We start from the raw sequence: 144,179 nt of genomic DNA, 5'->3' as shown, positions 1-144,179 counted from the left end.
GGCGTTAAATGTGGGGCGACTATTATCGTCTGTGTTTTCCAATTACTTGACGCAAGTCATACTCCACAAGATCAGCAAACTCAGTATTTAAAACTAACAATAACTGGTGCATTCCATTCATTTTACTTGTAATGTTTTGGAAATTTTCACTGGGCAGAATCTTGAAAACAGCCTTTGAAATGTTGTGAAAAAATGGAGCAAATTCAACGAAATTAGTTCAAGCTGCAATTCACCTATATCCTTGCGCAGTTCAAGTTAGTACGAGTTTTGTCTTTTAGCATGTGTTTTCCTCACTGCAAAACGACCCCAAGTAATAGCTCAGGCTATACTCACAACACTTCCTTCCTATACTCTACTGGCAATACGATTTGATGAACTTCTGATCTTTTCACATCTGGCTGGATATGTGATGTTCTCCATTTTCTCACGAAGTGATTAATTTTAAGGTAATAACATTCAGATATATATTCTAATTCGTTTCCTGTGCATGCCTCCTGATACAAGTTATTTAAATTTTCATATTTCCACTGCAACTCTGTCAACTTATCGTAGCAAAAGATGTTTGCATTGTAATGTATCTGCTTCTGCCTTGTCTCAATCATTTGATCAAACTGGTTCTCTGTTAATTCCATTCCAAAGTACTTATTTGTACTTTTTGATATCTCCTGTTTCAAATAAAGTCTTTGTTGACTTCGTACCACACAGTCAGTAAAGATTTCATGATATGTGTCCTGAAGTAGTTCACTTGCACTAGTATCCATGTGACTTTCAGTCGGTTGCACAACTACAAGTAAATCAGCGATATCACTAGCAGGGACAAATAATATTTCTGGAGCTGACAGTTTGCCTACTACTCGTACGACGAATTCTCCATTCTTCCGCAGACACTCTGACCTCATATTGCATAACTGAGACCTTTTTGTCTCAGCGTGAATTCCGGTTATTCCTACCTTTTCTGGAAATATAATTTCAGAGGTGCATATTTTTTCATCTTTCAAAGTCACAGACTGAGAGGAGCCCGTGTCTCTGAATAATATAATGTCTTTACTCGCTGCCCCTGGCCTATGCGAATGAACATTACTTTTGCAGGTACATTGTTTAAGAAGATCTGTCACTTCCTTCTGAAACAACCCCTGACCAGCCTGTACATTCTGATATAGCATCTACTGCGCTATTTCTTACAACTCTGGGAAAATTCAGTGGCTTATCCTGTTTCCCTACATCTCGTGTTCCACTGCATTTCCACACTGACAAACATTGTGCTTTCATGGGCCTATTTTATTGCAGTGAAAACACTGGAGATTCTTAACTTCTCTGACCCCTACGAAGGGTTTCTTATTTTATGCTGTTGTATCTCATCCATGTGATCTTCACCGAGATATACCTTTCCTTTTCCACGTGAAGATTTGTCATTTCATCAAATTCGAATTCTTCGTTTTCTTGTCCAACTTATAACCATCAACCATTTCAGCTGCTAATCTGGTCGTGTTAGCTTTCTGCTCTTCCATATGATTTAACAGTAATTCAGGAAGTGAATTTTTGAATTTCTCCAAAATAATTGTTTCTCCAACAGTGTCGTAGCTTTCCTCCAATTTTCACTGCTCTTGCCTCCCTTTCAAAATTACTTTGTTTGATCCTTTCAAACACAATGGAGTTTTGAGGAGTGTCCCGTATTAGATTGCTAAAATGTTGTCTGGAATCTTCTGGCACAAGGTCATATGCACTTAAGATGGCTTTCTTCACATTCTCATACGCTCCAGGTACATCCCCTGATCGTGATGGCAATACATCATTAGCTCTATTTAGATTTACATATGTTTGCATCACATACGTTTGTATTCAGTAGCACACATGCACTCACTTAGCAACGCATGCGCCCGTTCTCACAAACATACAAGTACATTCAGCACACTAAATGAATCACACATATACTCAGATGCATCCTTCCCCTAATGTCATGATTACAATGAATGTAGTACTTCATCCTCATCCTCCAGAGAAAAACGGACTGAGTGATTGGCATCATTTCCCGGTATACTGTAGAGCCACTTCTTCTACTCATTAGTGGCAGTACGTGCAATGTGGAAGAGGCACTGCAGAAATTCATCCATACATGCATGCAGGCCAGTAAGTACACAGGGACCCACACACACACAAACATACACGCACACAATTTCAAAAAGAGACCTCCAAATACACATGGACATTCATGCACCTGTGAACACACACTCATGCATACAAATATTCACGTGCACACGTTAGTGTAGACACACATCCACTTATCAATATCCACATGCATACTTATAAACGTGCACAAATATACCGAATTCAGGCACCTACACCTATATTATTGCATGCTGGTCATAAAGTACACAGACAAATATGCGCATACGCACATATATACACATAAACTCACGTGCATAAATATACACACAAATGCATACATATAGAGGCCAAAAAAATTAAATAGCAAATATTGAAGGAGGGAGAAGGTTAAATATGTGGGCGAATCAGTCAGTAATAGAAAGGTTGTTTGAAATAGTTTCTTTCAGTGTATAAAGGGCTAAGAAGAGGCCGAAATGGGTATTGGGCTGCTGAAAAATTACACAGGAGAAATAGTATTCAGGAAAAGCGAAATGTCTGAAGAAATGAAAAAAAAAATGCTTCAGTCTTCACAGTGGAAGGCACAAGAAAGGGTTCCAGAAGCCTGGAAATTTGCTAACTTAACACCCCTGTTCAAAATTTGAGTATGGAAGAAGATGGAAAATTATATGCCAATTAGCCCAAATTTGGACGCGGATATGGTCGTGGAATCCATGCAGAAGGATGTAATTTCTGAATACTTGGAAGTTGATGCGAAACTCAGGCAGAATCCGCATGTTTTTATCAAGTTAGATCATGCTTGAAAAATCTTCAAGCATTCTTTGTGGAATTAACGAGCAGATTAAAACAAGAAAAATCAATGGATGTAATATTTAAGAAATTCAAAGGGGGCTGAGTAAAGAGCTACAAAGGAGGCTACTGCGGAAGGTTAAGGACCATGACTTAAGAAGCGAAGTTCGAGCATGAACAGAAGCTTGGCTGTCTGTCAGAAAGAAAAGAGCTGGGATAAAATGGTCATTCTCAGAATTTCAGCTCTTCACAGTTGGTGTTACACAAGGCTGACTCTTGGGAAAACAATGTTTTCGCTTTATACATGAACGATGTAGATGAAGGAAGTGAGGGCATTTTGCATAAGTTTGCAGATGATTCAATAATAGGTATAAGGTCAAGTAGCATTGAGTAGGCGTGGAGACTGCAGAAGGTTTTGGATTATTGCGCAGGGCGTGCAAAGAATGGCAGAGGAGGACATTATGGGGAAGTGTGAGATTATACGACTAGTTGGGAAAAATAGAGACTATTTTCTGAATGGGGAGATAATTCAGAAGTCCGAAGTGCAAAGAGACTTGGGCGTTCTCTTCCAGGATTCTCTCAGGGATAACTTACTGCTTGAATCAATATTTTGGAAGGAAAATGCAATGATGGCTTTTATTTCGACAGGAATTGAATTTTAAAGCAGCGAAGTAATTTGGGGTATCTATAAGGCGCTGATCGGACCACATTTGGTGTATTGTGCGCATGTTTGCGCTCTATACCTCAGAAACAATGTATGTCACATTCACAATAATGGTCCCTTGAACGACAAAGCTAACAGATGAGGGACGTTAATACTGGATTGAGTTTAGAAGGATGAAGCGGAACTACTTGAAACTAACAGAACATTGAAAATCCTGGACAGAATGGATGCTGGAAGATGCTTCCATTCATCATAAAGACTACGAATCAAAGACACCACCTTCGAGTAACTACAAGACTTTTTTGAACAGAGATAAGGATAAGCCAGAGAATGGTGTAACAACTGAATTCCCTGCCACAGAAGACTGTAAGACACGGAGCAAAAATTAGGCCATTCTTCCCATCATGTCTCTTCCACCATTTTATCATGTCTAATAATTTTCTTAAACCTATTCTCCCGCTTTCTCCACATTACAACTGAAGGCCTGAAGAAGTAAGGACTTGCCTCTGTCTATCTTAAATGCACTCAAAGACCTGTCCTCTACAGTCTTCTGATGGCGTTATACTATTAAAATCTCAGTCAGCAGTGGACAATTATGTATAGAAATCATGGAAAGCCGTTAAAAAAAACATATGCAGCGTATTCTCGTATGTGATTTTAATTTACATGCTATTTAATTATAACTCCTTCATTCCGTTTAAATGTGGAATGGGTCAGATGAATACAGGATGGATGTTTGAAATAAAATGTGAGATTCCAACCAGGGAAGAGGCTGGTCTATGCCTTTTATTGAGGAATGAACTTGGCCAACTTTTCCAAGATTCAGTGAGGGAGCAGTTTGGGAGCAGTGACCATAATTCTAAACGTTTTACCAAGTTAATAGAAGAGATAAGACTTGCTGTGGTTCTGTTCGCCGAGCTGGAAGTTTTTGTTGCAAACGTTTCGTCCCCTGGCTAGGCGACATCATCAGTGCTTGGGAGCCTCCTGCGAACCGCACCTTTCATGTTTCCTCCGGTGTTTATAGTGGTCTGTCCCTGCCGCTTCCGGTTGTCAGTTTCAGCTGTCCGCTGTAGTGGTTGGTATATTGGGTCCAGGTCGATGTGTTTGTTGATGGAGTTTGTGGATGAATTCCATGCCTCCAGGAATTCCCTGGCTGTTCTCTGTCTGGCTTGCCCTATGATAGTAGTGTTGTCCCAGTCGAATTCATGTTGCTTTTTGTCTGCGTGTGTGGCTACTAAGGATAGCTGGTCGTGTCGTTTCGTTGCTAGCTGATGTTCATGTATGCGGATTGTTAGCTGTCTTCCTGTTTGTCCTATATAGTGTTTTGTGCAGTCCTTGCATGGTATTTTGTACACGACATTCGTTTTGCTCATGTTGGGTATCGGGTCCTTCGTTCTGCTGAGTTGTTGTCTGAGCGTGGCTGTTGGTTTGTGTGCCGTTATGAGTCCTAGGGGTCGCAGTAGTCTGGCTGTCAGTTCCGAGATACTCCTGATGTATGGTAGTGTGGCTAGTCCTTTCGGTTGTGGTATGTCCTCGTTCCGTGGTCTTTCTCTTAGGCATCTGTTGATGAAGTTGCGCGGGTATCCGTTTTTGGTGAATACCTTGAATAGGTGTTCCTCTTCTTCTTTTTGCAGTTCTGGTGTACTGCAGTGTGTTGTAGCCCTTTTGAATAGTGTCCTGATGCAACTTCGTTTGTGTGTGTTGGGGTGGTTACTTTCATAGTTTAGGACTTGGTCTGTGTGTGTGGCTTTCCTGTATACCCTTGTAGTGAATTCTCCGTTCGGTGTTCTCTGTACCATCACGTCTAGGAATGGGAGTTGGTTGTCCTTTTCTTCTTCTCTCGTGAATCGGATTCCTGTGAGTGTGGCGTTGATGATCCGGTGTGTTTTTTTTTTATTTCCGTGTTTTTGTTTATTACAAACGTGTCATCGACATATCTGACCTAGAGGTTGGGTTGAATTTGTGGTAGGACTGTTTGTTCTAACTTTTGCATAACTGCCTCTGCTATGAGTCCCGAGATTGGTGATCCCATGGGTGTTCCGTTGATTTGTTCGTATATCTGGTTGTTGAATGTGAAGTGTGTTGTGAGGCACAAGTCCAGTAGTTTAAGTATGCCGTCTTTGTTGATAGGTTCAGCGTCCTGTTTTCTGTTCTGTATGTCCAGGAGGTTGGCTGTTGTTTCTCTGGCTCGGGTTTTGTCAATCGAAGTGAACAGTGCCGTCACGTCGAATGATATCATAGTTTCTTCTTTGTCTATGTGTATATTTCTGATGATGTCCAAGAATTCATGTGTTGAATGTATAGAGTGTTTGGATCCGCTGACCAGGTGTTTCAGTTTCTGTTGTAGTTCTTTGGCCAGTTTGTATGATGGTGTCCCTGGCAGTGATACTATGGGTCTGAGTGAGATGTCTGGTTTGTGTACTTTAGGTAATCCATAGAATCTGGGGGTGTTGTTGCTTTCCGGTTTCATTCTTTGTAGGTCAGCTCTGGTTATCTGTCCGTTTTTTTGTAGATTCCTTAGTGTGTTATTTATCCTATTGGTGAGTTGTGGTGTGGGGTCAAATTCCTTCATTTGGTAGGTGTTGATATCTGCAAGTAGTTGTTGTGCTTTTTGGATGTAATCAAATTTATCTAGGATGACCATCATTCTGCCTTTATCTGCTCGTAGTATGATTATGTTCTTATCGTTTCTTAGTGATTTCAGTGCTTCCCTCTCCTTGGTGTTGAGGTTATGTGTTTGTCTTTTCCTTATTATCATAGGTACGACAATTTGTCTCACTGATTGTTGTGTCTCTTCTGTCAGTCCATTGTTCCTGAGTGTGCATTCTAGTGCTGCTAGGAAGTCTGCCGTCTTGGCGTCCCTGTGGTTGTAGTTGAGTCCCTTGGCCAGTATTGTTCTTTCCGTGTCTGTGAGCTGTCAGTGGGAGAGGTTTTTAACCCAGGTGTGTGTTATGGTGTCCTCTTTGTTTTGTGTCAGTTTGGCCATTTTTTCTTTTAGTGCCGTTTTTTGTTTGCGGTGTGTTGTCCTGTTCTGTCCTATGGTGACAGCCTGCTCTATGGCCCGGGTCCATTCCTGATTCGTGGTTTTTGAAATTAACGACTTTTGACGCGCAATTTCATGTCTGTATTTGTGAAGTCTTTTGTGCGCGTCTGTAATCATTACCTGGATCATCCTGAATCCTTTCTGCTTGGCTGTTTCCCTGGCTTGTGGGTTGTGTACTGCCGGTCTGTATATGACACATTGTGGAAGGATTCGATTCTTTCGGCATTCGTGTAGGAACCGGAGTTGTTCGTATGTGGCGCTTAGTCAGTTGGCGCAGGATTCCCATTTCCTGGCTTGTCTCAGTGTCTCTCGCCCGTAAGTGTTCAAAGTTTGTGCGAAGATTTGTAGCTCGGGTGCTCGTTGCTGTGGTTCTGTTCGCCGAGCTGGAAGTTTTTGTTGCAAACGTTTCGTCCCCTGGTTAGGCGACATCATCAGTGCTTGGGAGCTTCCTGCGAAGCGCTTCTTTGATGTTTCCGCCGGTGTTTATAGTGGTCTGTCCCTGCCGCTTCTGGTTGTCAGTTTCAGCTGTCCGCTGTAGTGGTTGGTATATTAGGTCCAGGTCGATGTGTTTGTTGATGGAGTTTTGTTCATCCGCATACATGAACATCAACTAGCCACGAAACGACACGACCAGCTATCCTTAGTAGCCACACACGCAGACAACAAGCAACATGAATTCGACTGGGACAACACTACTATCATAGGGCAAGCCAGACAGAGAACAGCCAGGGAATTCCTAGAGGCATGAAATTCATCCACAAACTCCATCAACAAACACATCGACCTGGACCCAATATACCAACCACTACAGCGGACAGCTGAAGCTGACAACCAGAAGCGGCAGGGACAGACAACTATAAACACCGGAGGAAACATCAAAGAAGCGCTTCGCAGGAGGCTCCCAAGCACTGATGATGTCGCCTAGCCAGGGGACGAAACGTTTGTAACACAAACTTCCAGCTCGGCGAACAGAACCACAGCAACGAGCACCCGAGCTACAAATCTTCGCACAAACTTAGAGATAAGACTTCCCTCTGGCCAAATTTCTAAATTATTGGACATCTAATTTCAATAGTATTCGAGAGAAAATGGAAAACAATACATTCGGTTGAAGCCAATGTCATTTCTTAATGCACGAATTGCAAGGCATAAGCCATCAGTTGTAAGAAAAGTATTGGAGACGTTTCTAACAAAACCTGATTTACTCGTGCTTGGAGAAGAACGCACGCCCTTCGGCCTTTGATGTTGTGCTGACCTGTGAAACTAATCGGAGTCATTCTCATCCACACTATTCCATTACCATACGTATATTTATACAATGACTTTTTAAATGACCTTAATGTTGGCGAGTGTGCCAGTGTTGCAAACAGGTCATTTCATGCACTTTCTACTCTCTGAGTAAAAAAAAAATTCTGACATCTCTCCATTTCTATCTCCCATCAATTTTAAGTTATGTCCCCTTCTACCACCAATCACAATCCGAGGGAAAAGACTGCCAATGACTCCACTATCTGATTATCTGATGATCTTATATGCCTCTCTCGAATGAAAACATTCTCAAGTCACTCAGCCTTTCTTATAAGACCTTCCCTCCATTGCAGGTAACATCATGGCACCTCTGTTCATAACACACTTCCCAATGCTTCCGTATCCTTCATTTAATTCGACGACCAGAAATGGATGCAATTCTCCAAGTGCAGCCAAACCAGAGTTTAATACATCTGCGCGTGACCTCCTGACTCCGAAACCCAACCCCTCTATGAATAAAACTAACACACCATATGCCTTCTTAACAATACAATCAATCTGGGTGTGCAACTGTCAGGGATAATTACACTTGGACAACGAGATCTCTGTGCTCTTCTACGTTACCAATAAACTGACCATTAACCTTGTACTCTGTATTCGGATTACTGCTTCCAAAGTGAATAATGTCGCAATATTCCGCATTAAAATCCATTTGTCACATCTTTGTCCATCTGTAGGCTGCAACATCCTTCTGCACTGTCCAGAACGTTCGTATCATACGCAAATGTCCGAACCAATCCTTCTTTCGCCTCATCCTGGGCATTTATAACAATGACAACAGCAGTGATCTGAAAATACACCCTTGCAGTACACCACGGGTAACTGAACTCCAACATGAGCATTTCAACACCAACCACCACTCTCTGTCTTCTTACAGCCAGACAATATCTTATCCAAACAGCGAAATCACCCTCAATTCCATACCTCCACAATTTCTGCAATGGCCTATCATAGGCCACCTTTTCAAACCCTGAAGTGAAATTAAATTCCACACATCAACCGCTTTACTCTAATCCACCTATTTTGTCACCTTCTCAAAGAACTCAATAAGTTTTGTGAGGCACGAACTGTGCTTTACAAAACCGTGCTATCGATCATCCAACACTTTACCAGCAAATGATGTGAGGTTCACTTATCGATGATTACCAGGATTGACTCCACCCCACTTCTTAAACAAGGGAATAACACTTGATATCCTCCAGTCTTCTGGCACTATTCGTGTAGATGATGACGAAATGAATATAAACGCAAAGCCTTGGGTTTCTTTGCCTAGCTTCCCAGAGAATTCAAGGATAAATCCCACCTGGCACAGGAAATTTAAATATATTTACTTTCCAGAATTGCAAACACTTCCTCCTTGTGAACTTCAATCCGGTGTCAGCTGAAACCTCTATCTCAGCGTTCTGCTCGATATCAATTGTCTTTTTCCTGCGTTAATGCCAACGAAAAATATTCATTTAGCTACTCTTCTCGCTCCTCGCACTCCGTACACATCTTCCAACAACTGTCCTTGACTGGCTGTAATCTTCATCCCGTCATTCTTTCATTTCTGACATACTAAAGAAAGCTTGAGGGTTTTCATTGATTCTCCCTGCAAAACGCTACTCATGTGCCCTCTTGCTATTATTCGTGCTCTGTTTAGGTCCTTCCTGGCTAATATGTAAATGGAAAGGTGTATACCTTTCCATTTCAATCGCACAAATAAACGTAAACGAATGGTGGTCGCTTTCACCAAAGTACTCAGCTACGTCCAAATCTAACTCGTGGCTGGGATCATTATCCAGTACCATATCAAATGTGGCTTCGGCTGTTGCCTGCCGACCTACATACTTTGTCAGGAAACCCTCCAAAACACACTGAAATAAAAAAAACTGTACTCGAAAAATACCGTTTCCAGTCAACATTTGCAAGTTGAAGTCTCCATAACAACCACGCTGTTACTTTTGCTTCGATCCAGGATCATCATTTCAATTCTTTCCTGTAAATCTCTATAACTTTTGAAAACCCTATAGTAAACTCGCAACAGTTTCACCTTTCCTTTCCTGTTTCTAATTTCAGACTATATTACCGCAGTAATACTCTTCTTGACTAACAATGCCGAAGCTCAACTTCCAATATCACCTTCCCTGCACCTCCTTAAACATGTACATCCCTGACCCTCCAACAACCGCTCCTGAACCTGGGGTTATCCAAGTTCCGAAACGGCAGAACTTCGATATACCACGTCCCACCCAATGCTGCAGGTTCGCCCACTTGTTTCTAGATGCTCCAGGCATTGAAGTATACACTCCTCAATCCATCTTCCTCCTTGCTGGTACACTCCAGCCACCTTAAAAACATATCTATGACCTTACTACTTCTAACCTCTTGGGCACTGGATCTGCAATTCAGTTTCCCATCCTCCTGCTGCATTCTTGTAAACTGTTCAGAAGAGTATTTGCTATTTCCCCCAAGAGGTTATTGGTACCATTCCTGTTCAGATGTAATGCATCGCGTTTGTCGAGGTCCCACTGAGCCCAGGTTGAGCTCCAGTTATCCAGGTATACAAAACCTTCCGTCCTGCAGCATCCCTGTCGCCACGTGCTCAACGGATCACTCTATCCCGCGCCTACCTCGCACTTGGCATGGGTACCAAAGTAGAGATAAAAACTCTGTTTGTTCCCGCTCCAAGCTTCCACACGAGCTTCCTTGAAATCTTGTCTTCTATTCCCTGCACATTCCCGACCTACTTTGTCAGTGTCTGTGTAGAACAAAGCATGGGGCTTCTTTCCGCTTCCCCTTAAAGTCCTGAAAAGATGATCCGAGACATCACAGACACTGGGACCTGGGAGGCATCACACAAAATGTGAGTCACTCTCGTTCCCACATAATCTGTCTCCCAAATTATGTAGTCCAAGATAGCAATGGTCTCTTTCTCTCACCCTGCTTTTCCGAGCAGCAGAGACAGCCTGCCTGCCAGAGACCTGAGCTGCATGGTACCCCTGGTAAATCGTCTTCTCAAATGCGTACAAAATGGTATACTTGTCTCTGAGGGGGAAGTCCACAAGGGATTCCTGCATTGCCTGCCTTTTCCCTTTCCGTCCCCTGACTGTAATCTATGTACCTTTTTCCTGTTCCGGATGTGTGAATACCTCCCTGTAACTCCTCTCAATTTCCCCTTCAGCCTCCCGAATGATCAAAACATCATCTAGCTCCAGCACCAATTGCCTCAAGCAGATTCCAAGAAGCTGGTGTTGGGTGCACGTCCCGCCGTTGAAGTCAAAGGGGACACCAGTGGCGATCCTTACCTCTCACATTCTACAGAAGGAGCAATCAACTGCCCCAACAACCATTCCCACTCTCCTGTATTCCCAAAGATACGACTGAAAATTATGGACGAGTAACCTCTTCCAATTTGGCGCACAGAGAGCTTAGTATTTGTCAAAGGAGGACGATGGGTGGGAACCACTTCATAAATAGTGCTTCGGGTAAAGCAACCACTCCAATATATTAACTCGCTTACTCAGCCTTCCGGTGTTCACTGGTGTTCAGCGTGGACTCATCCTATACTTGAGGTAGCCATACTTTGGAGGTGCTGCTGTTGGACAGGCTTGTACAAAATTAAAAATCACACACCACTAGGCGACTGTAATAATGAGGAAGGAAGGTGGACAAGTCTTCATTACCGGACCACGCTGCAGACTTGACAAGGACAAGGGTATGCAGGACAGGATGGGGAACGTTTTGGAATAGAAGTGTAAGAATGGGATTGGGGACATGGTTCGTAGAAGAGTGGATCTGGGGCAGGACCAGATACGTATGAATTCAGATGAGAACGAGAGAGCTCTGCGAGCGGGGAGGGAAGCGTGTTACTGCTCGAGACCTGGAAGAGGCGGAAGATATTGAACTGATAAAGGGATTGAGAAATCCTTTGTAATCGTTAAAAGAAAAGTTCAGAATAATGGGAGAATACAGTTAAATGACACCAAATTCAGTTGAAAAGCTTGCTTTTCAGACAATTTTCAAAAGATATACGAGTCTCAATTTTACATTGAACTGTCAGGTACTTGTTTGTGGGTGCAATCTGTTATTCTTCTGGGCTGGAGAGGATTGGTTGCCTCTCCGGAATAGCTCCGTAATAAGGTGGTTGCAAGCTGCCTAATTGAATTGTTGCTTTTTATGTGCTGTTGGAGCAGCCACAGTTCCACTTAGGAGGGAGTTCTGTGACCTAAATTCAATCATACTGTAGGAATGCGATATATATTATTTTAGGCGGGTTGGCCCACCGCAGCTGAAGACACCACCAAGGCTACCCATAACGCCATTTCCGCCCAATTGATTGCTGCCGACCGAGATATTCCCACTACCACTGAAGACAGTCACCACAGCCACCACCAAAGACAACGTAAGATCCGGTCCGTCGCCGGGAATGCCAATGAATACGCCACTTCTGTCCACGATCACTACCGTTAACAGCACATCCTTTGATGACAGCTCAAATGATATCATGACCACAATCGCTCCTGAGGCAGTCTCCGTCCCATTACTAACTGCATCTCGCTACTAGCAGCTTAACTGCAGCTTTGCCGACTTTTTCTTTATCATCCCCAGATCTCCACCTCACTGAGAGTGTGCGTTCAGTCCTCAGTGGAAGTCGGATCTTCTTGCACCATAGTCCAGAGTCAACGTATTCCACACTTGTTCCAGCATATTTTTTTCTTCTGCTGTCTCTGTCTCTGTGCTTACTTTGACCATCAAGACTCCCACACACCTTCGGAGGATCCGGTCTCCTGCCTCCAATACACTCCATCCACTGAACACCCTATGCTGGTGTGTTAGCCGCCACGCCCACTTCATCTCCGACTGCCGACATTAAATTGAGCTCCTCAACCTGTCTACTCCTTTCACACACTCCAACCTCTCATACTTACTATGCGCAATCCTTAACCCCTTCCGCTGCAAACCCAAATTAACCATCAAACCAAGGGACAAAGAAGAGCACAGTGATAGTATGGTGGTCAGACCTCTACACCGCTGATGTCAGATGCATTCCCATGAAATCCTCATCGGACTGCTGTCTCGACCACGACCTCAACGTCTATCACTAAACTTTGATCTTGCAGCCAATTCCAACCTTATCATTTCAAGGGATGTCCCATCCACAGCCTCCCGCCTCATTGTCCCGAAATCCCACACCAGATGGTTCTACCTCTTGCCCAAAACTCACAAACGTGACTGCTCCAGTTGATGTAGCGCCCGTGTCTGCTCTTGCCCCACCGAACCTATTTCCTCATATCTAGACAGCATCCATACCCCCTTGGTCTTATAACTCCGCAATACATTCGCGTCACCACCCACACCCTCTCCCTCCTCCATGACTTTCTTTTTCACAGTGTTCATTGCCTCATCTTCACCACGGACAACCGTTCCCTACACAGATCCATCCATCATGGTGAAATCATGCAAGCCATCAGTTTCTTCATCTCCCACCAACCCTTTCCAGTCCCCCACCAACGGCACACTCATTCAAGTGGCAGAACTTGTCTTCACCCTCAACAACGTCTTCTTCGAATCCTGTCGTTTTGTTCAGATCAAAAGAGGAGACATGAGCTCCAATGTGTTTCCCTGCCATGCCTGCGTGTTCAGCAGATACGTGGAACAATACATCTTCAGTAATTAATCAATCCCCAAATTTTCCTCCCCCACTGTATTGGTGACTTCGTGGGGGCCTGCTTCTGCTTCATGAGGAGACCTTGACACATCATCAACTTCACAGCCCTGACCTCCAGTTCACCCTTACCTTCACAGCCACGTCTCTCCCTTTCCTGGACATTTCAATTTCCATTTCCAGCAAAATGGAGATCAACTTCAATCCTACCCACTCCCACATCTATTTGAACTGCTCATCATCCCACATCCCCTCCTGTGAAAATGCTATGCCTTAATCCCAATTCCTCTGCCCTGGCCGCGTTTGCTCCCAGATGGAGCACTTCCGTGCCCGAACATTTAAATTGGCCTTCTATTTCAAGGAGAACAACTTCCACTTTCTACGGGGGCAACAATACCCTCCAGACTTCCCTACCTCGCCCATGAACCCAACCCTCGAAACGCAATACAAATCCCCCCATTGTCCTACTTTCCATCTCCCCAATTTACCAATAAAAAGTGTTCTCCTCTGCCATTTCCACACCGACTGTCAGACCCCACGAACAGAGATATATTTCCATCCCCACTCTCAGCATTCCACACAGACCATTCTTTCTGCGACTCTCACGATTGGTCCACGATCCCCAAAATGCCACACTCCACTCTAGTTAATTTCCCTTCCGGCTGCAAGAGATAGAAAACCTGTGCCCACACCACGCCATCACCTCTTTCCAAGTCCCTATATCCTTTCACATTCAGCAGACATTTTCTTGCACATCCAAATACCTCATCTGCTGTGTCCATTGATCGCGATATGGTGGCTTGTCCTTTGGGAGTACTACATTTGAGGGTCGTGAAAAGCGCGATTCTGTATGGAGGGGAGTGAATGAGGCTGATATTCTCGAACTGGCGGAATGCTTTAGATATCATCTCTGGAAAACAAGCAACAAACAACCCCACTGCTCTGCAGACGATCACTTCATCTCCCCCTCCCACACTGTAAAGCACATGCAAGTTCAGGACGTCCTTCTTCTCCAAATGTTTGCCATACGTTGCCTGGAGGAAGAACTCCTCAACATCCACCTTGCAACATCCAAAGACATGACATCAACGCAGAATTTGCCGTGTCCTCATCACTGTTTTGCCTGCCCATGTTCCTTCTCGTCTATGCGTTCCACCTTCTGCTCCGATGTATCACGATCAACTCCCTGCTGCAACTACCTATTTTCTTCCCAGCTACCTTCACATTAACACCCACTCCGACCGACATCTCTCTCATCACCCTTCCCTGTCATAACCTTGATGACCGGCCTAACTCTGAAATGTGGATTTCCCTGCTCCTCGGATGCGGCCTGACCTGCAGTGCCTTTCCAATGTGAAACCTTTCGAATCAAAAGCTATTCGGACTATTTCTACACCAGCCAAGCTTTTACAAACAGTCATAAATCCTTCCTATCAGATTCCTCTCCAATCTTGTGCCCACAAAAGGCATAACACTGCCTTGTTTGTAATTCACAGCGGTATCCCTATTCCTTTCTTGAAGGTGTCTATTGCCACAGTCAATCATCCGTTGCGACTCCAGTGGATAGTAAAGATCATGGCCGAAAAAGCAATGTCTTCCCTCACTTCCCCTCGAAACAAGAGTGTAACCACTCTGGCCCACGGGATTTATCCATTCTCATGCTTTTCGAAATGTCCAGCACATCTTCCTTTTTAACCTTACACTGTTCGAGAAAACCAGCCTCTTCCACATATCTCCATACAGAATCCCATTTTTCTCGAGCCTCAAATGTAATTCTCACTCATGTAATTGTTGCTGGGTTAGAGGAAACGACAAAATAAATAGCATTGTCGAAAATGAGTTTTTTATTAACTAGCTGGTTGTGTACAGAGATGAAGATATAAGTCATTGTTTAAGTGTGCATGGTATTCATATTAAAAAGAAGTCAATAACACAATGGAGATAAATGCACCATACATACAGTAGTGGAGCCACTCGGCAGGGTTCCATTCACAGCTTGTGAGGTCAAGGTATTTACCAACTTAACCTTGTCACTCACTTAGGAAATGCAGCAGTTAATGATTGGGGTGATATGTGTACGCTCTTTCACCTTCAGGCTTTTTCTGTCCTGGACATTGTTTCAGTGCTGCCGTCAGCATATTCGTGCCAGGAACAAGTCTACTGTCAAGATACTTGTTGTGGTTCTGTTCGCCGAGCTGGGAATTTGTGTTGCAGACGTTTCGTCCCCTGTCTCGGTGACATCCTCAGTGTTTGGGGGCCTCCTGTGAAGCGCTTCTGTGATCTTTCCTCCGGCATTTGTAGTGGTTTGAGTCTGCCGCTTCCGGTTGTCAGCTCCAGCTCTCCGTTGCAGTCCCATGCTTCTGGGAATTCCCTGGCTGTTCTCTCTTTGACTTGTCCTATAATAGTAGTGTTGTCCCAGTCGAATTCATGTTGCTTGCTATCTGTGTGTGTGGCTACTAAGGATAACTGGAGGCATGGCACTCATCCACAGATTCAATCAATAAGCACATCGACCTGGACCCAATATTCCGACTACTGCAACGGAGAGCTGGAACTGACAACCGGAAGCAGCAGATTCAAACCACGAAAAATGCCGGAGGAAAGATCACAGAAGCGTTTCACAGGAGGCTCCCAAGCACTAAGGATATCACCTAGACAGGGGACGAAACGTCTGCAACACAAATTCCCAGCTCGGCGAACAGAACCACAACAACGAACACCCGAGCTACAAATCTTGTCAAGATACTTTCTTGAAGAAGGGCTCATGCCAGAAACGTCGATTCTCCTGCTCCTTGGATGCTGCCTGACGTGCTGCGCTTTTCCAGCAACACATTTGCAGCTCCGACCTCCAGCATCTGCAGTCCTCACTTTCTCCTGCTGTCAAGATAAACAAGTTCAAGCTATTACTAATCTTACAATGCACTTCAGTGAATGTTTTACACTGTATTGAGCTTACTTCTGAATTGTTGCTGTCTTGCAGTGTAAATGAATCGTTGGCAAATATACTGAAGAGCTGTATCATGGCCGAAGCACGTTTTCCAACATTGTGGAGATCTGAGCCAGAGGTATGAATTTCAAAATTTGCAATTCAGAAATGCATATTAGAAACAAGCGGAATCGCCGATAAAACCACGAAAGTATCAAATATGCTAAAAATTAGAATAATCAAACTGCTTCACTTCTACAATCTTGGTCGTTCGGATTTTCTGCAACGCTTCAGTGCTGGAGCCCATGTCATAATCTACAATGCGTCTGACTGTCAGAGCATTGAGCAGAAAAACAAGGAAGAACTTGATAAGGGGAGTTAACATTAAATCAAACGTGACAATTACGGTCCATGTCGCGAAATCAACAAAGATGAGTTTCAGTCTCATTCCAAGGGAACACTGCCAACTATAAAACCAAACATCCCTGTGCACTCACATTTGAAAGAACAATGTTGACATTGTCCACAGGACTAGTGACGGAACACTGTGGGATAGTAAATGTTGATTACTTGTTCAAGAAGGGGAGTGGAGACCACCCTCGAAATTATAGAAAGGTGTTCCTTTCTACTGTTGTGGGTAAAGTGTTGGAAAAGATTATAAGAGGTAGGATTTCTAATCATCAAGAAAGGAATACGCTGATTACTGATTGTCAACAGTTTTATAGAGGGTAGGTTTTTCCTCACAATCTTTATTGAATTCTTTGAGAAGGTGACCAAATTGTTAGATGAGGGTAAAACGGTTGATGTGGTGTATACGGTCTTCAGTAAGATGTTTGATAAGATTCCCCACGGTAAGCTATTCCAGAAAATACGGAGGCGAGGTATTGAGGGTGCTTTAGAGATTTGGATTAGAAATTGCCTAGCTGAAAGAAGACAAAGAGTTGTGGTTCATAGGAAAACTTCATCCTGGAGTTTGGTTAGTAGTGATGTACCTCTATGATCTGTTTTGGTGCCACTGAGGTTGTTCCTTTTTACAAATGATATGAATGAGAGCGTAGAAGGATGGATTAGTATATTTTCGGATGAGACTAAGATCAGTAAAGTTATGGATAGCGCCGAAGAGTGTTGCAGGATAAAGAGGAGGATAGATAAGCTGCATACCTGGGCTGAGATTTGGCAAATGGAGTTTAATTTGGAAAAATATGACCTACCTCACTTTAGAAGGAGTAACCCGAATGCAGGGTACTGGTTTCATGGTAAGATTCTTGGCAGTGTAGATAAACAGAGAGATTTTAGTGTACCTGTGGATACATAGATCGCTGAAAGTTGCCAGGCCAGTTGATAGACTAGTTGAGAAAGCATACGGTGTATTAGCTTTTATTGGGAGAGTAATTGAGTTTCAGAGCCATGAGGTCATGCTGCAGCTACGCAAATATCTGGTGCGGTCGCACTTTGAGTATTGTGTACATTTCTGGTGACTGTATTACAGGAAGGATGTGGAGGCTTTGGAAAGTGTTCAGAGGAGATTTCCAAGCATGTTCCCTGGTATGGAGGAATATAGGACGAGGAAAGGTTGAGTGACTTTCGGCTATTTTCCTTAGATTGAAGAAGGTTGAGAGGTGACTTAATTCTGATACATTAAAAGACCAGTGTGTTAGTTGGGGTAGACAGGGAGAGCCTTGCTCTTTCGATGGTGATGGCTACCACGAGGTGACGTAGATTTAAATTAAGGGGAAATTGATGTAGGACAGATATCAGAGGTAGTTTCTTCACTCGGAGAGTAGTTGGGGCGTGTAACGGACTGCCAACAACAGTAGTCGACTCCCCAATTTTAAGGGCATTTAAATGGTCATTGGATGCAAATATATGATGGCAAATGGAATAGTGTAGGTTAGATGGATTTCAAAGGTTGGCACAACATCGAGGGCTGAAGGACATGGACTGCGCTGTGATCCTTTCTGATCTATTTTGTAACCTCTGTTGCTTTTATTTCTGTGCAGTGCATTGTTTTCGAGCTTCTCACATTACATGGCCAAAAATCGATCACAGGTGACAGCCCCAGTGAGCCAGAGAAATACAACGGTGGTTGCAAAGCTCAAGCTGGTCGTGAGAGAACAAGCAGGTGGAATAAGCAGGAATGAATCACGGAAACAAATTGCATCTACCCACCTCATTTTAAGGTACGTGAAAGCGACCAGGATATAGTGAAATATGCATTTAACCAAAGAACAGTTGCCGAGGGGCCAGGATGACAACTCTACTGAGTTTAACTGAAAGTCACAGAAAAATAATGTCAGACATTTCTGGTCAGACACATTCCTGAAGAAGGGCTTATGCCCGAAACGTCGATTCTCCTGTTCCCTGGATGCTGCCTGACCTGCTGCGCTTTTCCAGCAACACATTTCCAGCTCACAATAAACATATCCAGCTTGATAATTTGTTTGTTTTCTGCACCTCCAATGAGGCAAAGAAAATGACTTGCGCACCATTTACATTTCCATTGGTACAAAAGAAATATAACTTTTCATTTATTTCCTCGAGAACGCAAATCACGAGATCTGTTTGAATGGCTGAAGTAGAATGAAGTGACGTCAGGAAGTGATGAAACGTTTTATCAATGAGTGTATCCAACAGTATCAAAGAACACTTTCAGCGAACAGGATAACACTTAAATGAAGGTTAATTTAAACAGACAGTAACATAATTTGATCTTTCTGACCATATGGAGAGTCACGGACGCAATTAACAATATTTAGGTTGAAATTGTTATCATTTTCCGCTCCTTCTATGACAAAGGACGATATTTTTGTCACGATTTCTGTCGAATATTCTTTGATAAATTATTGCTTAACATTTATTTACTCAGTACCGTAAATGATTAAAAATGCATGGGATCTATTTGAATGGCTGAATTAAAATGCAGAGAAGTATGTAACTAACAATGTGATTCCTTCATCAGTGTATCCAATAGTATTAGATCAGATCTGGCGCCAGTTTAAAAGCTGGGCAAGACTGATGGCAATTGATTCCTTTTGACATGTTAAGTGGAACGAGAGGCTATGGTATGCAAAACAGAATGCATGAGGTTACAAATCACACAACACCAGGTTCTCGGCAAACAGGTTTATTTGGAAGCACACTAGATTTTGGAGCGTCGCTCCTTCATTAGGTGATAATCCATCACCTGATGTAGGAGCGACGCTCCGAAAGCTGCTGTGCCTCCAATTAAACCTGTTGGACTGTAACCTGGTGTTGTGTGATTTTTAAAATTGTACACCCCAGTCCAAAACCGGTATCTCCAAATCAAGAATGCATGAGGGATGCGAAAATTGAATTAAGACATTCGAACACGTTTGAACCGAACCTTCAGTTTCTAAAAAAAGGAAGGGTTATGAAACTGCAGTGAAGACAGTTTGATAGAAGCAGGTCTTTCAGAATCATTGAAACGGAATGCAAGTATTTTATATATAGTTAATGCATGAAGTATCATGATGTGTCATGTTTTATTCGTTCCCCACAAATGCTTCCAGACAGTTTACAATGAGGCATATTGCTGGAGTCACACTTGGTGTATCTCGGAAAACACACCCCAGTGTCCTGACATCTCCATGTCGATCTTGGGTACAGTCTCCAGGCGGATGGTAACTGTAAATCCACAGACTCTCATCGCTACGTGGACAACACCTCTTCCCTGCAAGAAGCCCACCGAATTCTCCCAATTTCTGGGACTACATGGCATCTACTTGGATGAGGAGGCATTCCACTTGCAAACTTTACAGATGTCCACCGATTTGGATTAACGTGTTATTCACCCCTCTGCCATCGAAACAGCCTTCGAGTGCACCTCCTCCAAACCCCGATTCACTATTCTCAATTCCCTTTAAACACCATGAAAATAGGTTCAACTGTGTCCTCACGTCGCATCCGACCAGACTCCACATCTAACCTATCATCCTAAAACACTTCTGCCAATTCTAATTAGACCGCTCCACAAAGAGTATCTTGCTCTCTCCACCTCATCCTGCATAAAGCAAGCATCATTCTGTTGCACATTTCTTTCAAGACACATGCCCAACAAACATCCGCGAAGCTCAAGCAAACATCCCCTACGACCAAAAGACAATCAAAACCTGTTGGCGCCACCACTCCTTCACCTCCTTCCTGGCCCCAGAAAGACCTTCCCGGTGAGATAGATGTTCACCTGTAATTCTTCCAAAGTAATTTATTGTATCCAGTGATTTCGATACATCGCTGCGACAAAACGTTAAGTGAGGCCACATTTTGCTGAGCATCTTAGCCTTGCCTGTAGGTTCTGACCTGATCTCCCAGTCACTGTCCATTGTAATTCGCTTTAACACTACTTTTCCAACATGACCATCCTTAGCCTCGTTCTTTGCGACAGCGAATTAGACCACATATTGTGGGAAAGACCACCTCATCTTCCGCCTGTGGAGATGAAGCCTGGAGACACAACATTGCATTTTCTACTTTCAAACAGCTTCCCTTCCCATCCATCAACACCAGTCCCAGGCCTCTACATCTCCCATCCATTCGACTAATCAACAATTTCTTTCAGTACTCAACGAGCTACAGCGTCATGTCCTCTACTTGTAATTCACCCGTCCTTAACTCACCATACTGCTCCCGTTTCCCACGGCTCCCCTTTATCTGCCGGCGTACTTACACCCACCTCCAGGCCGAGATGAGTATTACCCTGAAGGTTTGACATCTGTATCTGCTGATGCTGCGTGGCATGCTTTGTTCTTTCAGCGTCCTGCTTGTCTACCTTGGATTCCAGCATCTGCATGTCGTGTTATATTTTGTCTCTTCCGGAGTCACATGTCGGCCAACTGTTTTCTTCCACTAAAGGAAACAAGGAGAAAATCCGCCATGAAGTGAATTTTTTTCAATGAATTCAAATTTAACCTACTGTGAATGGATTTGATTTTTTTTCAGTATTGTTAAATGTTCTGAGATTACGATATTTGTAGTGCTACCACGCTTCTAACACGTGAGCCTACAACGAAAGGCAAAGCAAACTTAGTGGCGTGGTGGCTCAGAGGTTAGCAATGATTCTACACAGCGCTACGGAACCGGGTTTAACTGCAGCCTCCGGCTACAGCCTGTTCGGAGGTTGCACTTTCTCACCATGTTTGACTGTCTTTCCATTCAAGTTCCAAAGACGTGCACGTCAGGTGAATTGGTCAAGCGAAGTTGTTCATAGTTTTAAGGGATGTCAAGATTAGGTGAAAAATTCAGTGGTAAATCTAAAGTTACAGAGTAGATAAATGGGTCTGGGTGGGTTACTCTTCGGTGGGTCGGTGTGCACTTGTTCCACATTGAGAAATCTGTGAAGGGCTATTTTGCAGCAATGTTTCATGAAAGTGAACTTCGAGTAAATGGTTCGAGATCTATATCAATCATTAATCTCCTTGGCCTTTGATGTTAGTGACTAAGTAACCAGAGGTACATAACCAACGTTAAATAATTCCACACGGCTGATTGGTATGGAATGAAATTACATTCCAGCCCATCAGACTGGTGCTTTCTCGATTTCTGTTTGAACAACATCTATTTCCGCTCAGTTTCAAAGTTGTGGGTTATGAAAAAACTGTTCCAGCTTGGTCACAAATGCAATTTAAACTTCTTAATAGTGGCACATTGATGAAAGAAACTGACATACGGAAAGAGAAAAAAGCTGCAGAAAGTGAGGCCAACTTGAAATATCAACTCAATAAGACGATATTGTAAAAGGAAACAAAAGACAGATTTTCCCATGAATTATTGTGCATGGGTTATTCCATTCACAGCTTCTTCCAAACATCTCAGGAACATTTATTCTCTTCATGTCCTTCCAATTTATTCTCCATCCCTCCCTGTGAACCTCTCTCAGATATTCACGTTTGCGATTTGGCCCTCCAACTCAACTTTGCAATACACAGTCTCCTCTCAAACATTCAACTGCTTCTTCCTGTGTTTTTATCCATTCTGTCTGTGTGATCTTTTCATTCTTTGATCTTTCCTAATCTGTTACTGGTCATGCTCGGTCAGGATCCACACCGCACCTGTCTTCTTACCGATCAATTTCTGTCCCTGCATGTTCTCGATGCTGTTCTCTTCGTTGCTTACAAAACAATCTGATTGTTCTTTCCCCGTATTTCATGCCTTCCGCATATTTGTTTTAGGCTCAGTTATGCACAATATTATACAACACCAGATTGATAGTCAATACAGTAAAATCCTAGCTGAAATGTGTTGCTGGCAAAGCGCAGCAGGTCAGGGAGCATCCAAGGAGCAGGAGAAGCGACGTTTCGGGCATGAGCCCTTCTTCAGGAATGAGGAAAGTGTGACCAGCAGGTAAGTTAAAAGGTAGGGAGGAGGGACTTCGGGGAGGGGCGTTGGAAATGCGATAAGTGGAAGGAGGTCAAGGTGAGGGTTATAGGCCGGAGTGGGGGTAGGGGCGGAGAGGTCAGGAAGAAGATTGCAGGTTAGGAAAGCAGTGCTGAGTTCGAGGGATTTGACTGTGACAAGGTAGGGGAGGGAAAATGAGGAAAATGGAGAGATCTGCGTTCATCCCTTGTGGTTGGAGGGTTCCTAGGCTGAAGATGAGGTGCTCTTCCTCCAGCCGTCGTGTTGCTATGTTCTGGCGATGGAGGAGTCTCAGGACCTGCATGTCCTTGGTGAAGTGAGAGGGGAGTTGAAGTGTTGAGCCACGGGGTGATTGGGTTGGTTGGTCCGTGTGTCCCAGAGCTGTTCTCTGAAACGTTCTGCAAGTAGGCGGCCTGTCTCCCCAGTATAGACGAGGCCACATCGGGTGCAGTGGATGCAGTAAATGATGTGTGTAGAGGTGCAGGTGAATTTGTGGCGGATATGGAAGGATCCCTTGGGGCCTCGGAGGGAAGTACGGGGAGAGGTGTGGGCGCAAGTTTTGCATTTCTTGCGGTTGCAGGGGAAGGTGCCGGGAGTGGAGGTTGGTTTGGTGGCGGGATGTGGACCTGACGAGGGAGTCACAGAGGGAATGATCTTTTCGGAACGCTGATGGGGAGGGAAGGGAAATATATCCCTGGTGGTGGGGTCTGTTTGGAGGTGGCGGAAATGACGACGGATGATATGATGCATATGGAGGTTGGTGGGGTGGTAGGTTGGTCGAGGTGTCCCAGAGGTGTTCTCTGAAACGTTCGACAAGTAGGCGTGGTGGAAGGTGTGGACCAGTGGGGTTCTGTCCTGGTGGCGATTGGAGGGGCGGGGCTCAAGGGCGGAGGAGCTCCCATGAGGACCATTTCCAATACTGTACAACTCAGATGGCCTCCTTCTTCAAAGACCACAATTTACCCACAGACGTGATTGACGGTGTCCTCCACTGCATCCCCTCCACTTCCCGCTCCTCTGCCCTTGAGCCCCGCCCCTCCAATCGCCACCAGGACAGAACCCCACTGGTCCTCACCTTCCACCACGCCTACTTGTGGAACGTTTCAGGGTCACCTCTGGGACAGCTGGACCAACCAACCCAATCACCCCGTGGCTCAACACTTCAACTCCCCCTCTCACTCCACCAAGGACATGCAGGTCTTTGGACTCCTCCATCGCTAGATCATAACAACTGGACGTCTGGAGGAAGAGCACCTCATTTTCCGCCTAGGAACCCTCCAACCACAAGGGATGAACGCAGATCTCTCCAGTTTCCTCATTTCCCCTCCCCCACCTTGTCACAGTCAAATCCCTCGAACTCAGCACCGCTTTCCTAACCTGCAATCTTCTTCCTGACCTCTCCGCCCCACCCCCCCACTCCGGCCTATCACCCTCACCTTAATCTCCTTCCACCTATCGCATTTCCAACGTCCCTGCGACCATATGGAGTTTGCATGTTCTGCCCTGCCTGCATGGCTTTTTTCTGGGTTCTCTGATTTCCTCCTACAGTAAAAAAAAGTTATGTACAGAAGATGGGTTAGACATGCTAAATTCCTGTAATATCCATGGTGTACATTGTAGATGTGTTAGACATGGGAAATGTAGAACAACTTGGTTTGTGTAACTAGTTTGGATGCATTTTGCAGTAATGGTGTGGATTCAATGGGCTGACTCACTTTCTTCCACACGGAAGGTATTCAAATATTCTAATTCTGATCGTGAGACTCACAAATTAAAGGTAGTAACATATCAAGATTGTCTGCTCCGTGACACTTGGCCAGAAGCCTTTTCTCAATGCAAACACACAAGGAAAACAACACTGCATTAACACGTGGCATATACTAACAAAAAATGAGTTGCACACTTAGTCCTTAGAGTCTGATTTGTGATCCGCTAATATCATTACTGATACAGTTTTTTCGTCATCTTTTACCACTGCGGCCTGCGTTCAATTCCTGGTAAGGTGAACAGGACTGTTTTTTTCAGCTGTTCTATCCCCCTTTGTCCAGTACATCCCTACCTACGTTCGTGAAAACACCCACGACGATCACCTCATCCAAGATTTTTGTTTCACCGCCCCCAACACCTCATCTTCAGCCGGGACTTCCAGCCCCTGAACACATCGACCTGCCATGACGAAGGTCTCCAAGTCCTCCGTTTCTTCTCCTCACGCGGTCCCATCTGGTACCCTTCTAATGATATCCTCATCCGTCTAGCTGAACAATTCCTGAGCAATTCTCCTATCAATCCTTTCACTTCCTCCAAACCAAACGGGTAGCATTGGGCACCCTCATGCGTCCAAGCTGTGCCTGCCTGTTTGTCGGCATTGAACAGTCAATCATCTGCACTTACACCAGCACCACGCCCAACTGTTTCTCTGTCAAATCGATGACTGTATCAGCGCCCCCTCGTGCTCCCACGAGGTGAAAAGTTCATCAACTTTACAAGCACCTTCCACCTAAACCTCACATTCACCTTGTCCATCTGGGACACCTCATTCCCCTTCCTGGAACTTTAAATCACCGTCTCCGGCGACTAACTAGCCATAAACATCTAATACAAGCCCACAGACTCCCATAACTATCTATACTACAATTCTTCCCACCGAACTTACTGTAAAAACGCGACCTCTTATTCCCAATTCCTCTGCCTCCACCGCATCTGTTGCCAGGCTGTCCAATTCCATCTGAGAATGTCCCCATTGTCTCTTTCTTCCATGATCGCAACTTCCCTTCCCACGTGTTTGACAATGCCCTGCAGCGCATCCCCTTCACTTCCCACGCCACTGCCCTTGAACACCACCCCTCCCAACGCGACAAGGTGCCCTGGTCCTCACATTCCGCTCACCAACCTCCACATACATTGACTCATTCCCCACCACTTCTACCACTTCTAAACGGACCGCAAGACCAAATATATATTTCTGTCCCAATCCGTATCAGTGTTCCTGAGAGACCATTCCCTTTCCGGCAACCTCATCATGTCCACACCCTCCACCAACCCACACCCCACTCCTGGCACTATTCCCTACCATCGCAGAAAGTGCAAAACCTGCGCCCACACCACTACTCTCTCCTCCGTCCAAAGCCCCAAAGAGCCTTCCTCATCCATCTGCAATTTACCTCGACGTTGACCAATGTCATCTGCTGCACCCATTGCACCCGATGCGGTCTCCTCTGCATTGGGGAGACAGGATGCTTTCTTGCAGATCGTTTCAGAGAATATCTCTGGGACACCTGCACCCATCAACACCTTCACCCGTCGCTGAACACCTCAAATCGCCCTCCGCGCTCTCAAGGACATGCACTTCCTGGGCCTCCACCACCACCAAATTGTTACCACCCGACGCCAGGAGATTGAACGCATTATATTCCACCTTGGAACACTGCAACCACTCAGGATAAATGTGGATTTCAACAGCTTCCTCCTCGCCCCTCCAACCACATCACCACAGTCTCAAGCCTCCAAATCGGCTCCGCTCTCCTGATCTGTCCATCACTCCCTGCAACCTATCAGCTCCTCCATCACCTGTATCCACCTATCGCTTCCTCAACCACTATCCCCCAACCGAACTCCCACATAACTGTCAGCACCCGGCCTCAAGTCTCATTCCTTATGAAGAGCTCATGTCTAAAACATCGATTCTCATGCCCCTCTGACGCTGCCTGATCTGCTGTGCTTTTGCCGCAACACAATGTACTTACAGGTAACCTAGATACAGCGAATGCAGTGTGAAACTAGAATCTTGAATCTAAATAGAGTAAATTGATTGTTTTACTTCAATATTCTGTCGACTTTGGAACAATTTCTATTGATTCGAGGTCTGTTGATATGACCCCACTATTTATCAACGGCGGTAGAGAGAAATCATGGAGTGACTGACCAGTTAGGCTAACACTGGAAAACAATAACTAGATTGAACAGAATCAGTCAGCATTTATTTACGAAACTGAAATGAGAAACAAAACCTGGAGTCATTGTGCACAAATCGCTGAAAGTGAGCATTCAGGTGTACAGGACGTGAGGAAGGCAAACGGTATGTTGGCCTTTGTAATGACAGGATTTAAATTCAGGAGCAGGAATGATTTGCTGAAAATATATAACGTCTTGTTGAGATCGTGCCTGGATTGTTGTGTGCAGTGTTGGAACACTTATCTGTTTTTTAAAAAAAGCTACCTATCTGGTGACTGCATAACAAAGGTTTCCCAGACTGATTCAGGGGATGGCAGGACTGACCTATGAGGAATGAATGGATTGGTTATGATGAAAATCACTCCAGTTTAGAATGATGAAGTGGGATGCCACAGATACGATTAAAGTTCTAAAAGGAACGAAGAGGGAAATGCTGGAAGAGTGCTTTTAATGACCAAGGAGTCCAGCACCGTCGGGTTTGGGGGCGGTGTGTGGTTGGGTTACTAATAAAGTGCATGGGGTAGGCAATTTAAGACTGAGATGAGGATAATTTCCTACATAAAGACTGGTGACTCTGTGGAAATTGCTGTTACTGAACGCAGTTAGTCCGGAAAGTGAAATGTTTACAAGATGAAGACACCTATCGTTCTGAGGGCGAAAAGAATCAAAAGGTACAGGTCTAACGTGGTAGCAGGCTGCTGGGCGGAATGATCAGCCATAACCATACTGACGAGTACAGCAGGATCGAACATCACAACAATCTACACTTGTTCCATTTTTCTATATTACTATCCCATTAAAGGATGAATATAAAAAAAAATGATTGCAACTGACACAGACATCAGCACTCCATCATCACTTCTAGATGAAAATCCTGCAACACGGCGGGCGGCACGGTGGCACAGTGGTTAGCACTGCTGCCTCACAGCGCCTGAGACCCGGGTTCAATTCCCGCCTCAGGCGACTGACTGTGTGGAGTTTGCACGTTCTCCCCGTGTTTGCGTGGGTTTCCTCCGGGTGCTCCGGTTTCCTCCCACAGTCCAAAAGATGTGCAGAGTCAGGTGAATTGGCCATGCTAAATTGCCCGTAGTGTTAGGTAAGGGGTAAATGTAGGGGTATGGGTGGGTTTCGCTTCGGCGGGTCAGTGTGGACTTGTTGGGCCGAAGGGCCTGTTTCCACACTGTAATGTAATCTAAAAAAAAACACCTTACCAAACATCAATCCTCTGCAAATTTAGCACGTGAAATGAAGCATCTCGAGAAGTTACACAGTGATTTGCAAAGCTGCTGCACTGAATGATCTATCTCTCGCTTTTAAACCAGTTATCAAACTATTGAATGTTCTGACCAAAGCTACAGAGCATGTAGGAAAGAAGAAAACATACTTAGAATTTTTCTGATACTCGGGGGAGGGATGGTTGCAATGGGATGTGATGAGTTGAGAAGTGCATCACTTAGAGGAACAATGGGATGGGAGTTTCGTGGAGAGTAGGCAACCAACAACGTTAATTTTCAACACGAACCCCCATCCTGATTAGTTCTCTCCTTCCACTCCCCGCTCGATTCTCCCAGCCTCTGACACATTGGCAGCCAGCTCAGGGACACAGATGTTCACAGGAACACGTTCGCAGCCTTCTCAGTTACACATACCAACGTAAGGGTCTCCCAAAAGCACATACCCATTGGAGCATAAGGATCAGGAAAATCCACAGATGTGCAGGTTAGGTGAATTGACCATGCTAAATTGCCCATCATGTTCCGGATTGTGAAAGTTAGGTGCATTATCTGGGGTAAATGTCGGATAATAAGGGAAGGAATGAAACTGGGTGGGTCACACTTCGGAGGGTCGCTGGAACTTTGTTCGGTCAAAGAGCCGGATTCAACGCTGTAGTGTTTGCCCTGATCCTATGAAAAGGACACAGGGCAGTATTGAGCCAAACAGAGTTGTTGGAAACGTTTCTGAGGCTTTCTGCGTGATTTATTTCATTTCTTCTTCGGCTCTAGCTAGGCTATTGTGCACAGTTCTGCAATGCACATTACAGCAGGGAAGTGATAACACCGGAAACCAGTATAGAAGAGATCAGCCGGGATTTTGTCTGGGCTGAAGAGTTTCAGTTCGAAGTGAGATTGGGCAGACTGGTGTTATTTTTCTTAGAGAAGAGGGGATTGAAAGAAGACAGGATTGAGAGGTATGAAAGAATGAGAGATACGGATAGGGTAGACTGAAAGAAACGATTCAACTTAGGGAAGAGATCAATCACGGGGGTGGCATAGATTTAATTTAAGATGCAGAAAGGTTTGCGTTGATATGTGGAAAAACGTTTTCAGCCACTGAATGTTTGGAATCATGGAACTCACAGTAAGGGTGAGAAGCCCTCAGATGTGGATTTGTGAAGCCAAATTAGACAAGACTATGGAGAAAGTGATTTAAAAAGTATTATTGTCCAGTACCGACACAAAAGCTGAGGGGCTTCTTTCTTCCCAGAAGTCCTGGTAGGTACCTCAGCCTCTCACTGCAGCAGTCCAAAGTTCAGTTGCTCATCAGCAATCGTGTTTGCCGTTTGGTGCGGCTCAGTGCATAACGCTGTTGCTTCCCAGCGCTCAGACCCCAGTTCGATTCCGGACTTGAGTGATTGACTTTGCGGCGGTTGTGTATTCTCCTGCGTGTGCTTTCTTCAGTTGCTGTGGTTTCTTCACACAATCCAAAGATGTGAATGTTAAGTAGATGGCATCGAAAATTGATATAAGTTTTGCAAATCAGTGATAGAAATAGGAATTACAGCATCAGTTAATATTTCGGCTCGAGGGAACATTCTTCAGAACTGATCTCGAGTGAAATATTAATTCTGATTTCTCTCCGTTAGACTGTCAGACCGGCTGAGCTTTTCCAGTAATTCCAACTTTTGCAGTTTACTGCGGATCGGGAAAGAAAGGTTCGGGAGTGTGGATCTTTTCGGTGGTGCGGTGTGATTCAATCGCCTTGTACAATAGGGATTCAATTATTTCTGACTGTGAGATTTTGTCTTTTTTTTCTACATCTGTTTTTGACATCCCTGTTATTATATGAGTTGCACAACTGCACACAATATCCAGCATAGTCAAATGGACAAATGAAATAAGGTTTGGAAATTGTCCACTCCGTTACCTAGTGCGGGATATTAATATCTGTTGTTACAATCGCGTTGGGACGTGTCAAAGGAAGGACAGTGCTGTCTGAATCAACCTGGTGAAGGACGACAGCTCCTGGTAAAATAGTTTGTCAGTAACTGTGGAAACCCGTGATACCTGCAAGCTTCAAATTGTGCCCGTATTGGAATGAAAACTGTTTGACAGGTTTGTTCCGAATTGAAGTGTTCACTGGAAGCAGGAAACTGAAAGAGCTGTACATTTCAACCAACTTACCTCATTATTGCATCGCACTGAATACCACTCATTGCCAGCCGTATGCAGGAAAATCTCTCCAGACACCCTGGTCCAATACTCCTTGACTCACAGCACCTCCCCAAGCCGTGAAATCACAGAAGAAACGGCACCTGCTGAATTACGACATCGTTCCTCAAAATTTTAACTTTCAGATACACCTTCCGTTGATTTTTCTGCTACTTTAGGCAATCTCATCAGCTGTATATGCTGCTTACAATGTGACTTCTCGAAACTGGGGAGAGGAAAATAAAGTCTTGACGACTTTGCGAACACCTAGGCTCTGTCTGAAAAAGAACAGTAACCCTGGGATTCCAGCTTTCTGTCAGTGGAACATTCCACGGTGTTCCCATACAACCATTTCAGTATCTGGTCAGCTGCAGTGAGCGCGCAACGCACAGCACAAGCTAGAAGAGCATCACCTCATTTTCTACTGAGAGACCATGCAGCCTTCAGCACTTAACATCCAGTTGAATAATTTCAGTACGTGCCCTGTCTTCTTCCACCTTCTTTACCTACCCATCTGTTCCTTCAGTATTAAAGATGTATCGTTGGACTCTAAACATTTTCTTGCTATTCTCTCCACAGATGGACTAGACCTGTTGAGTTTGCTCAAATATTTCTGCTTTTGTTTGGATAACATTATTCCATTCCGATTGTCAGACTGCAGGATACGTGTGATTAGACAAGTGGGTGCTCAGAAGATATTTAGCAGGATGTTGCTTGGAGTGAACCATTCCCACTGTGAAGATAAACAACCTATGCTGTGGTCGTTTATCTAAGAACAAAGAATGCTGAGTAAGGAACTGGGTCGGGTTTTAGTTCAGGTTTGGACTGAACCAATCAATTTCTTGTGATTCCATTTCAATTCCTGCAGACTGGAGTTCGATATCTTCCTGCTGACCAGGTAACATCCCTCACATTCTCAGGGCAAGTTTTTTAGGGAATCAATTGGTTTGAAACGTGATCAGTTCAGCATCGTCTCCTCACCCGCTAGACCTGTGAAGTTCATGCAGAAATTCAATTGTCTTGAAACACAACATTTCCCACCCAACTGTTTCAAAACACAACATTTCCCTCCCACGCATGCACAATTTCGTTGTCTATTTCAGGTCGAGATTAGTAAAATGTCTGTTTCCCAGTGGTAGACGGGTTGATGTGGATGGTCTGGGAAAATACATTGACGTGATCAGTCAACCACGAAGATATCGAATGGCGGGGCAGGGACGTTGGGTTGAATGGAGTCATCCTGTTCCTCATCGTCTGTACTGTTTCTGGCAGAATGTTTTAAACAATATCATAAAGATGATAATGTGATCGTGCACCACCTAATATCAAGTCAGGGTGTGCTACATATATGACAATATAGCAGTACGTGAAATGGTAAGATTGTGAGTTTGATCCTCACTTGAAGCAGCTTTTACTTACAGGGTCCAGGGATGATTGGAACATCACATTCAGGTACAACTAGAACAAAGAACATTACAGTGCAATACATGGTCTTCGGCCCTCGATTCGTGCACTGAACCGTGAAACCAATCTGATGTCCATTTAACGCAAATTCTTCTGTTAGAACTCATAAGTTATCCAGTGACCATTCAATTGCCCTGAAAAGTAGTGAGCCTACTAATGTTGAAGACAAGATGCGCCACACTCTGCCGACTCTCTGTGCAAATACCCTACCTCTGATAAATTTGCTGCTACCCCTCAACTTAAAATATATCCCGTCATGTGAGCCATCTTCGCCTGAAGAAAAAGATCCTCACTGGCCATATTATCTAATCCTCTGATCATCATGTTCGTCTCTATTAAGTCACTCCTCAGCCTTCTTCTCTCTCTAAAAAAAAGTTGTATTCAATACTCCAAGGGCAGCCACACTCGAGGATTTCGAGAGCAACAGTATTCTCTGAATCTGCAACCCTCTACCAACAATAGCTAATAAATCAGATGCCTGCTAAACAATCGTGTGAAAGTGGTTGGTAACTTAGAGGGATCTCTGTGCATGGACACCGAGCTCTCTCTGCTCATTTACACGAACAAAATTCTTGAAATGCGCCGAGTACTCTCTATTCCTGTTACTTCTTGAAAAATAAATCACATCACACAATTCACATTAAAATCCATTAGCCACTTCTCAGCCCAGCTCTGCAATTGATCTCTTCCCAATGTAACCTGTAACATCCTTCTGCCCTGTCCACAACTCCACCACCCTAGGTGACATCGGCAAACCTACTAAGCAATCCCTCTATGACATCATCCAGGTCATTTATCAACATGAAAGCGAGCACTAGACCCAAAACCAATCCTTGCATTACACCACTCGTAACTGCACACCGGGATAAACATTTCCCATCAACAACCACTCTCGAAATTCTTTCAGCGAGACAATTTAGAACATAGAACACAGAGCATTACAGCGCATTAAGAACTCTTCAGCCCTTGATGTTACGCCGAGCTGTGTAACCAATCTGGAACGTATCTATCCCACACTATTCCATTTTTATCATTATGTTTGTTCAATGACAATTTAATTGCCCTCAAAGTTAGCGAGTCTACCACCGTTGGATGCAGGGCGTGTCATCTCTTCCCCGTACTGCTCTCTGTGTAAACATACTACCTCTGACATCTGTCCTCTTTCTATCAACACTCAATTAAAAGCTATGTCCCCTCGTGCTAGTTATCACCATCTGAGGAAAAGTACCCCCACTGTCCAACCTATCTAACCTTCTGATGATCGTTCATGTCGCAACCTTCCTCTCTCTCATGGAAACAGCCTCAGATCCCTCAGCCTTTTCTCATAAGACCTTCGCACCATGCCAGGCAACATCTTCGTACATTTTTTCCAAACCCTTCCCGAAGCTCCACATTCTTCCTATAATACAATGTACCGAACCACATGCAATATGCCAAGTGCGGCCACATCAGTGTTTTGTACAGCTGCAACATGACCTCTTGGCCCCAAAACTTTATTCAACTGGCAATAAAAACTAATACACCATATGCTTTCTTAACAACCCGATCAACCTTGGTGGCAACAATCAGGCATCCATCTACATGGACACTGACATCTCTTTGCTCATGTAAACTGCGAAGAATCTTACCATTAGCCAAGAACTGTGTCCTCCTGTTGGTCCTTGCAAAGTTTTTCAACTCACACTTTTCCCCACTAAACTGCATTTGCCACCTCTCAGGCTAGCTCCGCAGCTTATCTATGTTCCTGTGTCACCTGCAACATCCTTCGGCACTGTCCACAAATCCATCGACCTGAGTGTAATCGGCAAATTTACTAAACCATTCTTCTATACACTCATCCAAGTCGTAAAGAAAATTGACAATTAGCAGTGGACCCAAAACAGATAATTGCGGTGCACCACTAGTAACTGAACTCCAGGATGAATATTTCCCACCAACCACCACCCTCGGTCTTCTTTCAGTTAGCTACTTTCAGATCCAAACCAGTAAATAAAACTCACTTCCATACCTCCATATTGTGTTCAATAGCCTACCGTGGGGAACCTTATGAAATGCCTTGCTACAACCTATATATACCACAGCAACCGCTTTACCGTCATCCACCTGTTTGTTCACATTCTCAAAGAAATCAGTAAGATTTCTCATGGCCCAATGTACCCTTCAGAAAACAGTGTTGGCTATCCCTAATCAACTTATTCTTTCTGGATGATTATAAATCCAATCACTGAAAGCTTTTCAACACTTAACCCAATATAAATGTAAGGTTCACTGTTCTACAATTACCAGGGCTGTCTCTACTCCACTCTTGAACAAGGGGACAACATCTTCTATTCCTGAAAAAAATGGTGACATAAAGATCATATTCAAAGGCTCTCAAATGTCCTCCTTGTCTTCTGAGAGAATCCTCGGTTAAATCCCATCAGGTCTGGAGAACATATCTATTTTCACACTTTAAAGAATTGCTAACATCTCCTCTTATGAAACTCAATTCCGCTCAGTTCAATAGGTCGTATCTCTAAATTCTCCTCGACACCATTGTCTTTTTTCATGTGTGAATAAAGGCGGGAAATATTCCTTTTCTCCTTTTCTCTCCTTTTCTCGGACTTCACGCACAACTTCCCAGTATTTTCCATCATGGGCCATTATCTTACTGGAGTAATTCTTTTAGTTGTGACACATCTACAGAAAGCTTTCAGGTTTTGCTTGATAGCACCTGCCAAAGATGTTTCATGTCCCCTCCTGGTCCTTCCCGGCTAACGTTTCATTCTCAAGCGCCCGAACCGAAGCTTCACATCTCATCTTTACATGAGCATCCTTCTTCCCCTTGACAAGTGATGCAAGATCTTTAGTAATCCACGGCTCTCCCCCTCTCAAACATTTCCTCCCTGCATAATTTGCACATACGAATCAAGGATTTGCAGTACCTGTTCCTTGAACAAGTTTCACATTTCAATTGAGCCCATCCTTGAAGTTACTTTCCCCATCCTGTGCAAAATATGTCTTTCCTAGTCGCATCATAATTGCCTTTTACCACACCTAAAACTCTTGTCCTGTGGTGTATACGTATCCCTACCTATGGCAAAAGTGAACATAACCGAATTGTAGTCACTATCACCAAAGTGCCCACCTATCTCCAAATTTAATTCCTGGCTCCGTACATTTCCCAATATCAAATCCAGTGAGGCCTCGCATCTTGTTGGCCGATCTAAATACTGTGTTAGAAACCCTCCTGCACATATTGGAATGAAAGGTACTCGTCTAAAGTACTCGAACTATTGCTTTTTCAGTCAATATTGGTAAGTTAGAATTCCCCATAACATATACATGTTACTTTCGCTTCTATCCAGAATAATATTAGCAATCCTTTCCTCCACATCTCTAAATTGCTTCGATGGTCTGAAAAAAACTCCCAACAGAGTAACGTCTCCTTTCCTATTTCTATCATCAGCCCATACTCTATGAGGAGACGAGGCCTCACCAAATGCCCTTGCCACCACTGTCATACTGTCCTTGAATAACAATAGCACACCTCTCCCTCCTTTCCCATTTTCCTGTTCTTACTGAAGCATCTGGCCTCGGAAACTGCAACAATTCATTTCCTGCTCTGCGTGTGTATCTGAAATGGCTGCAACACCGCAGTGTCAGGTACCAACACAAGCTGCAAGTTCACTCAACTTATTCAGGATGCTCCTGCTGTTGAAGTGGACATACTTTAAACCACCTTCCTGCTTGTCAGTACGCTTTTGCGACCTTCAAACCTTGGGAAGGGAAATTGTGGTCTCGAAAGAAGGAGGCTTTGTGGTGTATTCTGTGGTGGAACTGGTCCTCTTTGGAGAAGATACGGCGGAGGCGGAGGGATTCGGATACGGGATGGCATTTTTGCAGGAGATAAGGTGGGAGGAGTTGTAATCCAGGTAGCTGCGGGTGTCGGTTGGTTTGGAAAAAATGTCAGTGTCAAGTCGGTCGTCATTAATTGAGATGGAGAGATCCAGGAAGGGGAGGGAGGTGTCAAAGATGGTCCAGGTAATTTTAAAGTCAGGATGGAATGCGGTGCTGAAGTTGATGGATTGCACAACCTCCTCACAGGAGCACGAGGTGGCGCCAATGCAGTCATCAATGTCACGGAGGAAGAGGTGGGGAGTGGTGCCGGTGTAATTACAGAAGATCTACGTATGAACCAAAGAGTCAGGCTTAGCTGGGGCCCATACGGGTGCCCATGGCTACCCCTTTGGTCTGGAGGATGTGGGAGGATTCGAAGAAGAAATTGTTAAGTTTGAGGACCAGTTCGGCCAAATGAATGAGAGTGTTGTTGGAAGGGTATTGTTGGGGACGACGGGAGAGGATGAAACGGAGGGCTTGAAGGCGCTGCTCATGGCGGATGGAGGTGTAGACGGATTAGACATCCATGGTGAAGATGTGGCGTTGGGGGCCGGGGAAACGGATATCTTGGAGGAGGTGGAGAGCGAGAGTGGTGTCTCGAACGTATGTGGAGAGTTCCTGGACTAGGGTGGATAGGACAGTGTCAATGTTGGTAGACATGCGTTCAGTGGGGCATGCGTATGCTGAGATAATGGGTTGGCCAGGGTGGTCAGGCTTGTGGATCTTGGGAAGGAGGAAGGACCGGGCAGTACGGGTTTCCCGGACAATGAGGTTGGAACCTGTGGGTGGGAAATGTCCTGAGGTGATGAGGTTGTGTATGGTCTAGAGATGATGGTTTGGTGAAGGTGGTGGGGTCATAGTCGAGGGGGCTGTAGGAAGAGGTGTCCTCGAGTTGGCTTTTGGCTTCAACAGTGTAGAGGTCAGTGCGCCAGACTACCACTGCGCCCCCTTTATCTGCTGGATTGATAGTGAGGTCGGGATTGGAGCAGAGGGATTAGAGGACGGCATGTTGTCCCGTATTCCAAATTCCTCCGCCTCCGCCGTGTCTGCTCCCAGGAGGACCAGTTACACCACAGAATACACCAGATGGCCTCCTTCTTTAGAGACCGCAATTTCCCTTCCCACGTGATTACAGATGCCCTCCAATGCATCTCGTCCACATTCTGCAACTCCGCCCTCAGACGCCACGCCTCCAACCGCAACAAGGACAGAACGCCCCTGGTGTTCACCTTCCACCCTACCAACCTTTGCATAAACCATATCATCCGACGACATTTCCGCCACCTCCAGACAGACCCCAACACAAGGGATACATTTCCCTTCCCAGCCCTTTCCGCCTTCCGCAAAGACCGTTCCCTCCATGACTCTCTGGTCTGGTCCACGCGCCCCGACAACCCACCCTCCCATCCTGGCACTTTCCCCTGCCACTGCACGAATTACAAAACCTGCGCCAATACCTCTTCCCTCACCTCCATCCAACGCCCTAAAGGAGCCTTCCACATCCATCAAAGTTTTACTTGCACATCCACCAATATCATTTATTGTATCCGTTGCTCCCGATGCTGTCTCCTCTACGTTGGGGAGTTTCGACGCCTCCTGGCAAAGAGCTTTAGGGAACATCTCTGGGACACCCGCACCAATCAACCACACCGCCCTGTGGACTAACATTTCAACTTCCCCTCCCACTCTACCGAGGACATGGAGTTCCTGGGCGTCCTTCACCGCCGCTCCCTCACCACTACATGCTTGGAGGAAGAGCGCCTCATCTTCGACCTCGGAACACTTCAACGCCAGGACATCAATGTGGACTTCAACAGTTTCCCCATTTCCCCTTCCCACACCTCACCCCAGTTCCAAACTTCCAGGGCAGCACTGTCCCCATGACTTGTCCTACCTGCCTATCTTCTTTTCCACCTATCCACTCACCCCTTCCCCCCGAACTATCACCTTCATTCCCTCCCCCACTCACCTATTGTACTCTATGCTACTTTGACCCCACCCCACCCTCCTCTCACTTATCTCTCCACCCTTCAGGCTCTCTGCCTGTATTCCTGATGAAGGGCCTTTGCCCAAAACGTCGATTTTACTGCTCCTCGGATGTCTGCCTGAACTGCTGTGCTTTTCCAGCACAACTCTAATCTAGACCTTACTAATGATAAGTCATTCTCCCAACATTATACCAAAATGTATACTTCTTATCGAGGGGAATGGACACAGGGGAGTACTGCTCTGCCTGTCGATTCCCGTTTCATCCCGCGACTGTAAGCAACCTCCCTTTCTCTTGTACCTGAGCTGTTACTGGTTCCCCATAAATCCTCTCAATTACCCCCTCAGTCCGCCGAATTATCCGACGTTTATTGAGGTACAACTCCAGTACACTTGCACATTTTCTGAGGAGCGAGAATTGTGTGCAGATACCGTACGTAGGGCACTATTGGTCTACAGGAGGAACATTGAACTGATCTACCATCCATTGCGACAGTTCCTATTTCTAAAACACACTATATATTTCTATTTAAAAGATGCAAAACTATGTTGAATGAAACGGCATTAAATCTGAATGTCCAGTTATTGATTTTGTGAAGTGTTCAGTCCTCGGGAAATGCCTCAATTATTAGCGAACATCCACAAATATTCCCCAGGTGAGTATCCGACTCTGGATCGAGAAACAGAGGTGACGTTTGAGCTGGAAGACATTTCTCATTAAACTGACAGTGCGCTGTGTAAAATTCTGTGAAAAGCTTTTATTTTAGCTCGTTTCAAATTATTGCATTTGCTACAAATTCGCACATGTCATTAAGCCAATCCGAAATGAAATAGAATTATCTCATTGGTCAGTTTGAATGTTCTAAGGAGTAACTGGTATCAAAACGATTAAGATTATTTAAAGTACTACTGTGAAGAGCAGAGTGGTAAAGCAGGAATAATTTTCGAGTCTTGTCACTGGATTTCTTGGGTGTACATCAGTGAGTGTTAAATGGGCTCACTACCTCCTCTGGTGCTTGCGGTGAAATGCTTATGCAACAGATGACAATCAAATTGGTGTGTTACATCGATAAGTCAATTTCTACTAACTGTGGTAAAATTTCCCTTTAAAGGGATGTTCGATTCGCCATATTTTTACGGATCAGGTGAGCAGGGAGACTCCGATCCCTTTGGTCAACTGAGACGGTGCGAGGATTAATCCCACACTCTTGGTGACACTTTATATGATAGGCCAGTTATGCTGCGGACATAACTAACCGGCTTCCCTTCGTTACAGAGCAAAAACAAACAGCTCGGTTCTTTTACAATTGATAATAGTTAACTGATAACAGGCTGATCGAACTTTCAAAACGACCAGCTCGTTTTTACACTTAGTCTTATGGTGTTCTGCAATTTCTTTCCAATTGACATTAACGGATGAGAGAATGTGCACATTACCCCTTCCCATCCCGGCTGCCCAGACTCCCTGTCCCTGTTAAATTCACTTCTGTATGCCTGTACGCGTTTTAATTAACATATTCTGGAATCAGCTTCTGAAACATTTTTTTTATGAAAATGTAATTTCCAATAAATTAAACTGGTTGAATGAAAATAAAAGTGCTCCAATATTGTCTTTCTCATTCATCAATGGTTTTGAAATTCTGAACACGAGTTATAGATCCACATCAATGAAGGAATTTCCCTCCTATTTGTGTCACCAAATTCACATCATCTGGTAAACCTACAGGCGGACACCACTCAGTTGTTCCTGTTTTCACCCCACGTGATCTATTTATTTTTTCCTACCTTGTATTTTTCTAATGGCTTTATCTACCAGAAAGCCTCCTTGCATCCTTTCGAATGTTTTTGCATCCAAATAAATCCTGTTTGTTCATTCCTCTCGTCTTTATTTTTCAGTGTACCACACCCCATGTCTTTAATCATATCTTTACATCCCGTAAATTCCGTCTTGAGAAAGGGTGCTGCGTCCAATTCAACACAGGAAATGTCGCTACCATGCTGTACAATCTCAAGACCTGTGTAAGGAGAGCTATTCAGTCAGAGCTGAATCAGTTGATTGTCGCAACAAAGGATTAAGTACCTGATAGGGAATGAATATTTTTCTGCCCTTTTCCTGCATCTCTTAACGTGCTAAATTAACACAGTAAGGGAACATCGAATGCCTCCAGTGCGGAAACATGCCATTTGATGCAACATGTCCACACCAACATTCGGAACATTAACCCTCCCAGACACATCCCACTACACTATTACTCCACATTTGCTCCTAATTATACAGCTTACCGATTGTCTCCGCTTTGCAGTGAGATCGCAATGCTAACCACTGAGCTACTGTGCAACTTTGCAGCTGCAGCAATATTACAAGAGGCAAACAGACACTTGTAAAATGCCGAAGTTGAGATCACGCCTCACCCAGAGTAGATTTTATTAACGTAGTCCAGTGGTTATTCTCACCTCAAGCACAGGAAGATATCAGAAAGTGATGAGTGAGATAGGCACTTTTGTCCAATACCAGTTCCGTGTTTTTGTGTTGTTCCGCTCATTTATGAATTTTACTTCAGTCAGGAGTTTGAAGTGGTCTGCTCTGTACAAAAAGTAATTTTATTTATCCAGAAGAGAGGTGGTCTGAAAACTGCCTCTTGGGAGTACTGTGCCGTCTACAGAATACTACAACCGAAATCTCTCACAGAGAGTGTTCTAGTCTTCACTGTCTTGGGGGGTTTTCATCCAAATGGCTTTCATTCTTCAAAGAATGAGACACAACAGATCTTGTCACTGAGTAATTACAGTGTTTGTGATCACGTGAGAAGTGTGTCGCAGTGGGAGTGCGCTCGGGCCCTAACTCAAAGATTAGACCATAGTCTGGGAACCATGCTCTGCTGTTTATCATTTCACAAACACCAGAGAGAATCATTTGCTGTCCTTCACAACTAAATCATTTTTAAATAGTAAGCCTGTTTGTATCGGCAGATGCAGAGCTTACTCGTGCTGCTCTCCCCCACCTGTGCCTGCAGATAGGTTAGTCCAGCTGCCAATGGGGAGAGCCAGGTCCCGGGGTGAGCAAGGTATCACAGCCTCCTTGAAGCCAGGAATCAGAATGGGACAAAAATATGAAAAATCAGTCCTGCATTCAGTCCCCATAGCAACAGAAATATCCTTACTTTTCAAGAAAACATACCGGGTCTATTGCTCACGTAACGGCAATGGTGCTGGCTCGTTCTTTCTGGCTATGATTCTCATTTTGGGTAGATTGAGTAAAGTGTGAGATGTCCCCTTCAACTCGCAGATGATTTGTGACATATTGCATCCAGGTCAGTTTTTCACTGTGATGGTATGATTTCGATGAAATCCAGGTGAGATCAAGATACAGAAGCTTGAACACACACACCAGCTCGTTCAAGATCAGCTTTATCCCTGTCGCGATTCGGCTGATGAATGGATTGTCTGCACTGAAATAATGTTGATCAATCCATGGGTACATCTTGTGAAGAATATCATATTCTACCCAAGTTTTTATTTCCACCCAATGACCTGTATGTCCTTGATTAGAATGGTCGAAACGAAAGTGCTTGGAAATGCGACGTTGCGAGGGAACAGGGTGGCTCAACGGAAGCATGTTTATTCATTACCCCACCGTCCATGTCTGGGTGCCATCTTGTGCTAATATCTACATGGACATGTGGCCTAAAGTAATGCTTTGTTCTGCACTTTACCTTTTGATCACGTTTCTGCTTCCTGTGGTTTCATGTATCTGAATTAAATATCTCATATTTATACACTGGCTAAATTTACACAGCTGAGGAGACACATTTCAAGACTGTTTTCTGTCTTTTTGCTCTGAACTGAATCGCAAAATCCCTTCTCTGAGATAGGAATGAACTGGCGAAAGTGAAACGCTTTACCTGCTGTTTCGTCACTTCCCTGCAGTAATTCGCCACTTGCTTCAGACGTGAATGGCAAGACGATCAACAAGTGGCCGAAAACAACCTGACACATGCCCAGTTCCCCACTGTCAGGACAGGTATCACAGATTGGGAATGACCTCAGAGAGATAAAAGCGAAAGAGATTCGACGGTGATCCTATGGGCTGATCTCATTCCGTGTGAGAATGATGCCACATGATGATGCCGACCCTCTCGCTGTCTCTAGGACAGAACAGCTGAGGGAAGAACAATGACCCATTTTAAACTTGCATTCCGTGGTGGACAGTCTGTATTCCCTCAGCTCACGGTAGTGAGCATAACTCTAGTTGAGTGAAGATTTCACTCGGATTCTCTTCATTTGGGACAGTTGGGATTACCTGATGTCCGATAGCAGCAAATAAACTGAGGCTCGCTTTTCAGTGGGCGTTCTGCAGGATTGTTGGGCAAAGACAAGTTCTGAACAACAAACAGAGTGCATACAAGAAAGCTCATATTATTGGACCTGGGGAACAGTCTCCAGTGACCTTTTCGCTCTTTGCTTCCAGCTCAGCATCTTTGTACCTCTCGGAGAACAGACATTTGAATAAATTCGATTTCCTGCACATCCGTGTAACTGACTTCTCCCACACCAAGTGATTGAGAGGGAGCAGATGGGCGAATGGGCTTTGCCCTCCCTCCTTACAGCTTGCAAGTTGATGCAAAATGATTTCATTAGAAACCAGTGGACAGAGTGCGGTCCTCGGTGACAGGATAAGAAGCAGCACCCTGGGAGCATGGAGATAGAACAAGAAGCAAATGATCTGGAAATTCTTTGCTCCATGGAATTCCTGGATAAGTGTCAAATGAATTTCATGCTAACCGATTCTCAGCTCGGAAATCAGATGCGCTACCGTTGCTCCACAAGCCCATCACCCGGAGTTCCCTACTGGACTTGATTAAGAGTTGTGATTATACTGCAATCACTTTAAATCATGACTCGTAATGGAGTTCAGACGTTCTTGCCTGTCCTGTCTCTCTCCCACTCTTTTCCTCTGCCTCTCAAGAACCTCCCCTCTGTCTGTCTCATTCCTCCATTTCCTGATTTATTGTTTCAATTTCCGCCTTTCCCTTCCTTCTCCATACATTCGGTTCTCAACTTGCATCTGGGGAGACAGACTCCACTCTGTACGTGGAGGAAGTGAGGTCTGCAGATGCTGGAGATCAGAGCTGAAAATGTGTTGCTGGAACAGCGCAGCAGGTCAGGCAGCATCCAGGGAACAGGAGAATCGACGTTTCGGGCATCAGCCCTTCTTCAGGAATTCCTGAATTCCTGGACCATTGAATAGTCCAGTACCACGTCACCCATGACTAATTTATATTCATGTTTCATCATAATAGCTGCAGACCACCACAGTGTATGTCCTATAACGTAACTGTGTTGCTAAAAGTCCAAAAGGCAGATGTTAAAGAAACTTCCCTGACGGTCACTTTACATGAGGATACATCTTTACATTAAAAGGCCTTGGAGCAAACTCCCCACAGTCCTCCTCAAAGTTCAAGATCTATCAAATGAAAATTCCTCAGGAATGTTTGAAACATTTCTTCCAGATGTTGGCAAATTAGTTCTGTCCACATTTGTTTAAAGTTTGAACATGGAGGGAAACAATGTCGGCAAATTTGTGCCCATTGACCCTGGAAGTCAGAGCCTGGCCGAGTCGACCAATATTTAAAACAATAACTTGCAATAAAACTGCAGTCCTGATTACAGCAGAAAATGACTACATTCACCTCTAGCTGTTTATGTTTCCAAAGAGAGGTGTAAGTGACACTGCAATTGAAACGGATTAAATGGCAAACGGGTTGGTGGTTCACTTTGTATGTATCCACAGATAGAACTGGTTGCTGGTGATATGGATGTATTTGCAGTTACAGGGATCTGAATGTCCCAAGTCTGTCCACAATCGACGTCACAGGCTGTATTTCTGAAGAGTAACACTGATAATAACAATTGGTATTGGTATTCATAATTGATATTGCAGTCTGATGCTTGAACTAAATGATTCATGGATATCGGGATTTTACAGATTTTTAACACCTAAGTCTCTTGTGCATTTCGTCAGCACATTCCGCTGTTTACCTAATTATTCGTGAGTTGATGTGGCCCGTAATCTCAGAATGAGGAATAGACCATGCCAGTCTATGTTCGGAAGCACTTCCATGCAGAAAGTTTGTCAGATGTTTGGAACGCTCTTGCACAAGTGCCAGCGGACACAGGGTCATTTGTTAACTTTAAGTGTGAGATAGAGGTCTTTGTTCAGCGAAAGGATGAAGGGGTATTGGCTAAAGACAGGAAAAAAGAGGTAAGTCTCAGATCAGCAATGCTTTCTCTGCACGACGAAACAGGCTGCAGCTGAATCGTCTCCTCCTGATCCTTTAATTCTTATAATCTTTACTGTTTCATTATCGCACATTTTTGGCGTGTCAATGGAGATATTGCCTGCAAAGAATCATCTCCAACTATTGACTGTTCCGGGAATATCTAGGACAGATACATCCTGTCGTATTGTACCAATATTCTTATAAATACAATCACAAAACAAACAACTGACTGTCTTTCCACACCTAAATCATTAGACGCCTGATAGTCTTGGTTTCTCAAACCCGATAATGGATCGCTTTCCTGAACTGGAAATGGATCAACACCGGGCAAAACAGAGAAGCAGCAATGTTCCATTTCTACGCTATCCAATCATTTGCTGTCAGTAAAAAGCAACATGGCAGCTTCAGTTCGGGTTGAATGCAAATCCTTGAGACGTGAGATTGTCCAAACCGGGTCAAACCTCCCAATTCACGGAGCACAGGCTCAGAACAGCAGAGTGAGATTATGTCCGGATCACAAAACCTCGGACTACCTTTTCAAAGGCCGAAGCAAGTCACCCATCAAAGTCAATCAACCAACTTTCTCAAAGTTCTCTCCTGCTCATTTCAATTATTTGATTTGAAGTCTGGCCTTTGTGAATCTAAATGTGACGACTGGAGATGTGTGTTAGTGAGTGACTCAATTTCCGTTGTTTGTCAATTTTGTTGATATAGAAGTGAATTTGCTTTCCAAAGAACAGCACAAAAGAGACAAAAACATTAAATTCATGAAGAGATACGATGAAACTCGATGTCAGCGTTAAGAAGGAAGGAAAGCTGGAGTGGAATCTCAATGATTTCATTGAATTTCCAGCAGAAAGCACTGGCACCATAGGCCTCTTTTCTTCAATTTACTACATTGAATGTATTTTAAGCAATTACGTGGCCTTGATAGGAGATGTGGTTATAGCCTGAATGGACGTTCATTTATGACAGTTACCGTGGTGATGTGTTTGATACCCTCATTTGACAACGTTCCTTTCAAGGATTGTATTTTTTGTTGAACATTGACTCTTCATTGCACTTGCAGCGCCATCATAGTCGAAGAGTGTTTCTCCCCTGTTCGGATTGCTACTTTCTCAGCTGTTGGTTTACAAGTCCAAACTGGAGTGAAAAGTCGACCAGGTTGTTAGTGTGCTTTAACGTGCACTGAGCAGTATCACATTAAAGTTGACAGATTCTGTTCATGTCCTGAGGTCAATAAGTGAGGTAATCACAGAATTCGAGTGACCAAGTGTTAGCGGAATCAAAAGCAACACACCCATACCAAAGCACAGTCAAACGTAAAGGGTATGATTCATCTCTGCTCCGTCTTCGGAATGTGATAAATGAATTCACATGTGTGCAGTCACAAGAGCTCAGGCCAGAGGACAAATTCAGGGATTTAAAGAAATGGCCAAGACTTACAACCATGATCAGAAAGGAGCTCCCATTATCTCTAGGTCCCTTCCCCCACTAAGAGAACATAAATCTAAATTAGGACTGCGTGAAAAATTAAAATAAACATGAAAATCCTTACTACGCTCGCAGACAGATTGCCGAGCTGTGGATGGGAGATATAAGAGTGGAGAATCGAGGATGATAATTATGAAACCAACCTGAAAATAATATTACTTTACTCTGACCTCTCCAACTGTAACATCCATTATCTTCACACTGCTGAGAAGAAGGCCTTTGAATAAGCTGTGAAAAAAACCCATACATTTGAGACAATTCACTGTTTGATCATAGATTAGATTCCCCACACTGTGTTAACAGGCCATTTGGCCCAACTAGTCCAAACCGACGTTCGGAAGAGTAAGCCACCCAGAGCCATTCCTCTGACAAATGCTTCCAATACTGTGCAAAATTATCATGGCCAATCCATTTGGCCCTCATATGTTTGGATAGCGGGAGGAAATCAAGCATGCAATCGTCTGACGGTGCAATATAATCCATGTTCCTGCCGCTGTGAGCTTGCAGTTCTAAGTACTCAGCCACTGTGCCGCCCTAACCGATTGTTCGCTGCAAACATCAAAGAATTACAACATTGCTTGGATGGCATGTACACAGATTGGAAACATTTGACTTTAGCGCTGCTTAAATCTCCAGATCTTTCCACAGTCTGTTCACAGAAATATTCCCTATGAGTCAATATGTCGGTGTTTTTTTTGAGTGGGGTGGCATCGTGGTTAACACCGCTGCCACACAACACCAAAGACGTGGACTTTCCCCAGATTTGGGTGACTGTCAGAATGGAATTTGTTCATTCTCGTCACGTGTGTCTGTGAGGATTTCCTCCCACTGGCCAAAGTTGTATATATTTAGTGGATTCCACAGTGGCCGTGGATATTTGGGTAAGACATTGGAAATGCAGGATTATAGGGTAGAGGCGTGAGTCTTGGTGTGATGATGTCCAGGACATTTGATTGAATGGCCTGCTGGCATAATGTAGCGTTTCCATGACACTAAGGTTTGAATTTGTTTTTCAGATGGACATACTGCAGGTAACATTCAGTTCCTGATGAATGGATGAACTTTCTCAGATCACAGTATGATGTCTGATTTAAGTTTCCCATTAGCAAATCTTCTCTTTCTAATCCTGTCGAAAACTAATTTATAAAATTCGGCTCCGAACAAATAGAATATACATTTTGACAGGCAAATCCTGTTCTGTCAATCATTTTTCCTGTAATGCCCCCCGTTATAAATCTATGCCCCACATCCTTCATCCTCCATCTGCCAGAATACAAATTCTACCTTGGACATTCTTTCTTAAACATATTTTTAGTTTTAATTTCCATCCAGAGACAAAAATGCGTTTTATAAATAAATCTTTAGGCACAGAAAGAGATCATTCAACCCACTGTGTAAAGACGGTGTTACGACTACACTTTTTGACTTTGTCCTATTTGCCTGACTTCTCAGTGTAATCGGATACAATGTTTCTCATCAAATAATCATCAAATGCTATTGATTAAATCTGCCTGATGCATTCCAGATGCAATTACACGCTGTGTTAAGTTTCGTTCTCACATCTCATTTCCTTCCCTTGTAGTTTTTTTGTGATCTCCACTTTTATTCTCAATGCTTTTCAAGTGGGAAGCTTCTCACCATCTATTCTGTATGAAACCACTACGATTTTGAAAACCTGTATTAACTTTCCTCTCAGGCTTCTCCAATCTAATGTCATGATTGAAATGTCTTATTGCTGGAACCTTTCGTGTCAAAATTGTTTCTCCTAACCTGCCAGTGTTGCCTTTCTTCAGAGTGGGTTGCTGGAAAAGCACAGCAGGTCAGGCAGCATCCGAGGAGCAGAAGAATCGATATAATCCTTTCTTCAATGCTTCTCTCTTTGCTTCAGTTCTCCCGCCAATACTCGCTCGCATCTGGAATCAGCCCCATGGTGCCTCGTGGTTTCTGATATTCTTTATGTTGAAAATGTAATTCGAACGAATTCTGGGAAGGTTCAAGGTAGTGTTTCCAATCTTCATTCCGTCCACCCTGTATCATAAACCGACAGGTAATCCATAACTTTAGCAATAACTGCACAACTAGCCACCTCCAACAAAATGATCATCACCACCTCGATATTTGTTCTAAGCTACACAATGTCTAGACACTCAGTGCTGAATCTATACAATTTTTCTCCAATTTAATCTCAAACTTTGGAGAATTGTCTGTGCAAAAGAAATGTTTGGAAACACTTCTCCATAAATATGGCGGTAAAGACTTGGAACAGTGATCCAAAAGTGGCAGTTGACGCTCATGAGCTCGACATTAGATTTTAATCTCAAATAAACGTTTGTTAAGATATTCAGAAATATGGGGCAAAGGTCGTTATATGGAGTTCGACCTTTGTCACCTCGGCATCAAATGACCCAAGTCACTCACTGTTTCAACCTCCCTATAACCTTCAGCTCGCCCAAAACTCCGCTGCCGCGTGGTCATTCACATGGAGTCTTGTTCTTCTAACCCTGAGCTCACACACCTGAAGAGCTTGCCCGTTGGGAAAAAGCAACATTTGAAAATACAATTCTTGTCCATATTTGCAATACCCTTCCATGATAGTGGACGAACCATATCTCTGTAATCTCTGCCAATCACATAATACTTCAAAATAGCTGCGCTCGCCTAATTCCGAACTCTTCAGCACAGTCAATTAATCTCTCGACCGACGGTGGACATATATGCATACTAACACTACATTTTTAAAAATCTAATGAGCTAGTAATTTAAGTGGAGATGACTGGCCAGTTTATATGTTGTAACTACATTATTTGGGAGCTGGTGGACCCCATTGTGGTTTATCGTGACTCCATCCACAGCAAGTTTTTGATGACTTGATGAACTCCAGCTCAGATTGATGTGCTGAAGCCTGAGCTCCGAACACTGCCACAGCATGGTGAATGAGGCAGGAATTCAAGAGGGGGAAAAAAAGAAATATACGTGCAACTGGTGATAGTGTCGTCAGGGAAATAGAGATGCGTTCTTGTTGCCAGAATTGAGTGTCCCGAAGAATACATTGCGTTTCCGACTTCAGGTTGTTTTTCCGGGCTGCAGAGCAACTTGGAGTGTGAAAGCAATGATCAAGTTGTTGATATAGTTATAATGAAGAAAGTGTTTCTGCTGAAGGAATTTTGCTTGGAGCAAAAGTAGAAAAGAGAACCAAAAAGGTAAAATTCTGGAGTACTACATGATCCATAAATAGATTAGCAGAACGTCAGCAAGATTAACGAGGTAAACGTACGCCTAAGACAGGTGTGGGAGAAATGAACTCAATCTAATTGGCTACTGGCGTCAGAACGGGGGAAGGATGGAGCTGTTACAAATGGATAGGCTGCACATGAATGATGCTGGAACCAGAGACCTGGGGTATCTCGAAAGGACGGTCTGTAGATAGGCCTTTAAACTAAATAATGTGGGTTGGTTTAAGTTACAAAGAAAATTCAGGAGTAAACTACAAGTAGGAGGAGGGTTCTGCAGAGATTCAACTTTTCCGAAACAAGTAATAGGACAGAAAGTACGGAACGTCTCATGAATCTACTTCACACACAGCAGATAAGGGGCCAACTATAAGAAGATGTGCAGTCACGGCAGGACTATTCGTGTTGTGCCCCAATGCACGCAGTATATGAAACAAGTTAATGAGCTCAGAACGGGGAGTGGAATTTGCAGGTATGTTATTGTAGCTGTCGCAGAGACGGGGCTGTAAAGGGATCAGGGCTGGGAACTATATATCCAAGGTATACAAATCCGAGAGAAAGATAAGCAGATGGGCAGATACTGCGGGGTGCGCCTGTTAGTACAAATGAAATTAAATTGACAGCAAGAAAGGGAAAAGAGTCGCATGTGTGAAGACTCAATATGGGAAAGTAAAGGAAGCACGAAGGAAAAAAAAAGATCCTGATGCACCCTGTGTACAAGCCTCTGAGAAGTCATCAGGATTTGGGAAGAAAATTAATCACGAGATAGAAAAGGCATCCAAAAAAGGGACTACTGCAATAATGATGGGGAACTGCAATATGCACGTGGACTATGAAAATCAGGTTAGCAGCTGATTTCAAGGAAGATGTTTTGTGGAATGTTAGGAAATTTTCTTTGGAGCAGATTGTCGTAGAGCCAACGAAGGAATAGGGATTCGTATTTAGTGATGTGTAATGAGATAGACTTGATGAGGGAGCTCAAGGGGAACGAACACCTAAAACATATTAACCATAATATAATAGAGTTCATACTGCAATTTGAGAGTGAGAAAACTGAATCAGTTGAAAAGTGATTATGATTAAGTAAAGTTGACTACAACGACATGTAATTGGAATTGGCCAGAGCTGATTAGAAGGGAGAAGCTGGCAGAGAAGATAGTGGTGTAGCAAAGGGAGGATTTTCTGAGGTATTTCAGGAGACACTGCAGAAAATCTTCCCAAGGAAGAAGAAATACATTAATGGGAGTATGAGGCAACTGTGGCTTCGAAGGGAAGCCAGAGAGAAAATGCAAGCAATGGAAAAATCATACAATGTGGTGAATTTTCGTGGATACCAAAATATATGGCTTCAAAATATTTTGAAGAGCAGCACATGACAACATCTAAAAAGGAGAAGTTGCTGGAAAGCTGTAGGTGTAAATGATATCAGCAGAACGTCATGGACGACATCCCAGCCTTCTGAAGGAGACAGCTGAGCAAATTGTCGAGGCATTCGTGATGACCTTCCGAAATCTCTTTTGTCAGATGACTGGAAAATGACTGAAGTGAAAGCACTGTGAAAAAGGGAGTAAGGCAAAAGTCAGAGAGTTAAAGGCCGATTCCCCAATCCTCAGTGGTGGATAACACCATGGAATCCATTCTGAATCATGCGATTTCTGAATACTTGGAAGTGCATGGTAAAGTGGGACAGTGTTGGCACTGCTTCGTCAAGGGGGCGTCATGCTTGACAAAATCTATTAACGGTGCCACTGCACTGCTCAGGCTTGGAACAAACTTCCAAAAGAATACGCTTCATCCAAAGAATCAAAGTGCCTTTTTCTTCGAACTTTGTCGGGGATATTCCTCAATGCTCTTCGTCTTTGATTTCCAGTGGCGTGAACCTTCCCTGACCAATATTATGTTCCAAGAAAGTAAGCTCTGTTTTCGGGAAATTACTTTTGTTTAAGTTCATTGCCAATTTTGATCCTCATAATGGTTCAAAGAGCTCTGCCAGCTACAACGTCCAAATAAACTGCACACGGGTGCGTTCTTTATTCTAATGAGCAATAATTAAATTGACATCGCCCAGTTGGAAATACAAACGCAGCACTTTCTTTCGCCATCTCTGATAAAGCTATCTGCCTTTAACCAAGCAGTAAGTCCAACTTGGTGATGTAACTGGCTCATCTAATTTTCTGGATACAGTGCTCTAGTCTTGGAGGTGAATATGATTCAGACTTTGTCCCTTTGTTGACCTTCGATAATCTAAGCAAAATCATTGATTCCCATCCGGGAACTAAGGTGATCGGCGAACTTCATTCGCTCAGGATCGGTTTGATCATATCCTCGTGGAGCATGGCCTCCAACTCTTTCTGAACCTTTGTCGATGTACTATCCGTTACACCTCCTGTTTGTTCTGCTGCAGGCAACACAATCTGGTGCACTTCATTACATTACCTAACTTGCCGTGGTCTCCATTTCAATCTCAGGAAAATTCTCTGACTCCTTCACAGATACACACACACACTTTCACCTTCTTTTCTTCCTTTTGCAATTCCCTGCGCCTTTCATAATTAAATACATCTGCCTGGCTCTTTGCCTCTTTCAGGATTTCCTGCACGTTACGTCAAACAGGATGTCCACTAACAGCACCTCAACTCCTTCATCTTTCTCTTTAGTGCTTACTTCGTACTGTGACTTCTGATAGTGAGATCTGCTTACGTCGTAGTCTATGAAGATTTGATTAGATTACATTACATTACAGCGTGGAAACAGGCCCTTCGGCCCAACAAGTCCACACCGACCCGCCGAAGCGCACCCTACCCATACCCCTACATTTACACCTTAGCTAACACTACGGGCAATTTAGCATGGCCAATTCACCTGACCTGCACATTTTTGGACTGTGGGAGGAAACCGGAGCACCCGGAGGAAACCCACGCAGACACGGGGAGAACGTGCAAACTCCATACAGTCAGTCGCCTGAGGCGGGAATTGAACCCGGGTGAGGCGCTGTGAGGCAGCATTGACCTCACAAGATATTAGCATTTATCATATTTTAACTCCTCTGGTTCTTGATCTTCTGTGTGCTTCTTCCCGTGAAGGGGCGCCATTCCCACCTTGGAACATGCCCAAACATTCCCAAGAAAAAACCTGAATCCGTGGAACTGATACTCTGTCAATTATTCCGACTCATACGTTCACAGTCTTCAGTTGGCACACCAAAACTATCTTACAAAGGGGAGTTCTAGATTTCTGTCCAACTACCCAAAACAATTACCAAACTCTTGGGTATCAAATCAGTAAGAGTGTCCGTTCGCTCATCTCTAACTATCAGCGTCTCTCAAAATTATAATTTCTTCTCCGTCTCCCCTTGTTCCGTCTGATTAAACTTTAGCCACAGAGGCGAATTCTTTATACAGGTCAGATAGTAACTCCATGCCGATCCGCTGCAAAGGCTTGCACTCTCCTGCAGCTGTTTGGCTCTTCTTGGTGTTTCTTTCCTACTTTCACTCATGTCACTGGCTTAGCTTATTCTACCACATGTTTTCCCAAAGTGCCTTGTTTTCAGAACCAGCACTGTGAGTTTTTATATCCCACTTATCACAGTTGAAACAGCTGAAGCGTTTGACATCTTTTGCATTCTCCTGGACACTTTTCGTAACCTCTGGTAGGCACTTACCAGTGTTCATCATGGTGTGGGATCTCCCCTCCTCCCAACGTCTGTCCCTCACAGGACGAAATTCTGGTCAAAATCGTGGCTTGTGCAACAACCTGCATTCGTTTGCTGATTGTGCTGCCTTCCTCAAGTCCGTAAGTTTCTGTTCATCCACGTGATCTCTGAAAGTGATATTTTTAATCTCCTCCAGCAGAATAATCTTTCTAAGTGTCTCAAACGTCCTAAATATCTTTACAGGACGCACCCATCCATCAAAATGACTCTGCTTATTTCTTTAGAACTCAGCGTAGGTCTGACGTGGTTCTGTCTTTATGATTCGGAGCCGCTGTCTCGAGGCTTCTCATACCAATTCATGACCAATAATCTATTAGAGATCTTCATAGTCTCTTGGCCCATCATGCAACAGCGAGGCAGATGTCTCTTTAACTCTGTCAGACAGTGTAGTCTGCCTAAAAATCCTGGGTGCTCCATCTGGGTAGTCTTTTTTTTAATCAAATTCAAAAGAGAAGGCGTCAACATCTTTCTCATCGAAATGTGGCAGCGATTTGACAGATTTATACATATCACACTACCTTCTCTTCTAATCTCCATTCTTTTGAATGGACTTTGTTGACTAAGACGCAAATGTTTAAGTTCAAACGATCTCGCTTTTTTGCTCCGCCAAGAACCTTCTCTCTCTTTCTTATTCCTCTCTCTTTTTATCTCTCCCTTGCTTCTCTTTCTCCTTGCTCACCTAATAACCTTCGCTCGTTTTTCACTTCTCTCTCCCTGTCTCTTTTCTGCCTCCCTTTCTCCTCCCTTTCTTTGTGTATTTCCCTTTGTTATCTTCTAACTCCATTTTCCTCAATTGTTACTTTAGATTTCTACGTCTATGGAAGCCTTTACAACGAGAGTTCAGAAAAAAAGTATATTCGTGTTATGATGAAAGGAAAGGCTGGTAGGTATAGGGAATGATGGTCGACTAAAGAAATTTAGGTTTGGTTGAGAAAAAGAAGAAAGCATCTGATGGTATAGACAGGATAGATCGAGTGAATCCTTAGAAGTGTACAATAAACAGTAGGATTATACTTAAGGGAGAAATCAGGAGGGCAACAAGGGGACATGAGACAGTTTTGGAAAATAGAGTCTTGAAACGCATAAAAGTGGACACATCCCCAAGACCTGATCAGGTGTACCGTAGAACTATGTGGGAAGCAAGGGAAGTGATTGCTGGGCCTCTTCCTGAAATAATTATATCATCAATAATCTGTTGTGGTGCTGGAAGCCTGGAGGTTGGCTAACGTGTTGTTACTGTTTAAGAAAGGTGTTAAGGACAAACCAGGGAACTATAGACAAATGAGCCTATCGTCTTTGGTCGGCAAGCTTTTGGAGGGAATCCTGAGGACAGGGTGTGCATGTATTTGAAAAGGCAAGTACTTATTATGGATAGTCAACGTGGCTTTGTGCGTGGGAAATCATGTCACACAAACTTGACTGAGATTTTTGAAGAGTAACAAAGAGGATTGATAAGGGCAGAGCGGTAGATGTGATCTATGTGGACTTCAGTAAGGCGCTGGACAAGGTTCCCCATGGGAGACTGGTGAGCAAGGTTAGAGCTCAAGGAATACAGGGAGAACTCGCCATTTGGATACAGAACTGGCTGAAAGCTAGAAGACAGAGGGTTGCATTTCAGACTTGAGGCCTGTGACCTGTGACGTGCCACATGGATTGGTGCAGGGTCCACTATTTTTCATCATTTATATAAATGATATGGATGTGAGCATAAACAGTATATATCGTAACTTTGCTGATGATACCAAACTTGGATGTGTAATGGACAGCGAAGAAGTTCACCTTAGATTACAAAGGGATCTTGCTCTGATGGGGCAACGGGTTGGGAAATGGCAGATAGAGTTTAATCTAGATAAATGTGAGTTGGTTCATTTTGGGAAATCAAACCATAGCAGAAATTATAGTCTTACTGGTGAGGTCCTAGGGCGTGTTGCTGAACAAAGAAACTTTGAAGTTCAGGTTCATAGCTCCTTGAATTTTGAAGGATCGCGAAGAAGGCGTTTGGTATGCTTTCCATTATTGGTCAGAATATTGAGTACAGGATTTGGACGGTCATGTTTAGGCTGTATAGGACATTGGTTAGGCTACGTTTTGGAATATTGTGTGCAATTCTGGTCTCTCTCATATTAGAAAGATGTTGTCAAACTTAAAACGGATCAGAAAAGATTTTTAAGAATGTTGCCAAGGTTGGAGGATTTCATCAATAGGGAAAGGTTGAATAGGCTAGGGCTGTTTTCACTGGAGCGTCGGAGGCTGAGGGATGACTTCATAGATGATTATAAAAACACGAGGGGCATGGATAGGATAAATGGACAAAGCCCTTTCTCTGGGGTGGTGGACACCAGAACTAGAAAGCGTAGGTTTAGGGTGAAAGTGGAAAGACATAAAAATAACTAAAGTGGCAACTTTTCACTCAGAGAGTAGTAGGTGTATGGACTGAATTGTCAGAGGAAGTAATGGAGGCCAGTACAATTGCAACATTTAAAAAGCATCTGGAGGAGTATATGAACAGGAAAAGGTTTGGAGGTTTACATGTCAGGTGCTGACGGGTGGGACTAGTTTGGGTGTGATATCTGGTCAGCATGGACGAGTTGGACCGAAGTGTCTGTTCCCGTGCTTGTTCTTCTTTATGACTCTGTGTCTCTATAACTCCATTATAATTTCAGGTTTACTTTTGTCCTTGGTTTAACGCAAACCCAACTTATTTGCTTATTCTAAAATATGGTCTTTTTCTCTCCTTCTATACTTGCTTGCCAAATTTGAGCATCATCCTCAAATCCAGGAAAGTCTTCCACAATTTTCAGAGCCGTTTCTCTTCTTCTAATTTAACCAACCACAAGTCACCGAAATTAAACACATTGTTTTGTGACGTTTTACATGAATATCTCAGACACTAATCTGCAAGTGTTAAAATCTTCTGAGCTTTTTCGTACCCCAAATCGATTCAAATTTGTCCAAATCTCAGAAAGAATCTGTCTGAAACTGTCCAAATCACGAAACTAAGACTCAAACTGTTCAAACCCTGGCGATGAGCCGCAAAATGTTACAACACGGTGTAACTCCATTTGCTAATTTAAACACGCAACACAGAAAAGATACACCCCGTGCAGCAATCTGTTAAGATTCGAGAGGGAGAGAACTATCACGATGTAAAACAAAAATTCATTCCACACAGGAAACACGCACTGTGTAAAGTAAAAAATGCCCGACTGTCTTTTTATAAATCTTTCGCCTCTGATCTTAAACATATGCCCACTTGACATGGAATACCCAAGCCGAAGGCAAAGACAGTTGCACTTGACATAATCCATACCCTTCAGAATTTTTTTCTTTACCTCTGTCGGGCTACCCCAACCTTTCTGTGAAAGAACTCCCCGCCTATCCAGCCTCTGCTTATAACTCATCCCCTCCATTCCGAGCAAAATCATGGTAAGTCTCTTCAGAATTATCTCCAGCTTAATAGTATTCTTCCCAAAACAGGGCAGCCAGAACTGGACACAATACTCCAGAAGAGGTCTCATCAACAACCTGTACAACCTCAACATGTCGTCATAATTCCAACACAAAATAGCCTGTGCAATGAAGGTGAGCACACTAACAGCCTTTTTAACCAACCAGACTACATATGGCCCAAATTTCAAAGAATTAGGTCACTGAACCCCGAAGTCTCTCCGTTCTACAGCACTATTCAAAGCAGTACTTTTAATTGTACACGTCTTACATCCTCTTTTTTTTTACCAAAATGCAGAACCTTATATTTAATCATTTTAATGTCTAGCTGCTAGTCCACAACGCATAGACCGAAGTGATCAATGTATCTTTCAAACATAGATCACCTTCTTCCCTGTGTGTTCTACTACCATGGAGAGTCATTTTCTCCTATAGCACAAAGACTGGCCCTTTTGGCCCAAATTGATTCATGCTGATCAAAATGCCTGTCCAGACTAACTGCATTTCCCTGCACTTGGCCCATAGCTTTCTAATCCTTTCCTATCCAGGTCTTTGTCGAAATGCCTATGAAATTTTTTTATGTACACACATCAACCACTTTCACCAGTGTCTAATTCCACATGCGAACACCAGTTTAGGTGTTCTCTGCAAACTGCCTATCCCTGCCATTGAAATTCTCAGCTAAATCATTTCTATAAATGACAAACAAAAGAGACAACACTGATCACTTTGGAACACAGCTGGTCGCAACCTCCACGACCACATGCTTTCTCTGGTTGTTAAGTTAATTTTGTATCCAACTGGCAAGCTCTCTCTGAACCCCATGGGATTTAACTTTACTCATTAGCTTACCTTGCAGAACCCTGTCAAATGTTGTCCTTCAGTCCAGCCTAATGTCTAATATATGGCCTCATCAAGCTTCTTGATTATTTGATCAAAAATTCAAACAAATATAAGAGACACAGTTTCCATCTCACAAAATCACGCGGACGATCCCTAATCGATCCTTCCCTCTCTAAATGCTATCTTTCACAATCACATCCAACAACCTGCCCACCACCAATGTCAGATTTATAGGACTACAATTCCCAGGACTTTTGTGATTCGTTGGTGTTCATGTATTCTGGCAAAACAAACGATATTTAGAAATACCGTACAAGGACTGTAACAAACACTACATTGGACAAACAGGCAGAGAGCTAGCCACCAGGATACATGAAGACCAACTAGCCACAAAAGGACAGGACTCTCTCTCTCTCTCTCTCTCTCTCTCACTAGTATCCACACATACGGATGAGGAAGGACACCACTTTGAAGAACACGTCCATCCTCGGACACGCCAAACAAAGTCACGCACGAGAATTCCTAGAAGCGTGGCATTCCAAACGGAACTCTATTATCAAACACATTGGGTTAGACCCCATCTATCACCCGCTGAGAAAAGGAACAGGAACTGACTTCACCACAGGAAATAATATAACCACAGGAAATAACATCACCAAACCAAAGAAACCTAAACGTATAAATAGAAAGCAGAAGTTTTCATCATTGCTTCGTCTAAGGCCCATTGAAGATGTTACCTAGAAAGGTAACGAAACGTCTGGAAATGAACCTTGCAGCTCAGCGAGCAAACCTACACCCACTGCAATGTACTGGCCCTGGAATGGGTCCAGAAGAGGAGATTCACAGAAATAATCGCAGGGATGAAAGTCTTAAGATATGAGGGTCATCTGATCACTTTAGGACTATACTCGATTGAGTTTAAAATCATGTGTGGGAATCTAATTCAAACGTACAGACTGCCGCAGAGTGTATACAGATTGCACACTTGAAAACTATTTCCATCAACTGGAGAGGATGGGACCCAAGGGCTCAGTCTTCGAGTGAAGCGAAGACAACTTCGAACGGAGATAAGCAGAAACGTCTTGAACCAGTGAGTGGTGAATCTGTGGAACACCTGGCCACAGAAAGCTGTGGAGACCAGGTCATTAAGTAATTGAATCAGAAATAGATGGGTTTTTGTTGTCAAGTGGATCAAGGGGGTTCTGAAGAGATAGCGGGAGAACAGTGTTGAAAAACCTATCACTCATGATTGCCTGGGAGAGGCGATTGTTTGTGCCAAATGGCCTAATGTCTGCTCGTACTTCTCAGGGTCCGATAATGTTATGAATTCTTGTTATCATATTTCTTTGAACGCTTGCAACTTATCAGACGTCCGTTTAACCTTAAGCAGACTACATCAATGTCTCTTTAAATTTCATGTCTCACACCATTCAACCTTGCCTTACTCCAAATAAGAAATACTGTGATCTTTTACGGAAGGCTTATCCTTTCCCATAATTGTGTAAAATTGATAGAATCATGATCCTTAGACTTAAAGTGTTCCCCTACTATCAGTTCAGTCACTTGCTCTGCCTTATTACCCAAGGGAAGAACACGTATTGTTCTCTCTCGAGTATAACACTGCCATGCTGATTAAGGAATTTTCTGGAAAAATATTTAATAATCTCTTCTCCATCCAAGCCTTTAGCATCATGATAGCCGCAGTCAAAGTTTGGAATCTAACTATTCTTACATATGTGAGATTTCTCTACATATTTTTAATCAGTTTCTCCTTGTCTAATTGTGGGGCTGCGTAGAGTACATTTCCATCAAGTTGATTATTCCTTTCTTCCATCAATCTGTATATTTTCATTTGATCACTTAGTAAGAAATACTTTCTACTCTTAGATAAGTAATATTTCCCTTACTGGCAAACACCTCTCTTCCTTGCCTTTGCCTCCCTTTCTATCCTTGCTATGTTCCCTCATTTTTCTAAACCCTATCGAATACAGACCCAGAGTCCTCACCATTGATTTTTATTTCGCTGAAAGGGTCTTCATCCTTGGATCATTCTTGCAAACTTCCTCTGGTCTTCTTCCAACGCCTGCACATTCTTTCTTGTGTACAGGGTCTAAAACTGTTCACAATATTGCAAATGCAGTCTGAACACAGCTGGTACAGCCTCAGCAGTACATCTCTGCTCTTGCATTATAACCACCTTGACATTTGCCTTCTGAACTGTCAACTGAAACTGCATGTTAATCATTAGAGAATTCCCCTGAACTCGGACCCCAAAGTTCCTTTGGCCCTCAGATGTCTGAAGCCTTTCACTCTTCAGAAAATAATCTACGCAGTTACTCCTTCGACCAAAGTGCATTACCTCTGATTTTCCCACACTGTGTTCCAACTGCTACTTTTTTGCACACTGTCCCAGATTTTCTAAATCGGTCTTCACTCTCCCCACTCCCACAACACAGCCGGCTGCACAGGATACCTTTGTGACGTCTGCAAAGGTGACAACAATGTCCTCATTTCAATTGTCACGAACGTTGAGGCATAACCTGAACAGTTCTGGTCCCAACGCTGGCCTCTGTGCAATTGCACAAGTCACCAGCTGCTATCCTGCAAAAGACCCCTTTATAATGACTCTCTGCCTTCTGCCAGACAGTCTATCCTCTACCTTTCCACTCACACCATGCCTATATATTATTTAGCAGCCTGTTGTGCAGTATCTTATCACACACTTTCCAGAAGCCCAAATAGATCACGTCCACAAGATTTTCTTTGTATAAGCTATTTTTCACCTCCCCAATGAAATCTAACAGATTTGTCAAGCATGACGCCCCCTTGACGAAGCAGTGCCAACACTGTCCCACGTTACCATGCACTTCCAAGTATTCAGAAATCGCATGATTCAGAATGGATTCCATGGTGTTATCCACCACCGAGGTTTGGGGAATCGGCCTTTAACTCCCTGAGTTTTGCCTTACTCCCTTTTTCAAAAGGCTTTCACTTCAGCATTTTCCAGTCATCTGACAAAAGTGATTTAGGAAGGTCATCACGAATGCCTCGACAATTTGCTCAGCTGTCTCTTTCAGAAGGCTGGGATGTCGTCCATGACGTTCTGCTGATATCATTTACACCTGCAGATTTCCAGAAACTTCTCCTTTTTGGATGTTCTCATGTGCTCTCTTCAAAATATTTTGAAGCCAAATATTTTGGTATCCACGAAAATTCACCACATTGTATGATTTTTCCATTGCTTGCATTTTCTCTCTGGCTTCCCTTCTAAGCCACAGTTGCCTCATACTCCCATTAATGTATTTCTTCTTCCTTGGGAAGATTTTCTGCAGTGCCTCCTGAAATACCTCAGAAAATCCTCCCTTTGCTACACCACTATCTTCTCTGCCAGCGTCTCCGTTCTAATCAGCTGTGGCCAATTACAATTACATGTCGTTGTAGTCAACTTTACTTAATCATAATCACTTTTCAACTGATTCAGTTTTCTCACTCTCAAATTGTAGTATGAACTCTATTATATTATGGTTAATATCTTTTAGGTGTTCGTTCCCCTTGAGCTCCCTCATCAAGTCTATCTCATTACACATCACTAAATATGTATCCCTATTCCTTCGTTGGCTCTACGACAATCTGCTCCAAAGAAAATTTCCCTAACATTCCACAAATCATTTTCCTTGAGATCAGCTGCTAACCTGATTTTCATAGTCCACGTGCATATTGTAGTTCCCCATCATTATTGCAGTAGTCCCTTCATCGATGCCTTTTCTATCTCGTGATTAATTTTCTTCCCAAATCCTGATGGCTGCTCAGTGGCTTGTACACAGAGTGCATCACGATCTTTTTTTTCCTTCGTGCTTCCGTTACTCTTCCCATATTGAGTCTTCACCCAACCGACTCTTTTCCCCTTCTTGCTGTCAATTTAAGTTCATTTGTACTAACAGGCGCACCCAGCGGTATCTGCCCATCTGCTTATCTTTCCCTCGGATTTGGAAACCTTGGATATATAGTTCCAAGCCCTGATCCCTTTGCAGCCCGGTCTCTGCGATAGCTACAATAATATACCTGCACATTCCAATCCCCATTCTGAGCTCATTAACTTGTTTCATATACTGCGTGCATTGGGGCACAACACGAATAGTCCTGCCGTGACTGCACATCTTCTTATAGTTGGCCCCTTATCTGCTGTGTGTGAAGTAGATTCATGAGACTTTCCGTACTTTCTGTCCTATTACTTGTTTCGGAAAAGTTGAATCTCTGCAGAACCCTCCTCCTACTTGTAGTTTACTCCTGAATTTTCTTTGTAACTTAAAGCAACCCACATTATTTAGTTTAAAGGCCTATCTACAGACCGCCCTTTCTAGATACCCTAGGTCTCTGGTCCCAGCATCATTCATGTGTCGCTTATCCATTCGTAACAGCTCCATCCTTCCCCCGTTCTGACGCCAATAGCCAATTAGATTGAGTTCATTTCTCCCACACTTGTCTTTTAGGCGTACGTTTACCTCGTTAATCTTGCAGAATTTCTGCTAATCTAGTTATGGATCATGTAGTACTCCAGAATTTTACCCTTTTGGTTCTCTTTTCTACTTTTGCTCCAAGCAAAATTCCTTCAGCAGAAACACTTTCTTCATTCTAACTATATCAACAACTTGATCATTGCTTTCACACTCCAAGTTGCACTGCAGCCCGGAAAAACAACCTGAAGTCGGACAGGCAACGTATTCTTCGGGACACACAATTCTGGCAACAGGAACGCATCTCTATTTCCCTGATGACACTATCTTGTGCAAATATGGACAAGAATTGTATTTTCAAATGTTGCTTTTTCCCAATGGGCAAACTCTTCGGGGGTGTGAGCTCAGGGTTAGAAGAACAAGACTCCATGAGAATGACCACGCGGCAGCGGAGTATTGGGCGAGCTGAAGGTTATAGGGAGGTTGAAACAGTAAGTGACTTGGGTCATTTGATATCGAGGTGGCCAAGGTCGAACTCCATATAACTACCTTTGCCCCATATTTCTGAATATCTTAACAAACGTTTATTTGAGAATAAAATCTAATATCGAGCTCATGAGCGTCAACTGCCACTTTTGGATCACTGTTCCAAGTCTTTACCGCCATATCTATGGAGAAGTGTTTCCAAACATTTCTTTTGCACAGACAATGCTCCAAGGTTTGAGATTAAATTGGAGCAAATTTGTATAGATTCAGCACTGAATGTCGAGACATTGTGTAGCTTAGAACAAAATCTTAGTGGTGATGATCATTTTGTTGGAGGTGGCTGGTTGTGCAGTTATTGCTAAAGTTATGGATTACCTGTCGGTTATGATACAGGGTGGACGGAAGGAAGATTGGAAACACTACCTTGAACCTTCCCAGAATTCTTTCGAATTACTTTTTCAGCATAAAGAAAATCAGAAACCACGAGGCACCATGTGGCTGATTCCAGATGCGAGCGAGTATTGGCGGGAGAACTGAAGCAAAGTGAGAAGCATTGAAGAAGGGATTATGTCGATTCTTCTGCTCCTCGGATGCTGTCTGACCTGCTGTGCTTTTCCAGCAACCCACTCTGAAGAAAGGCAACACTGGCAGGTTAGGAGAAACAATCTTGACACGAAAAGTTTCAGCAATAAGACATTTCAATCATGACATTAGATTGGAGAAGCCTGAGAGGAAAGTTAATATAGATTTTCAAAATCGTAGTGGTTTCATACAGAATAGATGGTGAGAAGATTCCCACTTGAAAAGCATTGAGAATAAAAGTGGAGATCTCAAAAAGATTACAAGGGAAGCACAGAGATGTGCGAACGAAACTTAACACAGCGTGTAATTGCATCTGGAATGCATTAGGCAGATTTAATCAAGAGCATTTGATGATTATTTGATGAGAAACAATGGATCCGATTACACTGAGAAGTCAGGCAAATGGGACAAAGTCAGAAAGTGTAGTCGTAACACCGTCTTTACACAGTGGGTTGTATGATCTCTTTCTGTGCCTAAAGATTTATTTATAAAACGCATTTTTGTCTCTGGATGGAAATTAAAACTAAAAATATGTTTAAGGAAGTATGTCCAAGGTAGAATTTGTATTCTGGCAGATGGAGGATGAAGGATGTGGGGCATAGATTTATAACGGGGGGCATTACAGGAAAAATGATTGACAGAACAGGATTTGCCTTTCAAAATGTATATTCTATTTGTCCGGAGCCGAATTTTATAAATTAGTTTTCGACAGGATTAGAAAGAGAAGATTTGCTAATGGGAAACTTAAATCGGACATCATACTGTGATCTGAGAAAGTTCATCCATTCATCGGGAACTGAATTTTACCTCCAGTATGTCCATCTGAAAAACAAATTCAAAACTTAGTGTCATGGAAACGCTACGTTATGCCAGCAGGCCATTCCATCACACTTCCTGGACATCATCACACCAAGACTCACGCCTCTACCCTATAATCCTGCATTTCCAATGTCTTACCCAAATATCCGCGGTCACTGTAGAATCCACCAAATATATACAACTTTGGACAGTGGGAGGAAATCCACACAGACACACGTGACGAGAATGAACAAATTCCATTCTGATAGTCACCCAAATCTGGGGAGCGTCCACATCTTTGGTGTTGTGGGGCAGCGGTGTTAACCACGATGCCACCCTACTCAAAAAACACCGACATATTGACTCATAGGGAGTATTTCAATGAACATACTGTGGAAAGATCTGTAGATTTAAACAGCGCTAAAGTCAACTGTTTCCAATCTGTGTACATGCCATCCAAGCAATGTTGTGATTCTTTGATGTTTGCAGTGAACAATCGGTTAGGGCGGCACAGTGGCTGAGTACTTAGAACTGCAAGCTCACAGCGGCAGGAACATGGATTATATTGCACCGTCAGACGATTGCATGCTTGGCGTTTGCACGTCGTCAGCGTGGATTTCCTCCCGCTATCCAAACATATGAGGGCCAAATGGATTGGCCATGATAATTGTGCACATTATGTGAAGCATTTGTCAGAGGACTGGCTCTGGGTGGCTTACTCTTCCGAACGTGGGTTTGGACTTGTTGTGCCAAATGGCCTGTTAACACAGTGTGGGGAATCTAATCTATGATCAAACAGTGAATTGTCTCAAATGTATGGGTTTTTTTCACAGCTTATTCCAAGGCCTTCTTCTCGGCAGGGTGAAGATAATGGATGTTACAGTTGGAGAGGTCAGAGTAAGGTAATATTATTTTCAGGTTGGCTTCATAATTATCATCCTCGATTCTCCACTCTTATATCTCCCATCCACAGCTAGGCAATCTGTTTGTGAGCACAGTAAGGATTTTCATGTTTATTTTAATTTTTCACACAGTCCTAATTTAGATTTATGTTCTCTTTGCAGGGGAAGGGACCTAGAGATAATGGGAGCTCCTTTCTGATCATGGTTGTAAGTCTTGGCCATTTCTTTAAATCCCTGATTTTGTCCTCTGGCCTGAGCTCTTGTGACTGCACACATGTGAATTCGTTTATCACATTCAGAAGGCGGAGCAGAGATTAATCATACCCTTTTCGTTTGACTGTGCTTTGGTATGGGTGTGTTGATTTTGATTCCGCTAACACTTGGTCACTCGAACTCTGTGATTACCTCACTTATTGACCTCAGGACATGAGCAGAATCTGTCAACTTTAATGTGATACTGCTCAGTGCACGTTAAGGCACACTAACAAACTGCTCGACTTTTCACTCCAGTTTGGACTTGTAAACCGACAACTGGAAAATTAGCAATCCGAACAGGGGAGAAACACTCTTCGACTATGATGGCGCTTCAAGTGCAATGAAGAGTCAATTTTCAACAAAAAATGCAATCCTTGAAAGGAACGTTGTCAAGTGAGGGCATTAAACACACCACCACCACGGTAACTGTCATAAATGAACGTACATTCAGGCTATAACCACATCTCCTATCAAGGCCACGTAATTGCTTAAAATACATTCAATGTAGTAAATTGAAGAAAAGAGGCCTATGGCCCCAGTGCTTTCTGCTGCATGTTCAATGAAATCATTGAGATTCCACTCCAGCTTTGCTTCCTTCTTAACACTGACATCGAGTTTCATCGTATCTCTTCATGAATTTAATGTTTTTGTCTCTTTTGTGCTGTTCTTTGGAAAGCAAATTCACTTCTATTTCAACAGAATTGACAAAGAACGGAAATTGAGTCACTCACTAACACACATCTCCAGTCGTCACATTTAGATTCACAAAGGCCAGTCGTTAAATCAAATATTTGAAATGAGCAGTACAGAACTTTGAGAAAGTTGTTGATTGACTTTGATGGGTGACTTGCTTTGGCCTTTGAAAAGCTAGTCCGAGGTTTTGTGATCCGGACATAATCTCACTCTGCTGTTCTGAGCCTGTGCTCAGTGAATTGGGAGGTTTGATCCGGTTTGGACAATCTCACATCTCAAGGATTTGCATTAGACCCGAACTGAAGCTGCCATGTTGCTTTTTACTGACAGCAAATGATTGGATAGCGTAGAAATGGAACATTGCTGCTTCTCTGTTTTTCCCTGTGTTGTTCCATATGGAGTTCAGGAAAGCGATCCATTATCGGGTTTGACACACCAAGACTATCAGGCGTCTAATGATTTAGGTGTGGGAAGGCAGTCAGTTATTTGTTTTGTGATTATATTTATAAGAATATGGTTACAATACGCCAGGATGTATCTGTCCTAGATATTCCCGGAACAGTCAATAGTTGGAGATGATTCTTTGCAGGCAGTATCTCCATTGACACGCCAAACAATGTGCGATAATGAAACAGTAAAGATTATAAGAATAAAAGAATCAGGAGTCGATGATTCAGCTGCAGCCTGTTTCGTCGTGCAGAGAAACCATTGCTGATCTGAGACTTACCTCTTTTTTCCTGTCTTTGGCCCATACCCCTTCATCCTTTCGCTGAACAAAAAACTCTAACTCACACTTAAACTTAACAAATGACCCTGTGTCCGCTGGCACTTGTGCAAGAGAGTTCCAAACATCTGACAAACTTTCTGCGTGGAAGTGCTTCCAAACATACACCTGGCATGGAATATTCCTCATTCTGAGATTACGGGCCACATCAACTCACGAATAATTCGGTAAACAGCGAAATGTGCTGACGAAATGCACAAGAGACTGAGGTGTTAAAAATCGGTAAAATCCCGTTATCCATGAATCATTTAGTTCAAGCATCAGACTGCAATATCAATTATGAATAGCAATACCAATTGTTATTATCAGTGTTACTCTTCAGAAATACAGCCTGTGACGTCGATTGTGGACAGACTTGGGACATTCGGATCCCTGTAACTGCAAATACATCCATATCACCAGCAACCAGTTCTATCTGTGGATACATACAAAGTGAACCACCAACCCGTTTGCCATTTAATCCGTTTCAATTGCAGTGTCACTTACGCCTCTCTTTGGAAACATAAACAGCTAGAGATGAATGTAGTCATTCTCTGTTGTAATCAGGGCTGCAGTTTTATTGCAAGTAATTGTTTTAAGTATTGGTCAACTCGGCCAGGCTCTGACTTCCAAGGTCAATGGGCACAAATTTTGCCGACATTGTTTCTCACCATGTTCAAACTTTAAACAAATGTGCACAGAACTAATTTGCCAACATCTGGAAGAAATGTTTCAAAACATTCCTGAGGAATTTTCATTTGATAGATCTTGAACTTTAAGGAGGACTGTGGGGAGTTTGCTCCAAGGCCATTTAATGCAAAGATGTATCCTCATGTAAAGTGACCATCAGGGAGGTTTCTTTAACAAACTGCCTTTGGGACTTCCAGCAACACAGTAAAGTCATGCACTGTGATGGTCTGCAGCTATTATGATGAAACATGCATATACATTAGTCATGGATGACGTGGTACTGGACCATTCAATGGTCCAGGATTTCAGGAATTCCTGAAGAAGGGCTTATGCCCGAAACGTCGATTCTCCTGTTCCCTGGATGCTGCGTGACCTGCTGCGCTGTTCCAGAAACACATTTTCAGCTCTGATCTCCAGCATCTGCAGACCTCACTTTCTCCACGTACAGAGTGGAGTCTGTCTCCCCAGATGCAAGTTGAGAACCGAATGTATGGAGAAGGAAGGGAAAGGCGGAAATTGAAACAATGAATTGGGGAATGGAGCAATGAGACAGACAGAGGGGAGGTTCTTGAGAGGCAGAGGAAAAGAGTGGGAGAGAGACAGGACAGGCAAGAACTTCTGAACTCCATTACGAATCATAATTTAAAGTGATTGCAGTATAATCACAACTCTTAATCAAGTCCAGTAGGGAACTCCGGGTGATGAGCTTGTGAAGCAACGGTAGCGCATCTGATTTCCGATCAGGTGGTTGCATGCTTATATCGTGCCAGGTTCACAAAGCTCAAAAAATCTCAATTTCGTTGGTTTTACATCGTTACACTTTGGTCTCGGTGTACATTTATTGATCAAAATAATCTTTCTGACCACTGTCCTAATCTTTCCTTTTCACAGCAGAGAGCGGCGTGAGCTGCGCGGAAGTGAAGTTGGAGCGCAGAGCTAGTCGGGAAGGTAAGTGATTGATATTTAAGAACTTACCTCGACGCCAACGGTCTTTTCACAGCAGAGAGCGGCGCGAGCTGGGCGGAAGTGAAGTTGGAGCGCAGAGCTGGTCGGGAAGGTAAGTGATTGATATTTGAGTGGGTGTGATCTCGACCCCAGGCCCTACATAGTAGGGCCTCCCTCCCATCCTCCTCCTCTAACCTAACTTTAAACTCCACAGATAAGCTACTCAGTGTTATTGTTTTGGAGACGAAGTGTAGAGTAATGGCAGCGCAGACACTGGAATGTTCCTCCTGCATGATGTTTGAGGTAGGGCTGACCACCGATACTCCTGCCGACTTCATCTGTAGGAAATGCAGTCAGATCATGCTCCTCACAGAACGGGTTATGGAACTGGAACTGGAGTTGGAAGAACTGAGGATTATATGAGAGGCTGAGAGGGTGATAGATAGAAGCTACAGGGACATAGTTACGCCAGAGAACAAAGGTAGCTGGGTAACAGTTAGAGGTGGGAAGGGGAGGAAGCAGGCAGTGCAGGGATCCCCTGTGGTCGTTCCCCTCAACAATAAGTATACCGCTTTGGATACTGTTGGGGGGGACGGCCTAGCAGGGGTAAGCTGCAGTGACCGGGTCTCTAGCACGAGGTCCGACTCTGAGGCTCAGAAGGGAAAGGGGGAGAGGAGGAGAGGGCTAGTTATTGGAGACTCTTTAGTTAGAGGGATGGACAGGCGGTTCCGTGGACATAGGCGAGACTCTCGGATGGTTTGTTGCCTGCCGGGTGCGAGGGTCCGAGACGTCTCGGACCGTGTCTTCAGAATTCTTAAGGGAGCGGGTGTGCAGCCAGAAGTCGTGGTGCACGTTGGTACCAACGACATAGGTAGGAAGAGGGGTGGGGAGGTCATTCAGGAGCTCAGGGAGTTAGGCTGGAAGCTAAAAGCTAGGACCGACAGTGTCGCCATCTCTGGGTTGTTGCCGGTGCCACGTGACAGTGAGGCAAGGAATAGGGAGAGAGTGCAGTTGAACACGTGGCTGCAAGGATGGTGTAGGAGGGAGGGCTTCAGGTATTTGGACAATTGGACTGTATTCTGGGGAAGGTGGGACCTGTACAAGCAGGACGGGTTGCACCTGAACCAGAAGGGCACCAATATCCTGGGGGGTAGGTTTGCTAGCACACTTCGGGGGAGTTTAAACTAATTTGGCAGGGGGGTGGGATCCGGACTTGTAGTCCAGCAAGTAGGCTAGCTGTTTGTCAGGATGTCCAAGAATGTAGGGAGGCTGTGGAGAAGGTAGCACTGACAAGAAGTACTTGTGGACACAGAGATGGGCTCAAGTGTGTATACTTCAATGCAAGGAGTATCAGAAATAAGGTCGGTAAACTTAAGGCGTGGATCGGTACTTGGGACTACGATGTTGTGGCCATGACGGAAACGTGGATAGAAGAGGGACAGGAATGGTTGTTGGACGTTCCTGGTCACAGAGGTTTCAGTAAGATTAGGGAGGGTGGTAAAAAAGGAGTGGGTGGTGGCGTTGCTAATTAGAAATGGTATGACGGCTGCAGAAAGGCAGTTCGAGGGGGATCTGCCTTTGGAGGTGGTATGGGCTGAAGTCAGAAATAGGAAAGGTGCAGTCACCTTGTTGGGTGTTTACTATAGGCCCTCCAATAGCAGCAGAGATGTGGAGAAACAGATTGGGAAACAGATTTTGGAAAGGTGCAGAAGCCACAGGGTAGTAGTTATGGGTGATTTCAACTTCCCAAACATTGATTGGAAGCTCTTTAGATCAAGTAGATTGTTTGTGCAGTGTGTCCAGGAAGCTTTTCTAACTCAGTATGTAGATTGCCCGACCAGAGGGGAGGCCATATTGGATTTGTTACTTGGTAACGAACCGGGACAAGTTATGGGCTTATTAGTTGGTGAACATTTTGGTGATGGTGACCACAATTCTGTGACTTTCACCTTGGTTATGGAGAGAGATAGGTGCGTGCAACAGGGTAGGTTTTACAATTGGGGAAGGGTAGGAACGTGAAAATTTACTGTCAGTTTTATTCGGGAAAGATATGTCAGGAATGTGTTGTCCCCACTGATTGGGTAAATTTTCCGCACCCCCAGCGTGAACAGTAAAACACAAACTGATCATAATGGGATTTCAACACACAGCCTCCTACCTCTGGGCAACTGATTTGAGCAGTTAGTGATCTGTCAGTGTTAATAGCATTGTATTAATATTGGACACCTCTATCTACAGGCACACACTTTTATTCTTCGGTTTATGGGGAGATTTCAGTGGAGGAGCAGTCAAAGAAATTTCATTAGTTTGAAAATAGTGGTGGAAAAGATTAGACTCGATCGAAAATTTAAAGTTCTAAATTGGATAAAGGCAAATTTTGAAAGTATTGGGAAAGAACTTTTAGAAGTTGACTGGGGGTAGATGTTTGCAGGAAAAGTTCGGCTGGAAAATGAAAGGTCTTTAAGTCCATTTCCTGCACATTTGTGTAACTGACTTCTCCAACTGCAAGTGATTGAGAGGGAGCAGATTGACGAATGGGCTTTTCCCTCTCTCCGAACAGCTTGCAAGTTGAAACAAAATGGTTTCATTCGAAACCAGTGGACAGAGCGCGGTCCTCGACGCGAGGACAAACATATTGTGCCCCTGTAAGACTACAGGGGTAGGCGGAAGGAAAAGAGGGTGCAAAACTGTTAAGGGATGTATCTACTCACTTCCTTGCTTCCTGACGCTTCACACTGAGAATTGTGCAATAGGTAGGTGATTTGAATCATTCAGAGTCTGGTTGCGTGGTGAAAAATCTGAAACACTTGTTTTCATTTTGAACAAGTGATTCTCGTTGTCGTTTTCACTGAAATGGTAGGTCTGTCCCCTCCTTAATTCAGTTAGACAGATCTAGTTTAACGTTGCTTTGTGAAAAAACGTATCAGGCCTTTTTGCCAAAGTCAAGATCTGAAGTGAGGACTTGTGCAAGAACCGAAACGAGAATCAGACCCGAAGACAAACGAACCACAGACCAGCCGCAACACATGCTGCTGAATGAGCTGAGAATCGGTTAGCATGAAATTCATTTGACACTTATCCAGGAATTCCATGGAGCAAAGAATTTCCAGAACTATTGCTTTTTGTTCGATCTCCCTGCTCCCAGGGTGCTGCTTCTTGTCCTGTCGCCGAGGACCGCACTCGGTCCACTGGTTTCTAATGAAATCATTTTGTACCAACTTGCAAGCTGTAAGGAGGGAGGGCAAAGCCCATTCGCCCATCTGCTCCCTCTCAATCACTTGGTGTGGGAGAAGTCAGTTACACGAATGTGCAGGAATTGGAATTTATTCAAATGTCTGTTCTCCGAAGGATACAAAGATGCTGAGCTGGAAGCAAAGAGCGAAATGGTCACTGGAGACTGTTCACCAGGTCCAATAATATGAGCTTTCTTGTATGCACACTGTTTGTTGTTCAGAACTTGTCTTTGCCCAACAATCCTGCAGAACGCCCACTGAAAAGCGAGCCTCAGTTTATTTGTTGCTATCGGACATCAGGTAACACGTGAATCCCAACTGTCCCAAATGAGGAGAATCCGAGTGAAATCTTCACTCAACTAGAGTTATGCTCACTACCGTGAGCTGAGGGAATACAGACTGTCCACCACGGAATGCAAGTTTAAAATGGGTCATTGTTCTTCCCTCAGCTGCTCTGTCCCAGAGACAGCTCGAGGGTCGGTATCATCATGTGGCATCATTCTCACACGGAATGAGATCAGCCCATAGGATCACCGTCGAATCTCTTTCGCTTTTATCTCTCTGAGGTTGTTCCCAATCTGTGATACCTGTCCTGACAGTGGGGAACTGGGCATGTGTCCTGTTGTTTTCGGCCACTTGGTGATCGTCTTGCCATTCACATCTGAAGCAAGTGACGAATTACTGCAGGGAAGTGACGAAACAGCAGGTAAAGCGTTTCACTTTCGCCAGTTCATTCCTATCTCAGAGAAGGGATTTTGCTATTCAGTTCAGAGCAGAAAGACAGAAAACAGTCTTGAAATGTGTCTCCTCAGCTGTGTAAATTTAGTCAGTGTATAAATGAGATATTTAATTCAATTACAAGAAACCACACGAAGCAGAAACGTGATCAAAAGGTAAAGTGCAAAACAAAGCATTACTTTAGGCCACGTGTACATGTAGATATTAGCACAAGATGGCACCCAGACATGGACGGTGGGGTAATGAATAAACATGCTTCCGTTGAGCCACCCTGTTCCCTCGCAACGTCGCATTTCCAAGCACTTCCGTTTCGACCATTCTAATCAAGGACATACAGGTCATTGGGTGAAAATAAAAACTTGGGCAGAATATGACATTCAGGTTAATCTTCACAAGATGTACCCATGGATTGATCAACATTATTTCAGTGCAGACAATCCATTCATCAGCCTAATCGCGACAGGGATAAAGCTGATCTTGAACGAGCTGGTGTGTGTGTTCAAGCTTCTGTATCTTGATCTGACCTGGATTTCATCGAAATCATACCATCACAGTGAAAAACTGAACTAGATGCAATATGTCACAAATCATCTGCGAGTTGAAGAGGACATCTCACACTTTACTCAGTCTACCCAAAATGAGAATCATAGCCAGAAAGAACGAGCCAGCACCATTGTCGTTACGTGAGCAATAGATCCGGTATGTTTTCTTGAAAAGTAAGGATATTTCCGTTGCTATAGGGACTGAATGCAGGACTGATTTTTCATATTTTGGTCCCATTCTGATTCCTGGCTCCAAGGAGGCTGTGATACCTTGCTTACCACGGGACCGGGCTCTCCCCATTGGCAGCTGGACTAACCTATCTGCAGGCACAGGTGGGGGAGAGCAGCACGAGTAAGCTCTGCATCTCCCTATACAAACAGGCTTACTATTTAAAAATGATTTAGTTGTGAAGGACAGCAAATGATTCTCTCTGGTGTTTGTGAAATGATAAACAGCAGAGCATGGTTCCCAGACTATGGTCTAATCTCTGAGTTAGGGCCCGAGCGCACTCCCACTGCGACACACTTCTCACGTGATCACAAACACCGTAATTACTCTGTTGTGTCTCATTCTTTGAAGAATGATAGCCATTGGGATGAAAACCCCCAAGACAGTGAAGACTAGAATACTCTCTGTGAGGGATTTCGGTTGGAGTCTTCAGTAGACGGCACAGTACTCCCAAGAGGCAGTTTTCAGACCACCTCTCTTCTGGATAAATAAAATTACTTTTTGTACAGAGCAGACCACTTCAAACTCCTGACTGAAGTAAAATTCATAAATGAGCGGAACAACACAAAAACACGGCACTGGTATTGGACAAAAGTGCCTATCTCACTCATCACTTTCTGATATCTTCCTGTGCTTGAGGTGAGAACAACTACTGGACTACGTTAATAAAATCTACTCTGGGTGAGGCGTGATCTCAACTTCGGCATTTTACACGTGTCTGTATGTCTCTTGTATTATTGCTGCAGCTGCAAAGTTGCACAGTCGCTCAGTGGTTAGCATTGCGATCTCACTGCAAGGGGGAGACAGTCGGTAAGCTGTATAATTAGGGGCAAATGTGGAGTAATAGTGTAGTGGGATGTGTCTGGGAGGGTTCATGTTCTGAATGTTGGTGTGGACTTGTTGCATCAAATGGCATGTTTCCGCACTGGAGGCATTCGCTGTTCCCTTACTGTGTTAATTTAGCACGTTAGGAGATGCAGGAAAAGCGCGGAAAAATAGTCAATTTCTATCAGGTACTTAATCCTTTGTTGCGACCATCAACTGATTCAGCTCTGACTGAATCAGTTCCCACCTCTCCTTACACTGGTCTTGAAATTGTACAGCATGGTAGCGACATTTCCTGTGTTGAATTGGACGCAGCACCCTTTCTCAAGACGGAATTTACTGGGATGTAAAGATATGATTAAAGACATGGGGTGTGGGTCACTGAAAAATAAAGACGAGAGGAATGAACAAACAGGATTTATTTGGATGCAAAAACATTCGAAAGGATGCAAGGAGGCTTACTGGTAGATAAAGCCATTAGAAAAATACAAGGTGGGAAAAAATGAATAGATCACGTGGGGTGAAAACAGGAACAACTGAGTGGTGTCCGCCTGTAGGTTTACCAGATGATGTGAATTTGGTGACACAAATAGGAGGGAAATTCCTTCATTGATGTGGATCTATAACTCGTGTTTAGAATTTCAAAACCATTGATGAATGAGAAAGACAATATTGGAGCACTTTTATTTTCATTCAGCCAGTTTAATTTATTGGAAATTACATTTTCATAAAAGAAAACAGTTTCTGAAGCTGATTCCAGAATATGTTAAATAAAACGCGTACAGGCATACAGAAGTGAATTTAACAGGGACAGGGAGTCTGGGCTGCCGGGATGTGGAGGAGGAATGTGCACATTCTCTCGTCCGTTAATGTTAATTGGAAAGAAATTGCAGAATATCGTAAGACTAAGTGTACAAACAAGCTGGTGTTTTTGAAAGTTCGATCAGCCTGTTAATAAGTTAACAATTATCAATTGTAAAAGAACTGAGCAGTTTGGTTTTGCTCTGTAACGAAGGGAAGCCGGTTAATTATGTCCAGAGCATAACTGGCCTACCATATAAAGTGACACCAAGAGTGTGGGATTAATGCTCGCACCATCTCAGTTGACCAAAAGGATCATAGTCTCCCTGCTCACCTGATCCGTAGAAATATGGCGACACGAACATCCCTTTAAAGTGAATTTTTACCACAGTTAGTAGGAATTGACTTGTCGATGTAACACACCAATTTTATTGTCATCTGTTGCATGAGCATTTCACCGCAAGCACCAGAGGAGGTAGTGAGCCCATTTAACACTCACTGATGTTCAACCAAGAAATTCAGAGACAAGACTCGAAAATCATTCCTGCTTTACCACTCTGCTCTTCACAGCAGTACTTTAAATAATCTTAATCGTTTTGATACCAGGTACTACTTAGAACATTCAAACTGACCAATGAGATAGATCTATTTCATTTCGAATTGGTTTAATGACATGTGCTAGTTTGTACCAAATGCAATAATTTGAAATGAGCTAAAAAAAGCCTTTCACAGAATTTTACACAGCGCGCTGTCAGTTTGATGAGAAATGTCTTCGAGCTCAAACGTCACCTCTGTTTCTCGATCCGGAGTTGGATACTCACCTGGAGAATATGTGTAGCTGTTCGCTAATAATTGAGGTATTTCCCAAGGACAGAACGCTTCACAAAATCAATAACTGAACTTTCAGATTTAATGCTGTTTCATTCAACATAGTTTTGCATCTTTTTAATTGAAATATATAGTGTGTTTCAGAAACATGAACTGTTGCAATGGATGGTAGGTGTGATCAATGTTCCTCCTGTAGACGAATAGTGCCCATGTACGGTATCTGCACACAATTCTCGCTCCTCAGAAAGTGTGCAAGTGTACTGGAGTTGCACCTCAAAAAACGTCGGATATTTCGGGGGACTGAGGAGGTAATTGAGAGGATTTATGGGGAACCAGTAACAGCTCAGGTAAAAGGGAAATGTAGGTGGGTTACAGTCACGGGATGAAACGGGAATCGACAGGCAGAGCAGTGCTCCCTGTGTCCATTCCCCTCGATACGAAGTATACATTTTGGTATAATGTTGGGGGAATAACTTACCGTAGGTAAGGGTCTAGATTAGAGTGCTGCTGGAAAATCACAGCAGTTCAGGCAGACATCCGAGGAGCAGTAAAATCGAAGTTTCGGGCAAAGGATCTTCATCAGGAATGGAGGCAGAGAGCCTGAACGGTGGAGAGATAAGTGAGAGGAGGGTGGGGGTGGGGAGAAAGTAGCATAGAGTACAATAGGTGAGTGGGGGAGGGGATGAAGGTGATAGTTCGGGGAAGGGGTGAGTGGATAGGTGGAAAAGAAGACAGGCAGGTAGGATCAGTCATAGGTCAGTGCTGCGCTGGAGGTTTGGGACTGGGGTGAGGTGGGGGAAGGGGAAATGAGGAAACTGTTGAAGTCCACATTGATGCCCTGGGGTTGAAGTGTTCCGAGGCGGAAGATGAGGCGTTCTTCCTCCAGGCGTCTGGTGGTGAGGTAGCGGCTGTGAAGGAGGCCCAGGACCTCCATGTCCTTGGCAGAGTGGGAGGGGAAGTTGAAATGTTGGGCGATAGGATGGTGTGGTTGATTGGTGCGCGTGTCCCAGAGATGTTCCCTAAAGCTCTTTACAAGGAGGCGTCCAATCTCTCCAATGTAGAGGAGACGGCATCGGGAGCAACGGATACAATAAATGATATTGGTGGATGGGCAAGTAAAACTTTGATGGATGTGGAATGCTCCTACAGGGCGTTGGATGGAGGTGAGTTTGGATGGAGGAGGTGTTGACGCTGGTTTTGTAATTCCTGCAGTGGCAGGGGAAGGTGCCAGAATGGGAGGGTGGGTTGTCGGGGCTCGAGGACATGACTAGGTAGTCATGGAGCGAACGGTCTTTGCGGAAGGCAGAAAGGGCTGGGAAGGTAAATGTATCCCTTGTGGTGGGGTCTGTTTGGAGGTGGCGGAAATGTCGTCGGATAATCTGGTTTATGGGAAGGTTGGTAGGGTGGAAGGTGAGCACCAGGTGCGTTCTGTCCTTGTTACGGTTGGAGGGGTGGCGTCTGAGGGCGGGGTTTCGGGTTGTGGACGAGATGCTTTGGAGGGTATGTGGACGAGATGCGTTGGAGGGCATCTGTAATCATGTGGGAAGGGAAATTGCGGTCTCGAAAGAAGGAGGCCACCTGGTGTATTCTGTGGTGTAACTGGTCCTCCTGGGAGCAGACACGGCGGAGGCGAAGGAATTTAGAATACGGGACAACACGCCGTCCTCGAATCCCTCTGCTCCAATCCCGACCTCACTATCAAGCCAGCAGATAAAGCGGGCGCAGTGGTAGTCTGGCACACTGACCTCTTCACTGTTGAAGCCAAAAGCCAACTCGAGGACACCTCTTCCTACTGCCACCTCGACCATTATCACATCCCTTCACCAAACCATCATCTCCAGACCATACATAACCTCATCACCTCAGGAGATTTCCCTCCCACAGCTTCCAACCTCATAGTCAGGGAACCCTGCACTGCCCGGTCCTTCATCTTTCCCAAGATCCACATGCCTGACCACCCTGGCCGACCCATTACCTCAGCATACCCATGCCCCACTGAACGCATGTCTACCTACATCGACACTATCCTATCCACCCTAGTCCAGGAACTCTCCACATACGTTCGAGACACCACCCTCGCTCTCCACCTCCTCCAAGACATCCGTTTCCCCGGCCCCCAACGCCACATCTTCACGGTGGATATCCAATCCCTCTACACCTCCATCCGCCATGAGCAGCGCCTTGAAGCCCTCCGTTTCTTCCTCTCACGACGTCCCCAACAGTACCCTTCCAACGACACTCTCATTCGTTTGGCCGAACTGGTCCTCAACCTTAACAATTTCTCCTTCGAATCCTCCCACTTCCTCCAGACCAAAGGGGTAGCCATGGACACCTGTATGGGACCCGATCTTCTGTAATTACACCGGCACCACTCTCCACCTCTTCCTCCGTGACATTGATGACTGCATTGGCGCCACCTTGTGCTCCCGTGAGGAGTTTGTCCAATTCACCAACTTCACCAACGCATTCCACCCTGACCTTAAATTTTCCTGGACCATCTCTGTCACCTCCCTCCCCTTCCTGGACCTCTCCATCTCAATTAATGACGACCGACTTGACACCGACATGTTTTCCAAACACACCGACACCCATAGCTACCTGGATTACACCTCTTCCACCCTACCTCCTGTAAAAATGCCATCCCGTATCCGAATCCCTTCGCCACCGCCGTATCTGATCCCAAGAGGACCAGCTCCACAGCAGAATACACCAGATGGCCGCCTTCTTTAGAGACCGCAATTTCCCTTCCCAAGGTTTGAAGGTCGGAAAAGCGTACTGACAATCAGGAAGGTGGTTTAAAGTATGTTTACTTCAACACCAGGGGCATCCTGAATAAGTTGAGTGAACTTGCAGCTTGTGTTGGTACCTGACACTGCGGTGTCGTAGCCATTTCAGATAACCACGCAGAGTGGGAAATGAACTGTTGCAGTTTCAGTAAGAACATGAAAAGGGGAAAGGAGGCAGACGTGTGGTATTGTTTTTCAAGGACAGTATGCCAGTGGCGGCAAGGGCATTTGGTGAGGCCTCGGATACTAAGGTAATATGGGGTGATGATAGAAATAGGAAAGGAGACGTTACTCTGTTGGGAGTTTTCTTCAGACCATCGAAGCAATTTAGAGATGTGGAGGAAAGGATTGCTAATATTATTCTGGATAGAAGCGAAAGTAACGTGCACTTGTTATGGGGAATTCTAACTTACCAATATTGACTGAAAAATCAATAGTTCGAGTACTTAGACCAGTCATTTTTATTCCAATATGTGCAGGAGAGTATCCTAACACAGTATGTAGATACGTCAACAAGATGCGAGGCCTCACTGGATTTGATATTGGGAAATGAACAGAGCCAGGAATTAGATTTGGAGGTAGGTGAGCACTTTGGTGATAGTGACTACAATTCGGTTATGTTCACTTTTGCCATAGGTAGGGATATGTATACCCCACAGGGCAAGAGTTATAGGTAGGGTAAAAGGCAATTATGATGCGACTAGGAAAGATATGTTTTGCATAGAATGGGGAAAGTAACTTCAAGGATGGGCTCAATTGAAATGTGAAGCTGCTGCAAGTCCTTGATTCGTATGTGCAAATAATGCAGGGAGGAAGTGGTTGAGAGAGAGAGCCGTGGATTACTAAAGATGTTGCATCACTTGTCAAGGGGAAGAAGGAGGCTCATATAAAGATGAGACGTGAAGCCTCGGTTCGGGCGCTTGAGAGTGAAACGTTAGCCGGGAAGGACCAGGAGGGGACATGAAATGTCTTTGGCAGGTGCTATCCTATTTCTGTAGGTATGTCACGAATGATTCCAGTAAGATAGTGGCCCATGATGGAAAATACTGGGAAGTTGTCCGAGATGTCCAAGAAAAGGAGAATTGCTAAAGAAATATTTCCCGCCTTTATTCACCCATGAAAAAATACAAAGGTGTCGAGGAAAATATAGAGATACGACCTATTAAACTGGGCGGAATTGAGTTTCATAAGAGGAGATATTAGCAATTCATTAAAGTGTGAACACAGATATGTTCTCTAGACCTGATGGGATTTAACCTAGGATTCTCTCAGAAGACAAGGAGGACATTTGAGAGTATTTGACTATGATCTTTATGTCACCATTGTTTACAGGAATAGAAGATGTTGTCCCCTTGTTCAAGAGTGGTATAGAGACAGCCCTGCTAATTGTAGAACAGTGAACCTTACAACGATTGTAGGTTAAGTGTTGAAAAGCTTTCAGAGATAGGGTTTATAATCATCTAGAAAGAATAAGTTGATTAGGGATAGCCAACACTGTTTTCTGAAGGGTACGTTGGGCCATGAGAAATGTCTTACTGATTTCTTTGAGAATGTGAACAAACAGGTGGATGAGGGTAAAGCGGTTGCTGTAGTTTATATATAGGTTGGAGTAAGGCATTTCATACGGTTCCCCACGGTAGGCTATTGAACACAATATGGAGGTATGGAATTGAATTTTATTTAGTGGTTTGGATCTGAAAGTAGCTAACTGAAAGAAGACCGAGGGTGGTGGTTGGTGGGAAATATTCATCCTGGGGTTCAGTTACTAGTGATGCACCGCAAGTATCTGTTTTGGGTCCACTGCTAATTGTCAATTTTCTTTAAAGCGCGGATGAGTTGGTAGAAGGTTTAGTAAATTTGCCGATTACACTAAGGTCGATGGATGTGTGGACAGTGCAGCAGGATGTTGCAGATGACACAGGAACATAGATAAGCTGAGGAGCTAGGCTGAGAGGTGGCAAATGCAGTTTAGTGTGGAAAAGTGTGAGTTGAAAAACTTTGCAAGTACCAACAGGAAGATACTGTTCTTGGCTAATGGTAGGTTTCTTCGCAGTTAACATGAGCAGAGAGGTGTCAGTGTCCATGGAGATGGATCCTGATTGTTGCCACCAAGGTTGATCGGGTTGTTTAGAAAGAATATGGTGTGTTAGTTTTTTTTTTGCTGGAGGAATAACGTTTTGGGGCCAAGAGGTCATGTTGCAGCTGTACAAAACTCTGATGTGGCCGCACTTGGCGTATTGCATGCAGTTCGGTTCATCGTATTATAGGAAGAATGTGGAGCTTCGGGAAGGGTTTGGAAAAGATGTATGAAGATGTTGCCTGGCATGGAGCGAAGGTCTTACGAGGAAAGTCTGAGTTTGTACGTTTCAATCATGTTTACAAACAATCGCCTCTCCATTAAAATCAACCCGAGTCTGTCCAAGACGTCTTCATAGCTCATCAACCAAACAATGTCTGATAAGTCAGTTCTGCATCGATTCCACAAGTATCACATTTCTGCTAAATTGTTAATTGCAGCACATTTCACAATATGCTATCCGGGGCCGAATGAACAGATGAAACAAATGACGCAGAGGACCACAGAAATGCCTCCTTTCCAATAAAGTATTTTTTGCTAACTCCTGCGCGGTATCCTTTTCCTGAGTCTGATGCTGCAATAATCTCTGTCCATGTCAGTAAAAATTGCTACATGCAGAAAGATTTCACAACGGACGCATCTAAATGGATCGAGTTGTTTAATGGTTTCCATGGTGGGTTGGGTCACGTACACCAAACAACAGTGAGCGCGGCAGCACAGATTGAACGGTGTCAATGTGAGTTTTGGATTGTCAAAGGCTTTCGTGAAATGTGAGGAGGGACGTTAAAGGAGGGTGACTGATTTTGGGAGGGAGAAAAATCTCCGAGAATGGGTGAGTTTGAATCCTTATATGTGAAACGCAGAGATGTGAGATAGTGGGTGCTTGACGGTGCAAAATCCGCACCTCGAAGAATTCTTTACATGTAAAAAATGATTGATTCCTTCCCGCGTTTGCGAAGTGCGTATTACGTGGCGTGAAATGGAAAAAAAAGGTGTCCATTCCTATGAGTCAAATTCGATCTGATCTGTCTGCAGCCACAACGCAAAGAGTTACGCACTGCACGATCCAGGAACCATGGAAAAGCGTGATGCGAAAAGCAATAAGAATAATGACAGATGATATGTTAGCAATAGCACCCATGCACAGCAGAAATACTTGCCAAGCACTGGCTGAGACGTCCGAACACAGATTGGTCTGTAACTTCAACTTCGATGGCCCGAGAGGCTGTGGAGATTTCATCATTGAGTTTGTTGAAGGCTGAGATTTATAGATTTCTCCAAAAGATGGAAGAGTCAGGGGATACTGCAAGGTATTGTTGAAATGCATTTCCCAATAACAATAGAGTTGAGCGTCAGTTACTACACTAATTTCCTAACACAAGCAAGTAAATACTGCTGCGTAATATCATATAATCTCAGTTCCCGAGCCCGGAATCAGAGAAACTTAGTGGCGTAGCAGCGAATATTAAACTGGAAATGAGGATGGGGATGAGCACGCGGATGAAGTTCCAGTGATGCAATCGAGGAGTGCGATGTCTTTCTCTGACATGAGCGGCGCATGAAATGATGGAGCTGGGAGTTCCAACCTCATCTGAAGAAGATTCTATTGACTTGGTGCAGGGAGCACTAAAACGTCAGGTTTGGAGCTCCAGCCACACCTGGAGGAGCCTCTATTAACATGGAGCAGGGAGTTTTGGGACATCAGGCAGGGTGCTTCAAACTCACCTGGATCACCTTCTTTCGACATGAAGCAGGGAGCAGAGAGACATCAGGCAGGCAGTTCCAACCTCAGCTAGAGCAGCTTCTGTTGTCGTGGAGCAGGGAGCATTGGGACATCAGGCTGGGAGAGGGGGTATTCAGCTATTTTAAACTGAAGTGAAATAGTGTTTACCAAGATACATGTTGCTATTTGAGAGTTTATCTGTCCCAGCGGAATGTTTCCATTATAAAGAAAAATCCTGAAACGTTTCCACTCCTGGAGGAGGATCTCTGCAGAAAGAAGTGGAGGTAATGTTTTCGCTCTCTGACCTCTCTCATATGGCTAACTCTGCTCTGGGTTACATTGCAAGAAGGGACGTTTACCTAGTTTTATATTATGGAATTTCCTGCAAACTTTGGCAGGTCGTTAAACTAATCTAAATCTTCGGAAATTAACGGGAATATACGATGTTGTGATTAGGCTCGAGATTACCTCCAGTGATGGAGCCAAAGCAGTGAAATGAATTTGAAATGTATCAGTTAATTGATGATCCCATTCGATGGCTGAAAGACAAAGGGTGAATGGAAACTTCATGAAGACAACATATTCTTAATTAAACTCGCCTTTTCAGAAAGTTGGAACCATTGGAACAAAGCAGTAACGGTGATTAATTTTACTGAATGTTCAACTTGTGAACGTGAGTGCGGTTGCCCACGTCTATGTTATCATCAGAAATCTGCAGCGTCCTGCCTCAAGCATCCGCGAGGACTGTGTTACAATCAAAACTGTCCCGGATTACAGACCATGCGATTGTCGGTTTGACTTCGACCTGGTTGAAGAGAATGGCCAGCAGGCTTTTCTTATATTTAAAAACGAATATTCCACAATAACCGAATATTCCACTCCAACCTCACTCGGAGCAGGGAGCATTAGGGCATCAGGCTGGCAACTCCATCTTCACGTGGACAAGCTTCGGTTGACATGGAGCAGGGAACATTTGGACCTCAGGCTGGGGAAAGGATAATCAGCAGATGTAAAGTCGCTTTTATTTTAGCAGGACACATGTTTGTGAACTGTGGGAGCATCTGTCCCAGGGAAACTTCGCAACTTTTAAGAAAAATCCTGCAAAGATTCAACTCGTGTAGGATCACCTATACAGAGAGAAGCAGGCGTAAAGGTTTCGCTATCAGACAGTTCTTACATGGCTGACTCTGCACTGGGTTAAATTGCATGAAGTGATTGTTAGTTCGTTTCATAGTATTCATTGTTTTTCAATCTCGCACACGTCCTTAAAGTATTCTAAACCTCCGAAAATAAACAGAAGTATACGTTGGTGTGATTCGGCTCGAGTTTACTTCGAGTTATGGATGAAACGCAGGTAAGTGGAATTTAAATTCATCAGATCATCTGTCATCCAATTGAATGGATGAGCAGACAGATGGAGACTTGAAGCGTCATGAGACCTCATGTGTTTTATTCAGGAAACTGGCCGTTTTGCAAATTGGAGAATATTGGACTGAAACAGTAACGGTGAATATCCTTATTGATTGTTCAACTTGTGAACAAGACTGCTATTGTTCATGTCCGTGTTAACATTACAACTCTGGAGAACGCATACATGCAGGGGCCAGCGACGCAATGAATAACACACCTGACGACCTGTCAGGATATTGTTGGTTTGATCCCTACTAGGTAGGGTAACGCAGACTCTTGGTGCATTTGCCAACTGTTTTTCGAGATTCTGATCATCACTGGAGTGGAAGTTGAAATATTCTCCCACTCTGCTCATTGGCACCTTTCCATTTCCCATAACCACTGATCCAATCACTGCGGCTCCTGGAAATGGTAAGGAAAGTAGATAAATAGCCCAGTCTCAGCTTTGAAAATCCTTGGAAACGTTTTCGGAAGCGTCATCAGAAGTGCATAAAGGGTGAGCTGACCGAATGAGCAGGGACTATTGAGGCACCTGTTCTTTTTTGAAGAGGCTGGAATATTGACTCTTCTGTACTCGATCCGAGGCAGACGCTTTGCTTTTGCAGTTGTCGCTGTTTGAAACAAAATAAAACCAGAATCAAATTCGGACCACGGTGGTAAAGGTGGACAATCCTAACCTTTGGAAAAGCAGGGATGACGACCCGAGGTGAGTGCATGGGTGAGGTGATAACCCTCATTCTCTTTGTACGTTCTATTGTCAGAAACAACAGCTTGACTATCCTCATCCCATTTTCCATCACTTTGCCTTGCCTGCTTTTGCATCACAAATTCAAATCGAAATACTGCTGATCATTGTGTCGGTTTCATCCTCTGTGATGCAGAATTCCAAACTCTACCACCCGCTGACAGGTAAAGTCTTCTGCATATCTACTCAAACCCTTCTGCCTCTTATATCAAATCTGCACCCCCCGATGACAAATCAAGAGGAAATGTTTCCTTCAGCCTACCCTTGCCATATCCCACATTATTTTATACATCTTAAAAATATTTCTTTGCAATCTCCTCTGTAGTAAGAAAAACAACCCCTCTTATGGACGAAGCCAGACCACTCAAATCATTCTTAACCAGACAGCCGAGACCGTAACTGTGCTATTTGTTTTCGTAAGTGCACAGTGACGATTAACCAGAATAAGTTAGCGAGGTTGACTACAATATTTTAAAATCGACAAAAAAATTATTCACAAAATTACAAAAAGAAACACAAAGAACGAAATATAGAATACCCACAGAACTCACTTATGCAAACCAGACAATTATGAAACAGGCACCCCCTTGATTTCGTTCGCTGCCAAAATACCTTTTGAGCATACATAACATGACAGTTCTTCATTTCTGGAATCCCTGTCAAGTCGTTCACCTCACTCAATTTCCTCTCAATTTGATAAGGTCCACTAAACCATGCTTTTAAAGGTTCACCTATTACTGAAAGAAACACCCATGCATCATCCACTGTGGCAAAATTGAGAATTTTTGATTTCTTATTCACTTCCTGTTTCATTTTATGCTGCGATACTTTTAAATCCTGTCTCGCCAACAGCCTCGCTCTATTTAGTCGATCTCTAAAATTGGACACATAATGCAAATAGGTGGTCTCTGAAATCTGACTTGTTAATTTGTCTTTAATCAATTTTATCGGTCCTCTTAATTTATGCCCAGAAATTGAATGAAATGGACTGAATTTGGTCGAATAATTTGGTGCATTTCTGATCAGAAGAAGCACTAAGCGGGACTCTCTATCATAATCATTTGCATACTCCTAAGCATAAACCCTCAACATAGTCTTTCATGTTTGATGCCAACTTTATAGCGCACCATGTAATTTTGGATGATACGCAGTAGATGTGAATTGTTTTTAATCCACAGCTATGCATATCCTCCTTTAATAGATTGGGAGTGGAATTTGATACCTGATCTGATTGCATCTCTGTTGGTGGTCCTATTCTTAGAAAAAAAGAGAGTAATTCTTCTGCAATCATTCGAACTGCAATTATGTGTAATTGAGCACCTCTGCAAATCTGGTCGATACATCCATTATTGGTAATAAATACTTATTCCCACTTTGTGTTTCTGTTAGGGGACCTACGTAATCAACCAATACTCTTGAGAATGATTTCCCTAAGGCTGGAATAGGTATGAAATGTGCAGGCTTTATTACTGACCGTAGTTTTACAATTCGCTGACACGTATGACATGTCTGGCAAAATTCAACTACATTCTTGTGCAGTCCAGGCCCGTAAAAATGTCGTTGTATTTTAGCCTATGTTGTCCTCACGATTAAATTTCCTTCAATTAGTAGCACATTCTCCACTCGCAGCACGTCTTTTCTTTACCTACTGGCAAAACAAATTGATGAATCTGTGTCCATTTCTCATCTGCTTGAATGCACCAACAAATGCACCAAGAGTCTGCGTTACCCTACCTAGTAGGGATCAAACCAACAATATCCTGACAGGTAGTCAGGTGATGTTCTCCATTTCCTCATTAAGACATCATTTGTTAAGTAATAACATACAGGGATGCATTCACTTTCCTTCCATGTATATGCCTTTTTGTACAACTATTTTAAGTTTTCATCTTTGTGCTGCAACTCAATAAGCTTAGCAGAGCTAAAGATACTTGCATGTTTCGAAATTTGGCTCTGGCTGCGTCCCACGTATCTGGCAAAAAATATGCTATTTCAGCTTTCTTATAAGTGTCTTTTGATCTCTGCTTGTGACTCTACGATCACATTAATACACAATCATGGAAGATTCCTGGATAAACATCCTGCATTTTTATAAATTACCTGATTGAGGTCGTGGATGGATGTGTTCGTACATTTCCGGACGACAACGAAGGTTGGTACAGGTCTGGATACTGCTGAAAGATGTTGTAGGTGTCAGAGGGACACAGATAAGCTGTATGGGTGGCAAATGGAAATGAATGCATAAAAGTGTGAGTTGATTCACTTTGGAAGGAGCAACAAGAACGCAGAGTACTGGTAAAATTCTCGTTCGTGTAGATGAGCAAAGAGATCTCAATGTCTATATACATAGTTCCCTCAATTGCCACGCGGTTTGAATGGCTGCTAAGAAGACATACTGATTGTTTGCTTTTATTGTTGGAACGATCGAGTTTCGGAATCATGAGGTCATTTCGTAGCTGTACAAAATTCTGTTGCGACCGCAATTGGAGTATAGTGTGCTGTTCTGCTCAATCATGAAGGATGTGGAAGCTTTGGAGAGGGTTCTGAGAAGATTTACTGGGATGTTGTCTGGTATGGAGGGGCGGACTTCCGAGAAAGATTGAGCGTCTAGAGGCTGTTTTCGTTCGAGAGAAGAAGGTTGAGATGTTACTCAATTAACACATACAAGATAATCAGAGCGTTAGGTGGGGTGGACACAGAGAACCTTTTTCCTAAGGATGGTAATGTATAGTATGAGGGGGTATAGCATCAAATTCAGGGTGGATAGATATAGGATAGACGTCAGAGACACAGTTTCTTTACTCATTGATCAGCAGGGGCGCAGAAGATAGTGCCAGCAACAGTTGTAGATGCGCCAACTTTACACACACGTAAATAGTCAATGGATAGTCATATGGGCGAGAATGGAATAGTGTAGGTCAGACGGGCTTCAGGTTGGTTTCACAGGGCTGAAGTAGCTGTACTGCGCTGTCGTATTCTGTAATCTACGTTTTATGGATCTGGCGAGGAAGCAAGCTATCCTAGATCCTGTCCTCTGTATTACACTTATATTTATTGATCCTCTTCGAAGAAGTGTTCAATATATGCATGAATTTAGAATACAGATAGAGAGTGTGAAGACAGCATCCAAAGCCAGGGTCCAAAACTTGTGGAAAAGGGGACTAAAATAGAATGAGGGACGACATGGCGAAAGTCGACCGGAAAAGAAGGTGTCAGGGGGGACAGTTGGCGAGCAGAGGAGGAGTTTCAACGATTTTTTTCAAGAACTCAGCAAAATATATTCCAGTGAAAAAGGAAGGACTGAAAAAAGATCGTTATTCTGACACAGGTGTCTAAGGGAATAAGAGAGGCTGCCAAATTAAAAGAGAAGTCAAATAAAATGGCAAAAAGGCATGAAACTGGAAGGCTGGGAAAACTTTAATCGTCAAAAGAAAGCCACACACAGAGCTGTAAAGAAAAGAAAGAACACACAAAAAACACAACATATAAAGACACACAAAGTTTTCTAGAAAAAAATATATAAAAGGAAAAAGAGTAGCTGAAAGAAACGTTGTTGGTTCAGAGAATGAGAAGGGGCATTTAGTTATGGGATATGATGAAATAGCTGAGGCATTGAACAGGTATTTCGCATCAGTTTTCACAGTGGAGGACACTAATATCATGCCAGTAATTAACAAAGATTTGGAGGCAGGTGACGATCCGAAAAAAAATACACAAGAGCTAGTGTTGGATTGTTGGATCTAACACAGCAAAGAATGGATAAGTCTGCTGGTCTTGATGGAATGCATATCAGAGTACTAAAACAGATGGTGGGAGAACAAAGCAAATGCGCTGGCGGTAATTTTCCCAAATTCGTTGGTCTCTGGGACAGTCCCTGCAGAACGGAAATAATGTGAAGCCACTGTTTAAAAAGTGAGGCAGAGAAAAGAATGGGAATTGCAGATCATTTTGCTTAACCTCTATAGTGGGGAAGTTGTTTGAGTCTATTTTCAAGGAAGAACTAGCAGGGCATCTCAACAGAAATTGGACAGGCGCACCGTGAGTTCATGAAGGGCAGATCATGCTTGAAAAATCTTTTGGAATTCTACAAAGACATTACGGGCGTGGTGTACATTGACGACTTCGTGAATGTGGAGTACCTACATTTTCAAAAGGCTTCAGATAACGTGACACACAAGGGGGCTGCTTCATAAGTATGCATGCTGTTAAGGATAGAGTATTAGCATGGATAGAGGATTGGTTGACCAATAGGGATAAAAGAGTGGAGAGAAATTGTGACCAGTGGTGCCCCTCTGGGATTGGTTTTCGGACCGCAAATATTTACAATTTCTACAGATGATTTGGAATTTGGGGTCACTTGTAGCGTTTAAATTTTGGCAGATGACACGAGAATGAGTGGCAGACAAAAGTATGCAGAGCACTGTAAAACTTTGCAGAGGAACATAGAAACATTGAGTGATTGGACAAAGTTCTGGCAAATGAAACAAATTGTCATTAAATTTGAAATCATACGTTTTGGTCGGAGTAATAGTAAAAAAAATGTTTATTACTTGAATGGTAAAAGATTGCAGCATGCTGCTGCGAAGAGTCACCTGGGTGTCGTTGTGCATAAATCACAGGAGGTTGATCTTCAGGTGCTAGTAATTAGCAATTAAATGGAATTTTGTCTGTCATTGTTAAAGGAATTGAGTTTAAAAGCAGAGAGGTTTTTTTGCAGCTGTACAATGTGCTGGTGAGGATACCCCTGTGGTAATATGTGCAATTTTGATATCCTTACTTAATGAAAGGACATAGTGGAACTGGATAAGGTTTACGAGGTTGAGTCTGGCATTGAGGGTGTTGGCTGTTGAGCGGAGACGGAGTATGTTGGAATTCTATTCATTGGAATTCAGAAGAATGAGGAGAATCATACAGAAACATATGAAACTATGAAGTGAATACATACGAGAGACGTAGAGAGTATGCTTCCTCTAGCGGGTGAAACGAGGACAAGTGAGCATAGTACCAAAATTAGATGTAGCAGATTTAGTACTAAATTAAGACGGAATTTCTTCAACCAGAGGGTTGCAAATCTATGGAGCTGCTTGCCCAGCGAAGTGGTTGATGCTACTTCAGTAAATATTTACAAAGCTAAGTTTGATTTGCATTTGAACAATAAATGACTTGAGGAATAGGTTGAGTGGACGGGAAAGTGGATTTGAGTCCATGGAAATATCAGCCGTGATTTTATTGAATGGCTGAGCAGGCTTGATGATCCGGACGGCCGTCTCTTGCTCATAGTTCTTCTATTCGATGAATGCATTTGTCACATCTTCAGTGATTGCAGGGGAAGATTCCATGATACTGTTGGTAGAGGTGTTGCGAGTGAACGCAGTGTGCACCCGGTTGTCTAGGAGGGAATGGTCCCTGCCGAAATTGGACAAGGGAGGGAGGAGAATACCTGTGGTGTAATTGCATTTCACTGGAGATGGTGGAATATAAAGAATTTCGTTGATCACTTGAAGAACCGGAGCGCATACGGCTTCAGACCAAGTTCTGGAAAATAAGATGATAGTGGATGCTTGATGATTGACAATGGCAAGGAGGGTCAAACGTTCTCTTTCAGTGCTGCAGAAGTCTCAATCTCTATGAGAAACTAACTTCGCCAGCCGGTTAAACACAGTGTCCATAAGAACACTGGGATATTCTGGGATATTCTTGACTCGCTAAAGCCTGTCTATCACATAGCCTGCCATTTTCTAACAGCTGTGGTTAGTCAGTAGCTCCATTAACAGCTGTTCACTCTCCGAGCCAGGTCGTTATCCATACGTTTCTGAAACTGTTCTTCTCTTTCTTTGTATTCTTTACCGACCTACCGTTTAGTCCTTTACAAAACAGAAATAGGATACATGATGGGATGGTTCCTGCTTGCCTGGATGAGTGCAGTGTTAAATCAGTAATGCGCAGAAGGACAGCAGATTCAGCAGCATCTGAGGAACAAGAGACAGTTAAGTCATAACCTCCTTGACGACTCCTGATTGCAGTTGCAACAATGCTGAAAAGCTGAACACCATCCAGAACAGAGCAGCTGACTTGATCAGCACCACATGACACTGACGCAACTTCGACAAACATCTATATCTTCCACCACCAAACATTCAGATAGGCAATCTGTAACATCCATAAGACGCACTGCAGAAATTCAACAGGGCTCCTTTAACAGTACCTATCAAATTCACAAAGACTTCAATCTAAAAGTAATAGGGCAGTGGATAGATAGGAACATCCTAAAAACTACTTACCATCGGGATCTGTAAATATACTGCCGTTCCTCCAGTGTTACTGGGTCAAAATTGTGGATTTCACTATAATTTTGGTCAACCGACAGCACATGGAAACAGTGGTTCAAGAAGGCAGCTCATCATCACCTTGTCCAGTCAAATTAATAATGAACTATAAATGCTGATATTTTAGACAATAGCCACATCCGAGGAAGAATGAAAATTCTATGCTTTGATGTTTTTGGAAGTTCTCTTTTACTGAGCTGTTTCTATTTTAATTTCAGTGGTATTAAATATGAAGATTTGCTGTTGGGAAACCGATACGAAGTATCATATCAGAATATGATGAAGTTGCTCTGTTTAATGTAACCTGAAACTTATCAGCCTTTGAAAATGAAAGGAGAAATTGACAGTCACAGTGGAATGATTCACGTGTTCTATCTGTGGGCAAGGCTTCAGCCAATCATCTGGAATTTCGACAGATAAATAGATGGATGCTGGATAGAAATCCTGGAAATATGTTGACTGTGGAAACGATTCAATTACTTGTCTGCCCTGAACATTCATCAGTGCAAACACACTGTGGAAAAGCCATTCAACTGTTGTGAGTGTGAGAAGGAATTTGCTCAGTTATCTAAACTGCTGATGCACCAGTGAGTTCACATGGAAGAGAGACAATATAATTGTGCAGAGTATAGGAATAGATTTAAAAGTTCTCAGGAACTGGTGTACTACCAATGTGTTCACACTGATGAGAAACCATTCAAGTGTTCGCACAGTCGTAGTGGAGTCAGGCCATCATCTGATCTCACTTTCCATCTGCGAACTCACTGGAGAGCGGCTGTTCAACTTCTCTAAGTGTGGGAACGGATTCATTCATTAATTCATTCTTCTGAGACACCAGCGAGTTCACACAGAGGAGAGACCATGTATCTGCTGTATTTTTGAAAAGAAATAATTGATTCCAGCAAATTGCTGAGACTACAACAAATTTATATTGTCAAGAGGTTATTCATGTGTTCCGAATTTCGGAAAGAATGCACTTAAGTCATCCATGCTCCTGATATGCCAACGGGTTCACAGTAACATGAAACTGTTCAAATGCCAGAGAGTGGGAAATGCTATATAGGTGACCAGAAACTGAAGTCCCATCAACATGTTCACACTGATGAGAAACCAATCTTGTGCTTTCACTATTTGACTGTGTTTCCAACTGTCCATCGGCGCATTTTAGCTCCTGTACCTCTGACAAAAGGGCAACACATCACACGGAGTTCAGTAGCTGTGTAGCACATTCAGAAATCCTGAATGTGGGAAAATATTTTTAAAATACAAATCAAGCCAGAACAATGAAGAAAAGGACCAAAAACAGGGCAGTAAATGTATGTCTACCAGTCTCCTCTAATTGGAGATAAGTCAACGGAAAATAAAGCTACGTATCTGATGTGATTGACAACTGAACACTGAACCCCCAGGTCAATTGAAGATATCATTCATATCCACTTACGTAAACCCCTGCTAACAGAATGAACGCAGTTCAGTTCTGGACGTAGTAACAGCAGATCACAATCACTGTAATGTGTGTGCTCCCATAATCTTACCAGATCATAGGGACTACTGATTTATTTAGAGAAAGAAGTGACTGGTAATGATTTAACCAGACAGCCACCACATCTCAGCTGGTGGAAGAGGTTGCGTAGAACAGCCTTAATGGCAATCTCGTACCAGTGATGGGAATCGAACCCACATGCCTAATATCAAACGAGTTAGTAATATAACAATCCAGCCGACTGAACTAAACCGATTCCAGCTCACTGGCCTCTCACATTTGCGGATGAATCATTGATTCTCTTGCTACCCACAGTGCAGATGATGTGCCTCGCCCACCATGTGGTATGGTGGTGCAGTGTTAAGCTTCAGAGAACCAATGACCAGGTTTGATTCCAGCCTTGGACAGCTATCTGTGAGAAGTTTTTACTTTTCTCTATTTCTGCATGGGTTTCCTCAGGTTCAGTCGCACAATCCAAAAGGTTCACTGTTTAGGTGAATTGGCCTTGTTAAATTGCCCAGAGGGTTGGCTATTAGTCTGGGTAAATATGGGGTAGAGGAATATATGTGGGTGCTCATTGGAATGTTTATGCTCTGATTCTAATTCCCATATGTTTTCTGCTTTTTAATCAAAACGTTGCTGCTCCTAGACCCCTTCTCAAAGTCATTAAAAGTTTCTGTTAATAGTGTGAACAAGCCCATATCTGCTGAGATTGGAGAATCGAGTGGTTCCCTTCCCACACAAGGAGCAAGTAAACGTTTCTCCCTAGTGTGAATATGCTGATGCTCACTGAGAAGAGATGACCAAGTCAATCCATTCCCACACTCAGTGCAGGTCCCTGTACAGTATGGCTATGCTTGAATGTGTGAAGCTTTGCTGATTTGATAACTCTCTCCTCATACACAGAACAGACTAATGACCTCTCTGCAGTATGAACTCGACTGGGTGACATTAGTCGAGACCATGAAGTTTATCCCTTCCCAAGCAGAGCAGACAAAGCTTCTCTCCCAACAGTGAAGACTTTTGTGTGACATTAGTTTGGATACCCAAGTGAATACCTTCCCACACATGGAACAGTTGAATGATTTCTCCCTCTGTGAACATTTTGATGTTCAATTAAGACCATTGAATTTAAGACATTTACAGATAATAAAGATTGTTTCCCACAGTCAGGGGAAAGGTCTCTTGTCAGTGTTAACCCACTGGTGTTACAGGAAGCTGGATGACCGAGTAAATCCCTTCACACAAATGGAGCAGGTCAACATTCTCTCCCAGGAGTGTCTTTGATGATGAGCCTCCAACTGGCCTGGGTATTTGCAATTCTTTCCACAATCCAGACATTTCCATGGTGCTGATCTCCTCACAAACCTCCAAGTTGAATGATCTGTTAATCTATACGCACAAACACAACATAGGTATGCTTCTATGCTATGCATTTTTTTTTCGATTGTTACCTGGATAATGTTGAATATTTTTTGCTGCATTCAGTTCACTGAAACATTCAAATTTGTGTGTGCACAGGGGGCGGTGGGGGTGGTGGTGGTGGTGTGCTTTTATACTCACACTGCGGTTTGAAAGTTTTTTTGCCACAGACATTCCAGATAAAGGTGTTACCTTCATGGACTGATGGACTAAGTGACTCTGATGGATCATTATCTCATGTTTGATTTGACTCCATAATGTTCAATTCTTTCAATCTATTACTCCAGGAAATGAGATACAAATGCAAACCATACACTGTCAAATCTCAAAACAATAAAATCTAATTTCATAAAGACATCTTCACACTATTACACACCCCCTCAGATTTGAATGATCCATTCATATCGAAAGATACAAAAGGCTCTAACAAAAGCAAAAAGGAACATTCCTGAATAAAGCAAGTTGTATGATGTGATCAGAAGTGCCTTGGAAAAAAATTGATGAGCAATGGGATCTGGGAGTTCCGGTCCATTACACTGAAGGTTGCTGCATAGGTGGATAGAGTGGTCGAGAAAGCATATGGCTTGCTTGAGTTCATCGGTCGGGGAATTGAGTATAAAAGCTGGCAGGTCATGTTAAAATTGTACAAGACTTTGGTTCGGCCGCATTTAGAATACTGTGTGGAGTTCTGGTCGCCACATTACCCAAGAGGATGTGGCGACTTTGGAGAGGATGCGTGGAAGGTTTGTGACAATGTTGCCTGTTATGGAAGCTATGAAGAGAAGTTGAACAGGTGAGGATTGTTTTCATTCGAAAAAAGGACATTGGGGGATCTAATTGAGGTCAACGAACTCATGAAGGCTATAGACAAGGTGGATGGCGATAAGCTTTTTTTTTCCAGTGTGAATAACGAGAGCTGATGCATTCAAGGGAAGAGGTGAAAAGATTAAGGGGGTACACGCGGAAAATACTTCACACCGAAGGTGGTAGATGCCTGGAACGCGTTCGCCGCCGAAGTAGTAGAAGCAGACATGGTAGAGTCATTTAAGGTCCGTCTGGATCGATGCGTGAGTAGTTGGGGAGCAGGGGGATACAGATCTTTACGGATTAAGTAATAGGTTCAGACAGTGGATGTGAATTGGCACAGGCTTGGAGGGACGAAGGGCTTGTTACTGGGTTGTTAAGACTTTTTGTCATTTGTTCTTTGTTGCTCCCAGCGTCTATGAGGCATTGTACGTCCTGAGGTGCGAACCTATTTCTGGGATGTAAATAACCGACTGGTGAACAGCAAAAGCTCCCCGTCCAGAAGAATTTTACACAAGGGATAAAGGTCTTTGATGCTACTGTACGCCAATGGGCCAGAAAGTGAATGGTGAAGGTGGTTGGCAAAGTGCTGTTTTGTCCCAGATATTGGCAAGTTGCTTGTGTTGTTGAAGCAGCATTCAAACAGGCAAATGGAGAGCATTCCATATCACATAATGCTTATGTCTTGCAAATGACGCGCAGTTTGAAGGTGAGTTGAGCGCTGCAAGATCTTTTGCCAGTGCCCTGTCTTGCATCAGGTCTGCAGATGCTGGAGATCAGAGCTGAAAATGTGTTGCTGGAAATGCGCAGCAGGTCAGGCAGCATCCAGGGAACAGGACAATCGACGTTTCGGGCATAAGCCCTTCTTCGGGGCTTAGTTCCCTGAAGAAACTAAGCCCTGAAGCAATCAGTTTCCTGAAAAAAGGGCTTATGCCCGAATCATCGATTCTCCTGTTCCTTGGATGCTGCCTGACCTGCTGCGCCTTTCCAGCAACACATTTTCAGCTCCGATCTCCAGCATCTGCAGACCTCACTTTCTCCTCAAAGATTTTAACGTACTGTGAATCCTCTTACAAGGATGCCTTCCTTGAAGAAGCTCTCTTCCTCCCTTTACAAAGATTTCAGTGAGTCCCTCTCTCACTGCACCCTCCAGGTCATCTCCTCTGCACAGAAGCTCTTCAGCCACATTCTCAAACAGAGTCGCGACCACAGCCATATCTCCTTCCTCAGCACCTGCCTACGGAACTGAATGATCCTGCACGGACTCCGGACTACATTCCGACCAATAAAATTTGGACCCAACCAGGACAACCAATACCTACAACAAATCCAAAGCCTCCAGCAACAGACCTCCCTCCGGATCCTCCACTCCACGCTTGCAGCCATGTGCCGCTACCTACATTCCCTGCAACTCGACCTACCCCAGCTCAGGACAACACTCTCACAGACCTGCAAAGGACCTCTACTGTTCTTCATCCACAGAAGGATCCATAAACTAAACAAACAGTTCTTCCTAGCCATATCGGAAATTAAAGACAGTAAGTCCCAAAATCTTTCATGTACTTACCCCCACACTCCGGATTCCTCAACTGTTCCTTAATTCCTGAAGAAGGGCTTATGCCCGAAATGTCGATTCTCCTGTTCCCTGGATGCTGCCTGACCTGCTGCGCTTTTCCAGCAACACATTTTCAGCCCTGTCTTGCATCAGCTGTATCTGTATGGCTAGTCGTGTTAAATTTCTAGTAAGTTGTACACAACAAACATGCTGCTCGTGGGAGGCTTCAGCAATGATATTGCTGTTGACTGTTATAAAGGGTCATTCAGATTCTCTTGTCGAAGATGTGATATGACTGCTACTTGCTAAATGTGCAAATTTTAGATGCTTTCCAGGTCTTGCTACATCTGACTAAGCGATTTTTCCGAAGACGTTTATCCTAGGTTGAGGTTTATGTTATAAATTTGTTCCCAATGAGACAAGCCTGCCAGCTCAACAAGAGAACTTATAACCTGTACATGCGGATGTGCGGTAGATCAGTGTCTGTGCAGATGAAAATTCTGGCGAATATTGTACAATCGACAATCAATAACCCTACTTCCGAAGGGAAGGTCTTTGAAAAAAGCAGCTGAAGATGGCTGGACCAAGGACTTAAATATAAAGTACTCGACTCTGACTAAGAAGGCCTGGACTCTCAAGCCACACCTGCTCACAAGTGTGAGATAACACATTTCAACAGTTTGATTGGAAATGCCAAATGCACTAAAACGGTCAAGGAGAATGCTGCATGTTACAAATATTACTTGTGGGTGATGCTGCTAAAAATGCTGTCGCCCAATACACTGTATAACCCGGACAATGAGTTCTGCAGAAGATACACACTGGACTGGAATTGTTAAATCTGAATCTCTGTCCACTTGTACTGCCAGATCTGGTGACTTCCTCAAGCGCTTCCTGTTTCAGTCTCAGATTTTCAACATCTGCATGAAGCACCCTCAGGCTCCGCGCTGTACTATGACGTCACGGTCCGCCTGTGCATCCGTCCCGATCCCTGGCCAAGATGGCGGCTGTTCACATCGGAACTACAAAGAATTTTCACACAAGTTATTTTTCAAGGTGGACGCTTGTCGCTTATAGCGTTCTTAGATGCTCTCGGTCTTCATCCTTAATTCTATGTTCTGAAGCCCGACCGTCTCGAAAAGCGTGTCTGTTGCCTTTTACCAAGCAGATGACGCCGACACTTCGAATGTGCTCCTGCAATGAGTATGGAGGACACTCATTGTTGCAAGGAATTCTGGGTACTTACCCGCCATTGAATTCAATTGTGACAGAAGGTTATTTCTATCCATTATTAATTTCGTCTTTCGTGCATTACAAACTTTTGTGATTCAAACAATATTTGTTCGAATAAAATTGGCGGACGGAAAGACATTGTCAAAATACATGATTCATCAAATCACTCATGCCCTCTCTACAACATGAGCTTGTCATTAACATACTTGATAACACAATTAATTTTGTAAATTCCCATCCTGAACTGGTCGTTATGGATTTTGGAAAACCATTTACCATTGGATGTTTAGTACTCAAACCAAGAAATATATTTGTTTCTTCTGAATATCACTCAATTTTTTAATCATCTCATTTTGCAGAGAAGCGCAAGATATGAAATCTGAAGTGTTTCTCTGATTCCAGTTCTGCGCTATCTTTTCCGTAACACGGTTCAGTTGGACAGTTTACACTGAGTTGCGAGGAAATTGCATCAGAGGTGAATATTATTTAGCATTAGTCTATAATTCAAAAATTAACTTCCTTTGCTGTAGTTCATGCGCGAGGCCGTGGTGTCGTGCTTTTCCTGTGGATCTGAATCCATGTTCATTCACTGCTGTGTCTCATCACTCTCCTCCCTGATTATCTCTTTGCCATTGTCTACCCTGCGTTCCCTCGAGTAATGAGTATTTTAATTGTATGATACAGTGTATAGTGACTTTTTCCAGTCACGTTCAAATGAGGGTTTCATCGTCGCTCAGCAATCTGCTGCTAATTTATTCCACTCGTGTACGTGTCCTCCCTCCAAACATGACTTAGACTCTCCTATGCTTCAATTTGCTTTTATTCCTCGTGCTCCCTCTTACACAGTCTACTCCCTTCCTTGGACTTTCCCCACCACACTCCGCATGCCCATTTCTCTCACTTTCATCCCTGAGAGGTCAGACTCTTTTGTCGGCCCAGGTTTATCATTGATGGATAATGGTAAAAGAGTTTCTTAGAACAATACAGCATAGGAACGGGCCCAGGATGTTGTACTGAGCATGAGGCAAAATTTAAGTCATCCCTTGTGCGTGTCCTTGTCCTATTTCTCTTATTTACTTGTGTAATCATGTGCTCATCTAAAATCCACCTAACATGCCCTGTCGTGTCTGCCTCCGCAACCACTCTTGACAGCATGCTCCAAACTCCTTTCACGCTCTGTGCATTAAACTTGCCTCTCACATCCTCATAATCTTCTGTCTGAGAAACGCTCCCTATATGTTTCACCTTCACTGGACTGCACAGCCCTCCCTCTCTGTGTGACATCCTCCAGTCACTCCACCAACACTGCCTATCGCGGTCACCTCCTTCAAGGCACTCCAATCTTCCCAATTTCTGTCACCTCCTGCGATTACTCCAACCTTCCTATCGTTGCCACCTTCTGCAGTCACGCCAGGCCTCTCTCTCCACATTACCTCCTCCAGTCAGTGCAACCATCCTGATTGTTATCGCCTCCTCCAGTCATTCCAACCCTGCCTCATACTGAACTTCTTCCAGTCATGGCTATGTCAAAAGGAATGTGGTGAATGTGGAAACAGAGTACCGAGTCAGATGATCAGTCCTGATTGTATCCGACAGTTCGTAGGCTCTTGGAACTGAATGGCCTACACATGCACTTCTGTGCAACACTCTGTCTCCACGATTTTCTGCAGTCACTACTAACGTCCCCATCTGTTTAACCAACACAATCTCCTCACAATGTTTCCTCCTTCGGGCCAAAACCCTCCCTATCTTTGTAACTTCCTTTAGTTGCTGGAACATCCCCTATCTCTGTAACATCATATCCTGCAGCGTCCCTACTTTTGTGTGCTTCTCCATTCCCTATAACCCAACGTCTCTGCAACCTTATTGCACACACTGACAACTCTTCTTAATCTTCTCTTTCTCTCTTGCCCTTTCCTGATCCTACCACCTCCCTGCCTGTTGATCCTTTTTAGTTAACAGCCCTTACTTTCTCCACAACGTACACCAATCTGCGCAGCCCTCCTTCCATCTGTGAACTCCTCCATTCCTTGCAACACTCTCTATGTCTGTACATTCCTCAAACTCAAATATGGCTCCCCATCTGTCAGCCCTACTGCAGTCCCTACAGACTTTGTGGTCCACTGTCTATCAAGCTCTCTCAAGTGCTGCAACACTTCCGACAGTTTGTAACCCTCTCCAGCTGCGTCAACAGGCCGACCACAATCTGTGTTTGCTCCTCCACTCCCTATAACTCTCCCAGCATCATAAGCAAATCTTCTCTGCAACTCTGCATCTTTCCATTCCAGTTCCCTGTTTCTGTCCCTAAAATTTCCCTTTCTCTGTAAATGCTCCAATCCCTTCAAACTTCCCTATCTGAGTGAACCCCTGCAGTTCCTCCTCCCTCCTTGGCTACCACAGCACATTATCCCATTCCTGAATCCTGAATGATTGCAGGTGGTGAACGTGTCCAATGGTGAGAAAGCTATTTCAGGGACTAACACCCTCCTTGTCTGTGTCTCGTCTTCAAACCCCGACCACTCATCCTGTATCTATGGTTTCATCCATCCCTGACACTGCTCCCTTACTCTGTACGTCTTCCTGCACTGAGTGCCCTTGAACACCAGCAGCTTCGACAGGGCCCCCTTAAACTTTACACCCGCCAGTCATGACAAATCACTTAATTCAAACATCCACAAGATCAAGATTCTAGTACCTCCAAAGCTGCCAGTCTGTCATTGTTTCCTTTGGTCAAGTGTTCATATTTGTGTGAACATCTTACTACAAGCCTTTTAGACTTTACAGAGCTCTAAATCGAGTAACAACTTTCAGCACCAACAAGCTATCATCTATTTCCTTTGTCTCTTCAGTTCTGGAATCTCTGTTTACATTTTCCAGTCGTCTGCTTCAGGCCCTGCAGGGCTCTGTACCACTCCATTTTACTCGTTATCTCTCGACAGTGCTCTCAATCACTGTAACAGACTCTGTGCCATTAAATTCTCCTCGTCTTTCCTGCTTTCTTCCATGTACAAAGACAGCGCTGCGGAATGGAACGTTATAAGTCTAAGCTGAAGCTTGAGATCGAATATGACCTGGGAGTGAAAAGGCAGATAACCTGACAGTGAGCAGCACTGAGTGGGACAGTGCAAAACAGCAGCGAGTATCGAGGCAGACTGGGACTTGAAGTTGGAAAAGTTGCAGAGCAGGAGGCTCTAAACCAGCACAGAGAGAGCAAACGTGGAGCAGGAGCTTGAGGCCAACTCACAATTGGGAGTTATCAACGCAACAAAGTGGGAGGATGTGAATTAGCATGAGGATTGAGGCTTAGACGTACCTTGCAGTCAAAGAGACAGAACTCCGATCAGTGAGCAGAGTGGAGTGGGAGCTCGTAGTCTACATGAACCTGGGAGTCACAGAGACAGTGATCCTTAGAGGAAGCAGAGTGAAATATGAACTGGAAGATTATATGGGAGACACAGAGACGGTGACACTGTGAGGTTGCATAGAAGGGTGAGAGCTGGAGAATGACATGTACCTGGGAGACATAGAGACGGCGACCCCATGAGGGAGCAGACTGCAGCGGGAGCTGGAGGTTAACACGTACCGGCAGACACAGAGATGGTGACCCTGTGAGCGAGTAGAGTGAAGGTGTAGTTGGAGTATGACAAGTTCCTGGGAGTCACAGAGACAGTGCATCTGACAGGGAGCAGAATGGAGTGGGAGCTGGGGGTTTACACTTACCTCTGAATGACAGAGATGGTGAAGTGACTCGATAGCAGATTGGAGTGGGAGATGGAGCATTACATGTACCTGGGAGTCTCAGAGACGGTGAACGTTTGAGGGAGAAGAGTGGAGAGCTGACTCGAGGATTACATGTACCTGGGAGTCACGTAGACACATTTCTGCTGCTGAGTCGTGCCTGCATTTAAGTTGAATGAAGCACGAGGAGCATCACAGAAAAATTGTCAGTTCTTTTTCGGATAAACTCCTACTCTGACTGTCTTTGAACTGCTATAGCTCAGCCCCTTAATTTTTTCTTCTTTGAAAGAATGTTTTAACTCAGAAATACAAAGAACAAGTGAAAGTCCGAGCCAACACGAGAAAGTAAAAACAATGAGCGACAGTTTGATAAGGCAATAACCCTAAAACTTATTATGTAAACCTAGTTCAATTTCATTGAAGACATCATTTTACAGGTCCATCAAATGGAAAATGTGTTCTGTTTCACTGCAAAGTCACAGCCCTGTTGGTGTCATAGACGAAGGTCAGATTTGGAACTCAGACAACGACGAGGCTTTGTGGTACATCTGCGACCCTGAGCGTGAGGTGGATAGCACATTCAGAGAGCTGATCACACTGCAGTCTTAACAGCCGGGAAAGAAAAGTGATTAGAATGGGTAATTAGTGAGTCCAACAGAAACAGTCAATATATACATGAATAGCCTGTGGACTCAGTTAAAATGAGATTATCCTTTCAGAAGCTGTTGAAGGAGCTGACCGCTGAGGGGTGTGCAGTCAAAGCAAGCTTTCTGGCACCACATGAGGCCGGACTATACATGAGGAGAGGATAAATGAAGGAAGAGCAATGGAAGTGACTATGTTGAGGAAGGTGCATGTGGTTCTGTGACTGACAAAATACCTCCAGAATGGTGGGGTCAAGCATATCACCGTGTGTGCAGGACATTCATGTGGGCGGTACTGAGTGTTGAAACGTTATGGCCATGTTGGTTGGATTAACATTGTTTGGAAGGGTGAAGTCGTCTGCGAATCAGAATTTAGGACTGAGTCCGAGAAAGATGGAACAGAAAAGTAGTAATCACTGGAATACTCTCAGCGCCGTTTACAAGGCAGCGCATAAAGGAGTGCTCAATTGATCAAAGTATGACTGAAAGGATGATGCTGCAGGAGGGCTTCAGATTCATGGGATGATGGGATGGGTTCGAAGTTAGACAACAACTCTGCAAGGTGGACAGGGTTGCAAATGATAGATATGAGAGTGAGCTGTTTGTGGGGCATTTGGGAGGCATTTAAACTATATTGGTGGGAATATGGGAACCAAAAAGAAATAAAACACGAGACTACCATGATACTCACAATACCTGAATGCGCAGCTGGTGCTAATCTACAACAAGAAGTTTGGGAGGGAGCGATGCAGACAGAGAGAAACAAAATCCAAATTGTGTGCACACTGCATGGATGTGAATAAATATAGTTTGGAAAGCGAGAGATGCAGATAAGTGTGTACAAACTCCAGTGATGTAATGCTGCCAAGTGCTGGCTCAAGGAATGGCAGGGTTGAGTGTTTCATCGTGCTGGCTATGAATATTCCGATGCACCAGGAAAGAAACGAAATGATGCAAGATTAGAAGTATTGATTTAACGTCCATTCATCATAACCAGAGAAAGGGGATTTCTCCGAGAATGAATTTGCCTGGAACGACAGACAAAATTATCTGCAGTTACACTGTGAGTCACGTCTATGTGCTGCCAAATACTGGAAAGTGTGGAGATAATATGTATGCGGGGACAGTTGAGAACGATGGAAACAATAAGAGAGGTTATGGCACGGCACGGTGACACAGTGGTTAGCACTGCTGCCTCACAGCGCCAGAGACCTGGGTTCAATTCCCGCCTCAGGCGACTGACTGTGTTGAGTTTGCACGTTCTCCCTGTGCCTGCGTGGGTTTCCTCCGGGTGCTCCGGTTTCCTCCCACAGTCCAAAGATGTGCAGGTCAGATGAATTGGCCATGCTAAATTCCCCGTAGTGTTAGGTAAGGGGTAAATGTAGGGGTATGGGTGGGTTGCGCTTCGGTGGGTCGGTGTGGACTTGTTGGGCCGAAGGGCCTGTTTCCACACTGTAATGTAATGTAATGATATTGGGAAACTTCAGTTATGCAGACATGGATTGGGACACTGATAATGTCAGGAGAGTGAGAGAATGTTTTCCGTGGATCACAGGGAGGAGAGCGTCTTGCATGAGTATGTGTTCATCTGAAAAAAAAGTGTAATGGTTGGAGCTGGTCATTCGAAAAAGATCGAGAACATGGATCCCGTATCCGTCATGAACATTCCAGGACACAGTGATTATTTTACCTTAAATTTCAGGATTATGGGTGAGAATGGAATGCAATAATGGAACATAAGAAAGATCAATTTACTAGAAACAATGTTCGATGGGGCAAGAATCAGGCTGGGATGGATTTACTGGAACACCAGTTTGTCCATAATACGTAAAACTGAACAAATGGCTCTGTTCACAGAGGAGATCCTTTGTTTCCAGTCAGGAAATGGTTCCACAATTAGAAAATGAAGAATAATCAAATCCAACGTTCCCTGGATGACAGCGAAGACCAATAGAATCTGTGTCAGGTAGAGAATCGGATTGGTAACCAGGAGGAATGCTGAAGGTTCAGAGGACAGATGGTAGACTGGGGGGAGTTATGCGAAAACTAAGAGCAAACTGACAACTGTCCCAGAATCGTCTTTGGACACATCATAGTGAGCGTGTTCAAAATTGGAGTAAGGCTGGTTGAACACTAGAAATAGTACTTATACTGTAAAGAAGGAGCAGAGGAAACTCTGTCCCTTGGAAGGTACACAATTGATGAGGAAGACATGCATGGAATAGGCGACAAACACGATTCACTGTATTTTCCTCGATATTCATGACAATAAAATCATTTATTGATGGAATAAAAATGACTGTATCGATATGGATCCAAAATTGAGTTCCAGCAGGAATGGTCAATAGTTTTTTTTCAGGCCGGAGGAAGAGTTTCGGTGACGTTCTGCAAGAGACAGTTTTAGGACCCTTTTTGGTTTTGATATGTATGAACGATGTACATCTGGTGTGCAGCGACCCATTTCAAAGCTCGCCATCGACACACAACTTAAAGAAATTTGACAGTACCAAAAATACATTGACAACTTGGTGCAGTGAGCGGAGAGATGAGAGATGAAGTTGGGCGCAGAGAATCATGAGACAATACGGGCAAGAACTTTAAAATAATATATAAAATAGAATGTCAAATCTGAAGGACTACAGGGGCGAAGGAATAGGTGAAATTTTTATGCAGATTATTGAAGTTAGTAGGACATTAAGCATAAGAAAATCATACAGTATTCCTGTTTTCACAAGATTGGGACAGAATATAAGAGCAAGGAGGTTGAACTTATATTAAACGCATGTCAGACCACAACTGTAAACTTTTCAAAATGTCACATGATAGGACGTATGTATACATCTTTGAAACGATGAAGATGTGATTTACACGACTGCTTCCACGGAGGAGTAACGTTTGTATGCAGTTAGAGTGAATAAGATAGAGAGAAGTGGACGAAAAGGAAATCTATTGATTTTTTAAAAATTCATAGACATACTGAATTGAATAGATCTGATAGATTTGCTCCGGCTTATAAAAAATAACAAAAATGTAAGGGCACAGATATCAGGAGATATAGAAAAGAAGAACTATTGATATAGACAAGAACATTTTCACTCAGCAAGTAGTTGATATACACTTGAATGTGGTGTAGATGTATGTTCAATGGAAACGTTCAAGACGGGTTTGGATAATTATTGTGATTAAAACAAGTGTGTCAGGATATGGAGGTCAGCAGGAGATTATTACTCAGTCGTGAGGTCAGTTGAAGAGCTTGTACAAACATAATGGATCAATGACATCTTTCGCTGCTAAAAATTGTCTGCATGGTTCAAGAGTGATGTCTTCAGGGTCCTCCAATTCCAATAATGTCCTATCTCTGTCATCTCATCGATGGTGGAGGCTATATTTCTGAAAACAAAATGCAGCCCAACATATACAGAAACAATGTAGAATCTCCTCCTGACCCGACAATTCTCCCTATATCTGTTATAGTTCTCAAGACATCACAGCTCTCCCTTTCTCTGTAAATACTCCAATCCACAGAAATCTGCCAATCTTTGGAATATCCTCCAGTCCACAACACCATCAATATCACTAACTGCCTTCTGCCCTGGCAAATTTCATTGTCTCCAAAACCCCCTCCAGCCATTGCAGCGTTCAGCATATCAGAAATTTTATCCAGCATCTAAAGCTCTTCACACCTCGTTAACTTACTCCAGCCCCTATAATTTTGCCTGTTTTGCAACTCAGTCCAATGTCTGACCAGCTGTGAAACATCCAGAGGTCCCGACAGGTTTCCCGATTCTGCAACAACCATCTGCCCCTACACAGTTTCCTATTTCTGCAAATTCCAAATTCTAATTCTCTACTTCTCTGTGAAAATACCTCCAGCCGATCCTGTCTCTGAAATCTCTACCAAATGTTCAAACTCAAACATATCTCCAACCTTTATTAGCCCCTATAAATGCACGTGTCTCCACAATCGCTTCTTACTGCTGCAACCCTCATCTATCTCTGTAAAATCCTCCAAAATATGTAATATTATTTTCAGTAAAATCTGCTCTAATAAGTCTCCTGCAGTGCCAATACAAGATTTGTTTTCTGATTCCTGCAAGCTCTCGATTTCAATTTTCTCCACCTAGAACGTACTTGCAAACGTTAAATTCTTCCAAAATCTAAACCACCAGTCCATGTGTGGTCTTGTCCATGATGAGGAGAGGTTATCAAAACGGTAGATTCTTGTGGGTTTAGAGAATCTTAAAAAGTACGAATGTCCACAGAAATAGAGGTTTTACAGAGTTGGGGAGAGTTATAAAACATGGAGGATCTGACAAAGACTGAGAATTCGGAGCCATAGAGGAAAGAATCTGGGATGTTCCTGGTTGTCTCTGGATTTTAAAAAAAGACGTAATTGAGCTGCAAATGCATAGTCCCATTATTAAACCTGGGACCTTCCTATTCTGACGGTGGGACTCCAAATGGAATGTGTGCCGGCAACTGCCTCTGCACAGGCTCTGGAGAGGGCCTGTTTATTTTTCTTCCTGAATTTGTGACCTCAGTTCAGGGCTAAGTGAGAGCAGCCGATCGTGTTCAGGCAAGAGATGGAGCCTGGGATTGTCGTGAACTCATTTTGAGGCTTATTTCCATAACTGATACGAGTAATTTAACTACCTAATACACTGGAATGTGTTCCGTTCTGTAGTTAAGTATCTTTTATGCTTATGTCTTGATGGGACTCCAACCTCAAACTGTTAGAACAGAAATGTCTGCCCGCAGTAATAACTCTCAGGTATCAGTTCTTGATCAGTGGTCAGCTCAACAGAACCTCAAATCAGAAAAGTTCTCACGTCCTGAAATGTTACAATTGTAACTATTATCGTGAGAACAAAATGCGTTTCAGCTGGTGTGAACTGAATCTGCAACTTTGGCCATAATTTGTGTAGATAGCAATTCAGTCCACCTGTCACAGTCTGGGCTACATGTGTGTATATCCAATCACCCGAGCCATATCCTGCGTCCTGGTGTTTTATTCTGTTGTCCCTGGAAAGATCCATGTCCATGTAATATTCCCAGATTTCACACACGTTACTCTCAATATGACTTTCTCTAGACACTACAGCCGTCTTGATATCTGGCTTTTGCTGCCATCCCTGAATATCTTCCAGACTTTTGAACAAGACGAATGATAAGCCAGCAGAAATAGTTTGAAACAGGTCAGATGTAGCTGTCATTGCAGAGATTTTGGCTACAATATGACCAGGCTGAGAACTAGGTATTCAATGTTTTTCACAAGGAAGGATAAATAGGCCAACACAGCGAAGTACCATTGTGTATACAGGATGGGATTGATACTGTTATGATACTAATTAATGTACACACTGCTCATCCTTGACCTCTCAAGCAGCTGCAACATGACCTGCCTTCATTTTATTCTGTATGCTATAATAGATGTATCAACGTCTTCTTGACCATTCTATACACCCGTCTTTTCACTTTCAGGGAACTGTGAACCTAGGTCCCTTCTGATGTTGATGCGACTGATAGATTTTCCTATTACTGTATACTTCACTCCTGCGTTAGACATTCTGAAATGCATTATCTCCCAATTGGCATGACGAAATTACGTCTGCCACTTCCCTATTCAATCAAGCATGTGAGATACGATCTTCCCCCTAGAAAGCCATGTTGTCTATCGCCAATAAGTCCATAACTTTTCTAAATGTGAGTATAGCATATCTCTAAGAATCTTCTCCAATAAGTTTTTTTTTTAACCAACGACCGAACGCTCAGCAAGCTGAAATTTCTTAGATTACTCCTTTTGCCCACTTTCAACGAAGGAACAGCTTTATCTATATTCCAGTTCTCTGCAACCTCTCCTTTGACTGATGAGCATATAAAGAGTGTTCACAAGGTCCCAGCAATATACTCTCTCGCTTGCTTCAGTATACTGGCATTGATCCCATTATGTCCTGTTGATTTGCCTGCCTTAATGCTTTTCAAAACACCCCAGAATATCGTCTTTGTATTTTATTTTGAAATGCTCCAGAACATTGACATATCGGTCGCCGGAGTCACCATCCAACATGTCCTCTTCCATTGAGTACAGCAATGCAAAGTATTTATTCATGACCTCATCCACTTCCTCCAGCACTATGCATTAACTTCCTCATTTGTCCTTGAGTTGACCTACTATTTCCCTGCACCTCGCTTAATCCTGATAACTAATTTGGGATTTTCCTTAATGCTGCTTCCACAAGATATTCATGATGACTTTTCAGCCATCCTAACTGCCTGCTTACGTTTTTCCTGTGTTTTGTAAATGCTTTTAAGGTCTCTGTCTTCAGTTTCCAATCTCTTAGATGTTCCTCGTTTACCGTTGTGAGTAATCTCACAACTGTCAGCAAGGTTTTCCAAATATTGTCATCTTTACCAACCCGCTGCGATGACCAGGTCAGATTTTCCTAAACGCAGTAACATCGGGAAGGTTTGGATGGGGTTATCAGACAATTCTTCCAGATTCATCACAATAGCTTACATAGTTGAGATCCCTTTAGGCTTCAATTCAAGTTCAGAACCAGATACAAACCTTTTATATCTATTTGTGGTTCCTGTTGTTTGCCTTTTATTTTCTGCACTTCACATAATTTCGTTCTCTTTATTAAAAAGAAATCTGCTAAAGATTGCTTGATATTTCTTGCCAGCTTCATTTTTCACGCATTGTTCGCTGTCTACTTTCCTTTCAGTACTCGCACCTTCATATTCCACACTGCCTGACATTAGCGGGCCATTTCCTTTCTGCAAGCTCGTTGACTTCCTGGGAGCTCTGAATTAGCAGCCTCACCCTTTTTACTTTCGGTAAACGTTTCATCAGAGCCACTTTAATCTTCCCTCAAAATACCTGACACTGTTCCGATTCTGATTATCATATCGGTTTTGTTTCCAATTCACGTAAACGGCATCACTTCTCAGATTATTAAAGTTAGACCGATTCATAATAAATATCGAACTCTTCGTCCAGTATTGTCCTTTACAAGACTTATGGCAGAGTCAAATTAATTATGATCATTATTTTCCAGATGCTGCCCTTTTTCTTCCAGATGGCAGCGAGTATGAGTGTGGAAAATGTTGTACCATTGTTTTCACACATGCTGAAGAGAGTCGGTGGTGGAGGAAGACAGTCATTGTGGATCGGGACCAATCAAGTGAGTTCTTTCTTCTCTGTCAAACTGTTTGAGCTCCGTGGACCTGAACCCATTCAGACAAGTGGAGATTATTCCATAATGTTCATGAATTAAGACTCAGAGATAGTGGAGAGGCTTTGGCCAGACTACAGGATTACGAGCTTCTGAACTTATGTGCTAATCACAGCAGCAATATGGTCTTCGATAAAACTGAGAACGGTAGTGCCAAAGATTACAGTAAAGTGAATGTCATTGGATGTCAAATGGTGATGGTGACATAGTTTATGATAGTTTTTTGTCTAGTATTTGTGTAGTACGAATTTTACTTGCCAGTTGTCAGCTCATGCCTGGTTGTTGGCCATGTCCTGCTGCATTTGGACATGGAATGATTTTGTGATCTGAGGAGATGGGAATTGTAAAATCATGACCAAACTTGATTTTATCGGACCCTATGAAAGATGGAGCTTGAAAATGCATGATGTTCCCATGTACCTGCTGTCTTTGTCTGGTCGATGGCCATAGATTTGGAAGGTCCTGTCTAATAATCCCGATGCAATTCATCTTGTCGACTGTACATACTGCTACTGCTGAACTTCAGTCTTGAAGTGGATGGATGTTTGTGGAAGTGATTAGCATTTTCAGTCTCGGAAATCGTCAACGCCAGGGCATCAATGTAGACTTCACAAGTTTCCTCATTTCCTCTGCCCCAACCTTACCCAACCTGCCAGCTCAGCCCCATCTTCATGGCCTGTCCGACCTGCCAATCTTCCTTCCAACCTATCCGCTCCACCCTCCTCTGTGACCTATCACATTCATCCGCACTTCCATCCACCTGTGTATTCTGAGCTATCTTCTCCCCAGCTCAACAATCCTGAAATCTATCTCTTCTCCCTTGCGGTTTCGTACCTGATTCGTTTTGAAAGTATTTTACCCGAAACGTCGATTTTCCTGGTCCTCGAATGGTGCCTGATCTATTGTGCTTTTCTAGCACCACTCTAACCTTGGCTCTCTTTAAAGTCTGTCCCATTCAGCACAGAGCGGTCTATTTAACATCATGATGGGACCACAAAATGTGAACATGGCCCTTCCTCCCGACAAGGACTGTGCGTTAGCCACTCATACTCTTGTATTAAAAGGAAATGTGTATGTGCAGCAGGTGGATTGATGGCAATGGGGTAAATTATGTGTTTCTCTTACATTTATTCACTCATAACCTGCCCCAGAGCAGTCTTGCAGCGGCGGTATTCAGTATCAATGCTGAGCATCACATTGTATTTAAACAAAAAGCTCCCCCTCTCCCTGGCTGTGTGTGGTAGTGGAACAACACAGACCAGATAGAATGGTAATGTTGCCAGGGCCATAACCCTGCACACAGAATCCAGCTTTCCATACAATGTTTGACTGATGCTTGATTAGTTTTAGGGAAATATACAACAGGTCACTTTTAGATTTTATACAATGAAAAATTAATATCACTTCATTTCTTACATATTTTAAAATAAATCAAACGTTATTCCATTTCAGTTGAAAACAATTGAAGTGGTCAATAATTAATTTGCCAGACTACACATCTAATTGTTACATAATTCAGTGACTTCAGGAAACAGCTGATTCATGTTCAAATCAGTGAACACACCATCCTGCACACACCAAATCTATTAAAACAACTTTGAAAAAGTCCTGGACTCAGACACAGTGCTACTGGTCCTCACCACTACCTCCAAACCAATTACCATGTTTAATATGTGTCCAGAGAATCTCCAAACTGAAACTGGATAGTTATTCACACTTGCCCTCACAACAGACCGGTTACAGATGTACTGAACAACAGGGAAATGTGTGGGGGAGACTGGCCAATGCACTAGCACAGGCCGAGGTACTGTTCCAAGCGCAATTCAACATTTGTAAAATTCACCTGCGCTCAATCATGTTTTGCAACATTTTCCCTTCTGTTGTGCCGCCTCAACACGATGTGTTTGTACCGTTGACCAGATCCCGAATGAAGGTGTTATGAAGGTGATGGACACCTGCAACACATGGCATCAGTATCCAAACAGAACTTAACACTACATTGATGGTATGCATCATCCCAGACCAACGTCATAGTATCTGACTCAGATATAAATATCCATGCAAATGTTTTCCACATTGATCGAACCATTAACAGCAAATTCTCTTTGCTGCATTTCCGACATTCTTGGAAAATAGACAATTTTTGGTTGTGAAATAAGCAGAAGATCTATCCATTTCTTTAGTTCATATTTCTGACAACAATATGATGAAAACAGAGCAGAAAACTCAATAAGGAGCTTTGAAATGGAGAGTCTTGTTACCGTATCCAAGAACAAACGCCTTCGAAAATATACTTTTCCTTTATACTATTATTTTATGGTAATATTCACGCATAATCATTTTCATGGCAACAGTATCACTATGCGTCTAAACATTCTGCAGTCAGAGATGAGTATCATTTTCATTTTTTTCTGTCTAACTCACAGCTCAGTAATGTTGTATCAGAACGTCAGTGCCTTTTTTCTGCCAGATACATTGGCCATGCCTCTGAAAACCTGCCAGTTTGTTTCAAACAGCTTGCTTCAACTGTTCACCACAAGCTGATTGGACTCAACCAGCCCGCTCTCACAAAACACAAAACTCAGTGTCCAGGTATGGGCATGTTTGGACAATATTTTTCATTCTAATTTATTCATGGAATGTGATTGGGCGATTATTTATTGCCCATCGGTGTTGCCCCTGAGAAGGTGGAGATGAACAGCCACATTGAACCGATGCAGTCCAGGTGCTGTCGCAAGAGTGACAATAACATTCGGAGAGAACTTAAAACAGTGACACTGAAGGAGCAGCAGGATATTTCCAAATCATGATGATGGGTGGCTTGGAAAAGACGATGAACATGCATCTGCTATCCTGTTCTTTTTTTTGATGTTTATGTTTTCAGACTTAATTTCTGCAGAGAGTCGTGTAAATTGTCAGCATTGCTGCTATTAACTGTCAGTTGATTAGGGTTGGAATTATACTCACCCAGGCAATTGGTGGGTGTTTTATCACACATACAGTCAACATGTGTCTGCTAAATGGTGGGCAGGCTTTCAGAAATCATGAGGTAAGCCGTTTCAGCAGGATTCCTCGCCACTGATATGTTTTCGTCGCCAATGAGTTTATATGGTTTGGAAGGTGGGGCTCTAGCAAAGCTCAGCAGGTCAGGCAACATCTGAGGCATAAGAGAGTCGGTGGTTGAGCGTCCCATTATTCCTCAGGTGTATTGCATTGCATTCTCATTACGCCCATCCGCTTGTAGATGACACACGTCATGAATCGATTCAGCTGAAGACTGCCATCTGGAGATAACTAAAATAGGTCATCGACACTTTTGTCTGAACGTTTTTGTGAAAGTCTCAGCCTTACCTTTACTGTTATTGCACTGTGCCCCTCCATCACTAAAGTGGGCAATACTTGTGGATACACCTCCACCAGTGAGTTGTTTGATTGTGCAACGCCATTCACCCTGACTGCATGCGAAAAGATTTCACAGATCAGTCTGATTCGTTGGTTACATTTATATTTCACTTGTAGCTTACGCTATTTGGTGAATAATAGATTCAGTTTGGTAACTTCATCCCATTTTGAGGTGCACCTGGTGCTGCTTCTGGTAGGGCCTCCTGTATTCTCCATTGAGCAAGAGTTTGTTTCCTGACTTGACTGTCAACCTAAAGTGGAACATACACCAGGCAGAGTTAGAGAAATTTGTGCTGTGGTACAATTCTTCAGCTGATGGGAATGATCCGAATAACTTCAAACAATCAGTACTGAATTCCAGCATCTATTTGAAATCTTCCACATTTGTCACAGTGATGCTCTCGCTCCCTGTCTCTGTGTGCCTGTCTCTCTCTCTCTCACACACACACACTCACACACACTTACACAGAGAAGGTATTCACAATGTCAAAGAAATCTTGCATGTGGTATCTACTTATTTCAATTTAGTTACTAATCAATGTTTCTGCAGCTGGCAGAGTTGTGAAGATGAGGTCAAATATGTTCCTTCTCTTTTTCGTTTCCTCCCAATCCGACCATCTCGATCATAATATTGCGGTCGCACTCCTCTTACTGGTCAATCTTAGAATGCCTGTAGTGCGGAAATAGGACCTTTGGCCCACACCCCAACCTCTATTGTTCCACATTTACCCGAACTGACGTACCGAGTCGACACATCCTTGTACAGCATGTGCAATATAGCCTGGTCAGTTCAGCAAACCCGCACAGCAAAAGGAAACGTAGAGACATGAGGAAAATGTGCGAACTCCATACAGAGTGTAGCACGACGAACCAAAGAGCCGGGTATTGTGGTCGAACCAAAGAGCCGGGTATTGTGCAGCAGCAGTACGAACCACTGAGCCACCGCGCCTCTAGGAACTTTTCTCGTCAATGTTTGATCTGACACCATAATTTTGACGGAGGGGAGTCAGTGGGAGATTTCCTTTTCGATGTTTGATCTGACACCATAAGGCTTCGTTATGTCACGTTCATGCTGAGCCGTTGTAGAACAGTTCTCCCAATTCTGGCCCTCGCTTCCAGACGTTAGGTAGGAGGACTTTTCAGGATCTGCCAGATATTTTTCTTATGTATGTTGCAGTTAACAGAGAAGCCTCCTTGTGTTGCATGGCACTGACTCTATGGCTCCTGTGATTGGACCTACTAAGTTTTCACTTAATGCGTTAGTTGCTTGTCCATTGCACAGTTTTGGACAATGTGTTCTCTAGTAAACCATTGCATAATACAATTTATAATTTGTCCACCTGTCCCTGTATCTCTTCCTCTCATCTCCTCCAAATGCTAAATCCATCTCTATCTCAGTAGCCCACCGTAACTCCACTATTTTCATGAGCTACTGCAGGCCTATCTATCACTCGAACAACCTCCAGCTCCCAACTCCGCTGCCTATCTCTTTAACCTTCTTCTGCCCCTTCTCACTCATTATCTCTACAACCTCCTTTAGACCTCCCTATCTCTTGAACCTCCCCAGATCCTTCTTCCTCCCTATCTCTCGAACCACCTCCAGTCTCCACTCCCAGTTCTATCTCTCTAACCTCCTCAATCTCCTTCTCCCTCCCTATCTCTTGAAACACCTGCAGCCCCTTCTCCCTTTACAATCCTTCTTCCCTCCTTCGGCTCTTTCTCCCCCATCTCTCTAACCCGCTTCAGCCCACTCTATCACTCTAACCTTCTCCAATCCATAATTCCTCCCCATCACTCTAACCACCTCCAACCGCCACACGCATTCTCATCACTCTAACTATCTCCAGGCCATACACCCCTCCCCATCCCTCTAACCTCACGCAGTCCCTGAAAAGCTTCCTATCTGTCGAACTACCTGCATCTCCTACATCCCTCCCCATTGAGGAGAAAGTGAGGTCTGCAGATGCTGGAGATCAGAGATGGAAATGTGTTGCTGGAAAAGCGCAGCAGGTCAGGCAGCATCTAGGGAACAGGAGAATCGACGTTTCGGGCATTAGCCCTTCTTCAGGAATCCTGAAGAAGGGCTAATGCCCGAAACGTCGATTCACCTGTTCCCTAGATGCTGCCTGACCTGCTGCGCTTTTCCAGCAACACATTTCCATCCCTCCCCATTGCACTAACCACATGCCTCCCCTACACACCCTCTATCTCTCCAACCTCCAGCTGTGACATCACTCCCCATGTCCTGTGAATGAATAAAAAACATTCAATAGCCTGTTCCAGCATGCACAGATCTTGAGATCTATGTTACATGTTCAGCCTTGTTTTCTTATTCCTGTTGCATTCTCCAGCCCGTCAAACCACGATTATCTCCTCCAGTTTTCAAATCTCCCTATTTCTGCAACTTCCTCCATCATTCTCACTGCTGAAAAAATCTGTCGTCCCCTCCTTCCCCGTACCAATCTTCTCTCTGTAAACTGCTCCAGTTTATACTCCAATTTGGATCCCTTCCGGCCCCTTCAACATTCCACATTTCTGTAACCTTCTATAGCACCTTCACCCACTCCCTATTCCTATAAAATTCTCCAGGTTCTACGCCCCGCCTTTTCCATGTGATATTCTCCAGCACTGATACTCCTCTCGCTCCCTGTGATATTCTCAACACCAACACTCCTCCTTAACACTTAACCTTCTCCCGCACGTACAAACATCTCTATCCCTGAAACATTCTCCAGCATCTACATCCCTTCCTACACTGTGAACGTTTCCAGAATGTATACCCCTCCCTAATTCTGTAACATTCTCCAACTCTTCCCTCCCTATCTTTGGTACTCCTCCAAAACCTACACAGCTCCGTATCTCTGTTACCCCACCAGCATATACATGCCTCTTTATTTTCTGTAACCTCCTCAAGCTCCTGAAATCTTCCAATCCGTGTAAGCACATCCAGACTTCAGTTTGTTGGCCCTATATTAAGAATTCAAGCCCGGCTACCCCTACTAATTTCTGTAATTTGATGTAGCTCCTCCGCACGCGTTATTTCTGCAATGTATACCCACATATTTCACTCCGCCCGATCTATATGACTGAGTTCTGCTCCATTGCCCCTCCCCATTTCTGTAACCTCTACTATATATTCCAACCATTCTTATCGCTGTAACTTTCTCCATCCCCTACAAATCTGCCAATCTCTCGAACATCCCCCAGCACTTTCAGTTAAATACACCGTCTGTCTGCCATACACCACTAGCTACAATTCTCCCAAACGATGCATTTTCCTCCGGGTCTAGCAATTCTCCCTGTCTCTGTAACATTGTCGAGCATCTGCATCCTTCCCTTTTATAATAAACCTCCTCCTCCGTCCCCAGTAGCCTTCCCTATCTCTTTAACATTCTCCTGCCACAGCACTCTGCTATCTCCTCTGGGGTGTGCACACCTATTTCCACCAGCATCTACACTTCTCGCTATCCTTTAGCATCGATACCCCTGCCAATCGCTGCAGTTTCCTCCAGCATCTTCATTCTCTATAAACTCCTTCATCTACTCCCCCCCTCCCGAACTACGACAATCTCATCGAATTCCAACAGGTTTCTTTGGAAGCATTACGTTACTGAGCGCTGCTCCTTGACTAGGCGATGAAGGAGCAGTGCTCTGAATCCTATTGCTTCCAAATAAACTTTGTTGGACTATTACCTGGTGGTGTGTTATTTTTTACTTTGTTCACCTCAGTCCATCACTGGCACCACCATGTCATGTTGACTATGCCAGTTTTCTTTCCTAAAACACTTGAAAGCCTTCTGCCTGATGTGTTATTTATGAGCAAAAGGGATTCAATGAACACTTGAATCCTCAGACATTATGGAAACTTCGGTCCCTTGCAACCTCTCTGAAATAAACCTTGAAATAGGACCAGCTTTGTGAGAACATTCTACGTTTGACTTTGGACTGAATTTTAAAATATTTAAGTTTTAACTATTTAAATCGATAAACTCTATTGAGATGTTTGTAACTTGACATAAAGATTGCTGACATGCATTGTGTGTTGAAGATACAACATTGACTTATTAGATAAATGAGAGGAATGCCCAGACAAATCTACACTTTCTGTGTATGGTCAGAGCAATATGCCAACTGATCATCTGTTCGTTGGCACGTGTTCTGGACGAGAAAGATCAACATAGTTACAACATCTTGTTTATGGTCGTTTTGGGGATGAGGAGTGGGGAGGGAGGGTTTCAACAAGTTACATCATTGCAAACTGACAATTCAGCAGTATTATCTAGCCTGTGAAAACCAAACTTCCATGACGTTGCTTGACTGCTGGCTTCGTTAGAGCAATGGATGATGGGAGTTAAGGTCAATCGCCAGCGATGTCAACATCCAATCCAGTCCAGTTATTATTGTTTCCTGAAATAATCAGACTTGAAGTATTTAACTAGAATTGTTTGTTCAGTGACTGTGAATGATGTCAGTCTCAATGTATCCTAACTATGTCATTGGAGAGTTTCTGCCTTCTATTATTTAATGGATTCTTGCCATACTTCATTCACTTGTAGGAACAGATGTATCATCGTTGACACTAACAGGGACCGGCAGCTGCAAAGGCAGGAAAATGAGAGATCATAAACTCGAAGTAGACTGGAATATTGCAACCATGGATCAGAATCTGCGAATATTAGACTGTAATGTCACAGCAATGGATCGGATTCTAAGAACATTAGACTGGAATGTTACACCTATGGATCAGAATCTAAGAACAGTCGACTGTAATGTTTCAACAATAGATCAGGATCTGAGGACAGCAGACTGGAATGCTGCAAAAATGGAAAAGAGCTTATCCTTGGGTATTTTCTACTTTTCCTGGTCCCGGTCGACATTACCATATCGGATATTAGGTGCACTGATGATTATTCAGGCGGGCTACTATCCCATCCTTGCTATTATTGGTGTTCCGAGTAAGTCTCTCCATATTTATCCAATTATTCATCTCATAAATCAGAATTTACTTAATTGTTACTTCTGTTATCTGTAATTGGCAAAGAGTGTAACTTTGTCTTCAGTTTCAATGGTATTCCCTACCCACAGAACCGCCCACATCCCCGAGCTCACAAACATCTGAAAAGAGGACTATTCACAATACCGAAGTCCATGTTTGCCCTGAATTAATTTATGTTTCGGCATTCTCTCCATCACTAAATCAATCTCCTACCAGCTTAATAATATCCGCATTCCTCACCTTGACGCCAATGCTTACACTTAATAAACCATTACCTACGCCTTTGTAAACTTCAGACTTCATGGTCCCAGCTCGATTCAAAGCACTCTTTCAATTGCAACAATTTCGATCACAATCTTGTTTTTATCACGGAAGTGAATTTATAAAAGAGACATTGTGTCAGGGTAGTAATGTCGCTGGACATGTATTCAGAGGCAAAGTAAGAAACGAGATTAATCTTACTAATTTCTTTCCTGTTCCCATGTTCCTGCATATCATGCCAATGGACAGTATACATGTCAGTCCCAGTTTACGGTGAGTTATGTCCCTTTGTCTCCATTCCCTATATGTGATCATCTTCTTTTAGTTATCAATGTGATGATGGCCCAGCATCCAATTGTCTTTCCCCATTACCCCCGAGAAGGTGTGGGTGATCTATGCTGATGCAATGCAGTCCATGGGTAAGAAGTAGTTAGTGCTTAGGTTCGGCCAAGTTCATTTCCATGAGACTTTGAGGTACCTGGCTAGGCCACCACAAAGGCCAGTTGAAAGTCAAGCACGCTGTTGTGAGTCTGGAGTCATACGTAATCATGACTAGGTGAAGATGGTAGATTTCCTTCCCTGAAGAACATTAGCGTGCCCGAAAGAATTTGCTTGCAATCTGTCATGGTTTCATTGGATTCTTATTTCCTGATTTTTTTTTCAAATTCAAATTCCACCATCTGCCATGGTGGGATTCGAATCCGGGCTCTGTCCCTGGAATAATAGTCTGGAAAAAAAATACCAGTGGGCTACCGCCTCCCAAGAATCTCAAACCTTCTCTATTGGCATTAGTGGTGTTGATATTGGTGTGGCTGTGCTTGAAGCGTAGGTTTTACAAGTAAATAAATAATTTGTCAAATCATACAATCCTTCACATTTTGAATTTATTAGTTGGTGAGTGGATGGAAAGTGTTCTTGGCGAAAAACAGGTGGATCTCCTTGGACATGAGTCAGTAACAGAAATCATACGGAGCAGCAAGTGATTAGCACAACAAATTGTCTTGCCTCCTGCATTGCAAAATGGCGGAAGCATAGGCGTGAACGTACCTTCCTGCAGTTGTAGATTGTAGTTGAGTCAGTACTGGAGGAACTGTGTACACATTTCCTCTCTGTTATAAGGAACAATCTCCTTGGCACAATGAGAAAGTGACCAGGTGTTTCACCAGACTAAACCCTGCGGTGAAGATACTATGAGGAGAAGATACTAAAATGAGTGTTTAATCTGGAAGGCCACAAAAGAATAAAAGAGAATTTCATTAAAACGTAAGGGTTATCGACCAACACTCATGATTTATAAAGCAGAATATTCATAGCGTGTAACATAACGTGTTTTCTCGCGATACATGACTTCAAATTTAGACAAATATATCGTTAGGAAACGTTTGGAAGGATATGAGCTAAATACTCGAAATAGAGTTAGCATGCGTGGACATTTCCGTTGACACAGAACAGTTTGGACTGAAGGACCTGTTTCCGCACCGTAGGGCTCGATGCCTGTATGATAGTTTATGTGTCTCTGTGGAGTCCATATGCTGTTTGAGACGGAGCTCTTGGTTCTGAATGAACTCTCTCCTCCTCAATGTGTCTTTGGTATTTCACTGTGCACTGAAAGTCATGTTATTCACAAGTCTGGCGGCAGCCACACTGAAAGAGTTCGCCATTCCCACGAGCTTTTGACCTCCACACAGAACACTGGTCTATATATCCGGAGATGGAAGATGATCCCTAAGACTTGGCACAGAACGTCTACTGTCCCTTCTCATCACCAACAAACCTCCATATCGTTAATGTAAAACGTGCGTACCTTGAGCAATCGAAGCAGAAGGAACAACATGGAGCAGTGCCTGTGCAGCCTCTGCTTCTTTGGTTTGCCATGTTTCAGTATCAATGACATTCTACTATTTCTGTGTTAACGTCTGGAGGGGCTGAATGGAGCCCTTCTCTTCATGTGTTAGTACCTTAAGGGTCTGAATGTCCTCCAATTGGCCCCAGGGAAGATGTAGAATAGCTTTATTGGGCAACTCGTGGCTCATAACTATCAGCCTCCGCCAATGCCACAAAGGACCAAATCGCAAATTGGAAGAACAACACATCATTTTCCGCCTTGACATCCGACGGCCCGAAGGATTCAACATTGAATTTTTCAATTTCAAATAACCTTCCATTTAATACCTCAACTGACTTCCCAGCCCACACTCTCCCTTCCATTCCACTGAACAACCCTTCTTCCAGTTTCCGTCAGGATTCATTCATCTCATTGACAAACCCGCTCTACTCTCTACCCCAATTCACCGATTCGCAGGATTCCACCCCGCTTCTTTATGTGCAGCTTACCTTATCCTACCCAAGTGTTGAAGAAGGGTTATACCTAAGGCTTTGAATTTTCCACCTTATGATGTTGCCGAACGTGTTGTGTTTTTTCTTCTTCCTGCGTTTCCCATTTGGAATGCAACATTTTTTTTTAAAGAAAAGGAATCACTTTTTGCGTAATTTGAGAGTGTGGATCGTTTGTGCAGCTTCTTCTCCAACGGGTTCGATCGGCTCAATGGCTTCCTTGCATTCATGTGAAACCAGCTTGAGATGCTGAATAAACATTATTTTTTTCTGTGGGGAGAAAGTGAGGACTGCAGATGCTGGAGATCAGAGCTGAAAATGTGTTGCTGGAAAAGCGCAGCAGGTCAGGCAGCATCCAGGGAACAGGAGAATCGACGTTTCGGGCATAATTCCTGAAGAAGGGCTTATGCCCGAAACGTCGATTCTCCTGTTCCCTGGATGCTGCCTGACCTGCTGCGCTTTTCCAGCAACACATTTTCAGCACTATTTCTTTCTGTGTAAATGTGCAGTGTCTAGCAGTACCGTCAATGAATGTGACCTACATGTTGTCACACAAGCTGAAATGCTGTCAAGATTTGATATTCTATTACCTGAGAGGGTAAAAGATTGTTCTTAACATTGCGTGACATTAATTGAATGCCAACACTTTTGATTTAATGAAGGGGGGAAGACATTGGTGTCCCAGCTGCCGATGTTTGTGTCGATGAAGCTCCCTTGAGGGTAATCCACAGAGTTATCTAGAGATTGAGAGGATTGATCCCCACCAGCCACTTTGTATACTGAATGACTCAGCCAGTTTACACCTGATTTATATAAAGTTAAATGTTGTTTAGGCTTTTTGACACCTTGCTCAATCAAATACTGCCATGATATCAGGGCCAGTCACTCTTTTATTGTGTTCATTTTTTTTGTTCATGTCAACCTGCCAATGTATAAGTATGCACACGCTTTCCTTCTCTCAGAAGTTCGCGATTATTGGGTCTCACTGTCCAAGATACATCACTGAAATGTTTGGGTTCGGCGGTGGGTTTCAAAGCATTTTGACACATCAAAGAGTTGAGGACGTGTTATAATTGGACATCAAAGGGAAATTGAGGTCCACAGCAGGTCCGCCCTGATTGTACTGAATCGATACGCAGGCTTGAGGAGTTAAATCTCCTCCTGTCATTCCAGTGTACCTTTTAATCCAGTGACTTTTTGGCCTCTTATATTTCAAGTGTTACTGACTTGAAGAGGCGGAATGGACTGATACTGTTGCTGTGTAACAGAATATTGGTGCTGCATGATCTATTCTAATTCCAGTGTTCTAGGCTTGAGATTTTGATTGGTCTCCTCCAGTAACTGTATATCAGGCTCCATGGCTGAACAACCTTACCGTGTTATGGTGTACGTGAAATCTTTACAGTCTAAATCTACTGCCCTCGGAGAAAGTGAGAACTTCGGACGCTGGAGATGAGATTCACAACTTTCCTGAACTCACTTCACAGACTCTATCCGAACTAAGCCCTGAATGCTCTGATAGTCCCAGCTTATATTAAGAAAACTGAAATCCCATCTGATGACAGGACTATATATCCTGCAACTTTCCACTTTCTTCTTCGATGCTTGTTCCTCTAATTACCGTCCAATATTTAGTGGCCTATAGGCCAACAACAATAACTTGCTCTGCCCTTTCTTAATTTTTAATTGCATCCACTACGCCTCACTGGATGATCCTTCAGTTATTTCATTTCGGATTAAGGCTGTGATACTTACCTTAATTAAAAAGGCAAATCCCTCTCCACCTCTCTCCTGCCGCAGTGTGCATAATCTGTCACATGAAGCTGCCACCGCGGTCACTCACTTAGACATGTTTCTGTAATTGGTATAATAGCCCAGTCCCACGTATTCATTCATGCCCTAAGTTCATTGGCCTTACTTGTCAGCCCTCTTCATTTAAATAAATACAAATTAACTGAAAAGGCATTCCTTGCTCCCTCTCACGTTCCAGACCGAAATGTCTCTCCAAATTATTATTTCTGAATCCTGTATGTCCTTGCAGTCTCACTCATTTCTCCCTGCTGTTATGTTTCCCATTCCTCTGCCAATCTAATTTAAATCCTCCCTTGCAGGACGAGCAAATTTGGCTACCGTGTTTTTGGTCCCCTTCAGTTCACGTACAGCCTGCCCCTTTTGAAGTGTCGCCTCTGCCCCAGAATGATCTCAATGATTTAAAAATCTGAATCCCTGGCCCCGCACTCGTCCTTCAGTTACGCATTTACTTGCCAAATTCTCCTGCTCTTAACCAAACTAACACGTGACACTGGAATATATCGCAAGATTAATACTAGAATGGAGTGGTGCTGGAAAAGCACAGCAGGTCAGGTAGAATCCGAGGACCAGGAAAATCGACGTTTCGGGCAAATTCCCTTCATCAGGAATGAAGGGAGCGAGCCTCCAGGGTGGAGAGATAAATAGGACGGCATGGGGCTGGGGAGAAGATAGGAAAGACTACATTAGGTGGTCGGGGTGCTGATGAAGATGATAATTCAGAGAGGAGGGTGGGGGAATATAACAAAGTGTATGATAGGTGGATGGGGGTGGGGTTGATGGTGATAAGTCAGAGAGGAGGATGGAGCGGATAGATGGGAATGGAGATTGGAAGCAGGACAGTTCATGAGGATGGTGCTGAGTTATAGGAATAAAACTGGGGTGAGCTGGGGGAGGGGAAATGAGGAAACTGGTGAAGTCCACATTTCTCCTTCCATCACCTTACCCCAGTAACGAAACGTCGAGTTTCTTGCTCCTCGGATGCTGCCTGACATCACTCTAACCTCGACTCTGATTTCCAGCATCTGCAGTCCTCAATTTTGCCCCTTGGTTTTGAACATTTTTCCTTCCTCTCTAATATCACTCTGCAGACCCTCATTCGTATATCTATATATCATTTGTGAAAACTTGCACACTGACTTCTTGTTACTTAGTCGCTTCTTGAGAAGGATCTGCAGCGAATCTGAGACATCCAGGACCCTAACAGCTGGGAAGTAACATACCATCCTGATTCCCCGTTTGCTGTCACAGAATCTCCTTCCTATCACTCTAACTATGGAGTTCACTATCTCGAAGGACCCCTTTACCAATCCCTTTCTCGCCGTGTACTAGAGCCACTGTAGTGCCATCGAACTGGTAACTCCTTCTGTCCTGTCCCCTGAATGGTCATTCCCAACTCCGCAAAACAGTATCCAAAATGGCATACTTGTTTTCAAGAGGAACGGTTACAGGGAACTCTGGCCTCTCTGCCTATTCCATTTGCCTTGCCTGATGGTCAAGCAGCTACTCCCAGCTTGAAAAACGACAGCGGGCACGGAATGGCTATGACATGAACTTGCAGCAAGTGCACCGATGGGTTATGCCAATCAACACGGGGCATGGATCGGTACCTGGAACTGGGATTTTTTAGTCGTTACAGATATACGTTTAAACGGGTGACTTGGATGTGACCTCCAAACTAAAGGTCTTAACTATGCAGGGCTCAACATCTTTGATAATCTTGAGTGCATCAGGCTCCAGCTCACTAACATGGTCTCCCAGGAGCGGTGGCTTCCCACACGTGCAATCATCAGAGACGATGGAACTCTACCCGATCTCCCACGTCATGCAGGTGGAACGTGCGACTACTCTAAGTGGCTTCTCAGTTGCTGTAAGAATGAACAGGAAAGTTAACACGACTTTACTGGACCTTACATGCACATGTTTCGCTGCACCGCTGCTGTCTGAAGCCTCTCAAGGCATTGCCATATGATGTACTCTGCTACCAAGTCATGTTGCAACTGCACGACTCTCGAGCTCTCCAAGTTTAAATGTTTATAAGTTTACTGAAGATGGGAAGACATTAAGCATTTATTTTATTTGAAAAATATACTTTCTTCATAAACTATTTTGATGATCTACAAGATTGATGGCGCACCTTGCATTTCTTCAAATACACAGATCAGAATTAATCATTCGTATATACATATCTGTACGTTGATCATTCGTATATTTATGTGAGGCTTCAGCGGAGCCCACTTACTGATTGGGCCCCCTGTTCAACTTTGGCAGGCAGACGTTACACGGTGATCCACCGCGCCTTGACAGCAGCTTCTCCAAGCTTCAACGCATCCCTCAGCACATAGTCCTGGACCTTGGAATTGCGAGTCTGCAACACTCAGTCGGGGTCAGCTCCTTCAGCTGGAAGATCAATAGGATTCGGACAGACCAAAGAGCGTCTTTGACCGAGTTGACGGTACTTAACACCAGAACCATGACAACAGATTCTACAGCGCAGATTAATGCTTGCCCTTGGAGTGTACCGTGCCAATGTGTTCCTTCTGGTAGCGGTGACTGCACCAATGCAAATCTTCATTCCGATAGCCAATCCACGTTGTCGAAGTCCTCTCCTCGCCCTTTCTCTGCATGACTTGTTACGACAGAGGTTAATCCCGCAAATTTCAACCATTAAATTCGAAATGGTTCAGGCCGTGCTGTAATCTGTGAAAATTCAAGAGGCAAAGAACTATCGGAACAGTCACTATTTAAAGTCAAAATCCTTTCTTAAGTCTAACAGAGAATGGGTAACTATCACCTATTTGCAACTCCTTTCTTTCAAACTATCTTTTGCCTTCCCGGCTATTATACTTGTCTGACGAAAAAAAAACTCTTGTAAGACCTTAAAATATTAATCAAGTTTCAAAACCAGCCATTTGTCGAATCTTCTTTTTGAATCTTCTTCTGTAAATTTGCTGTCCAGGTCGGCGTTGTTGTTTTTGACTGTCTCGAGACAGGTACCTCCCAGACATAAAGATAACGAAAAAGTCATGTTTCAAAACCAGCCATTTGTCAAATCTTCTCTTTGCATTTTGTTCTGTCGATTTTGTTTCCAGGTCGGTTACAATATCTTTTCTTGTGCAAAATTCTTCTCCAGCCAGTTACGTCTCAGAGATTGTTTCCTGTCAGTCTACATCTGTTGGCCTTTTGGCAGTTCTCTTTGACGGTCTTTGCCATTCTCGGTAATTCTTCAAAATGGCTGATATTGAAACCAAAAATATCGGATTCTTTCATTGGTTAAAATATTGTAAAAATTCCAAATTCAAACCTAATTGGAGTTTGCTATTTTGATAGATAATTTAAAATGATTGGCCGGATTCGAATGTGTTTCAGTATCCAGGCAACCCAGTTAATTAAGCTGTTCGATCAAATGTGACATTGCTAACTTGTTCAAAACATTTTATGCAATGTCAGGTAGTTCTAGTAGCTTGTCAACTTTTTCAGACAAGAAGATACTTAATTATCAGTCTCAACATCACTCAGAATTTTCTACAACCTTTCACTACCACTGATATGAGACTTGGTGGTCTTTAATCTCATGGTTTATTTCTAGCCTGTTTGCAATTTGAACTTAGGTTGCACGCTCTGTATTAGTGGTGCTGGAAGAGCACAGCAGTTCAGGCAACAAAATCGACATTTCAGTTAAAAGCCCTTCATCAGGAATACAGGCAGAGAGCCTGACGGGTGGAGAGATAAGTGAGAGGAGGGTGGGGATGGGGAGAAATTTAGCATAGAGTACAATAGGAGAGTGGGGGAGGAGGTTGAAGGTGATAGGTCCGGGGGGTGAGTTTGAGTGGATAGCTGGAAAAGAAGATAGGCAGGTAGGACAGGTCATGGGGGCAGTGCTGAGCTGAAGGTTTGGGACAGGGTTGAGGCATGGGAAGGGGAAATGAAGAAACTGTTGAAGTCTACATTGATGCCCTGTGATTGAAGTGTTCCGAGGCGGAAGATGAGGCGTTCTTCCTCCAGGCGCGTAGTGGTGAGGAAGTGGCGGTGAAGGAGTCCCAGGACCTTCATGTCCTTGGCAGAGTGGGAGAGGGAGTTGAAATGTTGAAATTCCACCTACCTCGACACTGTCCTATCCCCCCCTGGTCCAGGAACTCCACACATCCGTTCTTGACACAACCCACGCCCTCCACCTGCCCAAGACTTTCGTTTCCCCGGCCCCCAAAGCCTCATTCTCCCCATGGATATCCAATGCCTCCTTTGGAGGGTCTCCAAACCCTCTATTTCTTCTTCTCCCGACCTCCCCAACAGTACCCTTCTACCGACACTCTCATTCGTTTGACAGGCTCCTGCACCACTGAACTCTTTTCTACCTACCTCGACACTGTCCTATCCCCCTAGTCCAAGAACTCCTCACGCCCACCACCTCCTCCAAGACTACCGTTTCCCCACCCCTCAACGCCTCATATTCACCATGGATATCCAATCCCTCTACACCTCCATCCACCATGACCAGGGCCTCCAAGCCCTCCGTTTCTTCCTTTCCCGACCTCCCCAACAGTACTCTTCCACCGACAGTCTCATTCGTTTGGCCGAACTGGTCCTCACCCTTAGCAATCTCTCCTTCGAATCTTCCCATTTCCTCCAGACCAAAGGGGAAGCCATGGGCTCCCGTATGGGCCCTAGCTATGCCTGTTTTTTTTGTTGACTACGTAGAACAGTCGATCTTCTGTAATCACACCGGCACAGTCCCCACCTCTTCCTCTGCCACATTGATGACAGCATTGCCGCCACCTCGTGCTCCCGCGAGGGGGTTGAGCAATTCATCAACTTCACCAACACATTCCACCCTGACCTTAAATTTACCTGGACCATCTCTGACACCTCCCTCCCCTTCCTGGACCTCTCCATCTCCATTAATGATGACCGACTTGACACCGACATTTTTTACAAACCCACCAACTCCCACAGCTACCTGGATTTCACCTCAGCCCACCCTACGTCCTTCAAAAATGCCATCCCGTATTCCCGATTCCTCCACCACATCTGCTTCCAGGAGGACCAGTTGCACGACAGAATACACCAGATGGATTCCTTTACTGGAGACTGCAATTTACCTTCCCACGTGGTTAAAGATGCCCTCCAACGCATCTCATCCACATCCCGCACCTCCGCCCTCAGATCCCACGTCTCAAACCGTAAAAATGACAGAACACCCCGGTGCTCACCTTCGACCCCACTAACCTTCGCATAAACCCAATCATCCGCCGACATTTCCGCCACCTCCAAACAGACCCCACCACCAGGGATATATTTCCCTCCCCACCCCTTTCCGCCTTCCGCAAAGACCGTTCCCTCCGTGACTACGTGGTCAGGTCCACGCCCACCGACAACCCACCCTCCCATCCTGGCACCTTCCCCTGCCACCGCTCGTATTGCAAAACCTGTGCCCACACCTCCTCCCTCACCTCCATCCAAGGCCCTTACGGAGCCTTGCACGAATAGTAAAGTTTTACCTGCACATCCACTAATATCATTTATTGCATCCTTTGCTCCCGATGCGGTCTCCTCGACATTGGGGAGACTGGACGCCTCCTAGCAGCGCGCTTTAGGGAACATCTCTGGGACACCCGCACCAATCAATCACACCGCCCTGTGGCCCAACATTTCAACTCTTCTTGTCCTGTACTATCACACCGCATCTGTGGCAGAGGTACAACAAATAAGATTTTTTTTAAAATTATTTAAGAGCCTCGAATGTCCTTCCTCATATCCCACAGATCTGGAGAATTGTGATCTCTTTTACCGCCATCAAATTCTTCCTCTCCTTCGGATCACACTGTTCAAGGATGACACTAATACTCTCCCTTAATCCAGGAATTGCTTCCACAAAATGAAGACCGATTGGACGTCCTTTTTAAACATATTCTGTTTTCCGTGCGCAGGTTGTCTCCTTCGTCCCTAAAACTCCCCATTCTTGCCATTTTTATTATCTTCTTCTAAATAAGCTGGTAAAATGTCTTTGGAATCTTGCTGAACATGTTTTGAATATTGTGTCACGACCGCTAACTGGCTCTTCCATTTACTTTGTTTAAATTCGCTTCACATTTTCTATACTCTTTCAGTACGTCAATTGACCTGCTCACTTAGACCTACTTTCAGCTTCTTGTTCCGTATTTGTTTTGCTTCTGAATAATTGTAGACATCGAACGTTCTGTGGCTTGTTTTCCTCAATATCATTTTCAGCATAACATGATGGCTCGACACTGTCATCAATTCCATTTCGATAATCTAGTCCCTCCCCATCACCCGCTCGGCCCATCCTCGCTCATCTTCCCCAGGAAACATGAACACAAGATTTGAAAGTGGGATATATCGCGAGTGCTTTTCTGGAGGCGGACTGATAATGTTACCTAGTATGGTGATGAAACGTCTGAAAACAAGCATTCAGCTCAGCGAACAACCTAACATCCAGAATAAGACTTTTTTTTCTCATCCTTCCTTTAACTAAATCCTTCAGTCCAGTTATCATTCTGATTATTTATAATGTTACTGGTAGTCTTAGGCAAAGTAATGTGCTGTCTATCAGTCTGTCTAAGTGTGTGTATCTGAAAATGCCTTTGTGTGTAGGAGAAAGAGCTATCCTTTGTAATGTCTGGATTACGTCCGTACCATGTGGAAACGAAGGCAAAAATTAGGAAGTTAAACTATCTTAACATGCCGTTAAAATCTCACTTCAGAGATGAGGGTTTCAGATTTTTAGTTCATTGAAATCTCTTCCAGGATAGGTGGGACCTCTACAAAGAGGACATTCTGCCTCTTAACTGGAGTAACACTACCATCCTTAAATGACGTTCACTGTTGAAAGTCAGCTGGATTTAAACTAATAGAGCAAGGGAATGTGAAACAAAGCAGCACGCCAGAAACTGAGAAGAAGGTAAGATGAATAGGAAATCAGGTACGACACAGTCTAATGAGTATGTTGAATTAAGAAATCACATACGTGATAATGTGGCTCAGTGGTGAGCACTGCTGCCTAAGAGCGTCAGGGCCCAAGCTTTGGGCGACTGTCTCTTTGGAGATTACACATTGCCCCCCTGTCTGTGTGGGTTTCCTCTCGGTGCTCCAGTTTCCTCCTACAGTCCAAAGATGTGCAGATTATGTGAATTGGCCATATAAAATTGTCCCTTGTGATAAGTGCATTAGTCCAGGGTAAATTTAGTGTCAGGGAACGGCTTTGGTTGGTTACACTTCGGAGCGTCGGTGTGGACTTGTTAGACCAAAGGGTCTGTTCCACACTTTCGGTAATCTCATCTAGTCTCTATAAAACTCACCTGGACTGGATATATTGCCATTCTTCGGGTTGTTCAGTGCTTCAGCGCTTCACACTGCTGCGTCACAGCGCCAGGGACACAGCTTCGGGCGACTGCCTGTTTGGAATTTGTACATTCTCCTTTTGTCTGCGTGGCTTTCCTCCGAGTGCACTGGTTTCCTCCCATAGTCGAAAGCTGTGCATGTTTAGTGAATTGGCCATGTTAAATTGTCCATAATTTTCAGGGATTTATAGGTTAGGTGCAAGGTCAGGGGGAATGTAGGGTAATGGGCCTGTGTGAGTTGTACTCTTCGGAGGGGCAGTGTGGACTTATTGGGCCGAAGGCCTGTTTCCACACTATAGGAATTCGAACTCGAATTCTCATTTTTATAAATTCAAAATGTGAGTTAGAAATTGGAAATAATGGTAGTGATGATGATCAGGTTTATCAAGAAATTAAAAAAAAACAGAAGGATGGTGAGAGTGAGGGAATGTGAGGGAGTGAGGTCTGTGTGATCAGTAAACAAGTGCACAAGAAAATGTTAAAGGAGAAAGAGGATTGGTGGAGGGGTGTTGTGACTGTTGTGATTGAACATTGTCAGGAAAACACCACAAAACTTGCTGTTTGTCAAAGCGAATGGCTGGGAATGAAATTAATATGCTTCAGAAAAATTGAATTTAGTAGCTTGAAGTTTGTATTACAATGAAGGATAAACTCTATCCATGCTATCGCTGTATTGAAATAATGATGGAAAACACCTGGAATATTGATCGTGCTACTGTTAGAAAATACTTGCACTGACCATACAAATCATACAGAATGTTCACAGAGATTGTGGACATCGTTTTGCTGAGTAACAGCTGATACAGCTTGAGATGTTGTTTTTTTGTAATATACCCACTTACCGAGTACAGTTAAAGGAACATCCCACCTCGTGCCTTTGGCTAATGCTTCAGAATATATCAGAGTATTTATGATTGCCACCACATCGAATCATGCAATGAAAAAATGCCTATTGAGTCTGCACCATCAGAAGTTACCGGCATCGATCGCACGCCCAGGCAGTGCACACCAGACACATAAAAATCTGTTCAAAAAAGATTACACAAATCTTCTCTCAATCCCCTGTCTTTCACTTTTAACGTTCATCCCTTTGCTTTTGACGTTTCGACTGTGGAGAAGTGCTCTTCTTTGTTCATCTTGTCCCTACCCTAATCCCTTGTACACCCTGTCTGAGTTTCCCAGCTAAAAGTTGCTTGCTACAAAGAAGAAACAAATTTAGCCAACATCCTTCATATTTTACATACTCACTTGTCTTGTTACTTCAAATGTGCATTCCCTCACATTTATTACTGTTGAATTTCATCGGCCCATGATCTGGCTATCTAAGTATTCTGTTTATATATTCCTGGAAACTAAAACGTCCCCCCTCATTGTCAACCACACGGCTAATCATTGTTTCATACGCAACATTATTTATCATTCCACTGCCCTGCGTCTTCCACATTCTCACCATCATCCTTCATGAATATCACGTCGAAACCATGATTTCCTTCTTGTTCTCCAGATGTTATTCACAGAGGAAGAACTGAGAATTCCATTGTACTGCTCTTCTTACTTCGGTGAATTTACGGAATGCTGTAGTTAACATCTTTTATGAGGGTGCTACAAAGAGAATTTCAAACCCACAGCTGAACTGACCTTTTATACTCTGGCCCTCTGTATGTTTTATTTGGCATTTGCACTGCAACACGTGTAATTTACTTCGCACTGCTCTTTGTAACATTCCCTGTAATACTCACAGGTAAAATATCTTTTTCATCTGCAGGATGGGCACAGACTAGTTAATTGATTGTTTGAAAGAGCGAATGTGATGAGGAAGAATATTCAATTAAATTGTGCATTATCAACACACTGCAGGAGATCATGTCTTATTCTCATGTCTCCGTCGAGATCTAAGAACAAACCCCAACTGTTGTAAACACTATAAAAAAAGGTTTAGTGATGACGAGATACCACACTATGGGAGGGGAAAAAACATGTCTCTTGCACTTGTTGAAGATACAGAAATACAGGGTGAGTGTACAATATGAACAAGAATGAAGTGATCCCGACATGCCTTAATAATGATGCTTTCTCAACCAATCTCATTTCTCCAAAAACAAGCTTTTCACTGTCATTAAAAGCATCATCTTCCAGACTTCCACCTCCTTCGTACGTTCTCCTTATATTACTACTTACGTTGCAGCATTCCTTCTGCTGCTACATGCTCTCCCACTGACGACCTCCCTTTACACCTTTATTCTGCCACTCCCACTGCAAGTTTCACCATTTCCCCATTTTACTGCCACTTCCCGTGTCCATCCTTTTCCCTTTTAGTTTTTCAACTGGGATGTTGCAATCTTCTGGCTTCAGTGTTGCTATTGGTCATTAGTGAATGATGACATTGAGATGATCCAAGTCCTTAAAAACAGAAAATTGTGCGTGTTTGTCACTGTCTGATGCACCGTGAAAGCGGTGGTTTTGTTCCCCATGGTACAGAGTGGAACTTCCTTCTGTCTCTCTGTCACAGTGCTTAAGCAAATGACTTCATCACAAATAGGACAAATGTCTCCTCCTTGTCAGAATTCCTTGCCGCAGTTTTCAGTTGACCGTTGTGACGATAGTGAACACATGTTCCAAACAAGCCACGTTATGTACTTTTGCCCTTTATTATTCTAACTAATGCTCCAATGTTATTTGAAGTGAATTCAGAGCGAAATTCCTTGTCATCAAAGCCGCGTTTACCTCATGTGGAATCAATGAATATGACCGAACTATGGTCAATAGGAATCGGACGAAATTCTGTCCTTGTAATGTCCTTACTGAACAATAGAAAAACCTATCCCTGCACGTTGTCTTCCAAGTAACATACCATTATCACTCGGGACTAAAATGTTGTTCTTTGACGATCAATTGTTAAAAATCTTGGAATGCCCTTATATCTTTGTGTGTATCCGCACGTCTTGAACAGAGGCAGTTAACGAAAACAGCTCAGTTTCTTCTTCTCAGAGCTGTTGGGGATGACAAATGTACTGTGCTTTTTCATGTTTTTTTTTACGTTTTGGTCTACAGTCTCAAAAAAGCGAGACCTTGCCAGTTGAGTATCACCCCAGTGGAATCAGCGTATGACAAAATGATTACAATTCCGAAAGTTTTCGGTCAGATTTACTTTCTGAGATCTGATCATGCGATCTCAGTGCCAGTGTGGTCAATATTTTCTCTGTCCATCAGCAGAACATCCCATTGCCTCAAGGCTGCAATACTCCAGAATTCTGTTTTATCATTTGGTTTATTCGGCTTGCAAACTAGAACATTTTCCTCTTCCATGGAGACGTCAACGTCCAAAAGATACAGTAACTTATACTTACCTTTTGCCCGAAACGTCGATTTTGCTGAAGCTCCTCGGATGCTGCCTAAACTGCCGTGCTCTTCCAGCACCATTGATCCAGAATCTGGTTTCCAGCATCTGCAGTCATTGTTTTTAACTTATACTTACAGATGACCCTCTGTAAACATCGTCCCATACCGTGCCCTGTCCTCTGATTTTATCCCATTCCCCAAACCCACTTCCGGTCGTATGTTCACCATTCGTCCTAATCTTACACTGTCTGATGATGAATGTTCTGGGCGTGGCAAAGGCCTCAACTTTATCCTTCTGCTACCTCGCCTGAATGAACTTCGGGCACGAAATGATGTTGAATTCTTCGTCCAGAATTTTCGCCTCCAAGCCTACTTCTTTGTGCAAGAGTCGTCTGTCGATCCCACAAGTCCATTCATTCAGCTCCAACTCTCTCACTCCAGCTCGACCACACCCGCTGGCCATTTTACCTGCACTCGATCTGTTCATTGGAAACGGTCGATATGACACAAGCACACACACACACACACACACACACACACACACACACACACACAGTGGCACAGATACACATGCACGAATAGACACACACAAGCACATTAACGCACTTTGGCATAGATGGATTCTGGATTAGAGTGTTTCTGGAAAAGCACAGCAGTTCAGGTAGCATCCGAGGAACAGGAAATTCGATGTTTCGGGCAAAAGCCCTTCATCAGGAATAGAACCTTTCAGGGAGTCCCTCTCTCACTGCAAATCCCAGGTTATTTCCTCTGCTCTGAAGCTCTTCAACCATGTCCTGAAACAGACTCGCTACCACAGCCACATTTGCTTGCTCAGTGCCTGCCTCCATAACCAACTCATCCTACAAGGACTTTAACCACCTTTAAACCAGAGTTCAGATCCGAACAGGACAAACAGTACAGAGTACAGATTCAAAAACACCAGCAACGGTTCTCCTTCAAGACCCTCCACTCCAAACTCGCAGCAATGCACCGGCACCTAACCCCTCTACAGTCAGCACTGCCACAGCTGAGGGCCACAATCTGTCAGAATTGCAAAGGACCCCTCCTTTACTATATCCTGAGGAGAATTCATAATCCCAACAAACACGATTTCAACACCGTCTCAAACATCAAACACTGTAAGTACAACAAACGTTTATCTACCCACCTCCATATCCAGCATTCTTCAAACATTCCACGAGATTCCCCGGCCTCTGGAACTGCTCCGGCGCCATGAGCATATGGCTGGTGCAACTACCACCCCCAACGGGGATCAATGACGCCACTTCCGCCCCTCACAATTCGTCATGCACCACACGTGAAATCACTTCCGTCCCTCACATAATCGGTGATGTCACACGCTCAGTGTTTCCCCCCACTACTGCCGTCGTTGCCACCACTTCTGACACCATCAACGCCACTCACCTGCAATCTGCTGACACGACCCCGCAGATCCCACTGTTAACATCCCCGCCCCCCAGAACCATGAGGGGAGCAAAATCCCTGCTCTTGACTCCCCCGCATTCCCCCACCACCACACCTCCGCCTCCACTCCCACATCTGCATCCACACTGGTTTTCTGCTCCCAGCCCTGACGTGTTTTCACCATCCCACCAGACCTCCTCCTGACTGAGTACGAATGATCAATCCTTAGCAAAGGACTCATTTTCACCCACCTCCACCCACGCATCAATGAATTTAACACACGCCGTGAAGTCGAACACTTCTTCTGCCGCCGGCGCCTCCAAGGTTACTTTCACAATCAGGACTCCTGACCACTTTCTGAGGATCCCTTCGCCCGTCTCCAACGCAAGCCATCCACCTGGATATCCCTTGCTGGCCTATTACCCGCACTCGACCTCTTCATTTCCAACTGTCGCTGGGACATTAACCACCCAAAACCTTCTACCCCCTCCCCAACTCCAACCTCTCACCGTCGCAACACGCAGTCCTCCACTCCCTCTGCTCCAATCCCAACATCACCATCAAGCCAGCAGATAAAGGGGGTGCAGTGAAACGTCTGGCCCACTGACCTCTACACCGCTGAAACCAGACGCCAACTCGAGGACACCTCCTCCTACCGCCCCCTCGACCATGACCCCACTCTCATCACCAAACCATCACCTCCCAGACTATACAGAATCTCATCACCTCAGGAGATCTCCCACCCAAAGCTTCCAAACTCATTGTCCGGGAACACCACACTGTCCAGTTCTACCTCCTTCCCAAGATCCACAAGCATGACCACCCTCGCTAAACCATTGTCTCAGCATGCTCCTGCCCCATTGAACTCATCTGTATGTAACTTGAATCTGTCTAACACCCCAGTCCAGGACCTCCCCACATACATACCCATGCCCTACAAATCTTCCAAGTCTTCTGTTTCCCCAGCCCCCAACGCCTCCTCTTCATCATGGATATCAAATCCATCTATACCTCCATTCGCCATGACAAGGGCCTCCAGGACACCCGTTTCTTCCACTCCCGACGTCTCCAGCAGTACCCTTCCATCGACACTCTCATTCGTTTCGCCGAACTGGTGCTCACCCTTAACAATTTCTCATTCGAATGTTCCCACTTCCTCCAGACAAAAGGGATAGCCATGGGCACCAGTATGGACCACAGCTATGCCTGTCTCTTTGTTGCTTACGTAGAACAATCCATCTTCTGTCGTAACACGGGCACCACTCCACACCTCTTCCTCTGCTACATTGATGACTGCATTGGCGCCACCTCGTGCTCCCGTGAGGAGGTTGAGCAAATCATCAACTTCACTAATATATTCCACCCTGACCTTAAATTTACCTGGACCATCTCTGACACCTCCCTCCCCTTCCTGGACCTCTCCATCCCCATTAATGACGACCGACATGACACCGACATTTTTTACACTCCCACCAACTCCGACAGCGACTTGGATTACACCTCTTCCCATACTACCTCCAGCAAAAATACCATCCCGTATTCCCGATTCCTCTGCCTCTGCCGTATCTGCTCCCAGGAGGGCCAGTTCCACCACAGAACGCAGCAGATGGCTTCCTTCTTTAGAGACCGCAATTTCCCTTCACACATGTGTAAAGATGCCTCCAATGCATACCGAACCTCTGCCGTCAGACTCCACCCATCCAACAGTAACAAGGACGGAACCCCCCCGGTGTGCACGTTCCACCCTACCAAACTTCTCATAAACCAAATCATCCGACGACATTTCCACGACCTCCAAACGGACCCCACCACCAGGGATATATTTCCCATTCCCACCCCTTTCCATCTTCCATAAAGAGCTTTCCCTCCGTGACTACCTGGTCAGGTCCACGCCCCCCCTCCCCCGAACAACCCACCCTCCCATCCTGGTACCTTTCCCTGCCACCACAGGAATTGTATAACGTGCACCAACACTTCTTCCCTCACCTCCATCCAAGGCCCCAAATGGGCCTTCCACATCCATCAAAGTATTACCTGCACATCCACCAAGATCATTTATTATATCCGTTGTTCTTGATGTGGTCTCCTCTACATTGGGGAGACTGGAAGCCTCCGAGCAGAGCGCTTTAGGGAACATTTCTGGGACACCCTCACCAATCAGCCACACCACCCTGTGGTCCAACATTTCAACTACCCCTCCCACTCAGCCAAGGACATGGAGGTCCTGAGCCTCCTTCACCACCCGTCTCTGGAGGAAGAACGCCTCATCGTCCGCCTCGGAACACTTTGACACCAGGGCATCAATGTGCACTTCACCAGTTTCCTCATTTCCCCTTCCCTCACGTCAACCCAGTTCCAAACTTCTCGCTCAGCACTGTCCCCATGACTTGTCCTACCTGCCTATCTTCCTTTCCACCTAGCCATCCACCCTCCTCTTTGATCTATCACCTTCATCCCACCCCATTCACCCATTGTACTCTTTGCGACCGTCCCCACCCTTCTCCCTGACCTTTGACCTTCATCCCCACTCCCATTCACCGACTGTTCTCGATGCTACTTACTCCCCATCCCCATTCTCCTCTCATTTATCTCTCCATCATGCAGGCACTTTGCCTCTCTTCCTGATGAAGGGCTTTTGCCCGAAACGTCGATTTTCCTGCTCCTCGGATGCTTCCTGAACTGCTGTGCTTTTCCAGAACCACTCTAATCCAGAATCTGTTTTCTGCAGTCCTTGGTTTTACGTTAGACATAGATAGAGACAAACACAGACATACTGATACAAACAGGCACCCTAAACGAGACACGCACACACAGGTACACACACGCACACACGCACAGACACACGTGCCAGTACAAGCACAGGCATGAAAATTCCATACAGTGATTATTTGAAGCTGTTTGTCGAAGTAAGGACAAAGTACTGACAAAACGAATAATGTCAGATTGTCACGAAAGGTATTAGAAAATTATTAATTTCGGATAAGATTTTGCCTGTGGGGCGGGGGGTTCATTCTCGCATATCTACATTCGGTTAACTTCCTCTCACGCCGACCCAACCAGTACCCTTCCACTGACACCCTCCTTCGACTGATTGAACTGGTCCTCACTCTTAACAACTTCTGCATCCAATCCTCCCACTTCCTCCAAACCAAAGGAGTAGCCATGGGCACCCGCATGGGCCCCAGCTTTGCCTGCCTCTTCATCGGATATGTGGAACAGTCCGTCTTCCGCCGCTACACTGGCACCATCCCCCACCTTTTCCTCTGCTACATCGATGACTGTATCGGCGCGACCTCGTGATCTCACGAGGAGGTTAAACAATTCATCCACTTTACTAACACCTTCCACCCCGACCTCAAATTTACCGGGACCGTCTCAGACTCCTCCCTCCCCTTCCTAGACCTCTCCATTTCTATCTTGGGCGACCGACTGAACACAGGCATTTACTACAAAACGGCCGACTCCCACAGCTACCCAGATTACACCTCCTCCCATGCTGCCCCCTATAAAAACGCCATCTCATATTCCCAATTCCTTCGCCTCTGCCGCATCTGCTCCCAGGAAGACCAATTCCACATGGAATAGCCCAAATGGCCTCTTTCTTCAAAGACCGCAATTTCCCCTCCGACGTGGTCGACGATGCTGTCACTGCATCTCCTCCACTTCCCGCACCTCCGCACTTGAGCCTCGTCCCTCCAATCGCTACCAGGACAGAACCCCACTGGTCCTCACCTTCCAACGCACCAACCTCCAGATACAGCGTTCCGGACAGACTACTCCCTATCAGCGTTCCGGAGAGACAACTCCCTCCGCGACTCCCTCATCAGGTCCACACCCCCCACCAACCCAACCTCCACACCTGGCACCTTCCCTTGCAACCGCAAGAAGTGCAAAACTTGCGCCCACACCTCCCCACTCACCTCCCTCCAAGGCCCCCGTTGATCCTTCCATATCCGTTGCATATTCACTGGCACTTCCGCACACATCATTTACTGTGTCTGCTGCACCCGATATGATCTCCTTTACTTTGGGGAGACAGGCTGCCTACTTGCGGAACGTTTCAGGGAACATCTTTGGGACACCCGCACCAATCAACCAAACCGCTCCGTGGCTGAACACTTTAACCCCCCTCCCACTCCACCATGGACATTCAGATCGTTGGACTCTTCCATCGCCAGACCCTGGCCACACGACGCTTGGAGGAAGAGCGCCTCATCTTCCACCGAGGAACCCTCCAACCACACGGGATGAATATAGATTTCTCCAGCTTTCACATTTCCCCTCCCCCACCTTATCTCAGTCACAACCCCCGGATTCAGCATCGCCCTCTTGACCTGCAGTCTTCTTCCCGAGCTCTTCGCCCCCAACTCCCTCTCCGGCCTATCACGCTCACCATCACCTCCTTCCACCTATCGTATTCCTAGCGCCCCTCCCCCAATCTCCCCTTCTACCTTATATCTCAGCCCGCTTGGCACACCAGCCTCATTCCTGAAGAAGGGCTTATGCCCGAAACGTCGATTCTCCTGCTCCTCGGATGCTACCTGGCCTGCTGCGGTTTTCAAGCACCACACATTTCAACTCTGGTCTCCAGCATCAGCACTCCGCATTTTGTCCTCACAGACGGTAAATAGGTGATGATCCATTCTTAGGAGCGTATCTAATAGTTACATCAACCCGTCACAATTTAACAATTTACATCCTTTTTTGACTGGTTGCTAACCTGGTCTCCGTCTTCCGATGGAGAAGCTAAGAAGAGTTGAAAGGTCTCTTCCATTTTTTGTCTAACTACTTGGAGTATCTGAATCATCTTCTTTCTGTCATTCTAATGGTCTGGACCGCTCGGATGATATCTTCTTGTGCCTGAACAACAGCCTCAAGAGGTTGAGTGAGACAATATGACTGAGGTGTGAGCGGCCACAGATGATTCGATCGTTCGAGCCAAGTCCACAATTTGGAAACATCCTGGTTGATGAAATTGTGGCCGAACAACCATGCCCTTTCTGTTCCGATTCACAGGCCCAGCGAAGGTATATCAGGCACAACTTTGGAAATCTTCAGTAAACTTCACTGCTCCCAGAATAGATGAAAGCCAACAAACAGCGCAGCGTTCAGCGTAAAGAAAAAGACTGATTTCCAACTTCACTGGGAATACCGTTAATTTTAAAGAATGACCCTTCACACCATACCACTTCATTTTTATGTCACAGAACAAACAATTGTTGACCTTGCAGCTCCTCTAACCTTTCCATCATAACCGTTGACTTTCTCAGCAAACAAACATCTAAAATTATGAAGTCTTCGCTGACCTCTGTGGAAGACGTTTCTTTATAACTCCTTATCTCACCAGCACATAAAGATATATCCTCTCATCGATCACCCTGTCAAGTTATCTCAGGGTCTGTAATATCTCAGTAACACAGCTCTCACTCACCTAAATTCGAAGTGTTTTAAGCCCAAACCGTCCTATCTTTCCACATAGGATCAAACCTTCCTTCAAGCACTGATGGAGTAAAATGTTTCAGGACTGCATCGAATATAATTATCTACTGTCTTAGCCAAAAATTCAGAAGTTTTCAACGGAAACCCCCCATGTAGTTGCAGTAGGAATGGGTTCAGCCGCAACAACACTTCTTTCCCTCAAAGTTGATTTCTCAGAATAAAGCCAAACGCTGATGCAACACGCACGACACACTCTTTGTTTCTGAAGAAAAATGTCCACGATTTCTTATTCCGATGAGGAGGACTATTTTCTTTCTCTTAGTGCTGTGAGTCCTTGGAACAATCTTACGCACAGAACGGTGAAGACAGACCCATTGATTATCATGAAGGCACAGACATCGAAACACATGAACAACAACTGAGTCAAGGCGTATAGGTGAGTGGGTTGCAATATAGAGTTCGGGATGCAATCAGGTCAGCCTTTGAAAGACAGTGCAGGTTTGAAGCAATGATGACAGAAAGGTTCATCTTATCCCTACGATACTGTTTGGAACAACCGACCCTGTTCCTCTTCATGTCAAAGATATTGTAGGTGAGAACCGTGAATTGCCGTTGGGGAGGGTAGTGTGTTGATGGGGTATGTGGTCAATTCAATGTGATTGACCTTATCCTGATACACATTTTTTGGCACATTCTCCAGAATATCCTCGCAACGTCGGTTGATTGGTAAGAAGTCAGACCCAAAGACAATATATTTTATTTTTTTCGGAAAGAGGCATTGTGTTAAAGTCTCATCAGGCTGGTAAAAGGGTAAAAAGGAGTTCCCTAATTTTGCATTAATACAACGTCGAGGGAACGGTCACAGCTTGGTCTGAATGACTGAAATTTATACCCTCAGACTTGCTTCAAATAACGGAGAGAATCCTTCGGGACATCAAAATTGTTCGGTCTCCCTCTTAGGCCCAATGTCTGCTCTGGACTGATCAAGTGCATGTGAATTTTGGAGAGTTTTTCTGGTCTAATGCATGCGTGTTTGTATGTTTGAGAAGGTGCTTTTCTTCTGAGTTATATTGCGTATTTAAAAAAAAAGAGATCGTTTTATTTGTTATTTTAGCTCCGATTATTTGATTCATTTGGAAATTTTAGTCGGTCATCAACAGACCTGGAAACTTTTCACCGAAACTAATTTCTTTTTTTGTTTTGTTTCCTCCTTCACAGTTAACGCTGTAATGATCTTCGTCCTGCTTTGTAAAAATTGTGGATTGTCTCCATGTGTCAGTCGTTACCTGTCAGCTATGGCATCGGCGGATCTACTGGTTATTATCTTCGATTTGGTATTGAGGCACATTCCGATTGTGTATAGAGAACAGTTTTATTTCCTGTTTTACGTTCGTGTCTGTAATATCCATGCCATCCTACTGTATGCAGCTACTGATTGTTCCGTCTGGTTCACAGTCACGTTTACCATTGATCGATTTGTAGCCATTTGTTGCCAGAAGCTGAAACGTAATTATTGCAGGGAGCAAACGGCAGGTGTGGTGTTGGGCACAGTAACTGCGCTGAGCTGCGTTAAGAACATTTTTTGGTATTATATGTACTCATATAGGTATACTCTGATGAACGTTCCCTGGTTTTGTTTTATCATAAACAATGTTTATTACTCGCCTCTATGGGTCATTATTGAGTTCCTCCACCAGATTTTAACACCAACCCTTCCATTTATCTTGATTATTCTGCTCAATATGTTTACTGTCAGACACATAGTATTGACCAGCAGAGCCCGCAGGAGACTTTGGGCCAGAAGAAGTGAACAGACTCACAAAGACACTGAAATGGAGAGCCGAAGAAAGTCCATCGTTTTACTTTTTGTCATCTCGGCCAATTTCATCTTGCTATGGTCAACGGCAATGATATATTCAATATGGAAACGGTTGTATAGTTTTGGATATCGGTCCCTGTACCTCCAAGACTTTGTCATGGAATTGGGCTTCATGTTGCAGCTCCTTGGCTGCTGTACAAACACTGCAATTTATGCTGTAGTTCAGAAGAAGTTCAGACAGCAGCTTTATAATGTGCTGAAACATCCTTTCTCTCAAATTAATCAGTCTATAAAGTTTACCAAATAATGAATAAAGTCAAGATCATTGCATTTCAATTCAAAATGTAGCTGTTACGCACCATGACCGCACGGTAAACAACGAGTAGTAGTGCAAGAATATTCGCCACTAGTAGAGGATACAAGGGCACGTCTAACATTCTCTTTCACTGACACCACTCAAAGTAATGCAAGCATAATTTAATAAAATATACAAAATATACAATGTACAAACTCAATGTGATTTTTTTTACAAAAAAACGAAACCATTGTAAAGTGGTAAATACCACAGATAAATAATTGGTTTTCCTTTGAGGTTGGGAAGCTGAGTTCGAGGAAGACAGAGTCTGCCCCAAATCTGCTCATCCTTGATACAGAGAGGGGCATGACTGAGCTCAGGAGGTGGCTTTATGCAACTCCATTTTTGCTTTTGCCTCTAGTTATTCACACTTATAGATGGCCTCAGCAAAACTTCATCTTGCTGCGTTGGTTTGTCTGCGTACTTCCATTCCACTTTTTATAGACCTCCTGTCTACTTTCTGCTTTTCTTGCCTTCAACTTTCTTCCTCTTTCAATTCCTAGCCTCGGAATTTCATTATCCACCTATTCAACCGACAGAAAACATCCCAACTTCTCTACATCTCTCTGAATTCTCTCATTATCCACATAACTCTCACTATTATGCCCTCTTCCTTTCCTTTCAGTCCATTATACTCTTCGTGCAGTAATATCACTGCCTCCCTTCCTCAATCCGTTATTTTCTTTTGTTAATTTTTCTCCTTTTGAACTTCCATCACCAGCTCTCCCCTTACACTCTTATTTTTTTCTCAATCTCTTTCAATGTCTCACTCCATCTCATGCTATCCCTTTCTTTCCATTGAGCTCCCATTGTCCATCTATTACACACCTCAAGACTGGTTGGCCAGGAATACTTCTCTCCCGCATTTATTATGTTTTCCAAGCGGTACGGGTTTCTGTGTGCAAAGAACAGATATTGATTTCCATTTGAATCGCTGACTGAATCAGAGATTAGTCCTTCTTATGATGCTAAATCAGTGTGGACAATGGGAATCACTTTGTTTTTTCAGGCCCGATTGGAATCTTTGGAATATGTAATAGTCCCTGTCCATTGACAGATTAAGAGGGTTGCATGCTCTCATTTAATTAGTGAACTCATTGTCTGATTTTTTTTCCCTTTCCCTGGCAGACCATTATCTAACACTTGGCTTAGCTAATGGGCTTTCATCTCACTGCACTTCATCTCCAACTAGTTTGTCATTCATTGCATAGACAAATGCAAAAGATATGTGTGTATGTGCATGCGTGTGCATGCACATATGTGTATAAACATATACATGCATAGAAATAATTAATGTATTTATACGCACACATATCGAGGTATAAATATAACTGCCCACGCACACACACACATGCATGCACACGAAAACGTAGTGATTCTCTACTTAGTACTTGTTCTCCTGAAGGGTCACTGGAACTGAAATCCACACAATTCGTTGTCTCCCCAGATGCTCCATCAAATGTTCTTTGCTTCAGAAAACACTTTCTTTTTGTTTAAGTTGCCTTCTGTGCCGCAGGCATCATTGGCTTGGCCAACATTTAATTTCTGTCGCAACTTGCTGCTGAGTAGGTAATATTGAACCGCCTCTTTGAACTGCTGCTTTTCATTGAATCACCTTCAATCTGTGTTTTGTCTGTAGACAGGATTGATTTTTTTAAAAAGGCCGTTCGGCACGTTTGTCTTCGTTGCTCAGCACTTTGAGTACAAGAGTTGGGACACTATGGTAAGTTCCTACAGAATATTCGTGAGTATGCCTCTTCTTGAATATTGTATCCAATGAGGGTCGCCCACTTACAGTACAGCTATTATCAAGATGGAGAGAGTTGGAAGAGATCGTTGTTGATATTGCTGTTTCCGATTTTTGAGTTATATAGAAAGGTTGCATAAGTTAGTAATCGTCTTCTTGTCACTGGAACATAGGAGGTAGAGAGGTGACCTGGCAGAAGTTATAAACTAATTAGATGAATAGATAGAATTTATGTTTATTGACGTTTCCCTAACATGAGAAATTTCAGTACGAGGGAAGTCACATTTGTTTTGTATTACTGCTGGATTAATCAGTGTCGCCATTTGACATCGGCACATCATGGATATCTATATTATAATTTTGAAAACGGAAGACAGAGTGTGGAAATGGGAGTCCGTGTCCTTTCGATTTCAATGGAGAATCATCAGAATGATAGCATGACAAAAGGGGTTATTGACGGGGGACTGTAATGACAATTATCCAGGTTTAGATTTCTCCAATTTAGGAAATTCTGAGGTGATTATCATTTTACAAGTAATAACGGAAACTGGCGTTTTAGGTAGAAGCAGAGCTAATTCTTGAGTCTTCCTGACTTGAGACATTTGTTTTCAACAAGAGTGTGGTGGGGCTCTGGGATTCACTTCATTGGAGGATTGTTCATGTGCAAAAGCTCACGGATATGAAACAATTCTTGTAATGACTAATATATGTGACGACATTCAATGCCATATGCCAGGAGTTTGGACTTGGATCGGCAGCATTGCACGACAGACTTGATAGGCCAAAGAACTGCTTGCTATAATATGATTCTCGGAAATAATTGAATATATAAGACGGGGAAGATTCATTGTGTTTGAAAAGTACGAATCCAGGTGCCTTTTATATATATGGGCGGCACAGTGGTACAGTGTTTAGCACTGCTGCCTCACAACTCTAGAGATCCGGTTTTAATTCTTGCCTCAGGCGTCTGACTGTGTGGAGTTTATACATTCTCCTCGTGTCTGCGTGGGTTTCGTCCCACAGTCCAAACATGTACAACTTAGGTGAATTGGCCGTTCTAAATTGCGCGTAGTGTTAGGTGAAGGGTTAAATGTAGGGGAATGGGCCTGGGTGGGTTGCTCTTCGGTGTGAACTTGTTTGGCTGAAGGGCCTGTTTCTACACTGTAAGTAATCTTAAGAAAGGTCGACCACTTTTCCAGCAGCTCATTCTATCCTCGCATTTCCAACGGGGCAAAACTAATTCATTTCCGACGATTTAATATTTTGAACAAATAAACCGCAGTGTATTCTTCAAAATCACAAAATAAATGAATATCCTTTCGTGTCTTATCCCTTCGTTGCATCATTATTGGATCTGCCAACTCGTCTCTCAGAGATATCCTTTGCTTCTACTAGAGTCTGTTCAAAAAACCCAGCGTGATTCCGGCAGCTACTTCATGTTAGAGCCTGAAGCTGGAAAATAGTTCATGAATTTTGATCTTCCTCGATCATTAACATTGGAAAACGTTGCTAACTTATCATTAGCATCAGTGCATTCTGTTGTGTGGTGTTGAAAGCTGAGCAATTGCTCTTTCATCCTATTTAGCGTGCTCTCAATCCCTTTAGCGGCCTTTCAATAAAAGAAAACCATTTTGGAGCACTGGTGCCACTTGTTTTTGATGGAAACTTATGAACTTAACTGTCAAAATGTTGTTTTCCATATGCTACTCCTTTGATATTTCAGATATTTTATCGATGGGGGAGAACGTGTGTTGTTGAGACATTCGGAAACCCCTGCACCGTTCAATGGCACAGATTAATGTCTGAGACAAAACTTGCGACACTTCGTCAAACTCACGAATTAATCTCGCTCAGTTAGGTCTTACCTGTCCACATTGCTGGCATCAATGAACTCATCATCTTTCATTTGTGGTTGAAACTTAACAACGCACTAAAACTGCAGTGAAATGATAATTTTGAGATGCCAGCCAAATGAAATTCAGTTGGCAATAAATGCATGAGCATCATCCAACTTTGATAAAACGTCGGATTTACTACCAACCAGTGACTCGGATCTGTATAATCATTATCTGCTTCTAAAGGCTGGTTTGGGCTCACAACAATTCGTGTCATCCAGCCTGCCTCAATCCCCTGCATTTGGATTACCAATGTATCGGTACACAGAAATCACCATTTCCCTCGCACTGAACTTTCCTTGGAACATTTGGTCAGCAAGAATCCGAATCATTGATTGCAACTAAGCCTTCAAACCATTATACACCAAATATTAACCTCTAAACACCGAGATTAAAGTCTTTGTTCTGCCATCTGTAGCTGGATTGTCAGCTTCCTGTTGCACAGACAACAATCAGTGAAAATAGTCAACTGTACTTCCTAAACAATAATC

The 144,179-nt window shown here is 43.8% G+C and overlaps 1 protein-coding gene across 1 annotated transcript; it reads left to right on the top strand.

Moving 5' to 3' along the window:
* The first annotated feature begins 50,189 nt into the window (after window positions 1-50,189).
* On the top strand, window positions 50,190-139,998 carry LOC148139852 (putative G protein-coupled receptor 139). Its single transcript, XM_087980682.1, has 4 exons — window positions 50,190-50,472; window positions 53,080-53,157; window positions 115,468-115,866; window positions 139,091-139,998. The coding sequence occupies exons 1-4, from the start codon at window positions 50,190-50,192 to the stop codon at window positions 139,996-139,998; spliced, it is 1,668 nt and encodes a 555-aa protein (XP_087836808.1).
* The last annotated feature ends 4,181 nt before the right edge of the window (window positions 139,999-144,179 follow it).

The sequence above is a fragment of the Chiloscyllium plagiosum genome, unplaced genomic scaffold (assembly GCF_037043375.1).
Source record: "Chiloscyllium plagiosum isolate Xiang-an unplaced genomic scaffold, Cpla_swu_hap1 HiC_scaffold_37, whole genome shotgun sequence".
NCBI classification, from domain to species: domain Eukaryota; kingdom Metazoa; phylum Chordata; class Chondrichthyes; order Orectolobiformes; family Hemiscylliidae; genus Chiloscyllium; species Chiloscyllium plagiosum.
Note: the sequence above shows the minus strand (reverse complement) of the source record. Positions and strands in the feature narration are given on the sequence as shown.

Excerpts from the sequence above, each read along its gene's own strand:
- LOC148139852 (XM_087980682.1), top strand. The coding sequence starts at position 50,190 with ATGGAATCCATTCTGAATCATGCGATTTCTGAATACTTGGAAGTGCAT. Across the intron at positions 50,473-53,079 it reads CAATATTATGTTCCAAGAAA|ATTTCTACGTCTATGGAAGC; the intron begins GTAAGCTCTGTT and ends TTGTTACTTTAG. Across the intron at positions 53,158-115,467 it reads TATGATGAAAGGAAAGGCTG|GAACAGATGTATCATCGTTG; the intron begins GTAGGTATAGGG and ends ATTCACTTGTAG.